This window comes from Protopterus annectens, chromosome 5.part1 (assembly GCF_019279795.1).
Source record: "Protopterus annectens isolate FY-2018-M chromosome 5.part1, PAN1.0, whole genome shotgun sequence".
Classification (NCBI taxonomy): domain Eukaryota; kingdom Metazoa; phylum Chordata; order Ceratodontiformes; family Protopteridae; genus Protopterus; species Protopterus annectens.
This window is the reverse complement of record NC_056736.1, coordinates 412,680,100-412,824,278: the sequence shown is the minus strand read 5'-3', so window position 1 is coordinate 412,824,278 and position 144,179 is coordinate 412,680,100.

Genomic DNA, 144,179 nt, shown 5'->3' with positions numbered 1-144,179 from the left:
GGCATACATGTATATATATTTAGCCTCACTCTCTCTCTCTGTCTCTCTGTCTCTGTCTCTCTCTCTCTCTCTCCAGTAAATGGATTGAGCTGCTTTGAATAGATTGCAGCATGGCTCTTGTAGGTGATAGATCAGGTCATGGCCTCTGCACCAATGAATGTCCTCCTCCACTTGCTACCTGCATGCTGTGTAGTACTTCCAATTACCACTGTCATGGCAACCCACTACTATAAATCCCTACATCATGTGGGTGTGGTCCCTTTACCTTTCCTGTATGGTGGACATCCTTCCTGTGTATGGACAGCAGTGTTACAGACAGCAGGTAGCAATACCTCTTACAAGAGAACTTGCACACTCAGGACAGCTACATAATTGTATGAGGTTCCAGAACTACAGAGTGTGAGTACTGTTGTTGTATGCATTCTATAGCATCAGTGTTACAAGGTTTGTGTGTACATAGTAGTCTAACATGGAATGCAGTCTGTCTGCATAGCTCTCAACTGTGAGCCTATCCACTTGATGGCCAGAGGTGTGCCTGTTGTTTTGTCTGTCCACTACACAGTTCTTGTGTCACATAGATCATTGGCAGTGTATGTGTTGAATGCTATCAGTACATGGCTGCATCCATTTGCGTTTCTAACTTCATTTTCCTGACTAAGGGTATATTGCAGACTATCCTGTAAAACCAGTGACTTGCTTAGTGTATGACAACACTATTTCACATATGGGCCTGTGTTCCAGCCTCTGTCCTCCACCTACATACCAGGCTTTGTCCATATGACATGCTGTCATGAGTTGTTATGTAGTGGCCTGTGAGTATGTCATGCTGCCATTTCTGCCATCATTCCACTACTGTTGTGGCCCCCACACATATTGTGAGGTTGGGTCCATATATATCTGGGCTTCAACTACACAATACATGTGTGCCCTTATGCAGTGCAGAGGCCAGTGTATGTAACAGTGGTATATGGCCCTGTATGCCAGTCTATGGGGGAATGCACCATAACTAACCTAGGCTGTTACAACATGTGGGGGTATCAGGGGAAAGCTGCCTTAAGGTATCTGGATGTACATTACCATATAATTCACCTTGGGTAAATGCAGGCCTACTGCTTCCTGCCATACAGACTGTTCTGTCAGTGTGATTGTGATGGTTTCAGTTATGCCTTGTTATGTAACAGATACATCCCATTGTGTCAACTGAGGTATTTACCCCCTAGGGATTGTGTACAGAGTGTAGATAGAGGCTGCTGGACTATACATCTGCATTACTTACTGTTGATTGATTGTTATCCTGTGGCCCAGTCTGTCTTTACTGTTGTACTACTTGAAGGCCTTGGCCTGGACAGCAACATGTGTAATCCTTTCCAGTATACTGTATTAATTTATCTGTTTGACAGTTGCATTAGTCTGTTTATATGTATCAGAGTCTAAACAATTATATGACATGGCATATACAACTGTAATAGTACACAAATAAAGCTTTCCCATGTATGCAAACCTGTGTGTGGTTTTATATCCTTTGACCTCTCTGTGGGTATATGTTGCAGGCAACAATTGTCATTTGTATGGATGGCTCATACAGTGTCCATTTGGTAAGGTGGCAACTGTAGGCATAGTGGCAGTTCCATATTGTGTGCACCCTCTACATATGTATCTTCCTATGCATATCTATGTGTGTGTATGTTTAGTTACATATCTATCTATCTATCTATCTATCTATCTATCTATCTATCTATCTATCTATCTATCTATCTATCTGTGTGTGTGTGCATATATGTGTCTGTGTATATGTATCTTAGGAATGCTGATTGCTTCCACATTGTACATTCCCTATGGAAGCCAGCCTGTACTGCATGATATGTTACTGATACCAGCCTGACATCATACAGGCGGGATGGAGTACTGTTAACATCTTGTGCCCATGTTGTGTCAGGTCCTGGGTATGGGATTTGCAACAGCTGGTATTGTATTGCAGGGCAGATGTGTTTGGCTGTGGGGAATATCTATATGTACAAGACATAAGTTGCTTGGGCCCCTCACCCCCATTGGTCATATATGTTTTTATGTTCTCTTTTATATCTATAGATATATGTCTGTATATACATATATATTTATCCTTACATATATATATAGATATTGCTGTAGATATATAGACATATATATGTAGACATATATATCTATAGATGTATGCATATGTGTGTATGTATATATATATATATATATATATATATATATATATATATATATATATATAGTTCCCCTTCACCAGCTCAAGTTACTGAAAGCTCGAAATTCATAAGCTCGAGCCCAGAATCTCAAGTTTCAGTAACTCAAAATTGTGAAGGAGAGGCAACCAAAAAAAAAAAAGAAGTTTACTTACATGTCTGCAGGGGGCCGAGTCCCCGTGCACTCTCCCTGCTTAAATATACCAGCTCTGTGACCGCACTATAGTGGAGGAATGGAATCTCTCCCATTGTGTGCTTCTGTATACAGCACAGAATGGGAGATTTCCCTCATCCCCATTGTAGTGCGATCTCGGAGTTGGTATATTTAAGTAGGGGGGTGCAGGGGGGCTTGCCCCCTGTAAAAACATTGTAAAGACATTTTTGAATGTCTTTTATGTCTACTTTGGAATTTCGAGTTGCTGAAAACTCGAGATTCTGGGCTAGAGCTTATAAATTTTGAGCTTTCAGCAATTCGAAATTCTAAAGGGGAACTATGTATGTATATATATATATATATATATATATATATATATATATATATATATATATATCTACATACAAAGATATGTATATATCTATTTAGATAAAATATATATACACACACACATACATCTACATGTTTAAATACATTTCCTGTACTGTTGAATGACTGTGCTGGATGATATGTTTGTAAAAACATCAGGGTTCTGTATATCTGACATGGCTTAGTGATAAATCACTTTGGCTATGGTGTGCAGGGTCCTGGGTTCGTGGCTTGCAGAGGCTGTTTATTTTGTTGCTAGGCAGAACAAGGGCCATTGGATACAGGGTGATTAAGGCACTTTTAAGTAGTTGTAAGTGGGTTTGCGCAGAGGTAAGCACTGCTAACTTCCGATTACAATTTCTTATACTGATTTAGCTTTTAGATTGCTTAACCTGTGTAGGCATTGCTTATCCCCATGCAAACAGGCTTAAACCCGCTTGCTACTGCTTAAATGTGCTTACTCCCACTTACCCTCATGCTAATTTCTTTAAAAGAAAAGAAAAAAGGGTTGATAGAAAAGTGGTGAAAAAGGAGCACAAAGAGGGAAAGACAGTAGGGAAAGTAGCTAGGGATGTGCAGAAAGGGTATAGGGAAGGTCCATAGCTACCTATTTCTTCTACAGCAACAGCTGTGCATATACACTGTATTTGGAGGTGGATTTGAACACTCATACCCCTGTGAGAAGGGTGAGGACAACAATAATATATTGTGAAGCCAATTAGACCAGATTACATGTGTCCAGTGGACACGTGTGCAAAATGGACAGCTATGTATGGGGCAAGATTTTTTTATGGGAACAGATTGCCCTTTTTTTTCAGGTGAGAATGGGATGTTGGGGAGGGATAGAAGGTATATTTGGCGAGGTAGGTTGGGTAGGTTAACAGGCAAGACATACAAGACACATACAGGGGCGATATATAACATATGTGGGGGGTAAACACCTTGATGGGGAGGGGTGTTGGGAAATCGGAAGCCCATGAGCCCCCTAGTGGAAACAGTGGGACTGAGGTCCCCACTCATGGGCAGTCACCACTGCACCATCACAGCCCCAAAGGTGGCTATGCTGGGGGCTGTCAGAGAGCCAGGCTGACCCTCTAGCCAAGACATGTGGCCCTTGAGCTGGCATAGCAAATCTCCAAACTGCTAGTTGAGCTCACTACACACCACGACCTGGACCTGGTGATATGTGACAGGTTCCTGTCCGCACCCACTTCCAGGGGGGGCAAACCCCATCCCCTGAGGCAGTTCCACCCAAAGGTGGTGCAGGACCAAGGGATGAAGAGGTCTCGGGTTGGGTCCCAGATGTGCTGCTGCTCGGTGCCACGGCCAGCTGAGGTGGGACAGGTGGGTCTGCTGGGACCCGCATTCCCTTACATGCTATGGTGTTTATGTTTTATCAACATATGTGGGTTAGTAATAGTCAACATATTTCAGGATTAGGTATAACAACATGCATAGATATTCCCATTAACCCAGACACCAGCTATGGAACAGTTGCATAGCAAACAGAACACATGCATATCTGGGACCACAGTGGTAATTACAACAGCATGCAGGTACATTGATGGCACCATGCCACCAATGTGGGAGTATTTCAACATAGCACATGCATAGAAACAGATTTAAATAATTATCAAACAATAGGACATATGTACCAATGGGTTCTGGACGTTTGCTCAAATGAGCAAACGACCGAAACCCAAACAGCTGGGCATACTTATACGAAAGTGGTTTTCACCGAAGATGCACTTTCGCAAGTATGCCTGTTGCTGAGGCTGTACTATGGTGCGGGTAAGGGAAATTTCCCTTTTCCCCACTGTAGTGCGGTCTCAGAGGGAGAATATTAAAGTAGGGGGTATGTGGGGGGCACAGGGGAGTGAAGCCCCCCTGCTAAAATGTTAATGTAGTTTTTTTTTTGTAACACCCTTTAACGAAAGCGCTTGTTCGATAAAAGTGCTTTCGTTAAAGTGTGTTCGATTATTATGGATTCGGACATTTGCTCATTCGAGCAAACGTCCTAGATCTGTCCCAACATTACAATTATGTCACACATACCAATTGCATTGGGTATTTAGTTTATTGTTGCAGATATGGTGGTGGTGGGGAAGATGTCAATTAACAACTAGTATATTCCTGTAGTTCGCATTACTTTCCTAGTCAGTGCTGTTATCTGTACCTTTTCCTTATCTTCCTTATCTAGATGATCTGCTTATTCATTTTCCTCCTCCCAACACTCTCCTTCAGGATCTCAGGTGTACTACTTCCCTGTTACATAGTCCGGGATTCACCATAATCTTCCAGAAATCAATTCTGATACCTTCCCAGGATTATATTTTCCTCGACTGCAGACACCAGACAGTTCCCATGCTGGCATCTCTGCCTGACCCCAAGGCTCTATCTCTTATTGTTTTTTTCCAATCTCTTCTTCCTCTGACATCTCTCATGACCAGGGAATTTGCCAGGGAACTCAATTTCATGGTTTCCACCATTCCCATGATCCCTCTCACCAGGCTACATATGAGAAAGCGTCATTGGTAGCTGAAGTCAGTATAGCTTGAATACTGCCACCCCTGGATGTTCCAGTACTTTTCCTTTCATGTCTCAAGTTCAAGCTTCAGTGATGGATTCATCAACTTTTACTCAACACATGGCTTCCTTTTCAAGCTCCATTTTCAACTCAGGAGCTTTTGACAGATGCCTCAGACAGGGGTTGGTTTGCCTCCTGTGGCCTCCTCATCAGAGGTCAGACCCCATCAGTATAAAGGAAGTGAGGGCTTTGCTTCTGGCTATTTAGGGTTTTCATTCCCTCTTTAATTCTGGGCCCTTCAAAGTTTTTACAGACAATACCACAGTGATGTAGTATGTTAGCAATCAAGGGCCATAAGGTCCTATCTTCTTTGCAGAGTAGCTCTTCAGGTCTGAGATCTGGCTATCCAGTATCAAGTGACTCCTCAGGCAGTTTACATTCCCTCAGAGCACAATGTAGTGGCAGACTCCTTGAGCAGGTCTAGTACACAAGCTGATGAATGCATGATTCACAGAGATGTGTTCCTGGACATTGTCCATCGGTGGGGTATTCCTCAGGTAGATTGTTTTGCCTCCACTCTGTGCAGACAGCTTTCTCTATTCTTTTCCAAAGTCCCAAGTCTTCTGGTTTGGAAAGTAGACACCCTGTCTTTTCTTTGGAAGGATATGTTTCTGTACACCTTCCCTTTCCTTCCTAGTCTTACACAAGATAAGGTGGGGTCTCCCAGAATCTTGCTAGCGACACCCTTTTGGCCCAGACAGCATCGTCTCCCCCTTCTTTCTCACTTGGCCAGGGGTAATCACTACAAGTTACCTCACTGGGTAGATCTTCTCACACAAGACAAAGGATCTCTTATCCATCCTCACTTGTCCACTCTTCAACTGATGCTGTGGATGATAGGGATTTGATCCCTTTCAGGCATCTCTTTTCTGAAGACATGCTTCAGGTTCTGCAGGAGGCCATGAAACCCACTATCAGGAAATCATATATGCCCAAATGGAAGTGATTTTCAGTCTGGTGCATCGTTCAACATCAGGATCCCCTATCTGTGGAGGTTCCTCTGATTCTGTTTTATTTGTGTGATCTGCTGCATGGCTGGTTGGTGTATTCTTCAGTTAGAGCTCACCTGTCAACAATTTCTGCTTGCCTTCCCTTGACTTCTCCACTGGCCTCTAGATTTGAAGTCAAGCAATTTCTTAAAGGCGCCATTCATATCAGGCCTCCCAGGAAGGCTATTCCAGCTTCCTGGGACCTCGAATTTTGTACATGAAAAATTGACTCAGACTCTTTTTGAGCCTGCTTCTTCAGCTTCTTTACAACATTGTTCTTGGAAGACTGTTCTTATTTTTACTCTCACTTCAGCCAAGAGAGTGTCTGAACTTAAGGTTGTTGTGGCTATTCCTCCTTTCTTAGTTTTCCACAGAGACAGGGTGTCTCTTCATACTAATCCTTCTTTCATGCCTAAGATGGTTAGTGAGTTGTCCCTTAATCTGTTTATTTGTCTTCCTTCCTTTTTCCTTCTCCACAGTCTGCCACTGAAAAGGTTCTTCACATCATGGATTTGCATAGTCAGCTCAGATATTATTTGGATAAAACTTAAGTTATCCGCACATTTGAGCAGCTTTTTGTTTCCTTTCATCCCAGAAATTTGGGTTTGGCTGTTTCTAAGCAAATCATCTCCTCCAGAATTTCTAAAGCCATTTCTTTTTGTTATTCCTTTCGTGGAAAATGCCTTTCAATTTTGGTAAAGGTGCAAGGCAGTTGCCTCCTCTGTTGCTGTCTTCAAGGGTTTAAATACCAGTTCCATCACTGAAGCTGCTTCTTGGTCCTCTGTTTATACTTTCACTAGGTATTACAAGTTGGATGTTATTTCCAGGCCCAGGGCAAGCTTTACCAGAGCTGTCCTGCATCAGTTTGTAGAGGGCTGTTCTGTGCCTTCCCCCAAACAGGCTTCCTCTTGAGCTGTTGTACTCTGTTTTAGATAAAGAATCCTGCATTGTGATATAGAAAGATATAGTAAGATTTTATGCAACAGTACTATAACAGTAGATGTTCTTCTCTTCATTATTTCAGTATTCACTCCCTCTCTCCTACCCCCTCAGTTCTAGCTCTTGCCCTGCTGGCCAAGGAGTCCTTCATCTTCATCTTCCTTTTTCCCCTTCTGGATGCACATGTTGCCCTTATCCCTAAAGGTATTCTGTTCCTCCTGGGGCTTTTTCAGTTCTGAATGTGTGCGTCCTTTGGTCACCTTTATACCCTATGCCTTGTGCAACAAGCATATGTGTGACGTATGACACCTCTAAGAACTAAAGACTTTGGTATACTACCCAGACATTGGGCTATCCTTGGCAGGAGATCCCTTAGGTAAATAATATTGCAATAGAGAAGAGAAGGACATCTACTGCTATGGTAAGATTTTACACAACTGTACTTTAACTCACAGGATGGATCTTCTCACACAGGACAAGGGCTGTCTTATTCACCCTCAACTTCTCACCCTACAGTTAACTCGTTGAGTGATAGGGTTTTGATTCCTTTTCACAACACTTTTCTGAGAATGTGCTTAGGGTTTTGCAGGAGGTTTCTGGAAAATTCCTCTGTTGCTGCTTCCTCCTCCCACTTTTCTAGCAACTATAGTACTCTGTCTGTTCTAAGGAATATTGCAACAGTGATTAAAGAAGGATATAGTGCAGTTGTGTAAGAACTTACCATATCAGTAGATGGTCTAATTTTCACTGTTGCAATATTCCATCCTTCCCTCCTTCCCTCCTTACCCCTGTGGGATTTTTTTCTTTCTTTCTGGCTGAGGAGTATATATATATATATATATATATATATATATATATATATATATATATATATATATATATTGTCCTCTATCTGGATGCACATATTCTTTTCTTTCTTCCTCTAAGGCTGCTCTTGTTGTGGGGTATTTCAGTTCTCAGGATTTGGAGCTTGTATGTCACCTATGTACCTTTCACATCAGATGTAGGGCATATGTCTGATGTATGGTGCTTGGAAGGGTCCAGAGCTTTGCTATGCTGGCTGGATGGTTGGCTATCCTCGACAGGATATCCCTTTTGCAAGGAATACTGCAACAGTGAAAAGGAGGGCATCTACTGTTATGCTAAATTCTTACACAACTGTACTTTTTTCTATCTCCCAAGCATTTTCCTTTGGAATATTGGAAAATGTTTCACAGACAAAGTCTGTCTATGAGCTTTGTTGTCAGAAGAATGAGAAGCAGAGTCTCCTTCTGCTTGCTGGCTCAGTTTTTTTCAATGGATTTTTTATTGCCTCATTATCCTCTTCTGCATCCAACAATGTCTTTGATCCTCTAGGAAAAGTGTTCTTAAGACAGCTGGACATTGCCAATTGAATCTCACACCTTCCTCTCAACATTCCTTGTTTGCTGAGCTAAATTTATTTCACTTCTGCCTGGTCTACAGTGAATAGTCATTTTCCACAAGCATTCTGCTGTCTCCAGTTTTAATACCTTTTTCCTGCCATGCTTTTTTTCTGGCTCAACTTGGTTTTGGTATTATTGCATCTTTAGTAATACAAGTTTGGCTGCTTTCTCATGGCCAGGTTTGGAGCATACACACCATGTGCCCTTTCAGTTAACAAATCTTGCTGTGGAACACTGGTCCAGTTGTGTATTTGTGCTTTTATAAAATGTATACAGTTTGTGCCTTCTAATTTCTCTGGTACATCAGAAAAGCTCAGATTTTCTCTATACACTCTGTCTACTAACTTTACTATTTTTTAAAACCGCTCTTCTTGAGAAATCTGATACTCAGCCAGCTTTTTAACATTTCAACTTCTGAATTTTGGGGTTTTATCAGCTCATTTATTTTTTCGGGCTTTTATTTGAGTTGATATAGTCCTTTGGTATTTCATTATTTTAAACACCTGTGAATGCATTTGACTTATTTTTTTTCTTCTAGATTAGTTGAAGCCATTTCTTGTAGCAAATCTGAAGCTTGAACTGCTCTTTGATGAGCAACTGCAGACTTCTTCCCAGCTGGTGTTTTCTCTTCACCTTTTCTGGTTGGTTTTCTTTTAAGGTTCTCGAAATGTCTTCGTTGCTAGCATCCAGGCAGTGTACTTACTAGCCAGTAAATGAATTTTACCCAAGCTGACAGTTTCGCTGGCTCTTATTTTTCAGTTTCTATTTCCACATTAGGAGAGCTGAAAGTAAGCTGTTAATTTATTGGAAATCCAGCATAGAACTGTCTTTTGGCCTTTTCAGCAAATAACTTTGATGTGTGTGAGAAAAAATGAAGTTATGATGTCAACTGTTTTTCATGTAATATAACTACACGGTAGGAAGGTTCCATTGCAGTAAGTTATCTTTGATGTTATGCAGTGACATTTATACATCAGTCCATTGCATTAAAGAGACCAGTATAAAACACTGGTGTGTCCATATAAAATTGTAAGTTACATAACATATTGACATTTGTAGGAGTTTTGTACCTTACCAAAGTATGATAAAATGCATAGATCAATTGTTTTGTCCTATCACTATTGAATTACTTAAATAAAGCATATTTTATTTATAGAAAGTGCATATTTAATCTGTTTATTTATTCTCACCATATTTAGGTGAAACAACACTGGAGTGAGTATAGAGTAAAAGAAAATTCCAGAATAGGTGCTTTAGTTGTTCAAAAGTATCAGGATTCTAAATTAAAAATATACTTTATGCATAAATGTATTTGTGTTTATATATATATATATATATATATATATATATATATATATATATATATATATATATATATATATATATCCTAATCACAACTCCAATTAAATATAGGAGATTACTAGGCTAACAGCTTAAGAGCCCTTACAAGCCTATCCAATATAACCCAATTTTACCCAATATATGGCCCATAGAGGCAAGAGGATGGCATGGACATGTGCCTATGCCTTCAGTATCTTACAGATTGCCCCTGCCAGTAAGAGACATAGGTAATACCCCAGGTGTGAATTCACAATTCCCATCCATTGCTCCAAATTGCATATGAAGAGGGCCAGGGAAGGGCTCTACTTAATGTGAATAAGAAGCCTGTTCAAAAGAAGGGGCAATCTCAGAGACACACATCTCTCTCTCCAGCATGTTTTGTTTGATACACATACATGCATATATAGAGAGAGAAGCATATGCATGTGTAAGTGGTCCCTTAACACATATGTTCATAGGTATATACTAGACTAATCATCACTATGGCCCTTATAAGCCTAGCCATGCAGCCCAAATGTGACCGACAAATTTGATTTTATATAGGTGGTGATTTACTGACTGCCTCTATCCACCAGAGACATAGGAGCCAGACCGGGGTGAATTTCCAATTACACATCCATTGGTCCAAGTTGCACTTAAGAACATGTCCTGTTTATGTCACAAGCAAAATTTAGGTCTTTTAATCTAGTAATTTTGATGATGATAGTTTTGCAGATCTGCAAAAGATTAATCAAAACAGGGTGCAAGCATGCCCTGTTTGCTAGGCAAAGATCACCTATGAGAAATCTGTATGATACCAAGTAAAGAGACAGGGCTTTCTGGTGACCAGCATAGGATATTGTGTTTACTCCTTGTATTCTTTTTGGAAGGAACCTTTTGTGGACATTCCAGTTGCTGCATGTGTCTGGTCAGGTACCAAAGGGGGCATTATACTCTATGATGGGTCAGATGAGGGCCGTATACAGTGGTACGATGACCATTCCGGACCTAAATGCCAGGCCTTTGATTATATAAGTTAAGCAACATAGAAGGCAAGGCTACTATCTACATAATTCCTGACTAGTGAATCAACTTTTAAGAGTGTTTTATTGATGACATAGATACTTGGGATGACAGACTTTCCAAAAGGCACTTTCTTGGCATTTTTGGTATTGAGTTTTAAGCCATGACTTTGGCACCAAAAGTTTGTATGTATTAGGCCTCCTGAAGAGTGTTCTCATCTTCAGGGGATTTAGTGACTGCTTCCAGTTTGTAATCATGTATGAACTTGGTCAGCCAAAGGCCTTTGACATTGGCTTTGACATCTGAGAAGTAGATGCCAAAAAGGAGTTGGTCCAGCACAGAGCCCTGGGGTATTCCACTGGTGATCACCCTCTTTGTGGAGGTGGCCTCACTGATTCTAACTTGTTGGATCCTATCATTGAGTGAGCTAGCTGCCCATCCTGTAATAAAGGGGTTTATATCTAGTTCCATAAGTTTGTTGACAATGTCTGAGTGTTAGCCAGATCTAGGTAGGCAGTATGCACCTTTTTCCTCTCATCATGCCTTAGTGACCTTTCAAAGAAGTCCACCAGATTCGGTAAGCATAACTGCTTTGGCAAAACCAAACTGAGAAGAATCCAGTGTCTGGAGGTCTACTATGTCCTTGTTAATAATTTCCTTGATAATTCTTTCCCTGGCTTTGCAAATATTACTAGTCAGACTAGTTTCCAGGATCTGTTGAAGATCTCCCCCTTATGAATGGGGATGAGTTTTTCAGTCCTCCATTCACGTGGCACAAAGCCTGTTTTAACACTATAGTTAAATAATGATTGCAGGGGTACTGATAAGTCATATTTTAGACTGTTCAGGAGACATACTGGGATGTTATTGGGGCCCACTGAGGCTGTGTTCTTGACTTTAGTGAGTGTAGCCAGAACATGATTGCTAGTTATAGTGGGAGGGGTTATGCTTGAGGGTATTTTTGATAAGATGGTTGGGGGTGATAGAAGTGTAAACTTGGAAATGAATTTGTCCACTTACAGGTTTGTTATATTGCCAGGTGCAGTGAATGTGGCACCTTTAACCACCAGATCTGATGTTGTCTTTTTTCATTCCTCATCACGTATAGGTTACGGATCCACCTTGGACACATTTCTTCAGACTAGGATCCAAGTCTCGAGCTCCTCCCACTTCCCACAATGCCCTGCACTCCAGCCAACCTTCTCAGATCTCATTTGCTGTCAACAGAGTCAGACATGGTCCCTTAGTCTCGAGCAATCTAGTGGATATTCTGGGGGGGGGTTTCCTTCAGATAAGTGCCTTTCTCTTTATTTTTATTGTTCTAGCTTTAATTTCCTCCCCTCACATTTTCTTGTGTGTGGCATTTAGCCTTTTCCCTTGCCTTAAAGACAGTTGGTTCTTGTCTTCTCGCACTTTTGGGTAACCGTTAGTTAGTTGGCTTTCCCTTTATTGCCCTGTATCAAAAAAAAAAAAAAAAAGTAGAGGCTAACAGTTTTGTTAGTTTAGGTAGTATAGTTGTGTGCTGTTATTTTTTTTACTCTGGTTGTTATCTTCCCGTGTTTTTTCCTTGTGTGTTCCATGGGGTTGTGTGTTTTCATGGCTGAGAAACCTTCCGTCTTCAAAAAGCGCACAGAATGTGGCTGTAAGTTCCCACATGCTGATGCACATTCTTTGTGTGTGTACCATCTGGGTCCAGAGTATCTGATGTTGGCCTGCTGTATTTGTGACAGTTTCAATCCCAAGAGCTATAGCCAACCACAGAAACAAGCTGATTCTAAAGGGCCATTTGCCCACTTCAGGTTCCTTTCCAGGGGCTCAAACCCCCTCCAAGAGCATTACTGGGTCCTCTGACTCCAAGAAGCATCCTCATAAATCATGAATGACATCTTTGGAGCCACCTGCCAAGGTTCCGATGCCCTTGGATCCAACCACTTTAGATCCTAGACCTATTTCAGCTCCAGCAGATCTGAAACAATCTTTGGATATGTCAGGTTCTTACTTGATTTTGAGTTCTCCCAAAGCTGCTCCCCCCACCTTGGATTCTAAGTCTATGGATCCTACAGTGAGGGGTCCCACACTGGTGCTGGGTATCAAGTCAGCCTCTTCCCTTGGGCTGCAGCAGACTCCCACTAGGCACTCCAGGCCCTCATCAGTAGCTTCATCCAGGTCTTCTAGACGTCATTCAGAAGCTGATGTGGACAGGATGATTAGGAAGATTCTCAAGACTCAGATCCAGCTGAGGGTCTTCTGCGCACTGTCACCTATGGATTCTGCAAATGTCTCTCTCCTAGTCCAGTTTCCTTCTCCAATCCATCCCTTGGCTTAGTAGTCTCAGGATCATAGCCAACCCAGAGATCTGGGTTTGAGTGTAAGAAGCTTGCCTTCCTTCACTCTGACTGTTGCCTTGACCTCCTCAGCTCCATTGTCTTTGGATCACAGTGGGTCACAGATCCGGGATGTCCCCATTGGCTTCAATTTTGTCAGAGCCGTCTATCCTTCTTTACACTTCAGCATTGGACAGTCCAGGTCCGATTCTACTAAGGACCCCAGGTTCAGGGATCCCAGTTCTCTCTTCTTCTACAGCCTTGGTGCCTGTGGAACTGGGGAGGGAGTCACTACATCCCTCAGCATTCCAAGTGGTAGAAAGGGTTTTCTCTAGGTATAGGGGTCTCTTTAAGCTACAACCCATCCCTTCAACTTCCCTTGGATCAGAGACTTGAGCCTGTCATTCTTATCCCGAGTCAACCCATCCAGACTGGCCTTCGAATACTTGCCTCAGAGGGATCCCCCCCTCTTCTTCTGAGACCTCCCCTGAACATCCCACAGAGGAGATTCCTCATAAGAGGAGATGCAAAAGGAGGCACACCGATTCCCCCTTGGAGTCCATCACTGAGGATATGGACTTCAATGAAGGGGAAGGATCGCCCAGATTACCACTGGAGGATGTCTACTTTGAAGACATTTTAGAGATCCTGCAGCAAAGAGGTGGTTGGTCAGCCCGATCTCCTTCCTCAGATGAGTCCATATTTTTGGAGGCTTTTGGGACGGGCCCATCTACATCCTGGGTGGTTCCCCCTGTAGATGAGCTTGTGGATTTGGTGTCCAGCTGGGCCTGGAACAAGCTGGACTCGATCGAACCGATCCCCAAACACCCAGACAAATTTTTGTCTCCTCCCAAGGACAGACCATATTGAACCAAGGGTATTTCAATGGATGCCATGGTTGTGGGGACAGCTACCAAAAAGGAGCTAGCCAAACAGAGCTCTATTGTCCATCTGCCGAACAGGGAGTCCAGAGCGATGGACAGGTTTGGTAATTGCATTTACACCTCAGCCATGTTTGTGCTGCTAGTGTTGAATTACCTGGCACACTTTACTCGTTTGCAGAAGGAACTGGTGAAAGAGCTATCAGACACTCTGGCAGAGACCATGTTAGTGGAGGACTTCAAGAAGGTCTCCCCCCGACTGGGCACTCCTTGTCTTTGTCCAGTTCTTCCATGCGGCTGATTTCCTATTCCACGGAAGGTGCCTCACGGGCAGCTCGCTCAGACATTGCTATTTGGAGACATGCCTGGATGAGGCTTTGTGATTTTGTGGAGCCTTTTAGTGTCCTTTGTTAATGCTTGCTTTGATGGATCCTTGCTTTTCAGTCCATTGGTCAAAGAGACCCTAAACTGCAGCAAGCAAAAAGGGAAGACTCCATAGTGCACCTTGTCTAGAAACCAGCACAGTGGAAAGAAAACCTGGTTCTGAAAATGCTAGGGGTCTTCCCAAGATCAACACAGGGATTCTTCCTCTAGGGCAGATGAAGAAGTTTCAATGGGAGAAGCCGGCCAAGGGGCAGAAGGGGTCCACAGAATCAGGGCTTCAGTGAACTCTTCTCTGATAGGCCCTACCAGCATTCCTAAAGTGCTGCCCAACTGCTTATATCTGGAGGCAGTCAGGGCTCATTTTTCTCTGCACCCTACCACCTGGGCAATATATGACAAACAAGATTATATCCAGTGGCTATGTAATTCCCTTTCTCCTTTCTCCTCTGGAGAGGCAAAAGAGACTCCCCAACTTTCCACCAAGTCAGAGGGAGTTTATAGTAGCAGACGTTCTATATCTCCTGCAAAAAGAATTGTCCAAGAGGTCCCAACCAGACAGAGAGGATTCTGAACATACTCTCACTTCTTTTTAGTGCCAAAGAAAACTGGTGACCTGCGATCCATTTTGGATCTAAGCACGTTAAATTTGCTTGTAAAGATGGCAAAGTTCTGAATGGTGAAGGTTCAGTCCATTCTACCACTGCTGCAGAAGGATGATTGCATGTGCTCAGTGGACTTTAAAGAATGCGTACTATCACATCAAAATAGACAGATGCTCCAGAAGTCATCGGCATTTCCAGCTAGGAGCCAGTCATTTTCATTTCAGGGCTCTGCCCTTTGGTCTCACTACAACCCCAAGGCTGTTTTCCAAATGCATGGCAGTAGTTGCAGCTCACCTGAGACTGCAAGGATTCTGGGAGTTTCCATATGTGGACAACAGGCTCTTTACTGCCCCAACCAAACCTCAGCTTTTACAGGCGAGGGATTATTTCTTCAAGATTACCAATCATCTGGAGATCACCATAAATCTGGCAAAGTCAAACCTATCTCCCATGCAGACTTTAGAATTCATCAGAGCTTTCTTGGATATAGTGAACTAGATTGCAGCTCTTCCCTCATCATGTTAAAAGCTTGAGAGATTATGTACAAACCATCTTGAATCAAGCTTCTCCCCTGACAAGGCTGATACTTCAGACTGTAGGATCTATGGCGGCAGCCATCCCTTTAGTCCCTCTTGCAAGATATTTTATGCAAGTTTTTCAATGGACCCTGGCTGTTCAATGGTTTATACTCTACCAGCCTCTATCTGTTCCTTTCAAGCTGACTTCAGTCTTCCAAAGGCATCTACAATGGTAGTTGCTGTGGGATGACCTGACATTAGACAGAGCTTTCCTTCTTCCAGCCCCCTCAGCCACGGTGACCACGGATGCTTCCCAGTTGGGGTGGGGGGGCATTTCAAGGGAAAGATGGTCCAAAGCATGTGGTCACACACAGAAACCAGATTGCATAACAGTGTTCTGGAGATGAGAGCACTCCTCCTCATGTTGCAAGCCATTCAGGATGTTCTTCTAGGAATGCTTGAAATTTAAACAGACAAAATGTTGGTGGTGTGGTACATCAACAAACAAGGAGGAAACTGCTCTTACCTGCTGTGCAGAGAGGCCACAGGGGGTTGGAAATGGGCCATGTCTTCGGACCATTTTCTGTTTGCAACTCACATTCCGGGGAAATCTAACGTCCTGGCAGACAAGCTCAGTAGGTTCATTCTGTCCCCTTACAAGTGGTCTCTTAAACAATCAGTAGTGAACATGATCTTCAGCCACTGGGGCCATCCTTGCTGTGACCTATTTGCATCCCCCCAGAACAATAAATGCAGCAACTATTTCACTCTGATCTCCCTCTGGGGGAGTCCCTGAGGGATGCTCTAGTTCATGATTGGCCCCTGTCAGTATCCTCTACACTTATCCTCCTCTGCCCTTGATCCCAAAGTTTCTTCAGAAAGTGAGGTATCTGAAGTCCTCGGTAATCCTGATTGCCCCTATTGGCTTCATCAGATTTGGTTCCCCTTCTTCTGGTCTCACCTGAAATATCCTCCATAGATTCTGGAACCCAAACAGGACCTCCTTTGTCACTCGATAGATGGTTTTTACCCCAATCTGATGTCTCTCAAATTGACCGCTTGGTTTCTCTACTTCCAGTGGTTGTTAGAAGGTCCAGGCTTGCTTCCGCTGTCCGAGATATTATTTTAGCCTCCCAAAAACCTGCTACCAAGAGAGTCTATGGAAGTAAATGGAAGAGATTTGTTTTCTGGGCTTCTAAAGAGAATATTGACCCTATCTCCGTGCCTATTTCAGCTATTCGTCTTGTTTGGCATCTCTTTTTAAAGAAGCAGACAGCTTTTCTACCATCAAATTTCAATTGGCAGCCATTTCTAATTTTCATTCCAGCAATGTTTTTAATTCCCCCTTAACTTCCAAACTGTGCAAGGCCTTCTTGAAAGAGATCTTCCTCCTCAGGCCTCTGGTAAAAGATCCTTCCCCACCATGGGATCTCACTGTGGTATTGCAAAGCTTAACTCAAAAAACATTTGAACCAGCGGGTGATTGTGACTTAAAGTTTCTTTCATGGAAGACAGTTATTCTCATTGCCATCACCTCCACAAAGAGAATCTCGGAGATTCAGGACTTGTCTTCTAAACTTCCTTACATTATTTTCCACAAGGATAAGGGGTCCCTTTGTACAAATCCTTCTTTCATGCCCAAGGTATCTGCAGAGTCCAATCTCAGCCAGACCATTCAACTACCAGTTTTCTTCCCAAATTTCTCTAATAAGGGAGAATGTTTGTTACATCTGCTTGATGTTCACAGGCAGTTACGCTTTTACCTGCACAGAAGAAACCATTTTGAAAATCAGAACAGTTATTTGTGTCCTTCTCTCCTAGCCATCTAGGTCAGGTGGTTTCAAAGATTACTCTCACTAAGTGGATTACAGATTTTATTACCTTGATTTATACCAAGAATGGATTACAGTTACCTCATCCTGCTAAGGTCCAGTCTACTGGATCTATGTCTATCTGCCTTTTCTTCCAGGGCCTCTTTAGATGATATCTGTGCTGCAGCCACTTGATCAAACTCTCACACATTTGACTTGCATTACAAATTAGACATTGTTTCCCAGAGCAGGGCTTCCTTCAGTTCAGCAGTGCTCTGGCATATCCTTCCGTGAGACCATCCAGGAGTTGTATAGCTGGGACTCTACCCATACGTGAGGAGGAATGAAAGAGACAACATCAGATTTATTAATTATGTACTTACCATAACTTGATATCTGTGTTGTCTTCTTTCATTCCTCCTCACCTTCCCTCCCAGCCATCCCCCTTTCTAGTGCTCTAGAAGACCTGGAGAGAACTTCTTAGGAGCTATTGTTCTTGGTTTTGAGCCTCTGGTTATGGATGCATACTCATTTCCTTCTTTCTTTCCCTGCTCTCTATTCTCTTATTGGCTGTAAACTCGATCTGAGGAGGTTGGTTGGAGTGCGGGGCACTGTGGGAAGTGGGAGGAGCTTGAGACTTGGATCCTAGTCTGAAGAAATGCGGCTGAGTCAGATCCGAGGGTTGGATCCGTAACCCATACATGACGAGGAAAAAAAGAAGACAACACAGATACCAAGTTATGGTAAATATATAACTAATAATTAACCATATTTCTGTGTGCTGCCGTTGAGGTTTCTGACATAGCTGTAGGAGGTCTTATGGTCATCTTTCACTTGAGATGCTATCTTCACTTCAAAGTTGGCTTTGCCTGACCTGATTCGCCCTCTTAGTTGCCTGTTTACTTTGATGAGAGAGTTTCTATCTTTTTGAGAATTACCCTTCCTCATTTTTGCCATAACATTTTTCCTTTTGTTATATATCCTGTTTAATTTGGGATGCCACCAGGGTGGTTTGTTTCTAGGGCTAGTCCTGGGCTTGCTTCTGGTAGGTACAGCAGCCTCTGTGTAGCCATTTACATGGCTATACAAAGTTTCTGAGAGCAATTCAGCATAGGCTGCTATGTTCTCTAAATTTGGAGGGGCATTGAATTTTGACAGTCCATCAAATAAGAAAAGATAATTTGCCTTGAAATAATTCCTGTTACTGATTTTAATGGGATTATGGAGCTGATTTTGTTTTCAAAGGAGACAGCTTTATGGTCTACCTTACCAGGGAGGATAAGACATTTGGGGAGGGGGTGTAGGGCTCTACCATATTTGTAAGCACAAGGCCCAGCATGTGTGAGCCTCTAGTGGGCGTATTCACTGTTTGGTCAAGTGTGTTTGTATTTATGAAGTTCAGCAATCTGCGTGCCTTTAGATTTGAGGCTGTGTATGATTCTAAGTCTGTAGAAGGGTAATTAAAGTCTCCTTTGAGTAGGGTGTTAGGTTAGATGGTTGTGTCTCCAGTAGGTCAACGTATACATTCTGAGCTTCCTGGAACATAAAGGTTGACCTATAGCTGTCTAAGATATGGTATGGGATTTTGTGTATGATGATCTGCACATGGAGGAACTCCAGCACGTCATCCTGTCTGATCACCCTAGGAGTACTCTTGTTATTGATGTTTATTGAGACACATCCTCCTTTAGCCTTTTTCTGTGCAGCTGCCGGTCTAAAACTGTGAAAGGCAGCAAAACCTTGCATGGCAGGGGCACTCTGTGCCACTTTAAACCATGTCTCAGTAACTGCGTGGATGTTTATATTCTCAAGTGTGAGGAAGGCTTGGACGATGTGTAGTTTTTTGTTCAGGCTGCTGGCATTGAGCAATAGCACCTTGAAGTTCACCTGAGTTGATTTTGTTATGTAGGTAGGTTTGCCAGTTTGGAATTGCCTAAAAAGGCACTATAGGTTGGATAAAGTTTTAGCCAGTATTCAATAGCCTAGAGGCAAGAGGTGCTAGCCATCCTTGGCAAAGCAACATGGACTGTTAACCATGTCCTCCCAAGCTGACAAATATTGGATCCCTTAGAATGACAGTAGAAAGACAGCCAGATGTTGAAATCAATCATGATTTGCTCATATTGTGTTTTCATCCTTGTTGATGGTAATATGCTGCTCAGTGCTAGGCTCATACCAGCCTGAGACACAGTCTGAAAGCTCCATAATGTCTCTCTTAGAATAGTCCAGGGAGGTACATCTCAGGTCATTTACACCTACATGGACTATGATGGAATAATACTGATATGTTTGGTGTAATGACTTGAGTGCTGCATGATTTGAGGGATTCTGGCTCCAGATAAGCAACTAACAGGTATCTTCTTGTTCAGCCTGGTTAGTGAGGCATCAGTATATCTTACAATGCAGTCCCCTATGATGGGAGTCCTGGGAAGTTTGCTTGTTTGCCTTAGGGGCTTAGTGTTTGGGGCTGTACTGAGAGTGACAGTATGTGTGGTGGTAGGTGTTTTTTTTCTGACTGCCTCTGGTCTTGGTATGGCATAGCTTTGACAATGGGTGATCTAGGCAACCTTTATTGTATAGGAAGATTGCTTTTAAGTCCCTCAACATAGATTAGTTTGTGTGTGTATGTGAGGTGGGTGTTGTATGTGTGATTTTGACAACCTGATGTGCACTTGTATGCAAGGGTTTAGCCTCTAGTGTCATTGCATAAGTACACCTCTCGCAAACTGTGTCTACTTCATTAAGGATTAACTGATTGTTAGTAAATATGAGAGAATTACTGCATGATCTCAAGATGCTGATATCCAGCAAGCTGGCTACAGAGAAGTTAGGCATATCCATACTGTCCAGTCCTTTGATTTGTAAGCTACAAGGGGTGGTGTATTGGGGTTAGAATGCTATTAATGGTACTTTATCATAGCAGATTATGCTAAAAAAAAAAAAAAAAAAAAAAAAAAAAAATCCCAATTAAAACCAAGACTCACTCCTCCAAAAAGAAGAAACCAAATCTGGTGGTCCTTGCCCATAAATAAGCTATACAACAGAAGGAGGAAACTAACACATGATAGAGCAAAATTCCAAAAAGGAAAGGCATCACTGATCACTATTAGCAAGAAACTACGATCACTCATAAAATATTCCAAGTCCAGTTTCTAAAGAAAAATTGGCAAGGAATTTAAAGATAACCACAAAGCCTTCTTTAGCTATATCAAACATTTAGGTGGCAACTCTCAGATATACTTTCAGCTACTGCAAAATGGCAAAAAATGCACTGAACCAACTGACATTGCCAACATCCTGGTGGACAAGTTCAGTGCAAACTTCACCCCCCCCCTCACCTCCAAAAGGGCCCGTGTCCATCCCAGAAGAATGCAGAGCCCCAGACTTCATGGACATGCAGGTAAAAACAGCCCTCTCCAAAGCTAAGAACACAGCATCAGTGGGACTGGATGGTGTCCCAGGCTGCGTCTTACATGAGCTCCAAAAGGAACTAAACCCTCACCTACATTCACTGTTCATACTCAACCTTACCACAGACTATGTACCCAAAGAATGGTGTACAGCAACAGTCATCCTGCTCCACAAAGGTGGTGCCACAACAGAACCTAGAAACTATCGCCCTATAAGCCTGACCAGCCTGGTTTGCAAAGCTATGAAGTGAATTATCATGGAACTCATAAACAGAGACATTTGGAACCTCCAGATACTGGACCCTACCCAATTTGTCTTTGTTAAAGGCAGATCCTGCCTCCTAAACCTAGTTGACTTCTTTGAAACAGTTACCAAGGCCATAGATGAAGGGAAGGTAGTCCACACAGCCTACCTGGACCTCACTAAGGCCTTTGACACCATTCCCCACTCTGGCATCATAGACAAGCTTACCAGTTTGAACATTAACCCCTATGTCACGAGATGGGTGGCCAACTGGCTCATGGATAGAACACACATGGTCAGAGTTGCAGGTGCCATGTCTGACTCTAAACCAGTCACAAGTGGCATCCCACAGGTCTCGGTCCTGGGACCCCTCCTGTTCAGGTTATATGTCTCTGAGGTACAGGCAAGCATGGGAGGACTATGGCTGACCAAGTTCCTAGATGACTGTAAACTGGGGGCCATAATCGACTCTCTGGCTGATACAGACATCCTCCATAAAGGTCTTACAGAGACAGATACCTGGTGTCAAAACTATGGCCTCAAGCTGAATGGCAAAAAATGCATAGTCATCCCCTTTGGAAAAAACAAAGTGCCCACAAATTACCACATAGGTGGTAATCCACTAGGTATGGAAAATGTAATTAGGGACCTGGGGACCCAGGTAGATAGTAACCTCTCCTTTGATAATCACATTGGCAAAGTGGTTAGTTATTCCTTCTATGTAGCCCACCTAATCATGAAAGGGTTCACCTCTAGATCAAGAGAGGTCATTGTGCCCCTCTACTCATCACTCATTAGGCCCATAATAGAGTACAATGCCCCATTTGGTATGTACCTTAATTGGCACATGCAACAGCTGGTAAGACCACAGAAGTACTACACCAAGTGGATCATGGGCCTCAAAGAGATGCCCTATGTAGCTTGACTAAAGAAACTCCAGCTCTACTCGGTTGCTTACTGCCTGCTCAGATGTGATCTATGCCTGACGTATAAGGCCATGTCCAACCCGTAATTAATGGACATGCTCTACCTCAAGAAAAACAAATCTCTTAGAGCCACATGCTCCAGTGAATAAAACCTCAGCAAAGCAATAAACAGGACATGCTGGAGGGATAGATTCCTGTCCCAGAGACTTCCCTCACTCTGGTATAGAATCCCAGTTGATGTTAGGCAGAGCCCCTTGCAGACTCTCTTCAAGAGGAATCTTGATGAGTGGATGGAAAATTGTAAATTTACCCCTGGGATCACTTCAGTCGCCCTGCTAGACAGAGGCCCAGGAAACTAATTTAAAAGGGAGGCGAAAGCCAACACTTGGGCAGATAGCCTACCTATGAACCTATGAACCTATAAACAGTACTAAATTCTACCATCTTTAATGTTTACACAATACTGAATTCAACTAAATTTGTAGGTATTCCCACTTGACTACCATGTAGCTGCTCTAAGCTTTCTGGCACACAAAGTATTTGTGCTGAATTGCTGCTTTACAGGGTACAGTTTTATGAACCTCTTTTTTCTAGGTTTTTGAAACTGTACAGGACACTGTTAACCCATGCAAACATGCAAAATTTATAGCAGCACAGAAAAAACCCCAGAAAACTAACTAATAAGCCCTTTGGCAAATAAAATGACTACACCGAGTCCTTTTGTGTATTTCCCAACTTAGATAGACCAGGCAAACACCTCCTGCCACAAGATGAATAAACTCAGTCTTTCTAATTTAAACAGTAAACGAGACCCACAAGTGTAATTCTACCACAACCCAATAAAGCAGCTAGCTGGATATCCCTTGCTGAAGGCAATGTCAAGACAGTCTTACAGCAGTAACAGTGTGTGAAAGAGCATTGTTTTATGAAAAAAATCCTTGAAATGCACACATAAAAGCAGGAAACAGTAGAGATCACTCAGAATAACTTAAAAGTGACTTAGCAATCAGAGGTTTGCATGGCACTGGATACAAGTAAAATATGTCTTAAGTGGCCTTAGGTCAACTGGCGCCCTAGGCAAAAGAGCTCCCTGGCACCCCCTCCACACTACCCAATGCCCCCATCCTGGTCTACCTACACCAAATAAATACTAGAAAAGTTCCCCTGGTAGACCAGTACCCTAGACGGCCGCCTAGTTGGCCTATGCCTAAGGCCGGCTATGCGTCTTGAATGCAGAATAGGACTAGCGTTGCCACCTTTCATAGGTTCATAGGAAGGTACGAGGCTATCTGCCCGAAGGCATTTATAAGCCTAGCCAGAATGTGTTGGCTTTCGCCGCCCCCTTAGATTAGTTCCCTGTGCCTCTGTCCAGCAGAGCCATTGAAGTGATCCCTGGGGTAAACCGTCTGTTTCCCATCCACTCGTCAAGGTTTCTTTTGAAGAGGGTTAGTGAGGAGCTCTGCCTAATGTAGATTGGAATCTTGTTCCAGAGCATGGGAAGTCTCTGGGATAGGAATCTATCCCTCCAGCACGTCCTATTTATTGTTGTGGTGAGGTTTAGATCCCTGGAGCATGTGGCTCAAGGGGATATGGTTTTCTTTAGGTGGAACATGTCCATCAATTCTGGGTTGGACATGGCCTTGTACGTCAGGCAGACCACACCTCTGAGTAGGCGGTATGCAACTGAATACAGCTGGAGTTTCTTCAGTCGAGCTGCATAGGGCATCTGCTTGAGGCCAGTGATCCTCTTGGTGAGGCACTTCTGTGGTCTTTCCAGTTGTTGCAGGTGTCTTGTAAGGTACAGCCCAAATGGGGCATTGTACTCTTTGATGGGTCTGATGAGTGATGTGTAGAGGGGCCCAATGACCTCTTTCGATCTGGATGCAAACCCTTTTGTGATTAGGTGGGCCACATAGAAGGATTTTCTAACCACTTGGCAATGTGATTATCAAAGGAGAGGTTACTATCTACTTGGGTCCCCAGATCCCTTATTACGTCTTCCGTACTTAGGGGGCTACTACCTATGTGGTAGTTTGTGGGTACTGTGTTATTTCCAAAGGGGATGACTATGCACTTTTTGGCATTTAGCTTGAGGCCATGGTTTTGACACCAGGTATCTGTCTCAGTGAAATCCTTCTGGAGGATGTTTGTGTCAGCCTGAGAGTCAGTTATAGCCCCTAGTTTGCAGTCGTCTGCGAACTTGGTCAGCCATAGTCCTCCTGTGCTTGCCTGTACCGCTGAGAAGTATATGCCGAACAGGAGGGGTTCTAGGACTAAGCCCTGGGGAACGCCACTTGTAACCGGTTTAGAGTCAGACCTAGCTCCCGCAACTCTTGCCATGTGGGTTCTGTCCGTGAGCCAGTTGGCAACCCATCTGTGACATAGAGGGTTTATGTTCAGGCTGGTGAGCTTGTCTATAATACCTGAATGGGGAATGGTGTTGAAGGCCTTTGCAAGGTCTTGGTAGGCTGTGTGGACTACCTTTCCCTCGTCTATAGTCTTGGTAACTGCCTCAAAGAAGTCCACCAGGTTTAGGAGGCATGATCTGCCCTTAACAAAGCTGAACTGGGTAGGGTCCAGTGTTTGGAGGTTTCCTATGTCTCTGTTAATGAGATCCATGATGATGCGCTCCATAGCTTTGCAGACCAAGTTAGTCAGGCTTATAGGGCGATAGTTCCTGGGGTCCGTTGTGGCTCCACCTTTGTGGAGCGGAATAACCATTGCTGTGTGCCACTCTGTGGGCATGTAGCCTGTGGAGAGGCTGAGTTTAAACAGTGTGTTTAGGTGAGGGGTTAGTTCATCTTTGAGCTCATGTAGGACACAGCCTGGGACACCGTCTGGTCCCATTGATGCTGTGTTTTTGGATTTGGAGAGGGCTGTTTTAACTTGTGTGTCTGTGATTTCAGGGGCACTACATTCTTCTGGTATAGTTATGGGCCCTTTTGGGGCCAAGAGGGAGGTGAAGTTTGCACTGAACCTGTCTGCCAGGATGTTGGCTATATTGGTCAGTTCAGTGTATTTTGTGCCATTCTGCACTAACTCTGAGCAGATCTGAGAATTGCCACTTGACATAGCTAAAGAATGCCTTGTGGTTATCTTTGGAGTCCATGGTAATTTTTCTTTCAAAGCTAGCCTTGGATGATTTTATGAGGGAATGTAGTTTCTTGCTGATACTGATCAGGGATGTTTTCCCTTCTTGGGATTTTACTCTTTTCTGTACTAGTTTCATCCTTCTATTGTATAGCTTGTTTATGGCAGGGGTCCACCAAACTGGTTTCCTTTCCTTGGAGGAGTGAGTCTTGGTTTTATTTGTAATTGCACAATCCATGCATTTTTGTAGGTGCACATAGTAAAGGATTTTGCAGCTTGGACAGCGTTATCCTTTAGCATGGGGGCTTTGAAACTTCCCACCTTGGTCTTAAGTAACGTGAAGTTTGCTTTTGAAAAGTTTTTCACGGTGGTTTCTTTGACCGGGGGTGGTGGCGGAATGTGGCTATCCAGAGTGAGTAGTTTATCGTCAGATCTAACCAGTGAGGGGTTGACCACTGGTGTGGAACACCAGTTGCCCATGTTGGTGATGACCAAGTCCAATATGTTGTCACCTCCGGTGGGGGTGTTGACCAGTTGATCTAGGGCATTTGAGTTTATAAATTCTAGGAAATGTTGGACAAGGGAGTTTGTACTTGAGTAGTTCTCCCAGTTAATGTTTGGGTAATTGAAATCACCCAATATCAGGGTGTTTGGTAGGACCTTTATGTTTCCTAGTGTTTCCAGGAATGCGGAGTGGGGGTCCTGGGACATGGTGGGTGATCTGTAGCAAGCTATAATTTGAATAGCAGTTTTGCCGGTTGTTAGTTGCATGTGGATGATTTCTGAAGCATCGTGCTGTGCCACTAACCTGGAGGTGTGGGTATCCTTGATGAATATGGATACTCCCCCACCTTTTGTATTTCGGTCCGGGTTTTGTGGCCGAAATGTATAGTATGAGTTGTAGCCTGGTAGTGCTGGGGTGCTCTCTGGAGCCTTAAACCAGGTTTCTGTTACTGCACATACATCAATTTTCTCCATACTGAGGAGTGCCTCAAGTGTGTGTATTTTGAGGTTTAGACTTCTGGCCTTGAATAGCATTACCCTGAGTTTTTTGTTACTTGTGCTATTTACGGTGGTGGATTTGTCTTTTGAGCCTTGCCTAAAAAAGGCACTATGGGGGTGGCAAGAGCCTTGGCCAGTATTCGAAAGCCTAAGGGTGACAGGTGCAAGCCATCTCTAGTGAAGCAGCGTGGCTTGTTGAGCATGTCATCCCAGGCTGACAGACACTGGATCCCTTTTGAATGACACCAGAAGCTTAGCCAATTGTTGAAATTGATAATTTTTTCTCTATACTGTGGCATTATTCTTGGTGAGGGCAGGATGCTACTCAGGTCAGGGTCATACCGGCCTGGGCTATGTGATCAGAGAGCTCCTCTTTTTGTGTAGTCCAGGGAGGTATAGCTCAGGTCATTCACACCAACATGGACAATGACAGAGTCATATTTGTACTTGTTCTGGAGTGACCTGAGTGCTTGTGTTATGTGGCAGATCCTGGCACCCGACAGGCAGCTAACAGTAACCTTCTCCTTGTTCAGCCTAGTGAGTGGGACGTCAGTGTGCCTGACTATAGAGTCACCTATTACTAGTGTGTTGGGTATGTTATTTTGCCTTAAGGGCTGTGATTGTGTGGCACACTGGTTTTGTGAAGTATGTGTTTCATGGTTTGTGTTGGGGGGGGTGGAGGTTGCTTGGATGTCTGCTTTTGAGGTGCCTGTTGCTTTTGCAGATTTTTATTTAGAGCCTCCAAGTATGTTTTTGTGTATTTATGTGTGTTTTTAGCTGTGCTGGTTTCGTAGGTCTATGTGAGACTGGTGGTGTCATGCAAGTAATTCCCTTCTCCTCTTCACTGCCTGGTCCAGTCTTGGGTTGAGAGAGCTTAGCCTTCAATTTGGCTGTAAAATTGCATCTCTCACATGCATTAGTGTTTGGTGAAAGGAGGAAAGGGTTGTCTGTGTACATGAAGCAGTTGAAACATTGCTTCAAAATGCCCAGATTCACCAGTTGGACTGGAGAGTACACCTGAAACTGCCCTTTGGACATGCCTGGATAGGTACAGTGAACTGTTTTACTGATTGGCTAGTAAGGTCGAATAGAGAGCCTTGTCCTTCTCTACAGTATAGGGGGGGTCTATTGCTAAGATCTATTAGTGCTTGCTATGAGTTTTGAGCAAGTGCCAGGATGAGAAGTGAATGGTTTGAATGCTTAAGTTGAAAGTTTGTCTAGTTCCAAGGGAAAAATTGAAGAGTAGACTTTGTGGTGCCGGGAATAGTTATATTCTATCTAACCGGCACTGCCTGGTGCTCAAAACCGCGCAAATGCAGGTTTTATAGCAGGGAAATGAAAGAGATAGAAATTAGCCCAAAATGACCAATAAACTACTAATTTCTGGGCTGAAACCACTCCTGCAGGGACAGATAGGCTGCTCAAAGCTCCCTCTCTCACAGTGAGCAGAGAAACTTCCTTCTATCCAAGTAAGGTCTGGGCAAACACAGAAATCTTTAACACAGCCCTCAATTCAGCACTAACCTGAAAACTGGTTAGAAAGGTGGGAAAACAAGTATTTTTTTGTTTTTTTTTAGAAAATAAAGCAGATACAATAAAAACACTTTAAATGCACAGAAATGGCTATCACACTTGAGTGTGTAGCCTACAACAGTTAAACAGGTAATTTAAGCACAAAAACGACTTTGTTAAAGTGCAGGCAGTAAAATAAGTACAATATGTAGCTGAAACAAACTTTTTAAAACTCAGAAACTCTAGAAAAATCAACATTTTAGGTGGAATTAGCTAAAGGCAGCAAGAAAATGCAGAGAAATGATACTTAATCACTCCAAAGTCTCTCTTTTGTCTCTCTGCTACTGTATAACTCTGCAGGGCACCAGGCAGGAGCTTGCTGAGCTGTATACTAGTACAAAAGCCTTGCAAATGTGGGTTTTATAGCAGGGAAATGAAAGAGATAGAAATTAGCCCAAAATGGCCAATAAACTACTAATTTCTGGGCTGAAACCACTCCTCCAGGGACAGATAGGCTGCTCAAAGCTCCCTCTCTTACAGTGAACAGAGAAACTTCCTTCTATCTAAGTAAAGTATGGGCAAACACAGAAACCTTTAACACAGCCATGAATTTAGCACTAACCTGAAAACTGGACTATACTAGCTTAGAAAGGCGGGAAAACAAGTATATATATATATATATATATATATATATATATATATATATATATATATTTTTTTTTTTGTTTTTTTTCAGAAAATAAAACAGATGCAATCAAAAAAACACTTTAAATGCACAGAAATAGCTATCAAACTTGAGTGTGTAGCCTACAACAGTTAAACGGGTAATTTAAACACAACAATGAATTTGTTAAAGTGCAGACACTAGAAAATTGGCGTTTTAGGCAGAATTAGCTAAAGGCAGCAAGAAAATGCAGAAAAATGATACTTAATCACTCCAAAGTCTCTCTTTTGTCTCTCTGCTGCTGTAGAACCCTGCAGGGCACCAGGCAGGAGCTTGCTGATCTGTATACTAGCGTTCGTTGTGGCTAAAACCGGAGTAAGACCAGACCCCTTGCATCACCCATAGCCCCTCCCATCCCACCCATATCCCACCCATTTATGACGTTATAACATCACCAGACAGAAATGCCCTGTTTCTGTTCCTGATGCCTGCTCTTAGCTGATTTACAATGCATTTCTGCAAAAAAAAAGCATAGTAAATCAGACGATTTAACAGACTCCGATAGTCTGTTTCCTTTTTGAAACAGAATGCCAGAGTTTGTACAGTGTTTTCCAGACTACCGGAGAATCAATCTGTTTTCTGAATAGTCCGGAAAAAAAACGGATAGGTGGCAACCCTAAATAGGACTGCAAGCTTTGCTGAGCTCCTTGAAAATGAGCAGGAGACAACATGTAGTAAAGGAGGTTTACTTGAAAAATACTGGTTTGCTGGGTGGGCACTCAGTATCATGGCTGTATGAAAAACAGAGGGTATGAAAAGGACATAAGCTGCTTATAGAACAGTTTGAAGCAATGAAAGGGGGGACTTCAGAAAACAGATTACCATAGGACATGGCATTATTATAAAACAATAGCAGCAATAAGGGTGGGAGCATGGGGTAAAACCAACCAGGCTGGCTAAAGAGGGATACAATCAAATAAAGGTAATATTGGAGCTCTTTCAGAAATGTTAGCTTATTGTGTTAGAGGGGGATGGGGCAGCCACACAATGCAACTTTAAGCAGGTAAATAATAAGCAGAATATAAAAGCAGTGAAGCTCAAACTGAAACAGAGACAATACTCTCATTTTTGATCTTCTACTATAGTTTAAGACAATGTACTATGCAGAAATTTACCAGTAACACTGTTTATGGAAAAAATGCATTAATAAATTATTAAGGCTCAAAATCTCAAAGGAGTACACAGCTCTGCCACAACTGGGAATTAAACTACCAGACTGTGGGCCAGCAGGGTTTAAAATAGAAACAAATAGCTTTTACAGGTAATTCTATCTGTGGAAATAGAAGTGCAGAATAATGCAGAAACACAATCTTCCCATAACTATTAAAAATAGAAGACTACAGTCTCAGAACAAACTTAAAAATGCAAACAGATGGAAAAGAGCAGAAAAGTACAAAGTATTATTACCATACAGGTCACTAAGTGCAACTCAAATATTTAATCAGAATTGAAATAATTAAATAATCTAATTCTCTCTTTTTCTTTTCTTTTTTTTTTTTTTTTTGAAAACTTAGATCTGATGTTGTCAATTTACATTCATTCCTCAACTAATGGGTTTGGATCTGATCCTCAGATCCGACTCGGCTGTTATACCAGCTTGTGGCCTCCAACAAACTCTCAAGCTGCTTCCCTACCCATAATGCACCACCCCTAACATCTCTCAGATCTCATTTGCCACTTTCGCATCTAGATGTGGTCACCTTCAGCTCTCGAGTTTTCAGTGGGAGAAGAGTCCTTTTTTGATATTTCCTATCTAAAAATAAGTTATATACTACTATTTATGTAATCTTTAACTTTATTTTTAAGTTGTTTCAACTGTCCCTTTTTTCATACACCTTTGAGTGTAAGTTTTCCTACCATCATTGGTAGGCCTAACTTTCCTTCCGTATTCCCTTTTTACACCTAGTGTATATTTCTTTCATTACCATAATTGGTACTTTTTCTCTATCTACAAGATTATTGTAGTTATTTAATACCATTGTTGGTATTTAACTTTTTCTTGTCTTTCTGTAAAAAAATAATTTAGTTTAGTTCTTCTCTTTTTACAATAATTCTTTCTTTAAAAATGTCTGAAAAAGGTCCTACAGGATTTAAAAAGTGTAGTAAGTGTGGGCATAAGTTGCCTTATTCTGATTCCCACAATCTTGGTGTATATTGCTTGGGCCCAGATAATCTACAACAGGATTGCAGTATCTGTCATGGGTTCAACCCTCAAGCATTAGCTGACAGGAATAATACATTGATTTTAAAAGGCTTACTTTCAACTTCCTTCTCCAAAGCCATTACTAGGGTTCAAGCCCCCAAACACACATTTATACACCATACTAAAAGGTCTAAGTCTTCTATGTCTCCAGCATCTTCTTCTTCAGAACCTAAAAAGAAGAAAAAGAAACTGGATCTGAAATTACTTATGGTCCAACCCTCATCTGATTTGATCAAGCCTATCCTGAATTCTACACCCTTGGATCCTAAACCTTTACCTAGGACAACGTATTCTCCTAGTCTGGATCCAGTCCCATCCAGAGTGCCCTCCCCTTTTTTTCTTCCTTTTTTTAGAGAGGCACTCCAAACTGCTATTCCTAGTATCTTCTCATTCCTCCAGGACTCTTATGGAAGCAGATATGGAGAGTATGATGAGGAAATTCTTCATGGAGCAAATTCAGATAGGAGTTCTCACAGTTCCTACCCCTTCAGGTCAGGAAGTCTGATTATCTATTACCCCACCCATTTCAGCTCCTTCTCTAGTCCAACCTGTTGTTTTAGAGTCTTCGGATCCGAGCGTTCTGGGTCCATCTAGTTCGGATCCAAAATGGCACCATTTTTAGATCTAAATACTGCTCTGAGTGCACCAGCTCTGACATCCTTGAAGCAGGATGACTCTTAGAGTTGAAGCATCCTTGTTGGATCTGGGAGACTGGAGTCAACTCTGAGGTTTTTGGAGCTGTCTTGGAGCCTTGGCACTGGACAGCATGGCTCTGACTTCCATGTCAGCTGAATTGCTGTTGGGGCAAAGAGAGGTGACGAGCCAGAAACTCAATTTCTCTGCTCTGTTATCTTCCTTCTCCCTGGAGAGATTTGCATTTGAGGTTGTGAAGAAAGTGTTCACTACTCCGGCAGGTCAGATGGGTCCTTCCCCCTAGGATCCTCCCTCTACTTCTCAGATGATTTTGCACTGTGATACTCAACATTCTACCCCACAAGTTCAGCCAGCTCAAAGCTTCCAGACTACCCAGCAGGGTATCCTAATCTCTTCTGATACTTAACTAGACCACCTCACCGGGAATGTCCCTAGGAAGTGAAAGTGCAAAAAGAGGCACTTGGACTCTCCTCAAGAGTCAAGTCACTGAGGATACTGATTTCAATAAAGGAGAGGGGTCTACAAAATCACCACCCGATGACATCTCATTTAGAGACATTCTTGAGACCCTTAAGCAGAAGGGTGGGAAGTATTCCCAAGACTCTTCTGTGGAGGGATCAGTATTTCTGGAAACCTTTTGGACTGGCCTCTCTACCTCCTGGGTGACTTTGCACGCTGATCAGCTCATTGATCTATAGGCAGGTGTGGGAGGAACCTGATATGATTGAGCCAATTTCCGAGAGACCAGACTGGATTCTGGCTACACCTGTAGGCAGGGAAATTTGGGGTAAAGTGGGTGCCAGGAGATGCCATGGTCATGGCGGCAGCTACAAAAAAGAAACTCACAGACCAGAGTTCCACTGTCCATCCTCCTAATACAGAGTCTAAGGTGACAGACAGATTTGGGAAGCATGTTTATGCTTCAGCGACTTGCACTGAGATTACTGAACTATCTGGCACATTTTATGAGGCTTCAAAGAGATTTGATTAAAGAACTGTTGTGAAATCTATTTCTGGAGCCGAAACTGCTGAAGCTCAATCTTTAGTAGTCTCTCATTTGGCTACCCTACAAGCTATATCTAATTTGTCCATGAGGCTTATCTCATACACTGCAGAAGGTACCTCAAGGGCTGCAGATTCAGGTATTTCCATCAGGAGACATGCCTGGATGTGCCTCATTCATCAATGCTCCCTTTGGCAGCACTTCTTTGTTTAGCACCACAGTGAAGGACACATTCTTCAGGTGTGAGAAAGACAGAAAGACCCTGTCTGCAGTGGGCGTGCATTTTTCAACCCCTCAAAGGGCCTGTTCCAGGAATCAATGTGGAGGTTGGAAAAATGTGGTTCAGAAAGTCTCAGGGTCCTTTCCAGGACATATATGTAGGTAGTTTGCCCAGAGGCAGAGGGGGGAGTGATAATGGAAGGCAGCACCTCAGTGGCAGGGGAGGCCTGCATAACCGGGGGTCTAGAGATTCCTTTTCCAATAGACCCTTTCAGCGCTCCTGAATGAAGGCCTGATTGCCTACCTCTGGAGGCAGTTGGGGGGGGGTGACATCTCTGCACCAGAGAGCCTGGCTACACATAATAAAAGACAGTTGGTTGCAGAGATTTACTACCAGAAGTTATATAATTTAATTTCCCCTACCTCTTTCATTGTGAAGAAAATTTCCCAATGTTCCACCCAGTCTGAGGAAAGCAGCAACACTAGAAATCCAAAAGCTGCTAGAAAAAAGAGTCATCTAAAAGGTCCCTGTAGGCCAAACAGAATCCAGAATGTATGGAAGAGTCTTTTTAGTATGAAAGAAAACGGGAGTAGAGACCAATTTTGGATCTCAGTGTATTGAACAAGTCATTTCAACACACAAAGTTCTAGATAGTCAAGGTTCAGTCCATTCTGCTCTTTGTGGGCAAGGATGACTGGATCTGCTCAATAGATTTTCAGGATGCATACTATCACATAAAGAAGAATAGATGATCCAGAAGGTACTCATGCTTCCGTTTGGGAGCCAGTCACTATCACTTCAGAGCACTGCTTTTTGGCCTCATCACAGCCCCTAGGGTGTTCACCAAGTGCATGGCAGTCGTAGCAGCTCACTTGAGACTGCAAGGATTCCGGACGTTTCCATATTTGGACGACTGGCTCATTACCTCCCTGACCAGACATCGACTGATAGAAGCATGAGATTAGGTGCTACAGACTTGTTCACATCTCAGAATAACCATAAATTACAAGTCTCGTTTACAACTAACCCATATCTTAGAATTCATAGGAGCAGTGTTCAACACAGTATCCATGGTAGCTTGTCTTCCACTGTCAGGAGTGCAGATGATAAGGATGCAGGTCAGGAAAATAAAGCCCTGGGATCAATGTCAGCAGCAATCATTTTAGTCCTTTTAGCAAGATTTCTCAACCCATGTCAGTGAAAATAAGAATAACTCAGGTATGCATATCATACATTTGCTGGTGGATGTAGTCATCCTTTCATCGTCCCTCAGCCCAAGGCCATAGTGACCATGGATGCTTCCCAGATTTGGTGTGGGGGTGGATTTCCTGGGGAAAACAATTCAAGGCACTTAGTCCCTTGAAGAAGTCAATTTGCATATCAGTGTTCTGGAGATGAGAGTGGTGCTTTTGGCATTGCAGGCATTCCAAGACACTCTCCCTCTTGGGACAATTGCAATCCAGAAAACATGTCAGTAGTTTGGTACATCAACAAACAAGGGGGGACCAGATCTTATGCCCTGTGTTGAGAAGCCCTCACAGGGTGGCAATGGGTGATATCTTCCAACCTCTTTCTCATACCAATGCACATTCTGGGGAAGTCCAACGTGATTGCAGAAAAACTGAGCAGGTCCATCTTACTACCTCACGAGTGGTCTCTCAACAACAAAGTGACAGAAATGATTTTCAGTCAGTGGGGCCAGCCTTGCTGCTATATTTTTGCATCTCGTTTAAACAAGTGCAGCAGCTTCTTTGCCCTGATCCCCCCAATGGGGGAATCAATGAGGGATGCTGTACTCGGGTTCCTATTACGTTGCCAAAATCTTGAAACTTTGAACCTGAGGACATCAAACTCAGATGTTCGAAGTTGCAAGAATTCGAATGTAAAAAAATAAAAAAAAAAAATACCTAAAACCTACCTAACTGTTGCAAGCAGGGGGGCAAGCCCCCCTGCACCCCCCACATGGGGGGCTGCACCCACCACACCCCCCACTCTTTAAATATACCAACTCCGAGATCACAATACAGTGCAGAAAGGGAATATTTCCCTTTACCACACTGTAGTGCGATCTCAGAGTTGGTAAATTTAAAGAGCAGGGGATATGGGGGGTGAAGCTCACGTGAGGGGTGCAGGGGGGCTTGCCGCCCTGCTTGCAATACTTTATTCTTTGCTTTTTGTTTTAATTTTTTTTAACGTTATCAAAGTTCTGATACTTTGAACATAAGGTTTCGACCTTATGGTGTTCGAAGTTTCAGAACATTGATAACGTAATAGGAACCCACTGTACTCCATGATTGGCCCCCTGGTCTTCTGTGTGCTTATCTTCTGACTCCCCTAATTCCCAAATTCCTTCAGAAAGCAGTCTGGTTGAAGAGCAAAGTCATCTTGATTGCACCTTATTGGCCTCAACAGATATGGTCTCCCTTCCTTTGGCCTCATCTACCATATCCACCTTGGAATTTGGATCCAATTCCAGACCTCCTGTCTCACCCAACAGGCGTGGTTCACCTGGATATCTCAAATCTCAAACTAACAGTGTGGTTTCTCTAATTCCTTTAATAGCCAGGCAACCAGTGCTCTCTTCCCCTGTCCCATACTTTTATCTTAAGATAAACCTTCTACTAGGAAACTCTACAGGAGTAAATGGAAAAAGTTCATTTATTGAGCAGATATTCTCAGCTCCAGTTTAATCTGTTCTAGGATTTTTAGCGAGTTTATTTAATGAGTGTGCTAGTTTGTCAACTATTAAAGTTTAACTTGCAGCAGTCTCTGACTTTCATGTGGGATTTCAAAATTCTTCACTGGCTTCCTCTAAACTGTGCAAGGCCATTTTGAGAAGTACTCTTCTACTATGACCCCCTTATAAAGACCCCATGATACCATGGATTCAAATTTGGTACTGCAAGCCTTAATTAATTCTCCCTTTGAACCTACAGCTAAATGTGATCTTAAATTTTTGACCTGGAAAACTATCTTTTTAGCTGCAATTACATCTGCTAGAAGAATTTCAGAAATTCAAGCATTATCTTCTAAGCTTCCATATTTAATTTTTCATAAGGGTAGGGTTAAGTTACATACCAGTGCTTCCTTCATTCCTAAGATGATCCAACATCAACCAACCCATTAATTTGCCAGTATTCTTTCCAAAATTTACAAATAAAGGTGAATATATGCTGCACCTACTGGATGCTCATAGACAATTATGTTTCTATATACACAGAACAAAACAGATTACAAAGACAGATCAACTATTTCTTTCTTTTGCACATAATAAATTGGGTGAATCAGTTACAGAGGTAACTCTGTTTAGATGGTTGACAGATTGCATTTCATTTGTCTATAATAAATTGAAACTTTCCTAACCAAAGCCCTTAAAGGCCCACTCAACCAGATCTATGGCATCTTCTGCTGTTTTCCAGTCTAGAGCTTCTGTGGATGATATATGTGCAGCTGCAACTTGGTCAAATCCTCATACTTTTATCACTCATTAGAAATTCTGGTCTTGAGGGGAAGAGCAGCCTTTGGCTCAACAGTCCTCAGGAATATCCTTCTTTAGAGTCCACCCAAGATTTTAGGTAGCTGGGGTCTCTGTCCCATTAGTTGAGGAATGTATGAAAATTGACATCATTAGGTAAAAAAAATGTGTCCTCATCATAACATTCCATCTGTGTTGTCCATTTTCATTCTTTCTCAACTCCCTACCCACTAACCCCCACCACTTTTCATGACTGACTTCTGGAGGAATGATACACTTCAAGGACACCTATGTCCTTTGTGTTGAACTCCACTTATGGCATAACATTAGTGTCTTCCTGTCAAGCTGCAAACAAGATCTGAGAGATGTTAGGGCTGGTGCATTATGGGTAGGGAAGGAGCTTGAGAGTTTGTTGGAGGCCACAAGCTAATATAACGTCCGAATCGGACCCGAACCCATTAGTTGAGGAAGAATGAAAATGAGCAACAGAGATGGAACATTATGGTGAGTACGTAACTTTTTTCCTCACAGTTCCATACCACTCTAAGTCTTGGATAAAAGACACTGGGTTGGGCTAGCTCTGTGCTGGAAGTAGGAGGTTAGCTAGAGAGCAATACAAACAAGTAAAGGCAATATTGGAGTGCTTTCATAAACTTTAGCTTAATGTATTAGTGGAGCATGGGGCAGATACAGAATGTAACTTTAAGAAGTTAAATGATAAGCAGAATATAAAGGCACTGAAGCACAAACTGCAGCAGGGACAGTTCTCTCACTGTTGACCTTCTACTACAGTTTAAGGCACCATACTATGCAGAAATCTACTAGAAGCACTGCTTACAGAAAAAATTGCAATAATAAATCACTAAGGCTCAAAATCTTGCAGGAGTACACAACTCTTCCACAACTGCAAATTAAACTGCAAGACTATGGGCCAGCAGGATTTAAAGTACAACACAGGATGCCATGGTGTCTGGCTAGGCATCCTCTTGTGTCAGTTTATTTCAATATGATTTCTCCTCATATGGCTAGACATCAGACTAACAAAATCATCGTTGTTTAGTCTTCATAGTATAATACATTTCTGTATCTGTTTATTTGAATAAGTCTATACTGGTGACCTCTTTGAAAAGCATATAAAAAACGTGTTCAACTAACAATGCAAACAGTGACTTGGAGGAAGCATACATACAGTTATTTCATTAAGTTGTAAGTGGCTTTTTCCTTATCAAGAACATCTTCAGAATGTTATAAAAGGAACTTACACTACATAGGTTATATATAACATTGGAAATGAACCTATAAAATATAAAATTGCAATATCAAGTTGAAAAGAAAAAACAGTGCTGTAAAAGTAGGGAGGGGTTTTAACTAAAACCACCACACCAGAAGTTAAGCTATGTATGTCTAACAAACCAATTCACTTAGGGCTAACACTAATTGATCTGAGCAGAGCCAGGCATCCCTTTAACCAGTGTAAAATAAGCCATTCAGTGATCAGAATGAAGAACAAAGGGATCATAGGGCTGCCACCTTTTTAGGTGCACAAATAGGGCATATTTTACATAAACAAGATACTTTGCAGGGCAAACTACACCTGCAATCCCCACAAAGTAAAGAGCTACACTTTATCGCCAAAATAAAGACTAGCTGTTGTCGGTAATATGCACATATGCTGAATAGAGCCTGTGGGGTGTGTCTGCAAATGCCTTTCTGGTGGGACTGTAGTAAAGTCACAGCAAGAGGTGAGTCAGTGAAGTATAAAATTAACCAATTAGAAGAACTTTGGGTGGACCTTTCAGCCTATCACAAAATAGCTGTTTAGATAATTAAACCAATGGGAGTTCACAATGTCTAATGTGGCAAGGAAGAGGAAGTACTGGGCAGTTAAGAATGTTTACTGCATACCTCTTTACTTGGAAATATCAAAAATCTGGAGAAAGGCCCATGAAAAGTTGGTACAACTGGCCGAAAATCTGGATGCTGATTAACATAAAATTTCCATGCATAATTACTGTATGTAACCCCATCCACTCCAATGGAATTCTGGGATATCAACATTCAAAAGCAAATTAAAGAACAAAATATTAAACAACACAAAATATAACTAAAACAATAGTGTTTTATTTATATTAACATTTGAACTTTTATCAGACTTTGAACTTGTATAAAACTAAAAGGCAATTTCCTTTTATACAAATAAAATGAACTACTATACTCAAATAAAATTAAAATAAATATAATGTGTATAAAAAAATCAAATGAATTCTAACAGCTACTAAACTGTGGTGAAATTTAAATAAATACAAATTAGATAAGTTCTGACTACTACATTGGTATAAAATAAAACTAACATAAATACAAATTAATTTTTATAAAAAGAATCATCAAATACGCTCTGCCCTGAGTAAATATTAAAGTGATATAAAGCTGAAATGCAGTTTCTTTTATAAAAATATCAAGTTAAGGTTTACCTAGTAATTAACTAACTACTAAACTAATATTAATATTAACACCACATGAGTTTTAACTAGTAAAGTAATTAACTAAGGACTAAACTAATATCAAAGTCGACTCAGTCACAGTTGACAGAAGAAGTACTTCCTCATCACCTTCTTCAGTCATGATAGCCTCTGGGTTTGGTAGCTCTGCCAGGTGGCACTTCTGTGTTGTAAGCTGCATTTGCTTTTTTTGCTGCCTGTAGAACAGGTGGTGGGGCTTCCACAGAAAAATGGTCACTGTCCTTATTCATTTTTATTGCTAGCAATGAAATAAATGTTTTCACATTTAATGATTGTCTCAGCTCTGTTTAACTTTTCTCACCATGCTGAATGCTTGCTCGGATTCAATATTTGAATGTGGAAAACAAAGCAGCATTAATATGAGCTGCTTAAAGAGCGACATTCCTTCCACTTCAGGGCTTTGTAGGACTGTTGACCACTACATGAGGAAACATGCATCTGTTTGAGTCCAGTGCTGTTGCTGTGGTCAATTGAAGTTAGTAAGCTGGTAGGTGGCCTTGTAATTTTGTTCAGCTACTACTGTGTAGTTCTGTATGACAATAAAGTTTTCTTTGACTTGACTTTGACTTTGAGGTGGCATATTCATCCTTAAGTTGGCTACATTCTTGCCATGATTTGCAAACTCCTAGATGAGTTGCAATGCTCATTACAAATACATTTTCTAGAATTAATTTCAAAGAAGGGTTCAATAAACTGCCAATATTTTGCAGTATGGCATCACCAACAGGCAAATGCTTTTTCATTTTCAGAAGGACTGCAACATTAAATGTTTTTACTTTGTAATAGAAATTATGCTCAGTTACAGTACCAACAATGTCATCACTGTTTTCATCCAGATATTTTCCAACATCAGATCCAACATGAATGTGCTGCAAAATGTTATTGTCTTCCTCAAGAAGCTAATTACTGGTGGTACTGATATTACCTAGAAATTCTATAGCAGCACATGGCTTCAGTAACCTGCTTGCATACACCTAGAGGAGTTTTGTGATATCACTGTAGAGACTTAAAAGTTTACTGCTTCTGGCCTGCAATTCCACATTGAGCTTGAGAGAATCCATTGCATGCTTCAGGAAAAGTAATACCAGTTTTACTTTATGACTATTCATCCTTTCTGTTATGAGGTCAGTTCTGTGTGACCAGGGATCATATGACTGGAAGTATGACAAAAGCACAGGTCACAGATCCATTATTCACTTTACAACTTTATAATGATTCAACCAACGAGTTGGGGGTATGTTGGATAACCACAAGTGGCTCAATATCAACAAATAATGCAAATTTGTTTAGCTTCTTTTGCCTCTGTGCACTATGTGAGAAGTGATTGTAAATGTCTGATACTAGATCTTCTAAAGGTGATTTCATTGCTTTCAAATCTGATTTGATGTAAAGGTCTAGTGTATGGCACAGGCAACCCATACTGAAGAGATCAGGACTGAGAGTCTTCAGTTGTAACAGTACAGAATTATATTTACCAACCATGACTGCAGCATTATCTGTTGAGGAAGCAGCCATATTACTTGGAATATTGAATCTGTGAAAACTTTCCATCAGGTAGTCACATATTGCTTCACCTGTACCTGTCACACAGATGGGCATGTCTACAAACTGAACGTTTCCACATTTTGCCTAGACAAAACCAGAATTGCAAGGAGTTTATTATCCCCCATATCAGTGCTCTGATCTAAATAAATACAATAAGGCTGCTTCTGACAAATTGCTGCTTCATCTTCCTGGTATTTTGAACTCATGACATCATGTGCAGTGCATGCAGACTTAGTTGCACCTCAACTTATCTTCTTCAACACTTCAAGATCACTTAACTGTTCTTCATATATTTCAGCAGATGATCAGCAGTACTAAAGGGTATGTTGTGCTCTGCAAGTAAGGCAAGAAATGTCACTTTGACTATTAGTACTTTCTGAGCTGTACTTGCTTGTTGGGCTTGGGTGGCAAACATGTATGTTAGTTTCCTTCCAGATGCAACCTAATTTGTATTTGTCTTGTGTTTTTCTGTATCTGTGTGTCTGTGCATATCATGGTGTCCTCCATGGCCAATGTTAATGTTACACTAGCAGACTTTACAAAAGGCATACCCTAGCCCAAGCTTGCTTTCATTTAGCCAATGAAATGACATATTCCAAGCTGCTTGTAATGAAGACAGTTTTCTATTTTGTTTTTCAACACGATCTGTTAAAAAAGAAAAAAAATTCCTTTAAGCATGAATGCATCAATTATCTTGCAAGTCATTTTACTACTACTAATAGAGATATACGACTGAGACAACACCTCATACCTTTTCCATGTTTAGGCATCTCTGTCTCCCATGATTGGGATCACCATCACAGTACTGTTCCATGGTACAGATCACCCCATACCTTCAAGGATAGAGACTGCTCATGCCAATACACTCCCATAATAAATCTCACTAACCTCCCATGTCGTTTCATGGTAAGGATCACCCCCACTGTACCATCTCATGGTAAGGATCACCCAGTACCATCCAGGATAGAGACTGCCCACATCCATACGTCCCATAATAAATCTCTCTGACCTTCCATATCCTTTGATTTGAGGTTTCCCGCCACTGTACCCTTCCATGTTACAGATCACCCAATACCATTCAGGATATAATCTGCCCACAAACATGCCCCCCCATAATAAATCTCAGTAACCTCCCATATCCATTCATGATAGGGATCATCCCCACCATACCTTTCCATGGTACAGATCACCCTGATATCATCCAGGGTAGAGACTGCCCATACCCATACCCCCATAAGATCTCCCACTAAACTCTCATATCCTTATCCTTTCATGGTAGGGATCACCCCATCATACCCTTCCATTGTACAGATCAGCCCCATACCATCCAGGATAGAAACTGGCCACAGCAACACCCCCATACTAAATCTCACTAACCTCCAATATCCTTTCATGGTAGGGTCACCCCCACCATACCCTTCCATGGTAGAGATCACCTCCACACCATACAGGATACAGACTGCCCACACCTATATCCCCCAAAATAAATCTCACTAACTTCCCATATCCTTTCATGGTAGGGATCATCCCCACCATACCCTTCCATTTTACAGATCACCTCCATACTGTCCAGGATAGAATCTGCCCACTCACTTACCATCCCATAATAAATCCAACTAACTTACCATATACCTTTATGAAAAGAATCACCCCACCATACCCTTCCATGGTACAGGTGACCCCCATACTGACCAGAATAGAGACTGACGATAACCATACCACCCATAATAAATCTCACTAACCCCCATATCTTTCCTGGTAAGGATGACTCCCACTGTAACTTTCCATGGTACAGATCACAACCATACCATCCATGATAGAGGTTGCCCACACTGATACACACATAAAAAAATCACTAACCTGCAATATCCTTTTCTAGGAGGGACCTAAACCTTGTCACCACAATAAACAGAACATGCTGGTGGGATAGATTCCTATCTCAGAGACTTCCCATACTCTGGAACAAACTACTTATCTATCTCAAACAAAGCTCCTCATTAGCACTCTTCCAGAAAAATCTTGATGATTGGATGGGAGATAGGAAATTCACCCTGAGGATCACTTCTGTGGCTCTGCTTGACAGGGGCACAGGAAAATACTTTTCTTGGGTGGCAAAAGCCAGGGTACCATTTGGCTAGGCTTGTATAGGCCCTAGGGCCAATAGCCTAGAACCTATGAACCTATGAACCCCCACTCTACCATTCTATGGTACAGATCACAACTATACCAACCAGGATAGAGACTGCCCACACTCTTACACTCCCATAATAAATCTCATAAACCTACCATATCCTTTCATGGCAGGAGTCACGCCCAACATGCCCTTCCATGGTACAGATCAGCATCACACTATCCAAGATGGAGACTGCTGACCCCCATACCCCCCAATAAATCTCACTAACCTCCTTTATCCTTTTGTGGTAGGGATAAATGCCACCATAACCATACCTCTCAACCTCTTAGCACAAGTAAACTGGACAAAGCTCGACAAAATGGGGGATAAAGGTCCAAAAATAGGGACAGATTTTAAATATTGCTCTTATAAATTTAAAAATTTGCTAGAGTAACAGGGTTAGTTTTGACATACATTTTCTGAAAGATTTGAAATCTGAAACTCAAATGTATATCATTATTTAGTGACTTCATTCCTCATATTATCCCAGAGATTTGCCAGAAAACCACAAATTTTATGAGGAACAGGCCAAAAATTGTAGTAAAAAATCTGGACATTCTGTGAAAATCTGTACAGTTGAGCGGTATGACCATAACCCTCCATGATACCTATCACCTCCATACTATCCAGAGTAGAAACTGCAAACAGCAATACCCCCCATAATAAATCTCACTAACCTCTGATATCCTTTCATGGTAGGCATCACCACCCATACCCTTCCATTGTAAAGATCACCCTATATGATCCAGGTCAGAGACTGCCCACACACATAATTCACCATAATGAATCTCACTAACCTCCCATATCCCTTCACAGTAGGGGTTCATCACCACCATACCTTTCCATGGTACAGATCACCATCAAAAATAGAGATTGCCCTTTCATTTTAGGGATCACCCCTACTGTACTCTTCCATGGCACAGATCAGCCCCATGCCATACAGAACAGTCTGCCCATACCTTTAACCTCCAATAATAAATCAAACTAAGCTTGCATATCCTTTAATGGTAGGGTCACCCCCAATGTACCCTTACATGGTACAGATCACCACCATGCTATGCAGGACAGAGACTGCATACACTCATACCCTCCCATCATAAGTCTCACTAACCTCCCATATCCTTTCATAATAGGGTCACCCCCACCATACACTTCCATGATATAGTTCACCCCCATAACATCCAGGATAGAGACTGCCCACACGCATACCACCCCCATAATAAATCTTGCTAACCTCCCATATAATTTCATGGTATGGATCACCCCCACTGTACACTTCTATGGTACAGATCACCCTCATATCTATGGTACATATCACCCTCATACCATTCAGGATAGAGACATCCCACACCCTTATCCCCCCTGAATAAACCTCACTAATCTCCCATAACCTTTCATGGGAGGGATAACCCCCATTGTAGTCTCCATGGAACAGATCACCCCCATACCATCCAAGATATAGACTGCCAACACCCATACCACAGCCACAATAAATCTCACTAACCTCCTATATCTTTTCATGGTAGGGATCACCACCACCATCCCCTTCCATGGTACAGCTCACCCCCATACTGTCTAGGATAGAGACAACCTGCATCCATACCCTCCCATAATAAATCTCACCAACCAAACAAATCCTTTCATGGCACAGATCATTCCCACCTTACCCTTTAAAAGTACCATCAAGGACTGAGACTCCCACACCCATACCCTCCCATAGTAAATCTCACTAATGTCCTATATCTTTTCATGGTAGGGATCACCACCAACATAATCTCCCATGCTACAGATCACCCTTATACCATCAAGGATAGAGTCTGTCCACACCCATCTTCTTCATCTTCTTTCGGATTTTCCCGGTTAGGGGTTGCCACAGCAGATCACCTGTCCGCTCATGATTGGTAGTGGAGTTTTACAGTGTCAAGTTGCCAGCCCGGCACCCAACCTATCGCAGAAGGCACACACAAATGCACGCATGCCTAGGGCCAATTTAGAGTGTCTAATCCACCTACAGCATGTGTTTGGGATGTGGGAGGAAACCGGAGCACCCGGAGGAAACCCACACAACCACAGGGAGGACATGTAGACTCCACACAGAAGGCACCCCAGCCAAGAATAAAACCGGAGAACCTCTTGCTGTGAGGTGGCAATGCTAACTGCTGTACCACCGTGGCTGCCCAGTCTGTCCATACCCATAACCCCCTATAATAAATCTCACTAACCTCACATTTCCTTTCATTATAAGGATCACCCACACAACATCCTTCCATGATAGAGATCACCCCCATACCATCCAGGATAGAGACTGCTCACACTTATACCCCCATAATAAATCTCACTAACCTCCCATATCCTTTTATGGTAGAGTTTAGCCCCCACTGTACCCTTCCATGGTACAGATCGCCAACATAGCATCCAGGATAGAGAGTGTCCACACCCATACCCCCATAATAAATCTCACTAGCCTGTCATATCCCTTCATGGTAGGGATCACCCCTACTGTGCCCTTCCATTGTACAGATAAGCCTCATACCTCCAAGATAGAGACTGCCTCCAGCCAAACTCACCCATAATAAATATCACTAACCTCTCATATCTTTTCAGGGTAGGTTCACCTCCACCGTAGCCTTCCATGGTACAAATCACCCCCATACCATCCAGAATAGAGACTGCCAGCATCCACTTGACCCATAATAAATCTCACTAGCTTCCCATATCCATTCATGATAGGGATCATCCCCACCATACCCTTCCATGGTACAGTTCACCCTTAAAACATCCAGGATAGAAACTGGCCACAGCAACACCCCAATAATACATTTCACTAACCTCCAATATCCTTTCATGTTAGGTCACCCCTCCACCCTCATAGCATCCAGGATAGAAACTGGCCACTGCAACACCCCAATAATACATTTCACTAACCTCCAATATCTTTTCATGTTAGGTCATCCCCCACTGTACCCTTCCATGGTAGAGATCATGACCATACCATCCAGGATACAGACTGCCCACACCCAACCTCCCATAATAAATCTCAATAACCTGCCATATCCTTTCACTGGTAGGCATCACAGCCATCGTACCCTTCCATGGTACAGATCACCCCCATACCATTAAGAATAGTGACAGCCTACAAACATACTCCCATAATAAATCTCACTAACCTCCCATATCCTTTCATGGTAGGTATAAGCCCAACCATACCTTTTCATTGCACAGATCACCACCTGTCATCCAGAATAGAGACTGGCCACACCCATAACCCCCGATAATAAATCTCACTAACCTCCCATATCCTTTAATGGTAGAGGTCACCCGCACTGCACCCTTTTATGGTGCAGATCACCCGAATACCATCCCGAACAGAGACTGTGTACGCACATACACCCCACCTTATAAATCTCACTAACCTCCCTTATCCGTTCCTGGTGGGAATCAACCCCACCATATCTTTACATGGTACAGATCACCCCATAATAAATCTCACTAACCTCCCATATCCTTTTCATGCTAAGGATCACCCCCTCTTCCATGGTACAGATTACCCTCTTACCATCCACGACACAGAATGCCGACACTCTTACTCTCCCTTAATAAATCACGCTAACCTGATGTTTCCTTTCATAGTAGGGATCACCACCACCCTACATTTCCATGGTGCAAATCACCCCCATGCCATACAGGATAGAGACTGCTCCCATATCATTTCATGGTAGGGATAACCCCCACTCTACCCCTCCATGATACAGATCACCCCCATACCATCCAGGATAGAGACTGCCCACACCCATACCCACCATAATAAATCTCACTAACCTCCCATATCCTTTCATGGTAGGGATCACCCCACCATATCTTTCCATGGTACAGATCACCCCTTACATCCAGGATAGACACTGACCACACCCATACCCTCCGATAATAAATCTCATCCTTTAATGGCAGAGGTCACCCCCACCACACTTTTCCATGGTGCAGATCACTGCCATACCACCCAGGACAGAGACTGCCCACACACATACACCCCACATTATAAATCTCACTAACCTTCCATATCCTTTCATGCTGAGAATAAACCCCAGCATACATTTCCATGGTATGCATCACCCCCATACCATCAAGAATGGAGACTGCTCACACCCATACCTTCCCACAGTAAATCTCACTAACCTCCCATATCCTTTTCATATTAGGGATCGCCACCTCCTTCCATGGTACAAATCACCCCCATATCATCCAGGACAGAGACTGCTGACACTCTTACCCTCCCTTAATAAATCCCACTAACCTTTTGCTTCCTGTTTTGGTAGGGATCATCCCCACTGTACCCTTCCATGGTACACATCACCCCCATACCCTCCAAGATAGAGGTTGCCCACACTCAAACCCCCCATAATAGTTCTCACTAACCTCCCATATCATTTCAAGGTAGGTTTCACCACCACAGTACCCCTCCATGGTACAGATCACCCCTATAATGTCCAGGAACGAGACAGCCTACATCAATACCACCATAATAAATCTTACTAACCACCCATATCCTTTCATGGTAGGGATCACCCCCACTGTACACTTCCATGGTACAGAAGACCCCATACCATCCAGCACAGAACTGCCCACATCCATACCCCTCCATAACATATCTGACTAACCTCCAATATCCCTTTACAGTACAGATCCCTCCTTCCAAGGTAGAGATCACCTCCTTACCATCCTGGATAGAGGCTGCACACATTCATACCCTCCCATAATAAATATCACTAATGTCCCAAATGTTTTCATGGTGGGTATCATCCTCCTGTGTACCTTTCCATGTAGAGATCACCCCCGTGCCATCCAGAATGCAGACTACCCACATACATGCCCTCCATAATAAATCTCACTTACCTCCCATATCCTTTCATGGTAGGGATCACCCCCCCAAAGCACCCTTCCATGATACAGATCACCACCATACCACCCATGATAGAGACTGCCCACACCCATCCCATCCCATAATAAATCTCACTAACCTCCCATATCCTTTCATGGTAGGGTCTCCCCACCATTCCCCTCCATGGTACAGATCACCCTCATACCATCCAGGATAGAGACTGCCCACACCTATACCCTCCCTTAATAAATCTCACTAACAACTCATATCCTTTCATGATGGGGTCATCCCAACCATACCCTTTCATGGTACAGATCAGCTTCATACTGTCAAGGATAGAGACTGCCGACACCCACATCCCCCAATAATAAATCTCACTAACCTCCCATATCCTTTCATGTTTGGTATAACCACCACCATACCCCTCAGTGGTACCTATCACCTCCATACCATTCAGGATAGAGACTGCCTACAACAGTACCCCCATAATAAATCTCACTAACCTCACATTTCCATTCATGATAGGCATCACCTCCACTGCACCCTTCCATGGTAAAAATCACCCGAAACCATCCAAGATTGAGACTGCCCATAAAATACCCACTATAATAAATCTCACTAACCTCCCATATCCTTCACAGTAGGGGTCACCACCACAGTGCCTTTCCATGGTAAAGATCAAACCCATACCATCCAGGATAGAGACTGCCTACACCCATACGCTCCACAATAAATCTCACTAACCTGCTATATCCTATCATTGTAGGGATCACCCCCACCATACCCTTCCATGGTACAATTCACCCCCATACCATTCAGGATAGAGACTGCCTACACCCATACCCCACCATAAAAGATCTCACTAACCTCCCTTATCCTTTCATGGTAGGGATCACCCCCACCATACACTTTCATGGTACTGATCACCCCCATACTGTCCAGGATAGAGACTGCCCACAACCATACTGTCTCATAATAAATCTCACTAACCCCCCCATTTCCTTTTATGGTAGGCATCACCCCCACCATACCCTTCCATGGTACAGATTGCCACCATACCATCCAGGATAGAGACTGCCCATACCCATACTCCTGGCTTAATAAATCTCACTAACCTATCATATATTTTCAAGGTAATGATCACCCCCATAGTACTTTTCCATTGAATATCTTACCCCCATAACTTCCAGAATAAAGACTGCCCACAACTATAATATATCTCACTAATGTCCCATATCCTTTCATGGTAGAGATCACCCACACCGTACCCTTCCATAGTATAGATCCCCTCCATACCATCACAGAAGAGAGACTGCCCACACCATACCCCCCATAATAAATCTCACTAACCTCCCATATTTTTTTATGGCAGGGATCACCCCCACCATTTCCTTCCATGGTACAGATCAACCTCGTACCAGCCAGGATACAGACTGCCCACACACATACACATCCCATAATAAATCTCACTAACGTCCCATACCCGTTCATGGTAGAGATCACCCACACCATACCCTTCCATCGTACAGATCATGCCTATACTATCTTTATTATACTTAATCTGAGATATGGGAACTACAGAAGACCTTTGGGGTATGGGGCAGTAGCATATATACATTTTAATCTTTTCTGTGCTATTGTATGGGCAGAAACATGTATGCATTTTAATAATTTCAGATCTATTGTTCTTACCTGCAAAACAGGGAATAACATCCTTCTAAAGGTTCCAAGTCAGGGTAAGGTATTCACTGGTATACATTTATTTATTTGAAAGGAGGTTGTACGATTCACCAAAGTGCGAAAGTACAACCTCCAGATGTCTGGAATGCCGAGTGACAATGGTTCGACTTTCAGTGGCATTCATTCATTGGAAGTTGGCATTTCAGGTGCAGATCGCACTATAGCGGAGATTGGGAAATGAACCCTTTCCCTCACTGTAGTGCGATCTCAGAGTTTGTTTATTAAAGTAGGGGGTGTGGGGGGCTCAGCCCCCCACATGGGGGTGGGTGCAGGGTGGCTTGCCTCCCTACATAATGATGTTTAGAGATGTTTTGATTTTGTAAATGGTTGAATCTGGTTTTCCAGATTACCATTTTCGAAATCTTGTTCTGTTCGACATATCATCATTTGGCATTTAAAGTCGCAAAATAGTGCTAATGCACAAATGCCTTTCAAACAAATGAATATATACCTATTCACTAGAGAGAAGGGTGCATAGACCAAGTGTAAGGTCTTCAGTAATGAGAATGATACTTATATCAGGAGTAAATAGTTTATTTTACCTCTTTGTTGACTGCATGAGCCCACTGGACACAAATGTCTCTTTTTCATGGTCACCTAGGAGCATTGTATGGTAAATGACTGGCTTAGAATCACACAGAAAGGCAAGGAGGCATGAGGGCAAAAGGAATCAAACCCTGTACCTTGAGCATGGGAAGCAGCTTATGAACAGGTCATAGCTTTAATCCTCTGCTCTAACTTCTGGACAGTAATTCATAGGCTGAAACAGTATGTAAAACTGATGTATTCTACTTTTTCATTTCTTCATTCTTATGATAACATCATAAATGAAGTTATCCATGTAAATTATGGACCACTTTTGATTATTATTTGAATAATAGACACAAACAACAAGGTAGTTATAGTAATATAAACAACAGCAAAAGTAATTAGGGAGTGTAAAAGATTTTGGGAGAAATAATCAGGTTTCAGCAGGGAAGTAAAAATGAGACATTGGCACTTTCCTACCTACCTGTTAGAAATAAATTGTTAGTGGAAATTATTCAAGAGTTATTATATTATATCACCCCATACCATCCAGGACAAAGACTGCCCACACTCAACACCAACATCTTGGAAGAAGCTATTGTGGCTGCATTATCTAAAGATGGTGTAGAGCTATCAAATCCTGCTTCATATAGATCCATTTCACTTTTAAACCATGATTTTAAAGTGTTCATGAATATATTAGCTAAAAGAATGAACATTGTGTTGCTAAAATTGATAGAAATTAATCAATGTGGTTTATGGAGGGGAGGCAAACATTTGACAGCATTAATAGAGCAATGATGATCCAGAGGGAAGCAGAATATAAGAATAAACTGCTGTTGTTCATAGGTTCATAGGTAGATACTAAGCTATTGACCCTAGGGCCTATATAAGCCTAGCCAAACAGTACCCTGCCTTTTGCCACCCAAGAAAATTATTTTCTTGTGCCCCTGTCAAGCAGAGCCACAGAAGTGATCCCCGGGGTGAATTTTCTATCTCCCACCCAATCATCAAGATTTTTCTTGAAGAGTGCTAATGAGGATCTTTGTTTGATATAGATAGGTAGTTTGTTCCAGAGTATGGGAAGTCTCTGGGCAGGAATCTATCCCTCCACTATGTTCTGTTTATTGTGGTGACAAGGTTTAGGTCCCTAGAGCATGTAGTTCTGAGGGAATGTGATTTCTTTAAGTGGAGCATGCCCAACAGCTCTGGGTTTGACATAGCTTTGTATGTTAGGCAGAGATCGCCTCTGACCAGGTGATATGCGACAGAGTAAAGCTGGAGTTCTTTGAGACGGTCTGCGTAGGGCATCTGTTTGAGGCTGGTGATCCTCTTTGTTAGGTATTTCTGCGGCCTTTCCAGTTGTTGTAGATGTCTTGTGAGGTACATACCAAAAGGGGCTTTGTACTCTATAATGGGTCTAATGAGTGATGAGTAGAGGGGAACAATGACCTCTTTTTTCTTGGATGAGAAACCTTTTGTGATGAGGTGTGCCACATAGAAGAATTTCCTGACTACTGTGGCAATGTGATTATCAAAGGAGAGACTACTGTCCACCTGTGTCCCAAGGTCTCTTATCAAACTTTCGGTGTTAAGTAGACTACTGCCTATGTGGTAATTCATGGGTACAGAGTTTTTACCAAAAGGGATGACAATGCACTTTTTGGCATTGAGCTTGAGGCCATGGCTTTGACACCAGGCATCTGTCTCAGTGAGGCCCTTTTGTAGGATGTCCACATCATTAGGAGTTTTGATTATGGCTCCCAGTTTGCAGTCATCTGCAAACTTTGTTAGCCAAAGAACTTCTGTGTTACCCTGCACTTCAGAGAAGTATATACCAAACAGGAGGGGACCCAGGACTGAACCCTGTGGTACTCCACTTGTCACTGGTCTGAAGTTGGATTTAGAGTCTGCTACTTTCACAGTGTAGGTTCTGTCAGTGAGACAGTTGGCAACCCATCTTGTGACATAGGGATTTATACCTAGTTTAGTGAGTTTATCTATAATTCCAGAGTGGGGGATCATGTCGAAAGCCTTGGCAAGATCCAGATAAGCTGTGTGAACCACCTTACCCTCATCTACGGCTTTGGTGACCACTTCAAAGAAATCTATCAGGTTTAGGAGACATGTTGTTGGTGGGTCTTGATTCAGACAAAACATTTGACAGAGTAAGCCTGGATTTTATAAGTAGGGCAATGGAAGCATTTGCTTTCCCTAATACAATAATAAGGTTAATTAAGAGAATATATCAAGGATTGAAGGCAAGAATTAAAGTGGGAGGGTTCCTCTCTGATAAGTTGTATTTGAACAGAGGACCCAGGCAGGGATGTCATACTTCCCCTTTGCTATTTGTTTTACATTTACAGCCATTGGCAAAGAAAATAAGGGATGAAAAATTCAAGGATCTCATTGGTATGGTAAGCAAGAAAATGTGGTTTTATTTGCAGATAATACTATTTTGTAGCCAGTAAAACCAGAAAAGGACATTTCAGTGTTGTGGAACATTCTGAGACAGATTCAAGTTTTGTTTCTGGATATAGAATTAATGAAGATAAAACAAAGGCTATAGCTGTAAACTATGTACCCATACATTAATTGTTTCAGAAATACCCAAAATTATGAGGACATGATAAAATTAAGTATTTAAGAATATGGGTTAAAAGTATTCTGTTGTGGCAGCAGCTAAGGTTATGTGGGAAAAGACTAAATAAAATATAATACAAAAACCGAGAAACTGGAAGCTCTTGTCTATGAATATGGATAGTAAAATAAAAGCAGTAAAACATTTTAGTTCCTTTTGTTTTATACACAAGTCAGACAGTTTTTTATCAAGCAGTGGAGAAGGTGTGGATACTAATTAATAAACAGTTGAAGGATTTTATCTGGGAGGGGAGGAGGGCAAGAGTCAAGTAGGAAAAGTTGATCCTTCCAATAGAAGGTGGTTTAGGAGTACCTGATTGAAAGGTATATTTTAGAGTTACACAGTTAAGGATCTTATACATAACATAAGCAGAAAGCTTCAACTCAAAGTGGAAAGGGATGATGAAGTAATGGGACACTCAAGGAATGATGAGAGGGTGGGATTTTAGATGCAGATCACTACTAAGAATAACAACAGTCATAGTGAATATAGTTTCATAGTCAAGCTTAGGATAGTTGCTTTTTGGGCCATTTTAAGCCTATCTAATATCCTTTCCAAAGGCAAGACTCAGACTCTGTACTTTGTGTTTTAGAGGCAAACTCCTTAACAATTACATCAACCCCTGACTCATACATTATACTCAAAAAGTAGCAGAAAGTATTCTAAGAACTAAGCCAACAGAGAAATGGAGAAAGGAGATTCTGCCGATAGGGATAACTGCAAGTAGGGGTATAGAATATAGGCAAAAGGGAATTTACTGGAGAAAGCTGGCAAAGGAACCAAAGTACTGGGAGCAAATAACTACAGAGGGAAAGGTAATATAGTAGGATGAGGCCAAGAAGACATTTGGACTACAGGTTAGAGAATGCCTTCCTTACCAGGAGTTGATACCAGAGTATAGGAAAAGTGAAAGGAATAGGGGAACCTGAAGTGAAACACCTGCTCTGGTGGAGTTTTTAATTGAATCTAGAACAGAAGATGTTAAAAAAGGGATAATTAGAGGGGGTATATAAAATATTGCATTATAACTATAAGCATAAATCAGAAAAGATTAGGAAAAGAGACTGGAAAAGCAATTTACAAGAGAACAATGGGAGGACATATGCATGGCTTCCAAATATGCAACAAAGGCCAGAAGGTTTAGGACCTTTGTTTGGAAATGTTTGCATAGGTATTTTTATATCCCCAAACAGACTTTATAGAATTTTTTTTCTCAGGTAGATAGCAAATGTATGAAGTGTGAAGGGGAAGCAAGAGGGAATTGGGAACATACATTTTGGGAATTTAATGATTTGGCAGAGTTTAAAAATTCCCTGCAAAGTAATCTGTCACTGTATTATATTATTGTATATATTATATATATATATTGGATGAACAAGTGGCTATAACTAAGAATTTTTTTTTTCATCTGGGACACTGGAGCTCAATTGCTTAGACATAGTAAGGCCATATTAAATTCAATTCTGTTGGCAGCCAAAAAACAATTACTAGAAAATGAAAATTTACTTCTAAATCCACTGTACTTAAAGTGCTGAATATTATAAAAGAGATAAAAGAACTGGAAGAGGAGTCTTTAGAAAAGAGAAGGAACAAAGTACTTAGAAATAAATTGATAGTGTTAGAACAGTGAAGGCAAGAATTCAGCAATTCATGTACTGCTGGACTGATGATAGTTACAAAGAAGGAAAGAAAGAAAAATATGTGTTATATAATGTATGTAAATGGAAAACATGTTAATATGATTTGTTTTCTTTTTTGTTAATGTATGTTTTCCTATGTCTTAAGTGATTATTTATTAAAGGTGTTAAAAAGGTGTTTAAGAGAAAAAAACAGTAAAAGAGAAGGGTAGCCAACAAATTCTCCCTAACATAATCCTGTGATCTTGTCTCAGAATCAAGACAATAAGCCTGCAGACGTGGAAAGTAACATCTGCACACAGGTGTCGTGGCTTCTCTGGCTGCTAGACATGAGATGTGCAATCAGAAAAAACAACCTAGTGGCACATGCATTACATGTGACATCTGGGTATTGGGTGGGTTAATAGGTAGGGCATGACAAAAAGCCCTATCCAGCTGCCAAAATGATGCCATACAGGAATGCTCTTATCTCCTCTACACACACTCTCTGACCACTTACATTAAGGATTTCCCACTTGTAGAGCCTTGGTTCATGTAAGTTAAGCCATATAGTTGCTGGAAATGTCAGAATAGAAGATCATGAAGGGTCAAAACTGACAGCAGGCAGTAATAAGGGGAAACAAAAAAAAAAAAGAAAAAAAGATACACATCCATTTCAGAGTACATGGATAGTTTTCCCAGCATTTCTTGTAAACTATTTTTATTCAGTGCACTTCAGATAAGTTTCAGTTGAGGTTAATTATTTTATTTTATTTATTTATTTATTTATTTATTTATATTTGTTTACTGGGGTAGTGCACTGATCAATACTGACTAATTTCAGGTTCAACCTGGATAACATGTTTATTGATTTATTTAACATTTGTTGACTGGGAAAGTCCGACTAGGGCAGAGCCTATTTTCAGCAGAGACCTGGGAAGAAATGCTCCAGATGCATGTCTTTGGAATGTGGGAGGAAACTGGAGTACCCGGAGAAAACCCATGCAAATGCAGGGGAGGACATGCAGACTCCGCACAGAAGGCTCCCTAGCTGAGAATTGAACCTGAGGACCTCTTGTTGTGAGGCGATCACATTAACCACTACACCACTGCACCATACAAAACATTTCACAAACAAAATATGCAGCAATGTAAGCAATAACAGAATAGCTATGCCACATCTGCCCATGCTAAAAGGTAGTTATCACTGCCACTAACCTGCTCTTTATCAGCTATAAGGCCCTTACAAATGGTGACCAATTCTACTGTGTAATGTTACTATTATCCAAATGGTAAGTGTGACCAAGGCCAAAGCTATTTAGGGGTGGCCTATACAGTGTCACCAGATACATATGCAAGTACTCTAAGAGTTTAAATATCTATAAGCAAACCAGCAACAATTAAAAGGTTTAAATATATTTAATAATAAATAATAAAAGAACAAGACAATACTCCAAAACACAGTAACTACTAACTACAGAGTTCAGAATCACAGGAAATATTTTAAAACAGCATTGCAGGACAGTTTCACATAAATACAGAAAATATCTAAACTAATCTTTACTATATTCCTATCTATATCTAAGGGAGATTACTGTACCCTAGACTTACTTACAGAGCAAGGCAAGTGCTGATGAGAGGATGTTTCCAGTCCAAAGACAAACACAAAATGCACAGACTCACTCTCTGACATAGTTCTTAAATTAATAATACACATTACTGCTGGGTTAGCTAGGATGACATCACTCTTTGTCACCTGCCTTCAGTTCCCAGGCTAACATAGACTACACATTTTTAGCATCTCTATGTGAGAAGTACATTTCTCTCAGAAGTTTGCCTAGAACTGGAAGTCATAAAACAGTTAAACACTTTTACATTTGAAAGCTAGTAATTATTTCTGTTTCAAGACAATAGGAAAACCCCTAGCTCTAGACATTGTGTCTGCTTACTGCACTGAAACTAACTTTTTATAGCACATCATAAAGCACTTAGCTTCAACTTATTTTATTAAAGTTTTGTAAGTTAACTCTGTATGTTTCAGCTTCTACCATTAAAACATAGATTTGCATATAGCTTACATCAATTTCTGTTCTTTCCTAGTAGGGTACACTGTGGTTGCATTCTTGAAGCTCAGTACATAACATACAGTTCTCCTACATTTGTAAGACAAGCATATGAATCATATCACTATTCACAAATGATATATGATTATTTACAAAATTCCAGACAGCTGGGCTAGCAGTGTCACATCTCTATACAAATCATATTTGTAAAATTTATTGATGTTGATTTACACCTTTGTAAAGTGTAATGAAGCTAGATATGTACTTTTATGGGAGACAGTATTTTTAGTACCTCTATGTGCTCTTGAAGCTGTTTACCTAGCCATTGTATTAGTGTGGCCCAGATATTGTACTTACTAGAGTATAGATGTGGTAGAGCTTTGTTACTGGTGTAGAGCATTTATTGTTGGAATATTATTTCTTTGCTGCTCACTTTATTATTGCATTTTTAAAAATTGCCTAGTTATTAGTGTGTACTTTTCCTCACCTATTGATTTAGAATGTGTTATACCACGTAAATGTGTGTCAGTATTCCTACATCTTTTCTTAAAGTATTAGCAGTTCATGTTGCACTTCTCTGCTTACATGTGCAGTATTGTACTGACTAATATGTGCTTAGTTCTGTAAATGTTATCTTCTATTTTCACCCTCTGATCTATTTGCAATTGCATTATTCTGTTGAATGTGATAACTGACAAAAATTGTCTTAATGTTCACATCATCACAAACTGAGGCATTTATCTGTGTATGGATTGCCTATTTTTTTTTCTTTTTTCTCTCCACTTCTCTATTAGCACCTTTGTACCTTTTGCAATTTTTCTTATTAACAATTGCAGTATTTTGTGTTAATTCTGCTTATTTTTCTTTATAGCTTCTCCTTTTAATCTACTTTTCTCTGCCCTTTAACAGAACTGATCAATCTCGGGATCAGTGTTATTTTCAAAATATACCGAAAGTACGTTTTATCCTCTGGACAAAATTAATTGCTAGCCCTTGTTTAAGTTATATTTTTAATTAAAGCACTCCATCACAGATGTTAGGTCCCCCCTAATCCTGTACATCCTAACAGCAGTCTCACTTTGCATGTTGTTTTAACTATTTGAAAGCCCTGCTGTTTTTCTAGTATTACTAAACTTTTTCCTATAAATTGGGGTCTTTCTAAATCCCGCATACTCCTGGTACAAGTGTTTTTTTAATTTTATTTCACAAGAAAGGTATGCAAAACAAGTAAGTCCAAAGTACCTACTGTTTTTCCTGATTGTTTCAGGACATTAGCTGCCCCCCCTCCATTCTGTACCTGCAATCTTTATATGCTGTTTGAACTATTTGTATGCCCTGCTGTTTTTCTACTTCTACTAAACCTTTTCTCTTATAAATTCCTCTCTTCCTAATTTCCACATAACTCCTTGGTAAAACTGGTTTATTTTACTTCAGTAAGAAAGGTATGCAAAACAAGCAAGTAAGAGTACATATTGCCTTTTCTTATTGTTTCTGCAGACTTGCATATCTGTGAAATCAGGGCCAGCCCTTTTCATCATACTATTAGTTATCCACCACTTTTTCTGGTCTATTCTGTCCTCCCTCTCACCCACAAGACCTATTACAGCCTAACCTAGCTTTCTTAAGCTACAGGAGCCAGTGTCCTGGTACTGCTGTAACATTAAGTTTAGTACCCAACCATGTCCTAGTCCATCCCTTATTTGAAAGCTTACCTCTGCTCCTTGCTGGACCCACATTTAACTAACTTTATATCTTGCAATTGGCTTCTCAGTAGTCAGATTTCAATAAATCAAGATTGTATTGGTGTACCATACCTTTGTTAAGCTTGCTGATAGTTTTATTTGAGGATCTTATCTGTAGACCTCAGTGCTGCCCCGCTCCATTTGCCCTCGCTAATGCTCGGGCTCACTCTGCTCTTCTAGCTGCCCCCATTTCTCACCAGCCCCCACTACCCATAGTCTTACATTTAGTCATCTCCACCCATCAAAACTCCAACCAACCACAGATTAGACATGCCCTCTCACTACCCTCCATTAACCTATACCAAATTACATCCCCCTCCATATCCTCACCTACAACAATGAAACCATCACATAATCATAGAATAGCCACTATCCTTTCATGCAGTCTCACTATCCTATTTATCCTAACACTAAACCTCTACCTCACCTCCTACCAAACCACACTAAATGCTACCTATGCTACCAAAAAACATACCACCACTTATATTCCTCACACTCCTCACTACAGCCAACACATATCCCCAAGCCTACACCATCACACTACAATAGCACCTAACTCACTCATTTTACTCCCATTCACTCCTAGCTCACCAACAAACAAGTATATAGCCATCCTAACTAAACTTTCCAAACTCTTACACCATATAAACTACCAACTGATCCTAACAAGAGACATACACCCACATCCAGGGCCTTACCCTATGCTTTCTACCATAGCTAAGTCAACCTTTTCCTCTAGCCATCTACTCACTACTAGACCCAAAACCAGTCTACTAATTCTGAACTTAAATATTCAAAGTATTAACAATAAGGTACACTCATTGCATGCACTACTATCCACCTACTCCCCTGATATATTATGTCTGACTGAAACCTGGCTAAAGGCCCCTACAGCAGACAATGAGTTCCTTCCTACCAGATACAATGTACTACACCACGATAGACTGTCTAAAAAGGGGGGAGTGCTAACATTACTCTATAAGAACACCCTAAATATCACCACTATTAATCCACAAATCCATTCCTTCAATAACTCTGAACTCCTCCTAGCTAAACTCAAACTTAGCGGCAAAAAGTCAGTCAATATTATCACATGCTATATACCACCAGGTAACAACATCCCTACCCCAGAATCCTTCCTACAATGGACAAGTCAAAACCTGCACCAGGAAACTATTGTCTTCGGTGACTTTAATATAGATTGGAACACATGTTCAGCTATTAACCCCACAAACCATATCCACCTCTACAGTTTTTCACAAGTCATCCAATCAAGCACTAGACTAGGAAATGCAAAAATCAAAGAGAGCCTCCTAGACTGGATCTTAATAAATAAGGCCAACACATCCTCCCAGACTCCCTTAGCAGCCATCAACCCACCTTCATACTAAAATTCAAAACCCAGGCTGACCCCACCCCCATATTACAAACAACCCATAACACAAAAAACTTTGACCCCAACAAATTCAAACTCGAGCTAAAACACCATAACTGGAACATACTAAACATGCTACCTCTAGAAGAAACCATAATCCATTTCAATAACACCTTCCTAGAAATCCTAAATGCCCACACTCCAGCCCGGACCACTAAACTCAAAATGAAAACAGCCTCCTGGCTTACCAGAGAGACTAAAAATAGAATATCAGAAAGGAACAAAGCCTGGTATCACTGCAGAACCACAAAAACTCCAGTAGCTAAGGATCAATTCCAAAAACTTAGGAATGAGCTACAAAACAAGCATCACAACAACCCCAGGAAATTCTGGGCAGGAATAAATAAGCTTCTTCACCCTGGCAGACCCTCCACCCCACCTCCAACCTCCACTAGTGAAATCACAAATATACCAGACACATTTAACAAATACTTTATAGAAACTATTTCTAATCTTGTTCAAAAACAGCCCACATCCACTACCACTAATTACCCAGAACCTGTAGATAGACCCAAAACAGCCTTTCAGTTTCAACCCATCCCTACCAACTATGTCAAAAGATTGCTATGCAAACTTAAACCTACTACACTAGCAGCTGATGGGATACCTGCTAAATACCTTCAGTTGGCTGCCAATAAACTTCCCTTCCCTATATTCATCCTTCTAAACAAATTTATCTCAGAAACCTCAATACCACCCATCTGGAAGACCTCCTATATTATCCCCCTCCATAAAGATGGTACCTCCACCAATCTCACCAACTTTTGGCCCATAGCCATCCTGCCTCCACTAGCTAAAATACTTGAGAAATGTATACACCACCAACTTATGCCATACCTGCTTAACAACCAACTTCTCTCTCCTACCGAACATGGATTTCAGCCTTCTCATAGCACAACCACTGCCCTACTCTCTTTTACAAACCTCATCAACCAAAACAAATGCACAGGCAATCTGACTTCTGCCATATTATTGGACCTATCAAAGGCCTTTGATATGGTCAGCCATTTTAAACTAGTACAAGCCCTTACTGACCTTAGCATTAGACAACAAGTAGTTCAGTGGGACAACAACCTATCCACACTGCTACCCATCACCACAGGAGTCCCACAAGGTTCCATTTTAGGTTCCCTCCTATTCTCCATTTTCACCAATAACCTCCACAGCATCTGTCAAGATGCAACAGTTATACAATTAGCTGATGACTCAGTGCTTGTCTATTCAGCCAATGAGCCTCAGAAACTCCTCTCTGTAACCCCAAAAGCCTTTCATACCACTGAAAACTGGTTTCTTAACAAAAACCCATTACTAAATCCCCCCAAAAAACAAAACAAACAGTTGCTATTTACACCTACCAAATCTACCACAATACCCAGCTCATTTAGTATTGTGTCCTGGGATGGGACTGTCATCTCCCCTGACACTCACACTAAATTCCCAGAAGTGACCATTGATAATAACCTCAAATTTGATCAGCATATAAATCAAACCATTACAAATAGTCACAAAAAACTGGGCAGTCTATATAAAAATAAACCATTTCTAACACAACCCACTAGGATAACAATTGCTCAAACTTACCTCCTTTCTACACTATTTTATGTCTCACCCATTCTTACCAACTTACCCAAAACTGAAATTGTCAAGCTCAACACCTGTTACAATCAAATTGCAAAATTTTCTATCGGTGCCCCCTACTGAGCCCACCACTGCCATTCCCTAAAACAACTTGGTTGGCTTGAATTCCCTAATCTCCTAAACTATCATTAACTTTCCTCTGCCCATAATCTCCTACTACTCCCAGAGAAAACTCCAGCTCTGGCCAATCTACAAGAACTAAAAGCTCGAACTAGACAACTTCGCTCTAGTGACAAAACAATTAATCAAGGTCACCAAGACCAACAACACAGCAGGGGACTCCCTCTTCCCTATCTTCTTCTTCTTCTTTTGGCTTTTTCCCAGTTAGGGGTCGCCACAGTGGATCACCGTCCGCTCATGACTGGCAGTGGTGTTTTATGGTGTCGATTTACCAGCCCGGTGCCCAACCTTCCGCAGAAGGCACATACATGCACGCACTCATGCCTAGGGCCAATTTAGTGTGTCCAATCCACCTACAGCATGTCTTTGGGATGTGGGAGGAAACCGGAGCACCCGGAGGAAACCCATGCGACCACAGGGAGGACATGCAGACTCTGCACAGAAGGCACCCCAGCTGAGGATTGAACCGGAGAACCTCTTGCTGTGAAATGGCAATGCTAACCACTGCACCATCGTGGCTGCCTCTTCCCTAACTCCATAGGCAAAATTTGGGACAACCTACCTACTGCTATTACCTCAGCAAGCTCAAATATTACATTTAAAAGACTCTTGAAAGAACACATAAAGCACACATGAATATGCACATATTCTCCCACCTGGCTGACCCCCCCACCCTCTCCCCTTACTCTTGCCTTCTGACTTCAGCTTCATCACCAAAAGAATGCAACTTCTCTAGCTTTCTTCCAGTTCCACCTCTAATTCTAACCCCTTAGTCAATATCCATATGTCACTGCTAGGACATTCTCTTATCTATCCACTACTCTTTTCTCTTTACACATCTACTCTTACTCTATATTCATAGGTTAGTACTAGGCTAACTGCCCTTGCAGGCCATTTTAAGCCTAGCCAATTATCCCTTGTGAGACTCAAACCCTGCACCTCGTGTTTGTAAGGCAAACACCTTAACCATTAGACCACCATCCCACCCTTATACTTAAGCTACTTACTCCTCCTGCTTTTCTTACTTAACCTGTTATCCAGTTTCCCATCTCTGTCTCTTCTCCTGCTACTATACTCCCTACTATGTCTAATCTTTGCTGTCTTTGTTGCTATACTCCCTACTGTGTCTAACTTGCTCACAAATCAACTGTATAAAGCAAAAAATGCAACCCCCTACTAACAATGTTCATTATGTAATGCCTCAACCTAAAACTGTAAAAGATGTGCTCAGTCTATGTAAATATGTTAAATCTTAAGCTTCAATGCTATGTTACTAGTCAGTGTTAAGCTTGGTACTATCTATGTAAATTTGAATGCTTCTGTATGCACCTTATATTTTGCTTAACATTTAACTGTGGCCTCTGCTGTAAATGGGCATGCATCCAGTCAGACTTTCCCGGTCAACAAATGTAAAATAAATAAATCAAATAAAATATTAATATTTTCAAGTGACATGCAATTATTTACAAAATTCCAGCTAGCTGGATTGGGGGTATTCCCCTGGTGTCACATTCCTTCCTTCCCTGAAAACTCAAGCTAGTTTTTCAAGTGACCCTTGAGAAATGTTGCTTGATAGGGTTGAGCCTATCTGGTAATACCTTACCCCATTCCCTATCTTGAGATGTCAGCTGTCTTGGCATTGCTGACCCCAGTACAGTGCTCCACTCTCCCATCATATGCCTGCAGCTCTAGGCACCACCATAGTAATTTGGGATTTTCCTGGCTGGCTCCCTGTAGCTATAGATCTCCCTCAGACCCCTTCTGCCTTGTGCTGCAAATACTTAGCACAACGGCCTTCCTGTCATGGTAAGGTTTCATCATGTTAACATGGTACAATTTCTTCCCCTGCCTCCTGCCTCCTGCCTAGCAGTTCTACCATGTAGTTAATATCACTGACCTTCCTTACCACCTTGTAAGGTCCCTCCCAAGCTGCCTGCAGCTTGTAGTGTCTATCAGGAATGCGAACCATTACCTGCTGCCCTACAGCATACTCTCTTTCTGGAGCATTCCTGTCATACCAGACCTTTTCCTGCTGTTGGACTTCTGCCAGGTTCTTCTGGGCCACGCCCATGAGTTCCCTGATCCTTTTCCTGAGGTTTACGACATATGTCCCAAGAGACTCCTTGTGGGATTCACACTCACCCTTTCACTCATTTTGAATCAAATCTAGAGGTCCCCTCACCCTATGCCCATACAGCAAGTCAAAGGGTGAAAAACCTGTCGATTCCTGGGGCACCTCTCTGTAAGGAAACAACAGATGGAGCAGATATTCGTCCCAGTCCCTCTTAAACTAGTCTGCAAATGCCCATAGCATTGTCTTGAGTGTAGAGTTTAACCTCCCAACAAGACCATTAGTCTGGGGATGGTAGGTGGTGGATTGTAGGTGCTTCAACCCACAATGCTTCCACAGACAAGCCAGCAGGTCTGACATGAAATTGCCACCTCTGTCAGTCAGCATTTCTTTTGGGAAGCCTACCCTGCTGAAAATCTCTAACAAATCATTTGGCACCTTTTCTGCCTCAATGGAGGACAGATCCACTGCTTCCGGGTATTTGGCAGCATAATCTACTACCACTAGGATATACTTTTTCCCCTGTGGAACTTGGGGTACTCAGAGGCCCCACCATATCCATAGCTACCCTCTGAAATGGTTTCTCAATCACATGCAAAGGCATCAAATGAGCTTTCACTTTGTCTCCTGCCTTGCCTACCTTTTGGCACTGCTCACAGGTCCTGCAGTAGCCTGTTATATCTCTGGAAATCCCAGGCCAATAGAAGTTCAGCATAATATGTCTCTTTGTATGTTTTATGCCCATATGACCTGCAAAGGGAATATCATGGGCTATGGCTAGAAGTGCCAGATGGTAGGCTCTGGGCACTACCAACTGCTGTATTCTCTCACCCTCTAGCCCTCCCTCAGGGGTCCACTCTCTATACAGTAACACTTTGTCCCAGTATACAGATTCCCCTTTCCCTTGAGAATCAGGTGCCTCACTAGTTGCCTCTCTCAGACCTTGTAATGTAGGGTCTGAGAGGTGAGCCTGTCTCAACTCTCTCTTTGTAACCCTTCCCAGCTTCCCTTCCACAGGAAGTCTGGCATTCTCTGACAGCAGTGCTTTACTGTCAGCCTTGGTACTATTACTCACCTCTGCCATTCCAGTCACTCTGTCCAAGGGAACGTTAATACCCACAAGCAGCTGTGGCTCAACTTCAGTCTCACTGCTACAGGGTAGCTCCCTCCCCGAAGTAACCACCTCACCAGTCCTGGCTGCAAGTGTGTGGTCTGTCTGGGTCTCCCCCAGGCTACCAGACCCCCATGCTTGTCTTTAGGCCTGACTTTAACCATTGCAGGCTTCACAATGGTTAGGTCAGAGGGTGTGTCTCTCTTAGCAGTGGCCTGTTTCCCATTCACTAAGATAGGATATTACCTCTTGTGGTAGCTTGGTACCCTTATTGTCTCAAGACAACTTACTGCTAGCATTTTGCCATTCCCACTTACTGGCTCACCCTCCTTTTTTTCCCCACCTTGCCTCCATGGACATTTATATGCTACATGCCCCCACTAGTTGCATTTAAAACATTTAACCTTTGGTCCTGGACGTGTACCTGGATAAATGGTTTCCCCTGCCACTGGTGAACTCTGTTGGGGCAGTCTGGCCTGCCCACCATGGGTTCCCTTAGACCCATGAGCAGCACTGGGTGTCCCTTTCCTGTGCAGTGATGCCCTGCTTGCTAGGTATAGATCTCACTTCTTCCCAAATTCATCTGCAGTAGTGCATTGTCTATCAGCTAACTAGAATCTCATGTCCTCAGCCAAAGTACTAAGTGCTTGTTCCCTCACCACAAGGTCTGGCAGCCCTTCAAAAGTGGTGACCTGACATCTACTCACCCACCTATGAAAATAAATGGTTAGTTCAGCAGCATATTCACATACACTTTCATCTACCTTGCATCTATGCTCATGAAACTTTTTTCTATAAGCTTCAGGTGTTAACTTAAAACATTCTAACAAACATTTCTTTACAACATTAAAATTTAAACAATCAGTATCAGACAGTTTGGAAAGAACAGTTACAGCTTTACCATGGAGTAAGGGGGTTAGGAACCATACCCAGAGCCCTTGGTCAACATTATACTGTTTACATACCCTTTCAAACATATGAATGAAACTATCAAAATTATTCCCCTCTGTAAATTGTGGAAGACATTTACTGACCTTTGTTGCTTCTGGGGTTTGGTTACTCCCTTCCCCATTATCTCTATGACTCTGGTGAAGAGTCATCATCTCCTTTTCTTGTTACCTCTGCCTCGTCTTCTCCTTAGCTTCCAGGCATCACAGTTTCTCATTTTCCTCAGCCTTTAGACATTGCAGTTCATAATAAATAGGTTCATAGGTTAGTACTAGGCTAACTGCCCTTGCGAACCATTGTAAGCCTAGCCAATTATCCCTTGTGAGACTCAAACCCTGAACCTTGTGTTTGTAAGGCAAACACCTTAACCATTAGGCCACCCTCCCAACCCAATGAGTTTCTCATTTTCCTCAGTCTCTAGACGTCTCAGTCTCTCTGCTGCTTCTATTTCCAAATGCTTGGCCTCCAGCTCAATACTCTTTAACTCTAGATGGATTTGTATGTCCTCTGTGGAAAGGTTGAGCTGTCCATTTCTGGAGAGTTATACATCTCCAAGGCCAGTCTGATTGTCCTCCTGGTTGCTCTTCTGTGATGCAGCTGTGACTAAAGCTGCAATCATGTCTGCTTTAAGACAGAACAAGGTGATTGCTGTAAAGCTGGAATAAAACTTCAAAATGCTGAAGAAGAAAGCCCAGCGTCAAGAAACTTCTTTATTAAAACAACAAAGTTTTCGGGTCTACACCCTTTCTCAATGTGAATCACATTGAGAAAGGGTGTAGACCGAAAACTTTGTTGTTTTAATAAAGAAGTTTCTTGATGTTGGGCTTTTTTCTTCATTATGTCTGCTTTAGTCAGGTTGGCATGCACCAGTCCTTTAGCCTGGCATATTTCAGCCAACTGGCTCCTTGTCAGCTTGCCATACCCCCCTGCTGTCATGCTTGCCTGCTCTCCCTGACTAACTAAGCTAACAAAAAAAATAAAATAATAGTGACATGAACTCTGAATGTTCACTGCGCGGCTGACTTGAGAGTACAAACACCTTCAGTGACCACTGTATACAGGCTACAGGAATTCAATATCCACACCACTAAAAGCCAATTAATATGTGATGTGGCTATCTCACCACTGTCAACCATTTAATATGTGATATGGCTATCCCACCACTGCCAAACAATTATGTGATGCCCCTGCACTGGCCCACTAATCAAGGAGCCTCAATCCTCATCATTAGCACCAGTGAGGGATGTACACATTGGGAGGATGACGAGTACACACACAGTAAAGTACAATTTCCCTTAAGAGCACACAGAGATCACAGTCAGTCTGGGGCTGTTTTCTCTCTCTCTCTCTCTCTCTCTCTCTCTCTCTCCAGATCTCGAGTAAGACTCCTCACTGGCACAGCTATAGGGTTAAGATCTCAGCTGAGCGGTCAAACCAAAACCTCCAGCACCCTCTCTGTCCAACCAGTGCTTTGTGTCCCTGCTCAAGTAGCTGACACGCACACTTGATATTTGATTTATATACAAACACACATGCACTCCTGGAAAATGCTGGCACAGTTTTACGAGTTATCACTGCCACCAACCAGCTCTTTATCAGCTATAAGGCCCTTACAAAGGGTGACCAATTCTACTGTGTAATGTTACTATTATCCAAATGGTAAGTGTGACCAAGGTCCAGGCTATTTAGGAGTGGCCTATACAGTGTCACCAGATACATATGCAAGTAAGCTAAGAGCTTAAATATCTCTAAACAAACCAGCCACTATTAAATGTTTAAATATATTTAATAATAAATAATAAAAGAATAAGACAATACACCAACAACACAGTAGCTGCAGAGCTCAGAATCACAGGAAATATTTTAAAACAACATTGCAGGACAGTCTCACATACAGTAAATACAGAAAACATCTAAATTAATCATTACTATATTCCTGTCTATATCTAACAGAGATTACTGTATCCTGGACTTACTTACAAATCAAGGCAAGTGCTGATGAGAGGATGGTTCCAGGTCCAAAGACAAATACAGAATGCACAGACTCACTCTCTGACATAGTTCTTAAATTAATAATAAACATTACTGCTGGGTTAGCTGGGATGGCATCACACTCTTTGCCACCTGCCTTCAGTTCCCAGGCTAACAGAAACTAAGAATTTTTAGTGTCTCTGTGTGAGAAGTACATATCTCTCAGAAGTTTGCCTAGAACTGAAAGTCGTAAAACAGTTAAACACTTTTACATTTGAAACCTCGTAATTATTTCTGTTTCAAGACAATAGGAAAACCCCTTGCTCTAGGCATTGTATCTGCTTGCTGCATTGAAACTAACTTTTTATAGCACGTCGTAAAGCACTTAATTTCAACTTATTTTCTTAATGTTTTGTAAATTAACTCTATATGTTCCAGCTTCTACCATTAAAACATGCATTTGCACAGGCATATAGCGTACACCCATTTCTGTTCTTTCTAGGGTACACTGTGGTTACATTCTTGAAGCTCAGTACATAACATACAGTTTTCTTACATTTGTAAGACAAGCATAGGAATCATATCACTATTCACAAATGACATATGTTTATTTACAACATTCCAGACAGCTGGGCTGGCAGTGTCACATCTCTATACAAATCATATTAATATTTTCAAGTGACATACAATTTTTTTATAAAATTCCAAATATCTGGACTGGCAGTATTTCCTTGGTGTCACATAGTCAATCTTCAGTGAATCTTGAAAGAGGAGAAGGCACTCAGAAAGGAAATAGTTTAGGTGATATGTCGCAGGAGTATTTGGCTTGGATGAAGAAGTGCTTTTTGAGTTGTATTCTGAATCTGGAATAATTGTTGATTTCCTTAATGTTGATGGGGAGAGTTTGTCAAAGAGTAATTGCCTGAGAGAAGAAAGCATGTGCAGTGCTGTGGAGTTTGGTTTGTAAATGAGCATGTGCCGTGCTGTGTGGTTTGGTTCTACGAGTAGTGAGAGTTGGCGTGACAGAGCATGTGCAGTGCTGTGGGGTTTGGTTCTAGGTGTAATGAACATTGGTGTGACAGAGCATGTGCAGTGCTGTGGGGTTTGGTTCGAAGGGTAATGAGAGTTGGTGTGACAGAGCATGTGCAGTGGTGTGGGGTTTGGTTCTAGGGGTGATGAGAGTTGTGTGACAGAGCATGTGTAGTGCTGTGGGGGTTGTTTGTAGGGGTAATGAGAGGTGGTGTGGCTTATGAGTAGTGTCTCTGATGATTAGGTGATTATTATGATTTATTACAGCAAGAAACAATGAACTGTGTGATACCAGACTATCTGTAAGACAGAATTCAGATATCTTACATATCCAAGGTCATCTAAGTGAAAATCAGGAGGGGGAGGGATAAGTAATGAGCTGTCTACTCCAGCAGAGAAGGAGAAGGAGAAAAGAACATGGTCAAGACTGAACTTCAAAGAACCCCATGCAACCTTTCTTCTAAGACAAGTTTAAGACTTAGCAGGCACAGCAAGGCTATTTAATCATTGCATGAAAAAGTCATGAGTGACTCAGAAAAACATCATAGGTCAACAACATCTAGCAGGCATATCAAGGTTATCTAATCATTGCTTGAAAAAAATCATAAGCAACTCACAAAAACACCAGAGGACCCTAACTAAAATTATTTCAGGATACCGCCTCAGTGAAGTTTATCAGTAGTATAAGATAGCTAATTAGGTGCAGTAATTGAGTAATTAGTGGAAAGAGGCACATCAAGATAATTTGAAAGAATTTAGATTATGTGTGTACAGTACAAAACTAATCTCTTATTTATTAATTTATTTTGGTAGACAGTTAATCTAGCTTCTGTTTCCTGTGTTTTGCTTTATACTGTTGATTAAATAAACACTGTCATGTTGTTAAAAGCCTGCTATATTATATGAAACTGAAACCTCCATTTCTCATTGTTGCAACCTATGGTCATTGAACTCCAAACTGTAGATATTTATCTGCTTTTGTAGCTGTCTGTTTGTCTGACTATCTCTTATCTCCCTGTTTATGTATGTACATCTCTATGTATCACATACTAAGTCCACAACAGGTAACTCCTGTCATTTTAATGGTGATGTTAAGCAGAAGAGACCATAAAACATCAACAAAAAATGTGTATCCGTAAGTTGGTGACACCTAATTCTCAATGTTAGGAAATAATACCCCAATTCCATATTGAGGTGCACTGCCTGTTAATACAGATCTCAGTACACCAACATCAAGGAAATGCAGAAGAGCTAAGCAAATAATCTGCCATTACATAGTGCTATGCAAAAACAACAAAACAAAATAAGTACAAGGCTTCCCGTTCTTTTCAAATAATCTGGCCTTATTTATTTATGATGAGTGGTTTTGCCTGAAGATTTCATCAGATCTAACAGTGGCTTGGATGCATTTTCATGATTTTGGTGTACTGATAACTGTGTAACAGGCAGTGCACCTAAGTATGGAAAAGGGGGATTATTTTCTGACATTGAGATTACTGTGATCTTTTTTCTGTCTGTCTAGGTATCTGAGTAGTCTATGTAGAGAAGAGTATATGTGTTTCTGGCTCTTACCTGCCTATCTATCTATCTATCTATCTATCTATCTATCTATCTATCTATCTATCTATCTATCTATCTATCTAATCTATCTCAGTATTCATGCAAATAATTAAGGCTATGAACTGTTAACGAGCTGCTACTTGCATCTTGGTGTTTGATTCCCGCAGCCTCTGTTTGCCTAGTGAGTGACTCTGACCAAGTCACTTAACCAGACAGTGATCTGGGACAACTGGGATTTCAGACTGGTCTCCTCAGTGATCTCCTGGATCACATGGCTAGTGGCTACCTATTAACTTGTACTAAGTGCCTTGTATTTTCCCCAAGACCTGGGTAATGACAACAGATAAAGTGGTGAGATCTGTGACTCACAGTTCCAGAATCTGGGGTACAGACCTGACCTCTGACCAGTGCTTGGGTGGACCCTGCTTGTTTTCTCCATGCCCCAGTGGAAGTTCTCTTCAATCTCTTAGCACTTCACACCATGCAAAAACAAAGTTAGATTTGTGTTTAGCCTTGCTGTTCTGGTCCAAGTAATGCCTGAAAACAGTTCATGGACCAGCCTACATGGCCAGTTAACAAATAGTAAATAAATAAATGGTTGAAATAAGTCACCTGACTGACCCACCCTTTTCGTCAACAAAGACATTTAAGGAGAGTAAATGATCTTTTTTTTTTTTTTTTGTGCACATCCACTGTTAGTAACTATTAAAGCGAGCAGTACAGTACAAACAGTGACCACCAATTGCTCTGGTAGTTTAGAAGTGGCTGTCATCAATATCAGCCATCACCCCCCCCCCCCAAATCTTACCCATTACTGCCAAAACATAAATATTGCTGCTAAAAAAGTTTCCCATTTGTTTAACCATGTTGCCCTCCTCCCTGCACCTATGACTTATTGCCACCCTGTCCAACTCAGTGCATCTCCCCACATCACTCTCTGGGGACTACCTAATCAATGGTTATATTGGGTTTCCTCTGACTGACCCGATCAGATCAACACAGGATAAATAAAATAAATATATAACAATTATAAATTACTTTCCACACAACAGGAGGCGAGAGTCCAGTTGTGTGCTGGCCATGATATATCACTTGAGAGTTACTAAGGATTTGTGAATGGAGCACATGTTGGGGACTGGGTGAGAGTTTAGGAGTGGAGCAAAACATGAAAATGGCTTTGGGGTGCCTTCTACATTTTTTGTGGGACAGTGTAAATTCTGGTTATGCACCTGGGAATGGATAACTCTATAAGAAAGATGCTAAGCAGGACCAGTATAGTAATAACAGGTAAGATAGTTTTTATCAATAAGTGAGAAAAGCATTTAGGTAGCAGGGTGTCTTTTCTCAGCATTCATTTAGATATTTTAATATGTTTAAATACATGCTTAAATTATGACAGCCAACAACATTAATCGGGAGAAAACTACTTAACCAAGAAGGTAAGGTGGAAATATTTTATGTTAGGAAACAGTAATTTTGTGCTGATCAAATGTTAGCCCATTCTAAAATAAACTGCAGACTAGTGTGTGTATGTATATGGGGGAGGGAGAGCAAGAAACTGAAAGATAATGTTGTACCATTATTTTTTGGGGAAAACAAAGTGAGGGAGCTAAGGTAAAAAAGTAGTCATACAGCAGGTTAAGTATACACCTGAATAGCCCAATGCACACACGTGCTGTGTGCATCCAGGTCGGATCTTGGTAGATGAATTTGCCTTTACATGGTTAAATGTTACCTCAACAGGTGTAGCTATGCTTTTATTTTATAACAACCATATATTACTGTACACAGCTGCAGGTAACTAAATGATACTTTTAGCCAGAAGAACAGGACATTTCAAATGCATCTTTTTGCTAATTTAACAGGTGCATAGGTCCCAAGGCCATGCAAACTGTGTGCATATTTAACCCTGCACGCCTCACTACTTAAACTTCAAGTTGAATGCTGCCTCCTGTGAGGTAGGTCTTGGACCAGCATTTCCTGTATCTTCAGCGTTAGTGGAAAGCATTAATTAATATGCAGCATTAATGAATATAGCAGAGTGTATTTCCTAATATGCAATATTTATGATGTCATTGAAGATAAAGGGAATGTCTGGTCCTAAACCTCACAGAATGATGCATAACACATGAAATTTTACTGGAATTTGAAGGATTAAAGTTTGCACAAACATTTTACATTGTCTTAGGCCCCAGGCACCTGTGAAATTAGCAAAGAAAAAGATACAATTGAGACATCCTGTTCTTATATACTAAAGATTCACATCTTAGAGATCTACAATCATCTCTCAAAACAAAACTTTCAACCTGTTATAATAAAATAGCCAAATTTGCCACTAGCAATAAATCTTCAACCCATCACTGTGTACCACTCCACAAACTAAATTGGCTTGAACTTCCCAACTTCCTCTCCTACACTCAAGTAACATATGCACACAAACTCATTTTTCAACCATCCCTCTGTCCCTCCCTGTCCACTACCTTTAAAATTCACCATACTCAAAGACTTTTTAGATCTAGTAATCAAAACCTAATAGAAGTCTATAGACCCCATCGCCCCCCAGGACAAAACCTCCTCTCCTTTTCACTAGCATGCCTATGGAACTCCCTCCCACCCTCCATTCGTACCATCTCTAGCCTTCCTACCTTTAAAAAATCACTCCACTCCTACCTATCATCCACATGGGAATGCTCCTGCTCCTACCCCACATAATCTTTCTATACTTTCTACTGTATTCCACCTTTTACTCTCTCTACCTCAGACAGTAATTATCCTTGTGCCCATGATATAATTTGATTTCAACTTTAATATGTTTTATTATTTGATTGTATTAATGCTTAACTTTACTCATTGTAATCACTGTTCCTCGTGATGTCATGTACAATAATTTGGATATAAATCTCTATAATATGCATATAGCTCTCTATAATATGTAATCTGTAATGGAGCTTTTCTCCCCAGGACTCCATTGAAAATGGGTTCTCTTGGCCCAATGGACTATCCTGGTTAACCAACAGCAAATAAAATAAATAATAAATAAAATAGAGGAATGCTATTAGATTTTTTTTCTTACACAGAAAAACAAATAGTAAAAAAAATAAGTATGAAGGTTCCAGATTTAACTGTTTTTTTACACCCGAGTGACTTATATGAATGCCTTTTCAACCCCCCTATTTAGCCATCTCATACTGGACAAGGGGATAGCAGTATATGGTTATAAAAAAACAGCTACATCACAACTAAGTTAGGAAATTTCGTTCTCAAAGTGAATGAAAAATGCATGGTATGTAAATATTAGGATACAGATATGAGGTACATTTTCTTTAAGTGAAAAGTATTTTCTTGCTTATTCCTAAGACAAGTGGTCTCTAGCTCCCTGAGTTATATACTCTATTATGGCAGTTTAGAGCAAAGCCTGCTAATGAGGTTCAGTGTTTGATTCCCTTCACCTTCTTTTGTCTATTCCGTGACAGTGAGCAAATCACTTAACCAGGCAATGCTGCCAGGTCAGTCTTGAAAAAAGGCTTTTGCAAAATGGATTTACCTGGTTAGCACACAAATAAAAAATGTGTTAATACTCCTACAAGGATTTATAAGTAAAAATATTGGTAAAACAATTCTGAACTCCGACTATGAAAAGCTGGCAATAAACCGTCTTGGGCCTTTTTGATGGGGTGTTTTTTTTTTGGCCTACCCTGCAAAAATATTACCTAATGATTGGAAAATTGTAGCAAGCAAATGCTGTAAATGCTTTCAAGCTAAGGGGTAATTGTTGTCAAAACAGTTATGGTTTTAATTAATTTTAATTGTTTTTTCATTGTTAGGCATTATGCATTTATTGGGTTCATTGTTATCATGGTTTATCATTTTTGCTGCAGTTAGTCAGAAGATATTTAAAATAAAAATAGTAAACCATTGGTATAGGAGATTGCAGAGCAAATACACAACCTGACAGCTCACATTATTCATTACTATGTCAGCATGTTGTTTTGTGTGACATGGCTAAATAATTCACAACTACTTCTAAAACCTAACAAAAAAAAAAACAAAAAAACTTACCACTCTTTATCCAAAAAAAACACAATTAAGCTGGTTAGAACTACCATATCACCTGGCTCTCTCTGCTAAGTACAATACAGATATATCTATAAGCCATAAAATTGCCCAGCCCTTATGAACTTAATACAACATGACTTCCCAACAGAACCTTATTCTCTGTAATAAAATCACTATAACAAAATATTCTAATACTGCAAGTGACTCTGTAATCAAGAAGTACAGCTAAGCAATTGAATCACATCTAGGGTTGCCACCTTTTCAAATGGCCTAAGTGGGACATTTTCGGGACACACATCAGATTTTACAGGCCGACACATACCCACGGTCAGTACAAAGGATAAAACTTTACTTTTTTTGCCTAAATAAAAGCTTATTCTTGTAGCAGTTTATTTGCTTATTCTGTTTCTTATAACATTTAGGTATTTTAGATACAGAAAGAACTATTTTATGCAACTATTACATAAAATATGGGACATAATTATGTCCTACAATCTCAGGACATTTGCCATTTTTAATATTTTTTGTCAGGACACAACTGCCCAAAGACGGACTGTCCCTCGCAAAGTGGGACAGGTGGTAACCCTAATCACATTCCACTACCACTGAAATCAATTACAAATGCAAACTGTTAAAGAAAGACAAAGATCAATGCACGTAAGGTTCAAGTAAGGCACCCTTTATTACTTGCAGCAAGGAGACAAAGCATGTAGGTACAAGGTTTGCCTGATTTTCCATGGTTCAGCATGCTATTCTTATACAGTTCTCTGCATGTACACAAGAAAATATTGTTCGTTTAACTGCTGACATGGTCAGGAAAGAAGACATTGTTAGATTTATTGCTGACATGGTCAGGTGTCAAAGGAAAAAACTTCAAAGACCAATTCACGTTAGGTTCAAGCAAGGCACCCTTTATTACTTGCAGCAAGGAGACAAAGCATGTAGTAACAAGGTTTGTCTGAATTACTGGTGATTAGTATGTTATTCTTATACAGTTCTCTTCCTGTCACACAGAAAATGTTACTATTCTATTGCTGACGTAGTTAGACACAGCTTTCTGTATGTTCTACAGAAAATGTTACTAGCCTTATTGCTATGTTAGATTATCTGCTGTTTTGCAAAACATTTTGAGAAAAACAACCTGGCCTTGGGCTTATTTTAGCCCATTTTAACTTTTTAATTCTTCAGCTGTACTGTTCTAATACATGTGTTACATTTTGTCTAGATTCAAGGTACATTTCTAGCTTTGGTACAAGTAATGCTGACTATGGTTTAAACTTTCAAGCATCTATTGCTTTCTTTATCAATGCTTCTAGCAGCTGTATACTTCCTCATAGCATAAGGAGAAATGAATATATCTTTGTTAAGTTTCATGACATTAGCAGAAATGAAATGTCTCTTGTTATTTTCATGACATTAGCAGAAATGAAATGCTTCTTATTAAGTTTCTAATAGCTGTGCAGATTCATGCAGTGTGAACAGAAAAAATGTATTAACCCAAATGCACTAAGCATGCATAATACTTTTATTCTAACTTTCAAGATAAGCATAAACATTTTTTTCTTCCCCTAACCTCTTCCTACTCAGGATTTGCAGTTAAGAGAGTCATTCAGTTTAAACTTTTTTAAGCATTTTCAGTTTTTTAGCAATTCTTCAACTTCAGCACCATGGTATAAGTTTGAAACTGAAAGTGTCTGTCTAGTCTCTTTTTCATCTTTTATGCACCACCAGTAGGATTATTCTACACAGAGATGGCATCAGAATGTATCAGGATACTGCCCCCCCCCCAAAACAATTTGGAAAAAAAAAGGTCAATGGATTTGGTCCTGGTTTGTTCATCACACCTGCTGCTGAATTACCTCAAGATGGTTTGTCTATCTCTTGTGGACAGGACAGGAATATATGAACAGCACCTGGATTAATTAAAAGTACCTCGCCTCCTCTCCTCAGGGTGAAGTGAAGTCAAGAGAGCCATGATTTTGAAGCACCACTGTTCTCATGAGTTTCATCATCAGTCACCATAGGGCAGGGCAGAAAGCTTGCTCATTATTTTATTTTGAGAAGACTATTTTCTCAGTTCCCAGATTGATTTTTTTTTTGCTCCATATGCTGGTACACTTGCCCACAACATGCCCACAATATCACAGTCCATATCTGCCACCATCCATGCCCCCAGCATGATGGTTTTCCAGCCAGCGCCAGCATTGATTTGCCCCACTGATTTGATTGGTTTTTTTTTTTTTCTTCGATTCATTCCTGCTGTTTGACTGCTGTGTGTCAGTGTCGTAACCAGGTACCACCAACAAAACAAAAAACATTCAATTCTCAGGTTTATATGCTTTTCTTATTTTTTTCTAGCACATACAACAATGGTAGTAACTTTACTATAACCTGGCAATGCATGAAACATTTTTGCATGAATTTGTTTTGTATATTAGAGATCAGCATTAGATCAGCATTCATCAATTTTCCTCATCAATTGTCCTATAAATCATCACAACAAATGTGTCATCATAGCTTGTGTTGCAATAGGTTTAGTTTAGTGCTTAGTAGCTATCAGGTAGGGAGATTGCATTGCAATTGCTCCAACCAACCCTGAACTGTAAACTCATTCTTGTAAAGTCACACTTCACCGAACAGACACAGACAAGCACACTTTGCTGCTTTGATGTGTGATAATGATCTAATGTATGGTGGTTTAATTAGGTTTTGAAAGTGTCTTGGTAACACCTGGAAACTGAACAGTAACACAACACTGTGCTGCTGTTGGTACAAAATCAGCAATTCGAAACACTGAAAGTTTCAGCATTCACATTTGATTGCCTGGTAAGTGTTAAAGTTCACGCTACTTCAATGCCACTTTGTCACTTTCAATTTCTGTGGCTGAGAAAAGGAATGATACAACAAAGAAAGATGTCATAGATACAGTCATCAGGATGATTTGATTTTTGTGTTGCTCTGCATGTCTTTTTTCTCTGCATCTTCTTCTTCTCCAACTCTTCCAAGTAGGTGTATTTCTCTTGGACATATGTTCCACTATCTTGCCTCTCTCCTTCCTCCCTAATATCACCTTTATCAGCACAGTGGTTTATGATTGTTGTGAGACCAGACAATCCCTACTGATCTGAACCCCTTGTAAGACTTTGTTGTGAGGAGGGGGTAAGCGGAGAGGTAAGATTTTTTTGTCCTTCTCAAAATGTGCTTGCAGTGTGTCAGTGTGTCAGGTGTATCCTTCTGGTGTGTGTATCATTTCTTGCACCTGGTGTTGACCCCGAAGCACCTGGGACCTTCCCATCCCATTTTGGTGATTTGATCCTCTTTTCTTGATGTTTTTGATCCACATCAAATCTCCGCGCCACTGCTTCCAACTTCTGGTTTCTTTTCTATCTGAAACAGAATTTGACTGCAACAACTGCAACAGACTTTTTAGAACTCAACAGCTTTTCATTATGTCAACAAGAGTAGTTTTGACATGGGGGTGGGGGAAAACAGTATTTTTTCTGTCTCAGCTATTAATTTTTTTTTCTTTTTTTTTTTTATTATACCGGTATGCCTTTCAGCCCTAGCCCTGCAGATTGTGGATGGTATGACATTTATTTTTTTACCAAAAACCAAATAATGCCTGCACTTATGTTTTGATTTGATTTACAAAGTGTGTGTCATTGTCACTGTAGATGTTTCTCCTGGGAATAATACCCTAATGAGGAAACAGACAAAGACGTACCTTGTCGTAGCTGCATCCTGCATTTGGTTGGAAAGGCTTCATCCATCTGGAAAAACATATCTACATATAAAACAAATGACTTTATTTTTCACATTTATTTCACATTGATGTATGATACAGATAGTGTGAATGGATATGTGGAAATGTGTAAACTCTTCCCCTTGCTTCTTTATTTTGTGCATGTGTGTTCCATCCCCCTCTGTTTTATCCATCATTGTTTTTCAGCTTGTGTGTGAGTGTCTGCATTGTTTTTTTATACCCTAAATCTAAATCTCGAGGGGTTGTAATTCTTCATTTTAAAAAGAAATACTTCTGTGGCTGCTTGTTTTGCAGCAGTATCAGCTCTCGCATTACCTTTTGAAATCCTGTCTGTTGGTGTGTGTGTGCTGTTGCATTTACAAATGGCTAGGTCTGATGATAGATTCTGAAAAAGAAAAAAAATAAATAAATAAACTGTGCATGATTTATAGGTTTGCCATTAGATTTTTTTTTTTTTTTTTTTTCTGTTAAAAACTTGTATCAATTCTGCTGCCTGTGCAGATAAGTTGTGTGGTAAAGGTTTTGCTTCTATAATCCCAGTATCAATTACCTGCAGGCATCGGTGTGTGTGCCCATCTGCAGGGTCAGTGTGCAGAGTAGAAGGGTTTAAAGTTGTGCAGCGTTCATTGTCATATGAGGTTGTTGGCTCAAATAGTCATAATACAGGAGATGCATAGTAGGGAAGATAGCCACCTTTTCTTTTTCTTGTAGAATCGCGATGCACATGAGGTACTCTCAGGTGAGGTGGAGGAAAACTACTGAGGAGGCTGAAGCCTGTACCTGCATTGCAGCTGCAACTGCAGGGCAGCAGGCACAGTGTGGGGATCATGCGCTGGGTCTGGTTGTGATGAATAGTAAGAATAGGGGCATTGCTTATCCCATGCTGTTGTGTTAATACTGATGTCATGTAACCTGCTAACCCTGTGCAAAATCTGCAGTTTTTAAAATAGTTTATTTATGTTGGCAATCCCAGAACTAATGAGGACGCTATTAACTTAGTTTGTTTGCAGAAGATTCTGCCTCTGGTGTCCATTATTGTATCTCAAATCCATAGGGCTCATTATATATTTATATATAAAGAGGTGTCAGAGGTGAAGATTCCAGGGCATAGTTGGAAATCAGCTCAAAGCAAAAATAGTTGTACCCAGGAAGGACATCTTTTCCTTCTTGGTAGTTGGTTTGGTGCTTGCAAAAATCCTCATCTAATGTTCTACCTTCCTTGGATATTACATATCCCAGGTATTTGACTTTTTTCCAAAGCTGCAGTTTACTTTTATTTACCTTATGTCCTTCAGCGGCTAAAAATCGTAGAAGTGCTATGGTATCTTCTCTACATTCCTGCTGGGTGGGGGCTGCCAGTAAGATGTCATCAACATAAAGTAAAATCTGACTGTCTCTTGGTGGGGTGAATCCCGCCAAGTTGCTTGCCTTTTCTTGTGAAAATATTGTTGGACTTTCACAATATCCCTGTGGTAGTCGCATATATGTGTACCTTTTCCCCTGAAATGTGAATGCAAACCAATACTAGCTATCAGGGTGTATCGGTATCGAAAAGAATGCATTGCTGATGTCTACCACAGAAAAATACTTCTGTTGAGATTTCAAATCATTCAACAGGGTGTGTGGGTCTGGCACCGTAGGTGCTCTTGGTATTACTGCATCATTTACAGCTTGTAAATCTTGGACCATACGCCATTCTCCATTGGCCTTTTTAACTGGAAATAAGGGTGTGTTACATGGTGAATTGGGAGATTCTACTAGTATCCCTCCTTTAAGTAAGGCTGCTATAATAGGCTTTATCCCTGCCTCTGCATCTTTTCTTAAGGGAGACTGTCTTTTTTGTGGTCTGAATGCTGACTTTGGCGTGATAGTAACTGGTCCCGCTGTACGAATGAGTCCTACAACTGATTTTCCTGTTGACCAGAAGGTCTCTGGTATATTTCGTAAGGCATTTTCTTCCTCCTTTAACAGAAGCGTCAATCAGCTGTCCTCGCCAGACTGCAAGTGCACAGCTGGGTTGGTCTGAGTTATCCAATTCAACTTCTGTATTTGTATTCCTTGTTCTGACAGCTCTAGTTCTGTCTGTTTCTCCCATCTCGTGACTTTTTCTCCTAGGTCTGCCCATTCTATATTTCTGTTTTTGGTTAAGCTAACATGTGGTAATCTATTAGATTTATAAAGTGCAATGAACTCCTGGGGCAATGAACAGCTGGCTACACTGTTCCCTTCTGTGTCCCAGTACAGGTTACATAATACCAATCTGTTCGCATGATTCTTAAATAATTCTTGCTCATACTCCTTATCAGGTCCTGGTATGTTGCAATAATACAGGGTACAGTGCAACAGGTGTTGCTTATCAATGTCAAGGGAGGGGAACTTGCTGATGGCTACATTCATTAACTCTTTGGTCACAGTCCCTGGACCAGTCATAACTAAGTCCTGGCTGTACCAATAAAACATTTCACCCTCCGATTACACTGCAAAGGTATCAATTTGTCACTGTGCTTCCATACCCTGCATGGTTGGGACTATTGCTATACCAAATAGCTGCATGAGGTCTCTGCCAAAGAGGTTTACTGGGCATTTTGCAGAAACAACAATTTTGCTTTTTTGTGTCAATCCTGAAACTGGATCAGTTATTGCAATGTTATGGGAGAGAGGCTCCCGATACAGCTGTCCATTTGTTGCTTTGACCAGTATGTAATCAGGTGACTCTGTGTTTTCTGGCAGTTTGGAGGGATATATCAGGGTTCGTGATGCCCCTGAGTCACACAAGAATTTGACTTCCCTCCCTTCTACCAAGAGTGTAACTTCTGGTTTTGTGTCTGCTAAATAAAGCTCCAAGCTCAATAGAGCCAGGTCTAATATTTCATTTTCTTCATTGTCACTAACTTCCTGCACTTCCTCTACTCCCTCTATCACATTCTCATTTGTCCTTTCTTCGCTAGCCCCTTCTAGTGATTCCTGACTACCATATAGTCAGTCCTCACCCTCCTTGTCTTCCGTTGTTGCCTTCTTGTTTTTCTTGCAATCCCTTGCCAAATGTCCCTTTTTACCACATTTAAAACACTCTCTCCTTTTCTTTTGCCCTTCAAAGTCCTCTGATCGTTGATCAGATTGTTTCTTTCCCTGTGCGTTTTTCTTGCCCTTTTCCCCAAACTGTACTACATAAACTTCTACTCCACCTTCTACAGAAAATACTTGAGCTTTCTTTTTCTTTTTGCTATTAAAATGCCTTTCGGCATGCCTAGCATATTCAAGTAATGATTGTAACCTGCTTGTACGATGGTCTACCATATGCTTTGTAATAAAACTGCTTATAGGTGCAATACTGCCCTTTAAAAATGCATTCTTTAACTGCTGTTCATATGGGGAATCTTGTATTTGATCTTCAGGAACCTGCATTCCACAGTGGTTATTAAAACACTCTAACAATCTGGCATAGTACCGGTCAATTGTTTCATCTTCTTGTTGGATGCATTGATTAATGCAAGTCCAGTCTGCCCTAGGTTTCCATTTTTCAGAGATGCGGTCTGTAAGACCTTTTACTCTGGTGTCTAATTCTGCGCTGCTATGTGGGAGAGGTCTTTGTGCAGCATCACAGGGATTCCAGTTCCCAGTAATCATGTATCAATCTGGCCCTACAATTTGTCTAACTACTTTTTCTATCTCTTCTCCATTTAAGTTATAACTCAACCTCATTCCTTGTAAATCTTCTGAGAATTTTCTAAAATTAACCTTTGGATGGGGAATTCCCTCAGTGGCTTTCCGGATATCTTCTGGAGTCCAAAGTCTATACAATAAGTTAGTTGGGTCCTGATTGTCTTGACCTGCCTGAGGATTGGGTACTTCTATAAGTGGGCATATTTCTTCTTCTTCACTTATAGATCGTGAAATCTTAACCATTTGCTATAACTCGATACCTTCTTCTGAATTACCTGCCTTTGTTTGGGACCTGGTCCCGATGGGATCTCTAATTTTAGTCAATTTTAGTTTCATAATATCTCTATCTTCAGTGACTACAGGATATCGTGGGGGTGGACTAACCTGTTCATTTGCTTCATATTGTGGTAAGGGAGGCGGAGGTGCTGATGATATTATTAAGTTATTGTCCTCCTTATCTAAAAACATTGCTTTTGAATTTTTGTTCTTTTGTTCCCTACGTTTTACTTCCTCAAGCCACCTGTGTGCCTGAGAAATTTCTAATCGATGTTGCTTTTTTACCTGACCTTTGGAATCAGTTTTGAGCTGTTTGATAAGTTTGATAAGTGAGGCTTTTTCTAATTTTCCGTCAAATTCATATTTATTAACCCATTTTGAATAATATCTACTATTGTCGGCACGCTGCGACTGCATATATTTTGCGTCTTCTGTTAAAGGCGGATTTTGGGGTCTTTTTGTGCAATTATTACCCATTTTGTTCTACCCTTTGATAGTTACGTAACTTCTCTTAATTTTTAACGTGGTACCACGGATTTTGTTATAGTCTCTTCAGAATGACTGCCTACTTATTCTGTTTCTCCTGATCTATGACAAGAAAGTACTCTTTTTTGTCCCTGACTTGTAAGAAAAATACAGTCTGACAAAAACAATACACATCTAGTCCCTGATCTAAAACAGAAAACAGAAAAAAGTAGATTCACCTTACCTGAGCCCACATAATTGATCACCAATTCGCGGAGACCCGTCCTTCAGTCACAGATCAGAAAGTGGCTGGCCTCTTTTGAATGACAATTCAGTCGGAGGACTTTCCATATAAGAAGAACCGATTTGGTTTCTTCCCCATATGGTTTCAACCACCTGGCCGTCTGATCTGAGGTGAAGAGAGGGTCCAATCTGTCAAAGGAAAAAACTTCAAAGACCAATTCACGTTAGGTTTAAGCAAGGCGCCCTTTATTACTTGCAGCAAGAGACAAAGCATGTAGGCACAAGGTTTGTCTGAATTGCTGGTGATTAGTATGTTATTCTTATACAGTTCTCTTCCTGTCACACAGAAAATGTTACTATTCTATTGCTGACGTAGTTAGACACAGCTTTCTGTATGTTCTACAGAAAATGTTACTAGACTTATTGCTGACTAAGTTAGATTATCTGCTGTTTTGCAAAACATTTTGAGAAAAACAACCTGGCCTTGGGCTTATTTTAGCCCATTTTAACTTTTCAATTCTTCAATTGTACTGTTCTAATACATGTGTTACGTTTTGTCTAGATTCAAGGTGCATTTCTAGCTTTGGTACAAGTAATGCTGACTATGGTTTAAACTTTCAAGCATCTATTGTTTTCTTTATCAATGCTTCTAGCAGCTGCATACTTTCTCAAAGCATAAGCAGAAATGAATATCTCTTTGTTAAGTTTCATGACATTAGCAGAAATTAAATGTCTCTTGTTATTTTCATGACATTAGCAGAAATGAAATGCTTCTTGTTAAGTTTCTAATAGCTGTGCAGATTCATGCAGTGTGAACAGAATAAATGTATTAATAATACATATAGATTGTTATCCATATGGCAAATGCCTTATTGCATAACCTTTATGTACTAGGTAAAATGCTTTGAAACTGACCAAACATTATGTATGATATTAAACTGTTTGAGTTCCTTAATGTATGTTGATTTTATTAACAAAATTGATTTATATTTCTATTTTTATTGTATGTCTTTATTAACAATATGTCTGTCTGTCATTATTATGTTATGTGTGGAGCTTTTCTCCCCGGGCCTCTACTGAAAATGGACATATATCCAGCTAGATTAGCCCAGTCAACAAATGTAAAATAAAAATAAATAAATAAAATAAATAAAATAAATTAACCCTTTTAAACCTCAAATGCACTAAGCATGCATATTACTATTATATATTTTTCTAACATCAGGAAAGAAGACATTGTTAGATTTATTGCTGACATGGTCAGAAAATTGCTGTCTTGCAAAACATGTTTGAGAAAAACAACCTGGCCTTGGGCTAATTTCAGCCCTCCTTTGTTTCTTACATTATTTCAGCTGTTCAGTTCTTGATATGATACATTTGCCCAGAGTCAAGATGCAACCCTGGCCTCAATACGCATTCTGCTGACCATGGTAAACTTTCAAGCGTCAATTGTTCTCTTATCTAGGTTTCCTGCAGCTGCACATATTTCACACAGAACAAGCAGAATAAACGTATTCATTTCTTTTTTAACCCTAAATGCATCTAAGCTTGCACATTGCAGTTATACATTTTCTTAACACAAGCTCATTCAAAACACAAGTAAAACTTCACCCATCAAATCAATGGATCTGCTCCTGTATATCTCCAGCATAAATGCAACTATCTCCAGCTTGTCATATCGTCAAACCATTTCTCTTCTTTCAGAATCATACACCCCACAACCAGCCTTCAATAACACCTGAATAGTTTTACTAGAATCATCCAGCCATATACATAGTTTTGTGACACTGCTCACTCCCACCTTTGTACTTCAAATATAAACTTTATGCTAGCTATATATAATTATCTCTGAACCTGCTTAGTATCCCACCTGTTAACTTAAATATTTACTCTTATTTTATTTATTTAACATTTGTTTCCCGGGAAAGTCCGACTGGGTTAATGCCCATTTTCAGAAGGCTCAGGGAGAAAAGCTCCATTAACATTCAGCATTAATTACATTGATTACAAAAGTATAAACATTTGTGTAGAACATTTGACAGAGAACATAAAATGCTTTGATGGACAGTACTGTCATAATTACATACGTTAGTTCAAAGATACAGTTGTGTAACACATTAGCTTAATAACATTATGAAGAGATAATAATAGCATAGTGATGGACAGTACTTTCTAATTACATACACTAGTTAGAAAAAAAAACATATTGGTCAGTAGGTACAGACTTAAGATTCATATTTGGAAATATATTCTGTAGTTAACATGAGTCAAAGTCAAAGAAATCTTTATTGTAATTCAGAACTACACAGCAGTGTAGCTGAACGAAATTGCAATGCTTCGTTCTCAATGCAGGAAACAGTTCCACATATAGACAGAGAAAAATTAATAAAATATCACAGTAAAAATGTAATAGGTAGCAATTAGTAAAGTAGGACAGCAGTGACCCACACCCATCCCAGAACAAGAGACAAGGAAAACAAGGAGCAATATGAAGGTAATACTGTCAAAGTAAAATTGAAACAATAGCAGGATATCTATGATTAGACTGAATTATTACAGTTTGTATATTGCACTTTACAGTCTTTCAGTGTGGTAGGTGAGCTACCTTAGTACTGCACTTAGTTATTGCACATCCATAAAATAAGCCACTTGATAGACTAGTTATGTAAAAGAAATGGTTGAGTGTTTCGACAGACTCATGGTTAATGTTTTCCAAGAGTTCAACAGTCTAATGGAGAGCAGAAAGAAACTGTTATTTAGTCTGGAGGTCTTACAATGCAGGCTTCTGTATCTCCTGCCTGAGGAGAGGCGAGTGTACAGACCATTGGCAGGATGTGTTGGATCACTGGAAATCTTTTTGGCCCTGTCGATGCACCGGCATTTGTATAGATCTTCCAGAGGTGCAAGGCAGGTGCCAATGATTCTTTCTGCCACCCTTACAACTCTCTTGAGAGCCTTCCGATCCTGATTTTTAGAACTCCCATACCAGACTGTAATGCTGTTGGTCAAGACACTTTCAATGGTAACCCTATAAAAGGTCTAATGTATGGAGCTTGGTAATTTTGCCTTCCTAAGTTTCCTTAGAAAGTGTAAGCATTGCTGAGCTTTATTGACAGTGCTGGATACATGGACTGACCAGGATAAGTTCTTTGTGATATGAACACCTAAGAACTTTGTACTCTTGACCCTTTCCACTGTCATCCCTTTCATCACTAGAGGTTTGTGTGGTACTTGAGATCTTCTGAAATCAACAAACAACTTTGTCTTGCTGACATTCAGTGCTAGATTGTTGTTGTCATAAACAGACCAGTAGTTGATCAATCTCATTCCTATAGGCCTCTTCCTCTCCGTCTTTGACCAGGCCTATAACAGTGGTGTTGTCTGTGAATTTGATGATCCTATTCTTCTCATGTCTGGCCATGCAGTCATGTGTCAGCAGAGTGAAAAGGAGAGGGCTTAAGACACATCCCTGCGGTACTCCTGCGTTCAAGATGATACTTCTGGAGCTGTTGTCTCCCACACGAACCTTTTGAGGCCTTTCAGTAAGAAGGCTCAGAATCCAATTGCATAAATGAGAGTCTATGCCCAGTTGAAGTAGCTTCGAAATTAGATTCTGAGGGATGATAGTTTTGAAGGGAGAACTTAAATTGATGAATAGTAGTCTTGCATAGCAGTTTTTGCCTTCTAAGTGGGTCAGTGTTTCATGGAGAGCTAGTGAGATGGCATCCCCTGTACTGCGGCTTGTCCTGTATACGAACTGCAGTGTGTCCAGCATCACAGGTAAGATTGAGGCTTTATGATCTTTGACCAGCCTCTCCAGGCACTTCATTACCATCGAGATTTAAGCAACTGGTCAGTAGTCATTCAGAGTTGTTGGCTGTGGTTTCTTGGGTAGAGGAATGATAGTCATCTCCTTGAAGCATTTCAGAAAACTGGCAAGATGGAGTGAGGTGTTGAAGATGTCAGTGAGTACTGGAGCCAGTTCGGTCGCACATTCCCTGAGTACCCTGCCCATGATGTTGTCGGGGCCAGCTGCTTTCCTCAGGTTGACACATTTTAGGGTTTTGGTCACATCGATTGTATTGAAGCTCAGCACCACTGCATCCATGTCTTCAGGGATTCTGCATGCTGTTGTTTTGTTGTCGGCATCAAACCTACTGAAGAATTTATTCAGTTGGTTCAGAAACTCGATACTACCACCACATGAAGCTGATGTAGGCTTGTCATCGGTGATGGTTTGAATTCCTTTCCATAGTTGCCTGGTATTCTTCTGGTCCCTGAAGTGACTTTGGATTTTTCAGCAATAGGAACTTTTCACCTCTTTGATACCTTTGTTCAGTTTGGCTCTGGCCACAATTAAAGCTTCCATATCTTGGGATTTGAAAGCTGCATTTCTTACTTTCAAGAGCTCGTACACCTCACTAGTTAACCATGGTTTTTGATTTGCCCATATGGTGATGAATTTGGTGTTTGTTACATCCTCCATACACTTAGGAATGTAAGCTGTGACCAACTCAGTGTATGTGTCCAAGTCAATATGGTTGTTTGCCACAGCAGCCTCTGTAAACACTGACCAGTCTGTACAGTCAAAGCAGTCTTGTAGAGCTGAGATTCCTCCCTTAGGCCAGATCCTTATTTGTTTTCTAGCTGGTGTACTGGTTTTCAGTATGGATTTATAAGCTGGAACCAGCATGCTGGCTAGGTGGTCAGAGCTCCCTAGATGTGGATAAGGTTTTGCTTTATATGCACCTTTGATGTTAGTGTAGACTTTATACAGTATATTTACCCCCTTGTGGCAAAGTTTGCATGTTGGGGTAATACAGTCTTTAGGTTACACTGATTGAAGTCTCCTGCAATTACTATTGCATGCTCTGGATTTCTGTTCTGCAGGTCACTTACAGACTGATATAAGGTGGACAGAGCATCACTGATATTTGCAACAGGTGGGATGTAGACTGCTGTGATGCATGTTCTATTGAACTCTCGTGGCAGGTAGAAGGGCAAACCATACAAGTTGAGAGATTTAGAAAAGCGGTTTGTAAAGGTTGTAAAAAGGTGGGAGGTATATTACAGAAAAGGTAAGTAGAGAGAAAGATGTGAAGGTGTGAGGAAAGAGACAGCAGGAAGATCCATAAGCTGGAGAATATTGAGAAAATGGAGGGAAGGAGATTTGATTAGTTGAGTACTGAATATAGAACAAAGATGTCTGTGTGGAGAAGAGTGCAATGTAACAATGAAGGGTAGGCTAAGTAGGGTGAGGGGAAGGGAAAGAAATTACTGTTTTTTCAGTAGGAGGAAATGAGGACAGTATATGTATAATGATACTTAAAGAGGGGAGAATGTAATAGTAGTAGAAAATGTAAATTACATATGATGGGAAATAAGGTATAGGAAGTAGGATTGGGAAACTAATGGATAAGAGTAAAGAGGTTGAGCTAGAGCATGGACATAGCCAGCTGTTATTCAGATGAGCCTTAATTAGTTTTTTGAAATTGCTCAGGTTAGTTGTAGTTATGATATGTTGAGGGATACCATCTCTGGAGCAATTACTGGATTTAGAGATTTCTAGTAGCAATTTGTTTGAGAACAGGAGAACACAAGTGCTGGTAAGGGGAAGGTACAGATTTTGGACAACAGGTGCATTATCGGGTTGCTATATCAGTCTGAGCTGTGTGTAGGTTAGATAGTGAGGTAGTTCTAACCAGATGAGTTGTTGTAGGGCAGAGAAGTGATGGGATCTGTGTGGAGAGTTTATAGCAAATGTAGCTATTTTGTTATAGCAAACATCAAGTTTTATTAAATCAGATTTTTTTAGGTTAGTAAGGATAGGGGAGGCATATAGCAAAGTAGGGAGCAGGTGGGTTCTGGTTTAATTCTGCAGAGTGAACCTAGTTTGATATGAAACTTTTTGATAGTGTGAGATAAGTGTTTGTCAGACTTTAAGTTATTATCAATTAGAACTCCTAGCAGTTTTGTTTGGGAAACTATACCAATTATGGAATTATTGGAGGAGTATATGTTTAGTGAAGATGGAGAGCCTATGGATTTACTGGGGCCAAAGAGCATGAGTTTGGTTTTATTTAGATTAAAAAACAGATTTGAGTTAGAAAGCCAGGATTCCATAGCAGAGATGGACCATTGTGTCATTGCTTCAAGTTGTTGTAGGGTGGGTGCAGTGCAGATGAGAGTAGAGTCATCTAACTACTGAACAATCGAGGCGAGGTGGGTAGCAGTATGAGGTTTGTTGGTGAAACTACTAAAAACAAGAGGACCAAGGGTTGATCCCTGGGGCCCCTGTGGTGACTGGCAGAAGGGAAGAGAGACCTTGTTGCCAATTAACAACTTGTTGACATTCAGTTAGATGCCTATGGAACCATGCAAGAGTTGAGTGACTGAGTTTTAGGGTAGAGAGTTCAGTGAGTAGTTTCTGGTGGGAGACGGTATTGAAGGCTTTGGATAGGTCCAAGAGGATGGAAGATACAAATTTACCCTCATTTCTATGCTGGTTGATGATATTAGTAAAACGTATGAGGGCTGTTGTGGTACTATGATGGGGCGGAAACCATGCTGTGTATTAGCTAGGAGATTATTAGATAAGAGGCAGTTCATACGTTGGGTGTGAGGTTATTAGATAAAAGGCAGTTTATGAGTTGGGTGTGACGTTATTAGATAAGAGGTAGTTCATGAGTTGGGTGTGAGGTTATTAGATAAAAGGCAGTTCATGAGTTGGGTGTGAGGTTATTAGATAAAAGGCAGTTCATGAGTTGGGTGTGATGTTATTAGATAAGAGGTAGTTCATGAGTTGGGTGTGAGGTTATTAGATAAAAGGCAGTTCATGAGTTGGGTGTGAGGTTATTAGATAAAAGGCAGTTCATGAGTTGGGTGTGACGTTATTAGATAAGAGGTAGTTCATGAGCTGAACTTCACAAAAACTATAAACCAACACAGGAATAATGGAAAACTAGTGCCACAATGTGCTCAGATTTATTTAAAGCATTTGGTACTGGATCACATCGACAGCTACTCTCTGAATTGTCATTTGTCAAGCTCTCCCAGTTCTCACTCACATTGTTCCTTAGTTACTTATCTGAAAGTCTGCAAGCAGTTAAAATGCAACAGGATTATTCACCATTTCTACCAATTACCATAGGAGTCATGCAAGGTTCGATACTAGGACTCTTCTTCAACATCTTTATAAATAAGCTCTGTACTGCCATACATCAAACTGGTATAATCCAATACACAGACGCATCAACTTTCATTTGTGTAGCCCCACCAAATTCCAAAATCACCCAAACCTCTTTTTTCTCTCCAAAACAAGTAGCATCAGAACTACACTATCCAGAAACTTAAAACTTGCCTGCGGCATAAATAGGATGTGTTGGAGGGGCAGGCACAAGGAGACCATTTTGTTACAGGACCTTAACCAGGAGACTTAAGGGCCACCCTTGGAAGCCAGGTCTGTGATCCCATTGTCCTGGCCCCCAGGGAGCAGAGATAGAACCACTGCCACTTCTTGCACATGGGGCCAGCTGGGGCATTGGGTCAGCCTCTCATCTTTCACCCAGCACCTCTGGCATGCCCCTCTGTGAATGGCACCACCTAGGAGGCAAGAGGCCACATGCCAGGAGGCCCGAAGCAATGTGCATTCTTCAGCACCTTGCACCATGGAGGAGAGAGACACAGGTGCATTGCAAAATGTGTGGAGATGCGAGAACCCTGGGCCATCTCTCCTGTGAGATTGAAAGCCCTAGGTGCAGGGCAAAGGGGAGAAACAGCATCATGGAAGTTTGAATGAGAGACTATTTGAGGCCTCTTAGCCCAGCAGAGTACCATGAAGCTGGGAAGAATTGGAGGGAAGTTCTCCCTGAGAGGCTCTGAGAGCACGAGTGATCCAACACCATTTGGCAGCCTTCAGGAGATATGTAATGCAGGAAAAGAGCTCTCTCTTGTGGGTAGATGTGGAAGCCTGGAGGAGGTTCATTGTGATGGAAGTATGGAAGGAAGAGAGAGGTGGAAGCTGGCCAGGCTGGGAGAGCTCCCATCTAGGTGAGGGGGGTCAAGACCAAGGGGGAGAGAGGCAGAAAGTGGCTGGGCCAGTTCAGCTCCCGCCTGTGTGAGAGAGTCTGGATCATGCCTCCCCTCCAGGATGAAAGTCCTTAAGGGAATGACTGGCAAATGGCTGCAGGACCTGGATAGCTCCTGCCTGTGTGGGTGGTGTCAGGCAGAGCCCTCCATGATGGAAGTCCTTAAAGGAGCTCTGGGCAGACAGCGGTGGGGCCTGGAAGACTTCTGTAAGGGTGAAGGCATTCTACCTTGCCCTGTACGCAACAGTGTCCCCAAAAAATTGCAAAGTCCCCAGAACTGCTCTGGGTAGGAGAGCAGGGGGACTCAGAAGCCCTCATGAGAGCAGATCTGCCACTCAATGACTGAGGGGAGTTCTGCCTCAGTCACCAGGATTGGAAGGAAGCTTCCCTGAGAGGCTCCAAGGGCAAGTGTAGTCCAGCACGATTTGGCATTCTGCAAGAGATATGCGGGATATGGGAACTATGATGCTCTGGATTGGAAAGGAAGGGACTCAGAAGTCCTTATGAGAGCAGATCTGCCCCTTGGTGGCTGAGGTGAGTTCCATGAGACTGGCCGGGATTGAAGGGAAGTTCCCCTGAGGGGATCCAAGGCCACATATAATTTGGCAGTCTACAGGAGGCATGGAGGCGGTGGAGTCCCCCGAGGCAAGGCAGGGGCCATGGCTGGGGAAGGAGGTCTCTCAGCCGGGTCGAAGGGGATGCCCGGAGGGGTCTGCCCTGACAGAAGTCTGTAAGGGAGAGCCGGGTGTATGGTGGCAGGGTCTGGAAAGCCCCTACCTGGGTGAGTGGGGTCAGGTAGAGCATCCCACAAAGAAAGTCCATAAGAGAGTGGCAGGTGGATGGCTGCGGGGCCTGGAGAGCTCCTGCCTGTGTGAGTGGGGTCAGGCAGAGCCCCCCATGACACATGTCCTTAAGGGAGTGCCAGGCAGATGGCCGCAGGGCCCGGAGGGCTCCTGCTTGGGTGATCAGGGTTATCAGAGCTGCAATGATGGAAGTCCTTAAGGAAGCACCAGGCAGAAAGTGGTGGGGCCTGGAAGACACCTGCCAGGGCAAAGGCATTCGATTTCACCCTGTGCCTGATGGCGTCCTCGAAAAATCACCAAGTCCCCAGAGCTGCACTGGATGGGAAATCAGGGCAGCTCAAAAACCCTCATGAAAGTGGATCTGCCCCTTGGCGGCCGAGGGGATTCCACAGGGCTGGCTGAGATCAGAGAGAAGCTCCCCTGAGAGGCTGCTAGGTCACGTGCAATCCGACCTGATTTGGCAGCTTGCATGTCCTTAAAAACAAAAACAGTAGATATATATATATATATATATATATATATATATATACATATATACACACACACACACACACACACATATATATATATATATATATATATATATATATATATATTTTTTTTTTTGCAGTACATCTGGGCCATTCAGACTAAACGATCTAAACTGGGACGTTTCCACATCCCAAAGACAATGTTTGGGATTCCATGACAGAGCCTTCCAAACTGGGGCTGTCTTGGACAGGTATGTGTTTGAGGGAGCACCCCTTGTGGTCATCCACATGCCTTTTTTTGCACACACTTAAGTAATACCCTAAAATAGATTCCTAATCAGTCCTAGTAATTAGTCTGTTATACAACTACTTCTAAAATCATATCAGTCTGTGACTAATCCCACATCTTGCTTTTCCTCCAACATGTTGGTACCTTGATATTGTCAGCTAAACCTATATCTCCCTACTATTTTAGTGACAACTTAACTACTTCTGCCCCCCTTCAGAATACCTCTGCACTTCATATTAGCCTTCCTTATGTACAATTCTGAGTTCAATATAAATCCTATACACTAATTTTTTGAAACGCTACCTGAAAGTAGTGTTAAAATAAAAAAAAATACATCTATACTTCTTAACACATGTAAAAAAACACCCCTTATCAATATGTAATGTATATTTTATAATTCTGCAAAGGGACACTTATGAGACTTTCTCTCCCTTAAGTGAAAGGAATAAAGGAGCCAACTGTGGTTTTCCTGAGAGGAGTAATGTTAGAATAAGCAGCATTATTTACTGAGCATGTCGACTCATCGGTATGATCTGTACTTCACAGATCCATGGTCTGGGATTCAATCCTGACTTTCGGTCACTGTGTGAAGGTTGTATGTTCTCCCATGGGTCATAGAGACAATATAGAATACAGCTGATGCATGTAATACTATACCCAGGCATAATTGTAGAGTACAGTGCATTGTCAGGCCATGCTGTGCAACAGACATTACCTAATGCATCCAGCTCTAAGGGGTGGACAGGGCACAGTCATCACCATTTCTGTAGGTGGGGAACAGTGACAGGAAATACTGTACAGAACCGGCAAATGAGCAAGCATCTGATACACAACTATGGGTCATACAGACAATATAGAATACAACTGATATATCTAGGCTTAACTGTACAGTACAGGGCATTGCCAGGCCATGCTGTGTGTGACGTCCCCACTCTGGGCCAGAAATCAAACAGCCTGATTCCTCACCACTGACACTGGAGAGACACGTTCACTTGGAATACAAATGGATACACTCAGTATTTCCACATGCAGACCTCTCTGCATCAAGCACAATTTCCATTAAGAGCACACAGGGAACACAGTCAGCCCTGGGTCTGGATTTCTCTGTCTCCCTCCAGGTCCCCAGTAAAACTCCCCACTGGCACAGCTTCAGAGTTAAGTCCTCAGCCGGGTGCCCAAGCCAATTCCTCCAGGTGCTCCAAGTAGCTGACACACATGCACACTTTCAGATTTGATTTGCATACACACACACACACACACACACACACACACACACACACACACACACACACACACACACATACACACACCTAAGAAAGGCTTTAACAGGTTTACTAGATGTGCCCCCTTCTGCCCAGACTATAAGTTAGATTCACTGCTACCAGTCAGTTACTATAAGGCTCTTACAAGGGTACCCAATTATACTGAGTGAAATTAATATTAATACAAATGGTAATGTTGACTAAACTGCAAGGCTTTCGGGAGTGACCAGAGTTATCATCAAATAAATATATGCAAATACTCTCAAAACTTAAATACTTTTCTAAAAGGACCACCACAATGAGAAGTTTAAATATATTTAATAATAAATAATGAAAGAACATGAAAATACTAAATATCTATTACAGAAAACACCAGAGTTTTAGCCACATGAGATATTAAAAATAACACAGATGGAAAGTTTCACACAATTATAGAAAAACAGTATTTCTAATCTTGCTATAGTTTCCTGACTAATCTAAAAAAATTACTGTTCCCTAGCTAAGCTACTACCACAAAGCAAGATAATGTGGGTGAGTGGTCCTTGTTGTCAGATCCAAGACAGAATGCAGAATGCTCCTGAGACTTCACTCTCCTCTAATATTAAAAACATTATTTCTGTACAGAATGACATCACATACATCTGGTCATCTGACTCTGTTTCCCATGATATCACCAACACTAGAAGTTGACAGGATTTTAGCATCTACATATTACCATGCACACAGATAGAGCTTTGCTCAGATCTTCTTATGCTCCTGGAAGTCATAAAACTATTTTAACACTTCTACTCCTCCTACAGAGCTATTAACTATTCTCTATCACAGACATTGTGCCTCTGGCTTCATTCAAACTGTTAGATAACATCCTTATGGTTTAACCCATAAAGTAATTTGATTTCAGGAATATTTTACAAAGTCGTGTGGATTAAGATTACCCTCTTCACTTCCAGTATATGCTGTTACAATGTATTCATTTAAACAGTTACAATAATGCATGTACATCTCTTTTCCTTCCAGCAGGACACACTATTGATGCATTTTAATACAAGCAAACCTCACAAATACATTTTCAGCATAAGCATCTGTTCAGATCAGTTTGATATAGAAATGACAGTTTACTTTCATAGTGTCAAGCACACATTGCTCGACACTGCATATGAGCGACACCTTTCAGCGAATCCCATAATGCCGAGCAGTCAAATTGTCGCAAAAACACAGAAATCGACATTTCCGACTGCTCTACACTCAAAATAAGTGTTAACATGGGTCAAAAAGGGGGCAGGATTTTGTGATTCATAATATCTGCATTCAGCATTTTCAGCAGTTGCAGGTCGGTGTTCGCATTTGCAGTGTCAAGCAATGTGCACTCGACATTTTGATGGTAAACCAAAATGACATATAATTATTTACAAAATTCCAGCTAGCTGTGCTGGCACATCATACATCCACTACCCTACTTTTCCTGGTCATGGCTGGAAGTACCTCCTATTGTCACATCTCTCTCCCCTTTGAAGACTCAAGCTAGTTTTCCAAGTGTCACATGAGAAACATTGCTTGAGAGGAATGAGCCTGTCTGGGAATACATTGCTCCATAACCTGTCTTGAGATTCCATCTACTTTGGCATTGCTTGCCCTACTGCAGTGCTGCACTGTCATATCATAGGCCTGCTACCCTGGGCTCCCCATAGTAACATGGGATTTTTCTGGCTGGCTCACTGTAGCCATAGAGCCCCCTCAGACTCCTCCTGCTTCCTACTGCAAATACTCAGCACCAGAGCCTGCCTATCATGGTAAGGTTTCATCATGTTAACATGGTACAGTTTGGGCCCCTGCCTCCTGTCCAGCAGTTTTACCATGTAATTAACATCACTGACCTTCCTCACCACTTTGAAAGGTCCCTCCCAAGCTGACTGCAGCTTATTGTGTCTGACAGTAATGAGAGCTATCAGCTGCTACCCCACAGCATACTTGCTGACTTGAGCATTCCTGTCATACAAGACCTTTTTCTGCTGCTGAGCTCCGTCAGCCTTGTCTTGAGGTTTAGGACATATGCCACAACAGACTCCTTGTGTGATTCACACTCACCTCCCACTTATCATGAAACAAATCTAAAGGTCCCCTCACCCTATGCACATACAACAACTCAAAGGGTGAAAAACCTATGGATTCCTAGAGTACCTCTCCGTAAGCAAACAGCAGATGGGGCAAATATTTGTCCCACTCTCTCTTAAACTGGTTTGCAAATGCCTGTAGCATAGTCTTTAGTGGAGAGTTTAACCTCTCCATAAGATTAGGGATGGTAGGGGGTGTTTTTTAAGTGCTTCACCCCACAGTGCTTTCACAGACAAGCCAGCAAGTCTGACATGAAATTATCACCTCTCTCAGTCAGTACTTCTCTCTGGAAACCTACCCTGCTGAAAATTTCTAACAAAGCATTTGACACCTTCTCTGCCTCAATGTAGGATTGGGCCACTGCCTCAGGTTATCTAGTAGCATAATCTATTACCACCAGGATATACTTCTTCCTTGTGAAGCTTGGGGTACTCAGAGGCCCCACAATATCCAACTACCCCCTGAAATGGCTTCTCAATCACAGTCAAAGGCATCAAAGGAGCTTTGACCTTGTCTCCTGCATTGCCTACATTTGACAGGTCCTGCAGTATCCTGTTACACCCCTTGCAATCTCAAGCCTGTAAAAGTTCTGCATAATATGCCTCTTGGTACACTTTGTGTCCATATGACCTGCAAAAGGAATGTAATGGGCTATGGCTAGAAGTGACAGACTGTAGGCTTTAGGCACTACCAGCTGCTGAACTACCTCACTCTCTAGCCCTCCCTCGGGGGGTCCACTCTCTATACAGTAACCCTTTGTTCCGGTATACAGACTCCTCTTTTCTATAAGAACCAGGTGCCTAACTAGCTACCTCCCTCAAGCCTCTTAGTGTAGATTCTGAGCCTGTCTCAGCTCTACTTTTGTGTCTCTTCCCAGCTCTCCTTCCATGGGAGGTCTGGTATCCTCTGACAGCAGTGCATCACTGTCAGCCTGGGTGGTACCACTCACCTCTGCCCTTATAGTCACTTGGACCAAGGGAACATCAGTACATACCAGCAGCTGTGACTCACCTTCAGGCTCACTGCTACATGGTAGCTTTCTCCCTGAAATAGCCACCTCACCAGTCCTAGCTTCAGGTGTGGGGTCTCTCTGGGCCTCCCCCAGGCTACCAGACCACATGCCTGTCTCCAGACTTGACTGCGTGGACACAAGGTACTGCATTATCAAAATCATTCCCTATCAGGACATCTGCAGGGATATCCTCAAATACATCTGCTTGCTTCCTTCCTTTTCCACCCTCTCAGTCAAGATGAACCCTGGCCAAAGGCATTTGTAATGGGGTCCCTCCTAAAGCTTTGACTGGAGTGGACTGCCCAAGCAAGTAGTGTTCCTCTTTAACCACTGCAGGGTTCACAATGATTATGTCAGAGGCTATGCCTCTCTTAGCAGTGGCCTGTTTTCCATCCACTAAAATAGGATATAACCTCTTGTGATAGTTTGGTACCCCTGTTGTCTCCAGACAACTTACCACTGGCACACTGTTATTCCCACTTGCTGGCTCCCCCATCTTTTGTTCCCCACCTTGCCTCAGTGGACATCTATATGCAACATGGCTCCACTGGTTACATTTAAAACATTTAACCCTTGATCCTGGCCATGCACCTAAAATAGTGGTTTCCCGTGTTACTCGCAGACTCTGTTGGGGTGGTTTAGGCTGCCCACCATGGATTCCCTTATGTCCACATGCAGCACTGGGCATCCCTTTCCTGTGCCTTGTTGCCCAGCTTGATAAATAGAGATCCACTTTCTTACAGGTTCATAGTTTTATAGATCTTTATAGGCTAATGACCACAAGGGCCTTATTAAGCCTAGCTATGCATTCCAAATCTCTGACAAGTTTTGATATTCTTGATAAGTCTAAGCAGGGGTTTTGGAAATGAAACCTTTACAAGCAGGGGCCTGGGAGATGAAACATTTACAGATTGCCTGTGTCTATTAGAGACATAGGTGACCAACCCGGGATGAATTTCCTGTTCCCCCATCCAATTGTCCAAGTTGCCATGGATGGGTAATCTCTGGAATACATACCTGTCTCTCCAGCAGGTCCTATTTATATCATAGGCAAGGTTTAAGTCTTTAGAACAGATAATTGTGGTGCTGTTTGTTTTGTGGATATGTAGGAAGTCCATCAGATTGGGGTCTGACAATGCTCTGTATGTCAGGCATAGATCTCTCCTGAAAAGCCTGTAGGAGACAGAATACAGGGATAGGGCCTTGAGGCCATCTGCATAGGTCATTTTACTTTTACCCTGTATTCTTTTAGTGAGGAACCTCTGTGAATGCTCCAATTGTTGTATATGCCTGGTTAGGTATATACCAAAGGGGGCATTGTACTCAATGATAAATCTGATGAATGCCAAATACAGCGGAACATGACTTCCTTGGAATTAGATGCCATACCTTTGTTTATAAGTTGTGCAACATAGAATGATTTCCTCACTACTGTAGACATGTGCTGGTTAAAGGCTAGATTACTTTCTATGTGTGTCCCTAAGTTCCTGACTACTGGGTCAACTCTAAGGGGTGTGTTGTCAATATGATAGTTACCAGGGGTGGTTGACTTCCCAAATTATACTGTTATGTATTTCTTGGTATTTAGTTTTATTCCATGGCTCTGACACCACCAGTTGTTTGTCTGTGTCACCCCTCCTAGAGAACATTTGTGTCAGTGTGAGACTTAATGACAGCTCCTAATTTGCAATAATCTGCAACTTTAGTCAGGCAGAGACCACTGACATTGGTCTTGACTTTAGAGAATAAATGCCAAAAAGGAACGTTCCAAGGACTGATCACTGAGGGACTCCACTTGTGACTAGCCTCCTTGTAGAGGTGGACTCCCCAATTCTAACTTCCTGGGAACTGTCTATGAGCCAGATGACTATCCACCAGGTGACATACGAGTTTGTACCTAACCTTTTGCGTTTGTCAACAATTCCCAAGTGGGGTATTGTGTCAAATGCCTTGGTCAGGCCAAGGAAGGCAGTGTGAAACATTTTTCCCTCATCCATTGCTTTGGCTACCTTCTTAAAGAAGTCCACTAAGTTGATGAGCTGTCGTTGATGAAAACAAACTGGGTTGGGTCCAGTGTCTGGAGGTTTACTATATCTCTATTGATCATCTCCATGATAATTCCTTCCATGGCTTTACATATAAAACTAGTGAGACTTATGGGTCTGTAGTTTCCAGGGTTTGAAGATGGCCCACCTTTGTGCAGAAGGATCACTGCTGCTGTTCTCCATTCATGAGGCATGAAGCCTGTTTGGAGGCTACGGTTAAATAGTAATTCCAGAGGCCCTGTTAGGTCATGTTTCGTGCTCTTTAGAAGGCATCCTGAGATATTGTCTGGGCCCATTGATGCAGTGTTCTTGGTCTTAGTGAGATCATTAAGGACCTGTTCCCTAGTGACAGTAGGGGAGTTATATTTGATGGTATTTCCTGAGGGAAGGTTGATGGGGAGAGAGGGATAAAGTTGGAGCTGAATTTATCAGCTAGGAGGTTTGCTATATCTTCTGGCTCATTATAGGTGGCTCCATTTATAATGAGCTCAGTACACAATTGTGTATTGTCTTGGAGATTGTGGGCATAGCTAAAGAATGCTTTGTGGTTGTCCTTGGCCTGGGAGGCCAAACTTACCTCAAAATTGGCTTTGATAGACTTTGTCCTCTGAGTTGTTTGCTTGGTTTGATAAGAGTGCTTTTATCATGCTGGGTGCTGCACCTCCAAATTTTTGCCATGATTTTCTTCCTTCTGTTATACAGCTGATTGATTTTGTGATTCCACCAGGGTGGCTTGTTTTTTAAGTTAGTTCTGTACTTCTTCATGTTGGGTACAGCTGCCTCTATGCAGCTACTAACATCCTTGTACAGGATTTCTGCATAGGCAGCAGTGTTCTCAGGGTTTATGGGAGCTTGAAATTTTGCCAAGTTTTCACGTAGCCTTACAGAAGTTGCTGAATATTCCAGGTTAAGCTGGGGGTGCAGGTTTTATTTTTACTTCAAAAGAGACCATTTTGTGGTCTGACCTTAGCAAGGAAGACATTACACTAGGGCATGTGCAGCACTCTCCCATATTAGTGAGGACCAGATCCAGTATGGTTGTGCCCCTGGTTGGTGTATTGAATATCTGGTCCAGGGAGTTTGTGTTTACAAAATCCAAGAATCTCTGTGCCGGTAAGTTTAGTGTCATATAGGATTCCCAGTTAATAGTGGGGTAATTAAAGTCACCCATGAATATGGAATTGGGTTGGATGCTGGGGGTGCAGGTTTTATTTTTACTTCAAAAGAGACCATTTTGTGGTCTGACCTTAGCAAGGAATACACTACACTAGGGCATGTGTGGCACTTTCCCATATTATTGAGGACCAGATCCAGTATGGTTGCACCCCTGGTTGGTGTACTGAATATCTGGTCCAGGGAGTCTGTGTTTACAAAATCCAGGAATCTCTGTGCCTGTAAGTTTGTTGTCATATAGGATTCCCTGTTAATAGTGGGGTAATTAAAGTCACCCATGAATATGGTATTGGGTTAGATGGTTAGTGTTTCTAATATGTTTAAATACACGGTATGGTTTCTTCCCCAGCTCATCTGCAGAGATGCATTCTCGGTATGCCAACCAGATTCTCATGCCCTCAGGCAAAGTGTTAAGGGCTTGCTCCCTCACCAAAACGTCTGGCAGCCCTTCAAAAGTGGTGACCTGACACCCACTCACCCACCTATGAAAATAAGTGCTTAACTCAGCAATATAATCACACACACTTTCATCTGCCTTGCTTCTATGCTCACCAGACTTTTTTCTGTAAGCTTCACGTCTTAACTTAAAACATTCCAATAAACATTTTAACTGTATCATAGTTTAAACACTCAGTAACAGACAATTTAGAAAGAGCAGTTGCAGCTTTACCATGGAGTAAGGGGGTCAGGAACCATACCTGAGCCCTTGGGCGACACTATAATGTTTATATACTTTTTCAAATATATGAATAAAACTATCAACATTATCACCCTCTGTAAAACGTGGAAGAAATGTACTGACCTTTATTGCTTCTGGGGTTCAGTTATTCCCTTCCCCATTACCTCCATGACCCTGGCGAAGAGTCAGCATCTCCCTCTCATGTTGACGCTGCTTCTCATTTTCTTCAGCCTCCAAATACCACAGTCTCTCTCTCCTGATTCTAATTCCATCTGTTTGGTCTCCAGTTCAAGTCTCTTTAACTCCAGACAGATTTTTAAGTCCTCTGAGGAAAAAGTGAACTGTCCTGTTTCTGAGGGCTGCAAATCCCCATTACCAGACTGGTTATCCTCCTGGTTGCTGGACTGAGCTGCATCTAATGATAAAATCATTTTCTCTTTAGTCAGGTTGGCATACAATAGTCCTTTGGTTTTGCACACCTTGGCCAACTGGTTGTTTGTCTGCTTGCCATAATCCTCTGCTGTCATTTTTACCTGCTCTCCCTAACTAAACTAAACTAAACTAACAAAAAATAAATAAAAACTGTTGTGACATGAAACTCTGAATGTTTACTATGTGACTGCTGGCAGAATGCACACATTTAGTGACAACTGCTTACAGGCTACAGAAGTTCAGTGTCCACATCACTGCTCACCAATATGTGATGTCCCCACTCTGGGTCAATAATCAAGGAGCTGAATCATCACCACTCACACTGGAGAGGGATGTTCACTTGGAATACAAATGGACACACTCAGTATTTCCAGATGCAGACCTCTCTACACCAAGCACAATTTCCTCTAAGAGCACACAGGGAACACTCTCAGCCCGGGGTTTGGGTTTCTCTATCTGTCTTCCTCTATGTCCCCAGTAAGACTACCCATTGACAGATTCAGAGTTAAGTCCTCAGCTGAGTGCCCAAGCCAAGTCCTCCACCACTCTCTCTGTGAAACCAGTGCTTTGTGTCCCTGCTCCAAGTAGCTGACACACACACACTTTGAGATTTGATTTGCACACACACACACACACACACACACACACACACACACACACACACACACACACACACACACACACACACACCTGGGAAAGGCTGGCACAGGTTTTCTAGCTATGCCCCCATCTGCCTAGACTATAAGGTAGATTCACTGCTACTAGTCAGTTGCTATAAGGCTCTTACAAGGGAACCCAATTATACTGAGTAAAATTAATATTAATACAAATGGTAATGTTGACCAAACTGCAAGGCTTTCAGGAGTTTCCAGAGTTATACTATGCAAGTACTCTCAAAACTTAAATACTTTTCTTAAAGGACCAGCCACAATGAGAAGTTTAAATATATTTAATAATAAATAAGGAAAGAACATGAGAATACTAAATATCTATTTACAGTAAACACCAGATTTTCAGCCACATGAGATATTTAAAATAATACAAATGGAAAGTTTCACACAGTTATAGAAAAACAGTATTTTTAATCTCACTTTATTTTCCTGACTAATCTAAAAGAATTACTGTTCCCTAGTTGATTTACTTACTACCGCAAGACAAGATAATGTGGGCAAGTGGCCCTTGTTGCCAGATCCAAGACAGAATGCAGAATGCTCCTGAGACTTCAGTCTCCTCTAATCTTAAAAATATTATTTCTGTACAGAATGACATCACAAACACCTGGTCATATGACTCTGTTTCCTATGCTATCACCAACACTAGAAGCTGACAGGATTTTAGCACCTACATGTTACCATACACACAGATAGAGTTTTGCTCAGATCTGCTGCTGCTCCTGGAACTCATAAAACCATTATAACACTTCTACTCATCCTACAGAGCTACTAACTATTCTCTAGCACAGACATTACATCTCTGGCTCCATTACAACTGTTGGATAATGTATTTATGGTTTAACCCATAAAGTAATTTAATTTCAAGAATATTTTGCAAAGTCATGTGGATTAAGATTAGCCTCTTCACTTCCAGTATATGCTGCTACAATGTATACATTTAAACAGTTACAATGGTTCATGTACATCTCTTTTCCTTCCAGCAGGGCACACTGTTGATGCATTTTAATGCAAGCAAACCTCACAAATACATTTTCAGCACAAGCATCTGTACAAATCAGTTTGCTATACAAATGACATATAATTATTTACAAAATTCCAGCTAGCTGTGCTGGCATATGTCACACATCCACTGTCCTACTTCTCTTGGTCATGGCAGGCAGTCCCTCTTATCATCACACTGTGCAACTGGCATTACTTAACACGTGTAGCTCTAAGGGGTGAACAGGGCACAGTCATCACCATTTGGGCAGATGGGGAACAGTGACAGGAAACAGTAAACTCAATACAGATAGATGGAAAAGAATAATTATTAGAGAATAAAGCAAAAGCTGGGAAGATGGATATGCAGTTGGGGAAATTAAGTATGCTGTCCAGGGACTGGATGGAGATTTTTGCTGAGGAGCTGGATGGCCCACAGTACTAGGAAGGGAGACCACATATGCAGCAGATGATGGAGCATTTTGAGACTGTGGATGCCACAGATTTTTTGAGCCACAGGTGGTAGGAAATAGAATATGGATGGCCAGCTATACTAGGGTTACCCCATTGTGGCACCCCATGTTCAACACCACCAGATGTCAGGGGTAGTGTAGAACTCTGCCAATGTTTAGTACCACCAGATTTCAGGGGTAGTGTAGAACTCTGTTATCTTTACTGCCTTGGCCTGTGGGAGTTTTCACCAGTGACCCAGAAAGAAGGTGGCCACCACTATGCCTATGGCCACAATTGGATATGGTGATAGTCACAGAAAGAGTGATGGAAAATACAGGCCCTGGAAGGGTATGGGACTGCACTGGAGTCATGTCCTGTGAGCGTCACTCTCACTGGTGACCTCTGGCAAAACCGTAGTGAGCAGTGGCTCCATACTCCATGTAGCTGCAACAGATGCAAAGTGACCCTTCACTGTCTCCAGCAAGTTTGTGATTTCCCCACCAAATATGCCATTTTATTATGCAGGTGGTGCAGGACCTCATGCATGTCATGCATACCAGTAATCATGTCTGCCATGTCATGAGTGGTATTTGTCCATGCCTGGTTCACAAATCTGCAAATCTGCTAACCAATATCCAAGGTAATACCAGTGCCTGGGAATGTGGGGTTTTGTGTCAGTAATGCCTGTTGACACTACTCTCCTGTGTGTTGTGCTCACATTCATGTACAAAGGTTAGGAACACAGAAATTCTTTGGAACACAGGTCATAGCACTTGCATTCATGAGGTACCAAAGAAGAGATATGTTAATGTTTATTATGGACAATGCTTTTACAGTGGTGCACCAATGTACTTTGGTAGTGGGCGATGGGCATACCAAGTTGGTGTTTTCCCTCATAGACATACTTGCTGTCACCACCGGTACAGCTACAACAGCCAGGCCTCCTTTGGGAATGAGTGTCCAGGCACTGTCCCCTGATCTGTGATTGTGCATTGTGATGCTGGTCCTCCTCCTGTGCCATTTTTGCCTTACAGTGGTCTGTGCTTGTGTATATGCACCATGGATCATGTCAGTGACCCTGTGACAGACCTGTGTTCCCATTCTATTATGTCTACCCATGGCACTGAAATCATGCACAGGGCCTTCCACTCTTGTTCCATGAAGGACCTGTCACCCTTGGACATTTCCATCATCCATCTGCCATAGCAGCACAAGACCTGTAGGAGTATCTCTGTGACGGCTGGGATGAACTTCTCCAGCCTCTGTCTGTCTCTCCTTAGATACAACACAGTACCTGTACACATGAATGATTAGCTATGATCACTGCCTGGGCACAAACACAGCTGTGTGTGTGTGTCATGTGCTGTGGCCACTGTGCAGTGGTGGCTTAGGCCACATGCTAACTGTGTGGCATGTTTTGGCATCATTGATACATCTCAGAAAATAGCATGCATTCTGTAGGCTACAATAACTGTAATACTTACATAGTGGCTTGTGGCCCCAGACAGTGCTGCATTTAGTCATCACCTGCAGACCTCTACCACCTGCTCCATGTACTTGGCCTAAATCTCCTCTTCCATACTGCTGCCAGTCTGATCCCTGCAGGATATTGTGTTCTGTGCCCCCATCTGTGTTACTATCCAATATGGCCAGTATAGAAGTCCCTGAGATTGTTAATTTCTAAAGCTGGGCTGGGAACTTCCATGACCTGCACACTGTAGCCCATTTGCAGCCCCCCATATGTCACTTCTTCACATCTTCACACTACAGTTTCAAAGCTCTCCAAGCAGCACAGCTAATCATTCTGTGTGAGCTGTGTCCATGCCTTGTGATTGTCTGTGCTCTCTTACCACATTCCTTGATTGCACTTAGGTTTCCTATTATACTGAATAATGTCTCTGTAATCTCCTGCTATGTAGCATTTCTTAGGTTACTTAGGGTGCCTATTATACTCAGTAATGTCTCTGTAATCCCCTGCTACTTAGCATTTCCTAGGTTACTTAGGGTGCCTATTATACTCTGTAATGTCTCTGTAATCCTCTGCTATGTAACATTTCCTAGGTTACTTAGGGTGCCTATTATACTCAGTAATGTCTCTGTAATCCCCTGCTACTTAGCATTTCCTAGGTTACTTAGGGTGCCTATTATACTCTGTAATATCTCTGTAATCCCCTGCTATGTAGCATTTCCTAGGTTACTTAGGGTGCCTACTATACTCAGTAACGTCTCTGTAATCCCCTATGTAGCATTTCTTAGGTTACTTAGGGTGCCTATTATACTCAGTAATGTCTCTGAAATCCCCTGCTGTGTAGCGTTTCCTAGGTTGCTGTAACTTGGTTGGGATGACAATGGCAACTACCGCTTTTATCATACTGACATGGGCCCATAGTGCCAGTGTTATACAAATGAGGAAATTATCATAACTGTGTTTAAATGATGTTGATAACACAATATGGTGTCAGTTTCACATAGTGCCACAGGGTCTTGTCTGCCCATGCATATGCCACAAGGTCCATCCTACTAAGTGCATATACATGGTCATGTACATGGCCTGATCCACCACAGCTAATGATGAACCCATGCTACCTGATCACTTTGGCATGGTGCTAACTAGGGCAATCAGGTAACAGTGCACTGATATGGAGGTGGTCACTCTGTTGGTACTCCAGCCCTGCTATCCTGTCTGATGGCTATGAAAGTGCTCACAGTCAGTTCATGCCAGCAGTGGCTGTGCTACTAATGTGCTCGTATGTCCATGCTGCCTATTGATGCATGACACTCTAGTGAGCAAACATGTACCACAATCATTCATTTTTTTCGTGAATCAAATCTAGGGAGTGGCCATAGCTTCATCAGGCAGTGGCTTTGGGAAAACACCAACCAGATGCAAGAAATAAACCAGGATTTTCCTGCACCTTTTGTACAGAGACCATAGTGAGTACCTTCTGGGCTGTTATGAGAGCCCACTGTACAAGGTGAATGCATGACAAGTAACTTGCTAAGGACCTAAAGGGTGGCACTGGCATCACTTGTACTTGAGAACAGTGCCCTGTGAATGGGGACACTTATACCTTCTGTACAGAGACCACAGTGAGTACCTACTGGGCAGTTATGGTGACCCACTGTATAAGGTGGACGCATGGTAGTAACTTGTAAAGGACCTGAAGGATGCCTCTGGCATCTCATGTACTTGGGAGCAGTGACCTGTGAAGAAGGCACTTAGACCTTCTGTAGAAAGACCACAGTGAGTACCTACTGGGCAGATATGATGGCCCGCTGGATAAGGTGGACGCATGGTAGTAACTTGTAAAGGACATGAAGTGTGCCTCTGGCATCAGCTGTACTTGGAAGCAGTGATCTGTGAAGGTGGCACTTAGACATTCTGTACAGAGACCACAGTGAGTACCTACTGGGCAGTTATGATGGCCCACTGTACCAGGTGGATGCATGGTAGTAACTTGCAAAGGATCTGAAGGGTGTCTCTGGCATCTGATGTACTTGGGAGCAGTGATTTGTGAAGGTGACACTTAGACCTTCTGTACAGAGACCATAGTGAGTACCTACTGGGCAGTTATGATGGCCCACTGTATAAGGTGGATGCATGGTAGCAACTTGTAAAGGACATGAAGGGTGCCTCTGGCATCTGATGTACTTGGGAGCAGTGATCTGTGAAGGTGACAGACAGTGAGTACCTACTGGACAGTTATGATGGCCCACTGTACCAGGTGGATGCATGGTAGTAACTTGTAAAGAACCTGAAGGGTGCCTCTGGCATCTGATGTACTTGGGAGCAGTGACCTGTGAAGGTGGCATTTAGATCTTCTGTACAGAGAACACAGTGAGTATTTACTGGGCAGTTATGATGGCCCACTGTATAAGGCAGACGCATGGTAGTAACTTGTAAAAGACATGAAGGGTGCCTCTGGCATCTGATGTGCTTGGGAGCAGTGACCTGTGAAGAAGGCACTTAGACCCTCTGTACAGATACCACAGTGAGTACCTACTGGGAAGTTATGATGGCCCACTGTATAAGGCAGATGCATGGTAGTAACTTGTAAAGGACATGAAGGGTTCCTCTGGCATCAGCTGTACTTGGGAGCAGTGATCTGTGAAGGTGGCACTTAGACCTTCTGTACAGAGACCACAGTGAGTACCTACTGGGCAGTTATGATGGCCCACTGTACCAGTTGGATGCATGGTAGTAACTTGTAAAGGATCTGAAGGGTGCCTCTGGTATCTGATGTACATGGGAGCAGTGATCTGTGAAGGTGACACTTAGACCTTCTGTACAGAGACCACAGTGAGTACCTACTGGGCAGTTATGATGGCCCACCGTATAAGGTGGATGCATGGTAGTAACTTGTAAAGGACATGAAGGGTGCCTCTGGCATCTGATGTACTTGGGGGCAGTGATCTGTGAAGGTGACAGACCTTCTGTACAGAGACCACAGTGAGTATCTACTGGGCAGTTATGATGGCCCACTGTACCAGGTGGATGCATGGTAGTAACTTGTAAAGAACCTGAAGGGTGCCTCTGGCATCTGATGTACTTGGGAGCAGTGACCTGTGAAGGTGGTATTTAGACCTTCTGTACAGAGACCACAGTGATTACCTACTGGGCAGTTATGATGTCTCACTGTACCAGGTGGATGCATGGTAGTAACTTGTAAAGGACATGAAGGGTGCCTCTGGCATCTGATGTACTTGGGAGCAGTGACCTGCAAAAGTGACACTTAGACCTTCTGTGCCAATGGGAAGAAGAGTTTAGAGAAGGGAGAGCTGCCACCTGGGTCACTCAGTGGGAGGTGCAAACTGAAGAGGACTGGAAGCTGGATATCTAGATTGGCACCCAGGAGCATCTCCTTGCACAGTTTGTTGTGTTGCACTTCTGGCCAGTCCTCATCAGTGGGCACCTGAATGCAGAACTTCACCTGTTGTCAGCCACAGAGGTGACTGATTTGAGGGCAGGTTTGTCTCTGGGCCACACTGACAGGCCTACCATTTCACTCCCTTTCCCCCATCATTGTGTTCCCCTTCCATGTAATTCTATTCTTTTCTCCTGTTTGTTTTCCATTCCTCCCCACAGCCAGATGTCCACCCTTTGCCTGTCTTTGTCACTCACTTGTTGCTCCATCCTTACATGTCACTGCCTCTCTTGTTGGTCTCTGTCTGTGTATATGTTTCTTCATGCACCCCTGCAACCTTCCCTGTACTCTCCTTCCACCATGCAATTTCAGCTTGGTACCCTCCCCTCTTCATTTCTTCAGAAGAAAAATACAGATGGGTTCTTGTACCCCAAAAAAGAACCTCCTCTACTCCTTTCCCATTTCCTCTTCATATTTATCCTAGAATGCATGTTCCTCTACTTGCTGTTTCCCATTTCTTATCTTTAACAAAAGGAACTTCTTAACCTCTGTGCTATAGTGGCCTTGTGTGGGTTGTAGACTGTATGCATGTAGTATCACTGCGACACATCTGTGCATGTGTGCACAAGCATAACATTGTGCATGCAGCTGTCATGTCAACTGTGCATCAGGTCATGTGGCCACATTATTACAATCTGTGCTGTAGCGCCCTTTTATGGTCTGCAGACATTGCACATGTAACATCACTGAGACACATCTCTGCACATGTGAACAAGCATAACACTGGATATGCAACTGCCATGTTAGCTGTGCGTCAGGTCATGTGACTGCATTACTGCAGTCTGTGCTATAGTGCCCTTGTATGGGCTGCAGATATTGCACATGTAACATCACTGAGACACATCTATGTGCATCTAAACAAGTACAGTATCAAGCACATGACCTCCATGCCAACTGTGCATCAGGTAATGTATACATTATTTCAGACTCTGGTGTAGTGTGTTGCTGTATGTAGCACGGCTGTGGTTCATTCACTGTCTTGCCCAGCCTCCTATATGACTGTGCTGCATATGCAGTCATGCACTTCTAATATGCTCCAGGCTTCACTGAGCTGTCATCATTGAGCTATTTTTTTTTTTTTTTGGCTGAGGGACAATGTTATCAATCTTTCTGAGTAGTCCCCTACACTATATTTACTTTCTCCTTGTGGATAAAATGGTCTGAGGACCCATTGACTTACAAAGGTAACAAATAAATAAATAAATAAATAAAATGAACTGCAGTTTATGTAAATTTATTACATCTTTCTTTTAAAGTTAGAAGAACATAGCATATGTGAAGCTGTCTTCACTCTGCTTTTAAGGGGATTTATAAATAAATGAGTCTGTGTGCCCTGTAGCAGTCTCACTGTTATCCTACTGGCGGACAAAGATTGAATGCTCAACCTTCAGCTGCCCGCAGTTGAACTCACTGACGAGTGGAGTTGCTCCACAGGAAAAGACTGTCACTGAGTTGTGATAGAAGTGATGCCCTTTTGGGGGGAATTTCCACCTACTTTGAGTTGGTGAGACCATAAGGTTTGAGGATTATGGGGGCTTGCAAGTGTTTTTTCTGCTGTTTTTCAGAGAATACAGTTCAGGGATTTTGATCCTCAGTGCATTTTCTTTCATCCATCGATAGTGAAAGCCATTTTGTTCAGACACTTTCAATAAGTTTCTTTGTGAATATAAATCATCATAATAAAGTATACATCTCAGCTATCCCTGCACTTAAGGAATGCTTCTGATGTAGACTCAGAATGTTGTACCACCTCGTCTAAAACTGGTGTCCTGTTAAGAAAAGACAGAGAATTCCAGTTAACAAATAATGACATTGAATATATTTACAGACTTTTTTTACATTACACAATGCATGTTAATTCAATTTCTTTTCATGTGTCATCTTTCTGAGTCAGTAGTACTAATATATTACAAATGTCCTTGATCTGGCTCTTTTTGTATTGGATTATTTTGGCTCTGACTCTGAAGACATTGAAAGGCTGTGTGTCTGTAATGTATTAATGCGATCATCTTGACTGTAATATTTAAATGTGTATGTATACTATACCACTGGTATTTTATTTATTCGTTCACTTCAGGTCCATTTTTTTTCTTTTCATCTGTCTATTGTTTTTATTTACTAGGTGGGTGGACTGATCTTAGGTTCGTAGGTTCATAGAAGATTACTAGGCTAATGCCTCAAAAGCCCTTACAAAGTTAGCCAATATTACCTGATTTTACCCTAAATAGGTCCCCAGGAGTTAGAGAATGGTTTAGGTTTGTGAATATGCCTTGAGAATTTTACAGATTGCCCCTGTCCATAAGTCCCATTAGGAAATTTGCGAGTACCTATCCACTGATCTAAACAGAGTTTGAAGAGGACCAGGGAAGGGCTCTGCTTAACGAGAATAGGAAGCCTGTTCCACAGAAGGGGTAATCTCTGAGAAGCATAGCTGTCTCTCCAGCATGTTTTCTAGTTGCAGACCAGGTTTAGATTCCTAGATCAAGTTACCCTTGTGCTGTTTGTCTTATGGATGTGCAACAGCTGCATCAGGGATGGATTCATGAGTGCCTTGTTGGTTAGGCATTGGTCACCCCTTAATACTCAATAGGAAACAGAGTAAAGAAATTGGGCTTTTAGTCTATCCACATAGGTTATGTTGTTTCCATCCTGTATTTTCTTTGTGAGGAACCTCTGAGGGCGCTCCAGCTGTGCCAAGTCAAGTACATGCCAAATGGTGCATTGTACTCTATTAATCTAGTACAGTGAGACTATAACTTCCTTGGCTCTGGATTTCATACCTATACTTATAAGCTGCACCACATAGAAGGACTTCTTTACCATTATGGATACATGGCAGTCAAAGTTCAGGCTACCATCTATCTGTGTACCTTCATCTGTCACATCTGAGTCTGCTCTTAGGGGTGTGCTATTAATGTTGTAATGTAAATGAATATTTGCTTTCCCAAATGGTATGATTATGCATTTTTTCTCATTTAGTTTTAGGCCATGGCTCTGGCACAAATCATTTGTCTAATTTAGAACCTCCTGAAGGATATCTACATTGTTGGGAGATTCAGTTACTGCTCCCAGCTTGCAGTCCTAAGCAAACTTTGTTATCCAGACACCTTCCGCATTAGCCTTGACTTCAGAGGATTATATTCTGAACAGGATTGGTCCCAGCACTGAGCCATGTGGCACACCACTAGTAACTGGTCTTATGCTAGATCTGGATTCACCCATTTTAAAAACATGTGTCATGTTCATGAAGTAATTGGCTATCCATCTGGTGATGTGGGGATTTATACCCAGTTTTGTGAGTTTATTTATAATACCTGAGTGTGGAATTGTGTCAGATGCCTTGGCCTGGTCAAAGTAGGCAGTACGTACTGTTTTACCCTCATCCATGGCCCAAATCCACCAGATTTAATTAGCATGAGCTGCCCTTGACAAGCTGAACTGGCTTGTGTCTAGTGTTTGGAGGTTTTCTATGTCATTATTTATCAGGTCCATGATTATTCTTTCCACGGCCTTGTGTATAAGACTGGTCAGCCTTATGGGTCTGTAATTTGCCGGGTCAGTAGATAGTCTCCCTTTATGCAGAGGGATGACTGTTGCATCCTTCATTCTACCATGACAAAGCTGGTCCAGAGGCTGTGGTTAAATAAAGATCCTAGTGAGTCTGATAGGGCCTCAAGATGTTTAAGGGGCATCTTGATATATCTTTGAGACCCATCAAAGCTGTGTTTTTAGCTTTGGAGTGTGCAGTGGCGACTTGTTCTTTGTGATAACTGGTGGAGAAATGGTGCAGGGTATTTCTTAGAGGGTAACTGGGCATGATGGGAAGGTGAAATTTGAACTGAATTTATCAGCCAGCAGATTTTCTGGCTGAGTATAGCCGATGCTGTCTAGAAGTAATTCTGCACATTGTTGAGTGTTGCGCTTAAGATTGCGAATGTAAATGAAAAATGCTTCATGGTTATCTTTAGCTTGGAAGGCTATTTTTGTATCAAAATCTGCTTTTGAGGACTTGACTAGTTCCCTGATTTGCTTGTTTAGACTAATGAGGGAATTCTTTGCTCTGTCGTACACATTCTCTCTTACTTCTTGACAGGATTTTCTTTCTTTTATGTACAACCCATTACTACCAGCGAACCACCAGTGTGGCTTGTTTTTTTTTTTCATTTGACATAAGCTTATTTTATTCTGGTGCTACCATTTCTATGCAGTTTTCTTATATGGTCGTATACAGTATGTACACCAATGCATAGGCTTCTGTGTTTTCTGGGTTTGGGGGAACTTGGAAACAGGTCATACCATCACCTAATTGGTGGTAGTTTGCCTTAGAAAAGTTCTTAAAGTTTCTGGGATTAGGTGGGAGATCTAGTTTTATCTTTATTTCAAGGGAGACCACTTTGTGGTCTGATCAAACCAGTTAGGACATCACACTTGGGGAGGGTGCAGCACTCTCCCATATTTAGGAGTACCAGGTCTAGGATGTTTTGTACCCTTAATAGGAGTGCAGACTAACTGCTTCAGGACATTTGAATTTACAAAGTCAAGAAATGTTTGGGCCTGCAGTTAGTGGTTGTATATGTTTCCCAGTTAATGGAGGGGTAGTTAAAATTACCCATGAATATGGTATTGGGCTGGATGTTGAGTGAGTCTAGTAACTTCAGTATGATGTACAGGTATCCTGGTTCATGGTGGGAGACTTGTAGCTAGCAAGAATATGGTAATGGATTTTCCCATGGTTAGTTGGACGTGGAGTAGCTCAAGCATGTCATATTGTCTGACCAGCCTTGTGGTGAACTTATCCTTTGTGTAGATAGCTTCATCTCCGCCTTTTGCTGTTTCATATCCAGTTAGTGATCGGAACGTACAGAAAGCATTATAGCTGTGCACTGCCAGAGTGCTTTCTGTAGCTTTGAGCCATGTTTCACTAACTGCACAGACATCAGCATTCTCCAGGATGAGAAGAGCTTCCAGGGATTATAGTTTCTTGTTGAGACTCCTAACATTGAGCAGTAACACCTTTAGCTTAGTCTGAGTAGATTTTGCTATGATGGAAGGTTTGTCTGTTTGGCAATGCATAAAAAAGGCACTAGAGGGGTGGATAATGTTTTGACTAATATCTGAAAGCCTAGTGTTGACAGGTGAAGACCATTCCTGACAGAGCAGCATGGCCTGTCAACCATGTTCTTCCAGGCTGACAAATATTGAACCCCTTTGGAATGACACCAGTAGCTAAACCAATTATTAAAGTCAATCATTTTCTGCTGGTATTGTGGCATCATCCTTACAGACGGTAGAATGCTGCTCAATGCTAGGCTCATACCTCCCTGTGACACATATTCTGAGAGCTCAATCATGTCTTCCTTCATATAGTCCAGGGAGGTATGTCTCAGGCAATTTACACCCACAAGGACTATGAGTCATACAGGTACTGAGGGTTTAGAGACCTGAGTGCTTGTGTGATCTGTCGAATCCTGACCCCTAACAGGCAACTAACTAAAACATGCTACTTATCCAGCATGGTGAGAGGGACATCAGTGTGTCTCACAAATGGAGTTACCTATGAAGAAAACATTGGGTTTTGGGATGTAACACCTTATGGGCTTTGTAAATTAAATACAATGAAATGTGGTTTTATGTGCTGTTATGGGAATTATCTTGTTTGTTTACATGCAGGGTTTCTGAGGACTGCTCTGGAGATGCCCTTGAAGTTTGGCTAATTTACAAGTGAGCACCTCCATATATGTGGGTCTATGTGTCTGGTCCTATGTGGGTGCAGTGTCTGGGGTGCGTGTGTGTGTGTGTGTGTGTGTGTGTGTGTGTGTGTGTGTGTGTGTGTGTGTGTGTGTGTGTGTGTGTGCCACAGACAACCTGTTTCCTGTGAATATATGTGAGATTTTGACCTCCAGTGTCATTGTATTGCTACATCTCTCACATACTGTATTTGTCTGTTCCAGAATTAAGAGATTGCCAGTGTACATAAGGCAATTGCTACACTGCCTCAGTATGCCCCTGTCCACCAAGCTGGATGCAGAGATACTAGTAAAGTGTCTCTCTTCAGCTACATCCTGTAGCATATTCAAGTAGTAACAGTGGAAATATAATTCCAGTGCAGTGGAACACAAAGATGAGGCATGCACAGGACAGAATATCAATCAGAAAGCATATAAACGGGGACGTGGCCAAGGATGAACACAGGATAGCAGCAGATTTCTTCAGCTCCACCAACTTAACTGCACTGACAGGAAATAATTACTTTAAAAATCAACTAATGAAATAATTTTCTTTCTAAATACGTTTGGAATATCAGTTTCTTGAATAATATCTAAAAAAGAAAGAAAATTTCAATAATTTTCCTGTCAGAAATCATCTTGGAAATTTCTCTCTCATCACCTCTGTTCAAAATGAGTTCCAGTAAGGCAAACAGTCAGGATTCCAGCATCAAGAAAGAGCTTCAGTCTTTGATATCTACTATTCAGCAACTAACAACCAAAATGGACAAACTGGATACTAAAATTGATAACTTCATAGAAAAAACTACAAAACAAATGGATTTGTTACATCAAGACTTGCAACAACAGAAGGCTCAGATTACAGGCATAGAAGAGACTGTTAATGATATGGAGAACAGAATCCAGGAAGAAGAAATTAACATTGAGTTTTTGCTGAAGCAGAACACACACCTACAATCCAAACTTGATGACCTGGAAAACAGATCTAGACGCAATAATATTAGGATTTTGGACTGCCAGAAAATATAGAAGGTAACAACATTACTTCCTTTTAAATACTTGGCTTCCCAAAACTTTAGACTTGTCAGAAGCATTTTCTTTTGGTATTGAAAGAGCCCATAGGTCCTTATCTAATTTTAACTCTAACAAAAGTATCCTAGATCAGTTATAGTAAGATTTTTATCATCTTATGACAAGGAGATGGTATTAAAATCTGCATGGGCTAAAGCACCTATTAAAATTAATGAGGCAACTGTGCGTTTTGACAATGACTATTCTTCCTTGGTAATAACTAAAAGAAAAGTTTTTTTGCCATTAATAAGAGAGCTTAAGAAAGCACAGTTCAAAACTTACCTTTTATTTCCTGCCAAACTAAAAATCTTTTTACCTGATGGCCCTAGAATTTTTGAAGACTTGGACTCTGCTTTGCTGTATATTAAAAAAAAATAAGATATTAGATAAAATAGAAGATATGGAATGGGCAAGTCCTTCGTTAAAGAGGATGGCAACAGGAACTTCTTGAAGACTTCAGAGAAGCAAAAAAGACTAAAAAACAAATGACATGTTCTATATTTTTTTTCTTTCTTTCCTTCTCTCTTAATCTCTTCAAATACAGTTACTGCATCTCCAGAAAGCCACAAATATTTTAAAGATTTATTCAAAGTTATTTTTCTGTGTGCAAAGAACTGTTTTTGTTTCATAAATAGTCAAACTCTCTGAGGAACAAATAACATGCTATCAATCAACTTGTTTCTCTTTGTGATAAAGAGACCTAAGGTTAGTAATTTGATACAGATGGCTTTCATCACAATGATTTATATATAACTAGGAATTATCATTGCTGTGCAGTATGACTTGTAAACATATGTATGAGTATAAATATTTTATTTACTGGCAATAATAAGTATGAGAAGAAAGCTTTGGTGCAAGTAATTTAAAGTTTTTAAAACTGTTAACTGCATTTCTATGGCAGAAAGTAGGAATACCCTGATATATATAATGTCTGAACCATTATAGCCTAAGTTATTGAATCCAAATGAACATAAGAACTTATTTTTACAAACTTTTAATAAACTAATATATAGATATGCTCCTTTTTTTTTCTCTCCCTCTCTCTCTCTTCCTTTCTCTCTCTCTCTCTCTTCTCAGTTCCCATTATCAAGTTTATTAGAATGCTATTTTGATTATGAGTGTATTTTACAAAATAGATGTACATAGTAATATGAGCTGTTTCTAAATGTTCTTATTTGTTTATATGAAGCTGATTTATAAATTGTTTAGCTTTGTCTTACTAGATAATCTAAGTAAATGATGTTAACTTTAGTTAATAATAGTATTGAATTGATATGGTGGCAGCTGAGGTACTGCTGCTTAGGATAGGGGGATAACTTGAGTGGTATGTGCTACTCAAAGTTGGAGTTCTTAACTCCAGGCTGGGTGCAATGTTTAATCCTAATATTATTTTCACCTGTTTATTGTTGTTTGTATATAGTTCTGACATCCACAACACATTTTATAAACTTATTGTCACTACAAATAAAAGTGAAGCTTATACAAAATCCCATAAGATTTTCAATAAATACAGCTATAATTAATGGTACACCTAAAGGAGGAGGTATAATATCATTTATTTTGTTAATTGTTATTCTGATTATATGTTTTATATGTTTATAAAAGCTAAATGATTTCTCTAAAAGGAATTTCTTTAAACATTAATGGACTGAATAACCCATGTAAAAGGGCAAGTTTAATGAGATACATTAACAGATATAAAACTTATTCAAAAATAGATAGAGTCTTTATTTCTAACCAGATGGTTACAGACTTAATTAATTCTAAAATCATTTTGTGTCCTATATCAGATCATAATTCAATTGCCTTTGAGTTTATGATAAAAAGTACTTACAATGTTCAGATCAAAAGGATACCAGCATACTTAACTCAACTAAAAGACTATAAAGATTAAATACTTTCAGAAGTGCAACATTTTTTAGACTTAAACAATACACCTGAAGTCTCCATTGTTTATGTTTGGGATGCTTTAAAATCATATTTATATGGACAAAGTATCAGATGGTATAATAATAAAAGGAAATCTTGGGACAAGGAATTACTAGATATTCAAAGCAAATTAGACTCATACAAACATAATAATAAAGAAAATATTATGGACAAAAAAGTAATTGAAGAAATAAACAAATTAAATGAGAAATACAAAGAAATTTTAACTCATAAAGTTAAAATAACATTAGAGAAATATAAGTTTTTGTCTAACTCAATAAGTCCCAAATACTTACATAGACTTAAAAATAAAACAAAAAGATTGAATAAACAAAATCATATCAAAGAAATTTTCTCTCCAAGGAAAAAGAAGAATATTTCTAGTTTACCAGAAATATTAGATGGATTTAGAAATCACTTTCACAAAATTAATCATAATAACATTAACATGGAGCCTAAAGATAAAATAAAGAAATTTATAACTACAAACATGAACATAAAATTTAATAAACAACAGACTAAACTAATGGATAAAAATATTTCATATACAGAGGTTATTACACAAATAAACAAGCTTAAATCAAACAAAGCACCAGGTAATGATGGTATTATACCAGAGATCTATAAAATTCTTCCCAAAAGTACTTACTCATTAATACATAAGGTTTTTATTTTGGCCCAAAATGAGTTAACAACTCCCCCATCTTGGCAATACACATTTATTTCACCAATTTTAAAACCCAATAAAGACCCAACCAGATGCACTTCATATAGACCTATTTCATTACTTAATGTTGACTATAAAATGTTTATGAGTATTTTTGCTGATAGATTAAAGACAATCATCCCAGGCATTATAGATATAGACCAGACAGGCTTTATTGTAAATAGAAATACTTTTGATAATATAAGGAAAACTTTAACGTTAATTGATTTTGCAAATAGGAAAAAGAAAGATTTAACACTTATTAGTCTCGATATAAGTTCAGCATTTGATTCAGTAAGTTGGGACTACTTGTTTATCTTACTGAAGTGCACAAACTTCTCAGATGCATTTGTAAATCTAATTGAACATCTATATAAAGGAGCATTGGCTTACATTAAGATAGGAACATATGTCTCACAAAAAATACCCATTTTAAAAGTTGCAAAACAAGGGTATCCACTCTCTCCACTATTATTTACTTTAATAATGGAGCCTTGGGCTAATTTGATCAGAAACAGTACTGATATAGAAGGATTTGATATAGATAAAAATACAATATCTAAAATTCAACTTTTTGCAGATGATGTTCTAATTACATCAGTGGGATCTAACTCTTCTATGCAGTCCTTATTTGATAAAATGATGGATTTAAAAAATATCTCTGGTTTAATATTCAATGAAGAAAAAACTAAAATATTACCAATATACACATGAAAAAATGTCCTCATTAATGATTTTAACAAATATATACCCAACTCAGGTCAGATAACTTACTTAGGTATAATATTAACTAAAGATATCAAATCTATTATACATAATAATTATAGTACCTGTCTTCTTAATATACAAAATCTTTTCAATAGCTGGAACAATATGTTTTTACCATGGAAGAGAGACTCACAATTATTAAAATGATAGTATTCCCTAAGATATTATACTTAATACAATCAATAATACTCCCACCTACAAAAATAATTATTAAGAAATTGAATTCACTAATGTTAAATTTCTTATGGGCACCTAATAGACCTAGGATTGCATTAAAGAAACATACTAATAGCTGGTCTCAAGGGGCATTTCATTTCCAGACTTTAATTTATATACTATCTCTTCTATTATAAAAGTTATTACTTTGTTAATAGATCAGTCATATGTTGCAAGATGGAAAGATTACTGGGAACTAATTAGCATTCACTTCATGAAAATCTCTTTAATACATAAAAATATTATTGTAAATAACCCCATGTTATGGTTACTAAAAGAATTTTGTACTTCATCCATTACACCAAAATATGTAGTTAGTTACCCATTAAACATTATTATCAGTTATCGTAATTTTATATTCATGCATCCTAAGTATAAGGAATGGAATTTTATTATATTCCCTATAATGTATACACAAGGTATGCTTTTGTCAACCACCTCTGAAAGAACTCTTTTAGTCACAGAGAATGATCTAAAGTATTGGTATCAGTTGCTGTCTGATAATAAAGTAAAAAATTTAGACTTCTTAAAGCAAGAATTTGATTTGAGAGAAACATGTTGGTTAGAAGTTCAGACTTTTAGACAACATCTTATTAATAACATTGATTTAATGTCTTTAACAGTTAAAGAATCTGTTCCAATACTGATTGATTACTTGATATTAAATTTACAACATAGATTTTCTGATAAAGGTAAGCTCTCATACATACATAAAATTATCAGAGAAGAAACTCATTACAGTTCAGATACCTATTGGAATTATTTCATTTCCATTAATGGTGAATCACCAAAACAACAAGATAAACAATATATATTGGAATCTGCTTATAAAACTACTTCTTCCATTAATTGGAGACTTTTTACTTGGAAATTTTTACATAGATCCTTCTATACACCTTTAATGATGAATAAAATAAATAATAAAGACAACTTATGTAAAAGAGGTAATGTAGAAATAAATGCTGATTGGGCACATGTTTTATGACTGTATAAAATTGAAGGAATATTGGAAGTTAATCAATGATTTTTTGCAGGCCCTTTTCACAGATAACTTCACTGCTTCTAAATCACTTATATTATTTAACACACCTGTTCCTAAAAGTGTTAAAAAAGTTAAACTTCCCTTATTATGGTCTATTCTAGCAGTGGCTAGAAAAATAATAACCAGAAATTGGATTTCAGATACCCCTCCTTCATTTAATGAATTTAAAAATGTTATGACTGAAGTGTGTCATATGGAATTGATGACAATAAAATCAAGAACTACTAGAAAAACATCTTATTATATTATATGGGATACTTTACAAAACCTGTTAAAAAAATCTTAGTCTCAATAGCATGACATTATAGTTTAATCAATTGATTTGATTTGTAGTGGATGTCTTTGTAAATACTTTGGTTATTTTATTGAATGTTATAACTATTTCTATTTTAATTGCTTGTATAAAATTGTTATGATATTTATTTTGTATGTTAAAAACAATAAACTTGTTTAAAAAAAAAAAGAAAGCATATAAACTACAGTACACTTCATGAATAGGCTTCAGTAGGCACCTCCAACACACACACACGCGCGCACACACACGCACACACGCACACACACACACACACACACACACACACACACACACACACACACACACACACACACACACACACGCACACACACACATGCACACACTCTGCAGTGGAAAACAAAGATGAGGGATGCACTGCACAGAGTATCATATAGAAAGCATACAAACCACAGCACACATATTGTATAAGCTTGACTAGGCACCCCAAATGCACTTGCGCGCGCACACACACACACACACACACACACACACACACACACACACACACACACACACACACACACACACACACACTCTGCAGTGGAACACAATGATGAGGGATGCACTGCACAGAGTATCATATAGAAAGGAAACAATCCCCAGCACACTTGTATAAGCTTGGCTAGGCACCCCCAATGCACACGTGCGTGCGCACATACACACACACACACACACACACACACACACACACACACACACACACACACACACGCACACATACACACACACACACACACACACACACTGCAGTGGAAAACAAAGATGAGGCATGTACTGCACAAATTATCATACAGAAAAGCATGAAAACTACAGCATACTTCATGTATAAGCTTGATGAGGCACCCGAGATACACACGCATGCACATAGGTGCACACATGCACACACACAGTGTAGGGGAACAGAAAGATGAGCCATTTACAGCACAGAGTATCAGACAGAAAAACATAACAAACCACAGCACACCTTGTGTATAAGCTTGGCTAGGCACCACTCCAGCACACATGCACACACACAGACACAAATACACACACCCAGATTGTAGTGGAACACAAAGATGAGACAAGTACTGCACAGAGTATCATACAGAAAAGCTTGATAACCACAGCATACTTCTTTATTAAGCTTGGTGAGACACTCGCGATACACACACACACACACACACACACACACACACACACACACACACACACACACACACACACACACACTTTGCCACACTGACATACCTATACAATGGCTAGAAAAATTCCGGCATTAGCCTGGCCATATAGACCTCCTCCTATCTGATATGCCACCTCACTGAGGAGATACTTTATCTATGATTACTTCTGTTTTACAGGCAGTGGAAAAGTGCAGGTCATGTACCAGACTGCTCCCATGTATGGCTTTTGATAGTTTAGGCATCTGAGAATAGCACAGAACTTGGTTTCAGAATGTGAATTTAGGAGTAAGGAAGGGGCTTGGGAGTGTCTTACCCATTCTGCTATCAGTCTCCATTAAGATTCAATTACACCTCTGGGTGCAGAAAGCAGAAAGAGGAAGAGTTTGTCTGTATATCTTCCTTCTAAGGATTTGGACCAAAGTATTACAGAAATATTGTACTATGGGCAAACCTGCTGTAAATAACCAGTGAGAAGTCATGGGGTTCATACCTCTCAACCTCTTAGTGCAAGAAATATGGACAAAGCCTGATATAATAGGGGGACAAAAGCCCAAAAATAGGTACAGATTTTAAATATTTCTCTTACTTACTTAAAAAGTTGATAGAGTAATAGGATTTGCCTTAGCATGCATTTTTCTGAAGGACATGAAGTCTGAAATTCAAATATATGTCATTACTAAGTGACTTTGATTCTCTGATCATCTCAGTGATTTGCCTGAAAACCATAGATTTTATGAGAAAAAGGCCAAAAATATGAGGCAAAAATCTGGACAGTTGAGAGGCATGGTGGGGTTCTTTTCTTGCTTTAGGGCAGATACAGAAGGAATCATTTGTGTGTAAAAATATAGATTATGCTAATGAGGGACAAGAAAACTGTGTTAGAGATGATTACATTTTATACCGAATGTATATAACCAGTGTTTTCAACAAGAGCTGAGAAACTGTGTTGTTACGGACTGTCTACCCTGCTTAGATTACTTTCAAATACTTAGTAATTCTGTATAATATTTCAAATTATATATTCTTTATTATTGTTTGACAGGATGAGTTTAAGTTTGCTACTTCTACTACCGTTATCTGATCTGATTAATATACAGTGATTATCTAGATATTTATGGATTGAAAATCTTCTACACAAGAGAAGTTTCTTACACTGTTTTGAACTGTGTTGTTATGATATCTTAATATGTTTAAAATGTGAAAGTCAGCATACTTTACAAGGAGAAAAGTGCTCAGAAGCTACAATGCAACAGTTTTAGCTCAGGAATGACACACTGAGAATAAAACTCGAATGATACATTCTAAAAACTTAAAAATGTCACTCCCCTAGCCAGCTGATTTCCACTAAATTATAACTGGAGCATTATATCCTTATAAATTATTTATTTATTTAGCATTTGTTTACCGGGAAAGTCCGACTTGGAACGAGACAATTTTCAGGAGGCCCAGGGAGAAACTCTCTAGATGCAGGTCTTTGTAATATGGGGGGAAACAGGAGCACCTGGAGGAAACCCACATGAACACAAGGAGGACATGCAGACTCTACACAGAAGGCACCCCAGCTGAGAATTGAACCGGAGGACCTCTTGTTGTGAGGCGACAATGCAAACTGCTGCACCACTGCACTGTCCAATCCCCTATTAAAATGTGATACCAAACCAAAGATCTTTCTTTCCTCAAACTTCATCTTCTCTCCCCTTTCTTTTGTATCACCACCTCAAGCTTACACCTCACACTACTTATGCAAAGGAGAAAGCCAAATGAATCAGTATAAAGAAGGCAGCCCCAAAGATATTGGAAGAGAAATACAGGCAAAGACATCAGGATATGGAAAATTTTACAATAAAAAAAAATAACATCACAAAGATGGACTGTAGAAAAGAAGATTAATAAAGTAGAAGTTAAAAAAAATAGAAGTTGAAGTTATGGAGTGCCTGCATAGTGAAAGATTTGGTGTAGAAGGTCTAATACAGGTTACATCACAGCATGAAGAAGTGAGTCCCCACAGTAAGGAGAAACAGAGAGATCAGGAAACATCTGAAGAGGAAATATGGACATGGAAAAGAAAAAGAGATTTAATATGGTGTAATATGTATGGAAAGGAGAAAGCAAAACTAACCAATACAAAAAGAGCAGCGCCAAAGATATCTGAACAGAAATACAGGCAAAGGCATCCAGACATGGAAAACTTTACAATACAAAAATAAGAAGACAAAGAGGAAAAATAGAAAAGGAGATTAGTAATGGAGAAGTTAAAGAAATAGAAACTGAGGTTATGGAGTACCTACAAAATGAAAGATTCAGTGTAGAAATCTGAATGCAGAAAGCACCACAACAGAAGTTCTATAGCATCTTCCTGTGGTACCTTCTCTTCAGTTTCATCCTGTGTCATCTATTGCTCTGTCATATGGGAACTCACTGGCTTATCACTCCTCAACATTGACTGCATCAGAGTTTCCACAGCTTCCTTTTCCTTTCCTTGCTGCTTAGCTTCAAGTGAATGTTTATACTGATTTCCTGTGGAAGCCTGGATATCCAAATTAAGGGGAAACCAGTGGAACAGGAAGCAATTGGTCAGGTGCCATATCAAGATATTTTGGAGCCTTCCACAGGAAATGAGTACAAACATTCACTTGAAGCTAGACTGCAAATAAAGGAATGGGAAACTGTGAAAACTCTGATGCAGTCAATGTTGAGGCGTGATAGGCCAGTGAGTTCCCATGTGACAGAGCAACAGATGACACAGCATGAAATTGAAGAGACTGTGCCACAGGAAGATGCTATAGAACCTTGTATAGAATGCCCGCAGGAGATGGAAAACAAGAGATGTGCCCTCAGTTTGGAAGAAAATAAGCTAATAGAAGAGTTACTTGATTTAATAGACATGGATAGATATATTAAGATCAATGACAGAAAAAGACAGCAGAAGGTCAATAAAACCTCAAAAGTCAGAAGTCTGATAAAACAAATGAACACAATAATTAGGATTATTTATAGAGATCCATGCGATAGAACTAAACAGGATATATTACTGTGTAGCTAAATTAATAACTGACAACTTTCTACCACACGAACACAGGGTAGTGAGGGAAAGGAAGGGGGAGAAATCAAATACCATCATGGAAGTATTGAATAGAGAAAATTATAAGGCAATTAAGACAAGAAGTGTCACTGTTAGAAAACTATAGAAGAGGGAATAGATCAACAAAAATACTAAGAAAGATAGATGTGATTAAAGCAATGCACAGTATTAGAACAGACTAGGATCTATCATGCAGTATCGCAAATAACCTAAAAATTTCATCACAAGTGGAAAAACTTGGAAGATACACAGATATATATAAAGAAAAAGTATGAAATAAGCAATTTATTGGTGAGCCAAAAAAGATTTATAGAGAATTGGGAAATAATGTAAAAGGAATTGAAGGACCACCAAAAAAGAGAGGAAGTAGATGCATTTTGGAGACGTATCTATGAAGATCCTGTGGAGCATAACAAATATTTTAAATGGATAGAAGAAGTAAAAGAAAGAATAAGACGTTTAAAGTTGCAGGATTAGAAATGGGATAAAGTAACAGCCAAAGTTAAGAAAAGCGTCTAATTGGAAAACCCCTGGCACAGATGCAGTACCTAACTTCCAGCTAAACTTAGTAACATCTTTAACATCTTTGCATGAGGATTTAGCTATGAGTAAGAACTATTTATATGCGCACCCTGAACAGACACCAACCTGGCTAACAACAGGCAAAACAATGCTCCTTCTTAAGAGTTGATCTGCAAGCTACCTTAAAAATTATACACCAATAACTTGCCTTCCGAATGACATATAAACTATACATGGAAATTGACGCCGACAGAGTTTATAGTCATTTAGAAGAAAACTCAATTATGGAAGTAGAACAAAAGGGCAACGTCATATGTAACAAAGGATAATTTGTTGTTACATAAAGTCATATTGGAGAACTGTAAAAAGGGGAAGAATTTAAGTATGGAATGGATTGACTATAAAAATACATTTGATAGTATCCCACATTCGTGGATAAAAGAGTGCTTAAAAATGTATAAGATACACCCTACACTGAACGACTACATTACAGTGGCCATGAAACAGTGGCAGATCACTTTGCAATTAAGCCATGATAAAGGACAGATTGTTAGCCCAGGGATAAAAATTCAAAGGGGGGATATTCCAGGGTGAGTCTATGTCACCATTGCTATTCTGCCTTGCCATTAACCCATTAAGCTGTTTACTTAACAACTTAGGCCATGGCTACAGTTTGGCTCCTAAAAAATAACAAAGTGTAAAGACTTTTCATCTTCTCTTTGTTGATGATTTAAAACTGTATAGCTCATCAGATGATGAGCTGAAAGCACAGCTGCAGGTTGTCAAAACTTTTTCAGATGATATAAGAATGACATTTGGTCTTGATAAGTGTGCAAAATTAACCTTTAATGCAGGAAAACTGCATCACCAGAAAACCATCAGTTTGGGACAGAATGTGATATAAAAGAACTTGAGCAAGAGGGAGTGTATAAATATTTGGGAATTGATGAAGGCTCAACAATAAAACATGAACAAATGCAAATAAAACTCAGTAAGGAATACTTTAGAAGACTTAAATTATTTCTGAAAACAGCATTGGCATCTAGGAACAAAACCCAAGCTATAAAGCAATTTGCTTTTCCTGTCCTAACTTACAGTTTTGGAGTGATTGACTGGCCCCAAAATGTATTGGATAAATTAGATAGGAAAACAAGAAGAATGCTTCATGCTCACCAAATGATTTATAAAAATCAGTGTATACCTAGATTATATATTCCCTGTTCCGAAGGAGGGATGGGCCTCCTTGATTGATTACATGTATAGATTTCCAATAATGGGACTCAACACATATCTGCTGACCTCACAAGACCCAAATGTAGTGAAAATTTTGAAACATGAAGCAAATAAATCTAAGATGACTTCTCTGCTTAATTTAGCAGAAGCATATTGGTGTCAAGCAGGAATGGAAATCAAACCAGAAGTAGATAAAAATCAGGCAGCAACTGAATGTGCCAAAAAACAAAAGAAAGAATATAAGGTGAAGGACCAGATGAGAAGGCAAGAAATGTGGAAAAAGCATAAATATAGTTGGAAGTATAGAAAACTTCTGGAAGAACCTCATGTTGATCAGGAACGAACACAGGAATGGTAAGGAGTGTCTATATTAGAACACCGAAGACACTAAATATTGAACGGCCTAAAGGCCGAAAATGCCAGACCTCAAACTCGCTACTGTGGGGGGCTACCCCCCGCAAATTATATATACCAACTCCGAGATCACACTACAGTGAGGAAAGGGCAAATATTCCTATCTTCACTGTACTGTGATCTCACAAAAAGTCCATCGATGGCTGGTATTTTTGGCCTTTAGGCCATTCAATATTTAGTGTCTTTGATTTCATAATAGGAACCCGTTAAGTAGAGGCAAATTCAAACCAAGAGATGAAAGTTTAATATTGGCAGTCCAAGACAGTGGGCTACGTACACACTGATTTACAAAGTCCATTGAACATGTGGGAGAAACAGACAAATACAGGTTTTGTAAAACTGAAATGGAAACAGTCGCACACCTCGTTGCTCGTTGTGACATATTAATGGCAGAAGGACTATATACTGAAAGACATAATAATGTGGCAAGACTGTTGCATTGGGGATTGTGCAAACATAGTATTGAAGTGGCTGAAAAATTCTGGAAACGTGAGCCACAAAGCATCATAGAAAATGATGAAGTCTACATCACATGGGATCACCCATTATCGACAGTTCAAAAGATAGATGCTAGAAAACCGGATATAATGGTCGAAGAAATGAAGACAAAAGTAGCAGTGATCATTAAAATTGCTACACCCAGTGACTACAGTGTCTTGCATACAGAGCGGCACAAAGTCATAAAATATCAGGCTCTGCAGGCAGAAATGAGAGCTATGTGGAAGAAAGATACCCAGACAGTTCCAATAGTAGTTGGAGCAATGGGGCAAAAAGATTCTACAATCGTATTCAGATATGTTACCAATCCATGTAACCCAGTATGAATTGCAGAAGGAGTCACTACTGGGCACATCATGAGTGCTGCAAAAAGCACTTTTGGCTGACATCAAAGATTGAAACAATACTAATTTCATGAACTTTAATCTTACTTGGACTTAGGAATGGGGTCCATTCCCATCATAGTATTAGAAACCCAAAAGATTTGGAGAAATAAAATAAAAATAGCAGTGTAACTGTCAAAAGAACCATGATTCATGTTTAGTTTAAATATGTGGTGTAAATATTTTTTACTTAATTTAAGCATCATTTATTCACAAAATACATGTACCACTTACTAACTCATTCCATTTGTATTCTTGGTATGTTAACTGCATGCTTATCGAAACTGCTGGCCCTATTTCTTATAGTGTGAATTTCATCTTTGTATTTCTTTCGGTATTTTACATTTTAAATTGTATGTCATTACTGCCTTGCATTTGAACACCCTGGCAGATCCTGAACTAAGTCTATTTGGATGAGTGTATTACCCTAGTCAACAAATCTAAATTAAGTACATAAATTAACTTTGTGCTGTTCCAACTACTGGGCTGCCTTCCATGTGTGTCAGTCTGTCTCTTTCTCTCTATATATAGATAGATATGTGTGTGTTTTTCTGTATGTTAATAGCTGCACAGAGGCAGCTGTGCCCAAAAGGAAGAAGTACAGAATGAACTCAAAAAACAAGCTACCTGTTGGAATCACAATTTCAATAGGCTGTTTAGGGAGAAGGAAGAAAATCATTACAAAAATTAAAAAAAGTGTAGCAACCATCAGGATAAAAGCACTCTCAACAAATTGTTTAAACAAATAACTCACAGGACAAATAAAGTCGACCAAAGCCAAATTTGGGGTACATTTGGCCTCCCAGGCAAGTGACAACCACAAACCATTCATTACCCATGTCCACAACCTCAAAGGCAACACACAGTTGTGTGCAGAGCTCATTGTTAATGGATCCATGTATACTGAGCCAGGCTATTCCTCCAAGCATGCACAGAAGTGTGTTAACATTTTTTGTTGACTTTTATGTGTTGACATTATTGATGCACACGTTTTGCGGATTTATTTATTTTATGTAATTTCATACATATGTGTGTATGTGTGTATATGTGGGAGGTGGGGAAGACTCATCATTAACGGAAGGAGGTGTCAGGATGAGCTTCACAAAATTATTGAACACCCTTCTCCACCACATTGCAGTACTGTAATGCAGCAAGGCATACTGTAGAAAGGATCAGAAAACCCTTAAATCATAGCAACAGCACAAAAGAAATGTTCACCTGAATTTGGTTTTTGTACTGTTAGATAAAATAACCTTCAATACGTTTTTTATTTCAAAACAGTATTCACTTTTTTGCACTGTGCAGCTTTACCTTATAATGAGGCATATATTTAAAACAAAATCAGATTATATGCTATCTTCATGTCAATAAAGTATTAAATAAATGAATAAATGAATTCATTATCCAAACTCACAAAGCCACTTTAAGTATTAAAACTTGCAGGGTTAAAATATGCCCTCATATTTTACATGGGCTAGGTCTCTGTGCACCTGTGAAATTAGCAAAAAGAGAAAGATACATTTGTGACATTCTGTTCCTCTAACTTAAGCAAGTTTACCAGATAGACATTTTGTAGTAAATCAGGTCAGCTGTAGATTTACTTCTGTTAAACCTGGGGGTGGTATCAGTAAAGAGTGAGGCTGTGTAATTGCATATTCCATATGTAACTGCTAGCATTACCTGTGTAAAAGGAAAAACTTCAAAGATCAATACACGTTAGGTTCAAGCAAGGCACCATTTATTACTTGCAGCAAGGAGACAAAGCATGTAGGTACAAGGTTTGTCTAACTTTCTGGTGGTCAGTATATTATTCTTATACAGTTCTCTTTATGTCACATAGAAAATGTTACTAATCTACTGCTGACGTAGTTGGACACAGCTTTCTGTATGTTACACAGAATATGTTAACCAGGCTTATTGCTGACATGGTCAGATTATTGCTGTCTTTGCAAAAACATTTGAGAAAAACAACCTGGCCTTGGGCTTATTTTAGCCCACCTTGTCTCTTCAATTCTTCCATTGTACAATTCTAATACATGCGATACATTTTTGTCTAGATTCAAGGTACATTTCTAGCCTTGGTACAAGTAGTGCTGACTATAGTTTAAGCTTTCAAACATCTATTGTTTTCTTTATCAAGACTTCTAGCAGCTGCACATTTTCTCATGGCATAAGCAAAAATAGAATGTCTCTTATTAAGTTTCCGGTAGCTGCACATATTTTCATTGCATAAGCAGAATAAAGTATCTTTTATTAAGTTTCTAATGGCTGTGCAAATTCATGCAGTATGAACAGAATAAATGTATTAACCCTTTTAAGCCTTTAATGTACTAAGCATGCACATTGCTATTATGCATTTTCCTAACAACCTGCATTCTTTTCTACTACTTATTGCATTTATTTTATTATTTACTTACTCATATTATGTATTTATGTGTTTTACCTGAGTGTGTTTGTGAGAAGCCGCAGTGGTACAGTGGTAGCGTTGTTGCCTCACAGCAAGAGGTTCTCCTGTTTGATTTTCGGCTGGAGTGCCTTCTGTGTGGATTCTGCATGTCATCCCTGCTGTCGAGTGGCCTCCGAAAGACATGTGTGAATGGGCATGCCTTTGCTGAAGGTTGGGCATCGGGCTGGCAACTCGGCACCATAAATATCTACTGCCAATCATTAGCGGACCGGAGTTCCGCTGTGGTGACCCCTAACTGGGAAAAGCCAAAAAGACGAACAAACCTGAGTGTGTTTGTAACTGCTGTTAACATGGCCGGCCTTACATACAGGTGAAATAGGTGTCTGCTGAGGTCGTAGTTCGGCTAGGGGTTACCCTTCTGACCTTTATTTATTTATTTAGTTTGCTTTCTTTGCTTAAAAAAAAATAGTAAGTAAGTAAATAAATTAATGAATGGCATCCTATGAGGGAGGTTCTCCTCATTACTGCGTGACAAGGAGAAAAAAAAAAAAAAACATTGCAAATTGATGGGCCTGCTGCAGTGCACATGGGCAGTCAATTTGTGAAGCTTGTTACTGTTTGCTATAACACAGCAATGAAAATAAATTCTGTGTATTTTTTATACAGTGAAAAAAGGGGCAGTAGTTTTCAGTGAGAGCAATAGCAGTAGCCAGTGAGAGCTTGATTTTTTTTTTAAATAAGTCCCGACAGACAACCAGATACAAATATTGAACACTTGCAGGGCGAATTAGCAGGTACTCCATTCACCTTGTAAATGGGTTCATTGCCAGCAGTACCTGATTTTAAAATGTCCCTGTTCCTCTCAGTTGTCTTTGATTTTGTAGTATTTTCTAGGTATTGCTTCATATTTTTATCCGGTTCCCTGCAAAAGCATTGATTTTTCTACGGAATTGCTGAGGATTACAGTAAGTCAATAATGCCAGGCATTAACAGTTTCATGCTGCTTATTTTTCAGAAAATGCGTGCTGATGAAAAGCCTGCTGTTGTCTTAATTCTGACTTCCACTCACTCCCAGACTTCAGAGTTTCATGCTGCTTATTCAGAAAATGTGTGTTGATGCAAAACCTATGGCTCTATTAACTTTTTCCTGAATTAAAATAATTAAAATGTTTGTGATTTTAGGCCTCCACCCAATTATTTTCTGCTTTTGTCTTTGATTCTTAAGCAGGTAAATTGAGAGCTATGAGTGCCTCTGAGATTGTCTTGATGTGCGTTTTGTCCATCATAAAATTTGTGGTTTTCCGGTAAGTTGTACAGTCACTCATCAACTTCCAAGAATAGTATACATATGTATGAATTAAGGTCAGCTGCTTTACCATTGTAACTGTATCGATTTATCTGATATGTACACAGTTTAGCTATAACTGATGCCTATGGAGGCTGTCTGTGGATACAATCTAATTGCCCCTGATGTTGTTTAATAACTGTTAAACATTAGCCACTGATCTGGAGTGGCAGGAGTCGTACCAAACAATATATTGGCTAACATTAGTATAAAAATAATATTGTTATGGCTTGTGTGTGGGACTAGGGGGAGTTGTAGTACATTTAAGCGTAACAAGTTGACCATAATTTCAGGGGGTGTGCCGTACACATATCGTTTTATATATATATATATATATATATATATATATATATATATATATATATATATATATATATATATATATATATATATATATATATATATGTTCTCTTTATAATCCAGAAATCCTGAAATATTGAATTTCAGAATCTTGAGATTATAAAGCCGAAACCTTAAAATCCTGAAACCCCAGAAGCACTAATTTCAAAATCGCAACTCCTACACTAACCATACACCACGCACATACACATACACCCACTGTCCCCCAACACACAAACAAAACCTACACTACATACAAGCAGGGGGGGCAATTCCCCTGCACACCCATGTGAGGGACTGCCTCCCCCACCCCCCACTTAACTAGACTAACTCCAAGGTTGCACTACAAGGACAAACACACGAAAACACCACCATACAAGCTACATTTCCCTTGCACACACACATCACAGTAACAAAACACACTGACACACACTAAAGATCCTAACCAAAACCCTTAAACATAAATACTTACCTGAATCTCCAGCTATCCATTTACACACCGCAACACCAGAAGTGCTAATTCAACATCTTTGAACTTCGGGATTTTGAAATTTGCACTTCTGGGGTTTCGGAGTTTTGAGCTTTCAGCTTTATAATCTTGGGATTCCAAAATTTGATATTTCAGAATTTCGGGATTATAAAGTGTTAATATATATTTATATATATATATATATATATATATATATATATATATATATATATATATATATATTTGTGTGTGTGTGTTTGACAGGAACTACTTGAAATATATGACTGTGGCCATTTCTGAATTCAACCTAGTCCAATACCAGAAGGATACACAGAAGGTGACTATTATTTTTTTTTTTTTGAGAGAATATGGAGACAGGCACCATTCCCAGATGCAGTTTATGTATCTTTCCAAGAATTTGTTGTCTTTTCAGTTTATTGTGAACTGATAATTTGTCAGGCACAAGTTAAAAAATAAAGCTGAATTTCTTTCCTTGCTCATGTATTTAGTTCCGACCATCACTGGATTAAAACATTGGAAAACAGATATAAAACGCGCCTTAGCACATCTGTAAACCCATGGGTTCTGTTGACCTACTGGACCTCAGAACACTGACTTCATTTGGTTAGGGTGTGTGGAAATATGTAGATAAAAGCAAACATTGAAGAGTAAGGCTGAATTTCTCTCCTTAGTCATGATTTTTATTTGGGGGATTATTTATTCAATAGGGTGAGAAAAGACTGGACTACAGTTTAGAATATCTTTAAAGCCTATGGCTTCTGGGAGCCTATCACCTCAAAGATACGTGAATTAATTCAATCTGCCCAGTTAGTATGTTAAAAACATACAAGAAACAGCAAAGTTGAAAAGTAAAACTGAATTTTTTCCCGTAGTCATGATTTTCTTCAGACCACCGTTGAATTAAAAAGGTGAAAAATGTCATAAATTGTATTCTAGAACTTTTGCTTAATTTAGTTATTTCCTCCACAGTTATTACAATGCAGTCTCACCCAGTTAGCTTTTTGAAAGGATGAAAGAATTAGTTGAAAAGCAGAATAAAATATGTGAAAACGTAGGAAAAAAGTAAACCTGGTGATATGGGAAGGCTTTTACCAAAAAGGCTTCATTCATACCTAGTGATGGGGGAACATGAGGGGCACTTAGGTGATGCATGTTTGGGGGGGAGCAGGCAGCGGGGGGGGGGCATAGAGCCCTTCGCCTAGGGTGTCATTTCACTTAAGGCCACCCCTGACTATGAGGGCTGAGTCTTGACTGGAAATGGCTCCTTGGGCCAGTTCATCTACCCATTCAACAAATTTAATTAAACAAACATGCACACCGTATATCCCAGAATGGATGGAATATATGCCATGGAAATGTCAAGAGATGGATAATGAGCAGATCTTCTGGAAGTACAGATGTTTAACAACCTCATAGTATTTCAGAAGTTAACATCTTGTAAAACTAAATCAGATCCAGTCTGATTAAATTGACAGCAGCTTATCTTGGTACTTTTTAAAGGTCTGTTCTCTTTGGAACACAGGTCACTAATTCTAAAATTTTCTGCTTTGATCAAGTAAATATTAATGACATGCTGGCTTCTGGTAGAGGAAGTAGCAGTTAAGCAGTATGTCATAAGAATGGATTTAAACTCAAGTTAAAAAGTATATTAATTGATGGCAAGAATGTGTGGATGCAAATACTATATTCTTAGGGCACAATATAAACTTTTGAATTCTCGCTGTTGAAACAAGCATTGTTGTACCTTATTATTTAAAAAATATATCTTACATGCCCCTCTAAATAAATTTTTTTGAGCTCTTTATTCAATCATTCATTCATTACCTGATTAGTGACATAATCCATTTCAGGGCTGCAGGGGAGGTGGAGTGTATTCATGTTACTGAAACTGGAACATCCACAGAGACACCTTACTAAAAGGATACAAGGCCTAAACAACACATCCTGCATGGACGGACTCAATGCCCTGTCGCTATACTTGGGATCCTAGAGACAGCTAAGAAGAGACATGTCTGTCATACAAAGCATCCTCTGGCCCATTACTGATGGATTTATTGCACATCAGCAAGTCAAATGGCATCAGAAATACTCAGAGATCTAAACCTCTACTTCAACATCAACAGAATGGTTTGGAAGGACAGGTGTATCGTGCAGAGGATACAGTTGCTCTGACACAGACTCCCCATCCATATAAAACAAAGTTCATCCCTGTCCATATTCAAGGCCGACATGGATCTATGGATGGGAAACAGGAAACGTACCCCAGGACTGCCCCTTGAACTACTAATGGACAGAGATAGCTACTAAATGGGGCAGCCACCCCAGGTGCAAAGTGCTAGAGGAGTGAATGACACTACAGACATTAATGTTGATACTGTTTTTGTTAATAGTAAGAAGAAATGTTTTTTTTCACCAGTTCTGAAATCACGGGAAACTGAATAGACAGCTACAAATCTACACACACACATACACACACACACACACACACACACACACACACACACACACACACACACACACACACACACACACACACACACACACACATGCACACACACACAGGCACACACACAGGCACACACACACACACACACACACACACACACACACACACACACACACACACACACACACACACACACACACACACACACACACACACACACACACACACCTACCTGCTTATAGCCAATACAGGATCATTGAATCACCTGCACCATGTGTTTTGGTGCCAGTATGGCACTTTGTGCATTAATCATTGGTCTCTTGTGGCCTCCCCATTCGCAGTAGTAACACTGCTGCCAATATAGCCCTTTACTGATGGAACCTTGGTGGTCTAGTGTATCCCCCACCCCAATTCCTGTTGTAATGTTGGTGCCAATATGGCACTTTGTGCATTAATCACAGGTGTCTGGTGGTCCTCTCCATTCCCAGTAGTAACACTGGTTCCCAGAACAGCACACTACTGATGTATCCCTGGTGGTCTAATGTATCCCCCTCCCCAATCCCTGTTGGAATGTTGATGCCAGTATGGCACTTTGTGCATTAAAAAATGGTGTCTGGTGGTCCTCCACGTTCCCAATAGTAACATTGGTGCCAATATGGCACTTTACTGATGTACCTCTGGTGGTCTAGGGTATCCTCCACCCCAATTCCTGTTGTAATGTTGGGGCTAGTGTGACAATTTTTGCTTTAATCACTGGTGTCTTGTGGTTCTCACCATTCCCAGTAGTAAAATTGGTGCCAATACGGCACTTTACTGATGTATCCCTGGTAGACTAATATATCCCCCCACCCCAATTCCTGCCATAATGTTGGTGCCAGTATGGCACTTTGTGCATTAATCACTGGTGTCTGGTGGTCCTCCCTATTGTCAGTAGTAATACTGGTTACCAATACAGCATTTTACTGATGTATCCCTGGTGGTCTAGTGTATCCCCCATCCCAATACCTGTTGCACCATTGGTGCCAGCATGGCACTTTGTGCATTAATCACAGGTGTCTGGTGGTCCTCCCTGTTCCCAGTGGTAACATTGGTGCCAATACAGCACTTTACTGATGTATCTCTAGTGGTCTAGTGTTATCCCCACCCCAATTCCTTTGGTAACATTGGTGCCAGTATGGTATTTTGTGCATTAATCACTGGTGACTGGTGGTCCTCCCATTCCCAGTAGTAACATTGGTGCCATTATGACACTTTAAAGATGTATCCCTAGTGGTTTAGTGTATCCCCCACCCCAGATCTTGTTGTAATGTTGTTGCCAGTGTGGCACTTTGTCGGTTAATCACTGGTGTCTGGTGGTCCTCCCTGTTCCCAGTAGTAACATTTGTGCCAATACAGCACTTTACTGATGTATCTCTGGTGGTACAGTGTAATCCCCACCCCAATTCCTATTGTAACTTTGGTGCCAGTATAGTATTTTGTGCATTAATCACTAGTGTTTGGTGGTCCTCCCTTTCCCAGTAGTAAGATTGGTGCCAAAATGGCAGTTTACTGATTTATCTCTGGTGGGCTAGTGAATCCCCCATACTCAATTCTGGTTGTAATGTTGATGCCAGGATGGCACTTTGTGTATTAATCACTGGTTTCTGGTGGTTCTTCCCATTCTCAGTAAAAACCTTGCTGCCAATACAGCACTTTACTGAAGCATCCCTGCCCTGTTGATGTAGTATATTCCCCCACCCCAATCCAGTTTAACATTGTTGGCAGGATGGCACTTTGTGCAATAATCACTGGTGTCTGGTGGTTTTCCCCATTCCCAGTAGTAACATTGCTGCCATTATGACACTTTACTGATGTACCCCTGGTGGTCTAGTATATCCAGTCACCCAATCCCTGTTGAAACGTTGGTGCCAGTATGGCAGTTTGTGCATTAAACACTGATGTCTGGTGGACCTCCCAGTTTCCAGTAGTAACAATGGTGCCAATAAAGCACTTTACTGATATATTCCTGGTGGTCTAATGTATTCCCTACCCCAATTCCTGTTGCCATGTTGGTGTCAGTATGGCATTTTGTGCATTAATCACTGCTCTCTGGTGGTCCTCCCCATTCCCAGTAGTAACATTGGTGCCAATGCGGCACTTTACTGATGTACCTCTGGTGGTGTAGAGTATCCCCCACCCCAATTCCTGTTGTAATGTTGGTGCCAGAGTAGCAATTTTTGCATTACTCACTGGTGTCTTGTGGTCCTCCACATTCCCAGTAGTAAAATGTGTGCCACTATGGCACTTTAATGATGTATCCCTGGTAGTCTAGTATATTCCCCACCCCAATTCCTGCTGTAAAGTTGGTGCCAGTATGGCACTTTGTGTATTAATCACTGGTGTCTGGTGGTCCTCCCCATTCATAGTAGTAACACTGGTTACTAATACAGCATTTTACTGATGTATCTCTGGTAGTCTAGTATATCTCCCCACCCCAATTCCTGCTGTAACATTGGTACCAGTATGGCACTTTGTGCATTATTCAATGGTGTCTGGTGGTCCTTCCCATCCCCAGTAGTAACATTGGTGCCAAAATGGAACTTTACTGACTTATCCCTGGTGCTCTATTGTACCCCCTACCACAATTCCTGCTTGAATGCTTGTGCCAGTGTGGCACATGTGGTATTCCCATTCCCAATAGTAACAATATTGCCAATACAGCCCTTTACTGGTGTATCCCTGGTGGTCTACTGTACCCCCATCTCAATGCATGTTGTAAAATTCATGGCAGTATGGCACTTTGTGCATTAATCAATGGTGTCTGTTGGTCCTCCCCATTCCAAATATTAATGTTGGTGAAAATGCACTTTGCAGATGTATCTCTGGTGGTCTATTCTACCCCACCACCCCAATTCCATTTGTAATGTTGTTGCCAGTATGGCACTTTGTGCATTAATCATTGGTGTCTGGTGGTCCTTCCCATTCCTAGTAGTAACATTGGTGCCAGTGCAGCACTTTACTGATGTATCCCTGGTGCTCTATGTATCCCCACCACAATTCCTGCTTGAATACTGGTGCCAGTGTGGCACTTTGTGCATTAATCACTGGTGTCTGGTGATCCTCCCCATTCCCAGCAGTAACACTAATGCAAACACAGCACTTTACTGATGTATCCCTAGTGCTCTATGTATCCCCCATCCAAATTCCTGTGTAACATTGGTGCCAGTATAGCATTATGCGCATTAATCAGTGGTGTCTGGTGGTCCTCCTCATTCCCAGTAGTAAGACTGGTTACCAATACAATATTTCACTGATCTATCCCCAGTAGTCTAGTGTATTCCCCACCCCAATTCCTGTTGCAAGGTTTGTGCCAGTATAGCCCTTTGTGCATTAATCACTGCTCTCTTGTGCTCCTCCCTGTTTCCAGTAGTAACACTGGTGCCAATACAGCATTTTAGTAATGTAGCACTGGTGCTCCAGTGTATACCCCCACCCCAACTCCTATTGTAATATTGGTACCAGTATGGCACTTTGTACATTAATCACTGGTGTCTGCTTCTCCTTCCAGTTCTCAGAAGTAACATAGGTGTCAATACAGCACTTTACTGATGTATCCCTGGTAGTCTAGTGTATCCCCCACACCAATTCTTGTTATAATGTTGGTGACTGTGTAGCACTTTGTGCATTAATCACTGGTGTCTGGTGGTCCTCTTCATTCCCAGTAGTAAGACTGGTGTCAATACAGCACTTTACTGATGTATTCCTGCTAGTCTGGCGTATCCCTCACCCCAATTCCTGTTGTAATGTTGGTGCCAGGATGGCAGTTTGTGCATTATTCACTGGTGTCTAGTGATTTCCTCATTCCATTAGTGACATTAGTGCCAATACGGCATTTTACTAATGTATCCCTGGTGGTCGTATGTGTCTCCCCATCCCAATTCCAGTTCTGACATTGGTGCCAGTGTGGCACTTTGTGGATTAATCACTGGTGTCTGGCAGTCCTCGCTGTTCCCAGTAGTAATATTGGTGCCGATACAGCACTTTACGTATGTATCCCTGGTGCTCCAGTGTATCCCCCCACCCCAATTCCTGTTGTAATGTTGGTGCCAGGATGGCAGTTTGTGCATTATTCACTGGTGTCTGGTGGATGCCCCATTTCATTAGTGACATTGGTGCCAATATGGCATTTTACTGATGTATCCCTGGTGGTCACGTGTATCCCCCCATCACAATTCCAGTTGTAACATTGGTGCCAGTATGGCACTTTGTGGAGTAATCACTGGTGTCTGGCAGTCCTCCCTGTTCCCAGTAGTAACACTGGTGCCAATACAGCACTTTACTTATGTATCCCTGCTGCTCCAGTGTATCCTCCCACTCCAATTCCTGTTGTAACTCTGGTGCCAGTATGGCAATTTGCACATTAATAACTTGTGTCTCTTTTCCTCACAGTTCTGTGAAGTAACATTGGTGCCAATATAGCACTTTAGGTTCATACTAGGCTATCTGCCCTAGGGCATGTATAAGCCTAGCCAGAGTGTGTTTGGCTTTCACCACCCATTTTAAATTAATTTTGCTATGCCATTTTTCGAGGTTAGTATACTGTGCCTCTGTCTAACAGTGACACAGAAGTGATACTCGGGGTAAACCTGCGATCTCCCATCCACTCATCAAGATTCCTCTTGAAGAGAGTCAATGAGGGACTTTGCCTAACCTGGACTGGGATTTTATTCCAGAGTGAAGGGAGCCTCTGGGTTATGAATCTGTCCCTCCAGCATGTCCTATTTATTTCAGTGCTGAGGTTCAAATCTCTCGAGCGCGTAGCTCGATGGGATTTGGATTTTCTGAGGTGCAGCATGTCCATTAATTCCGGGTTGGACATGGCTTTATACGTCAGGCACAGATCACCTCTGAGCAGGCAGTATGCCACTGAGTAGAGATGGAGTTTCTTTAACTGGGCAGCATATGGCATCTGTTTGAGCCCTTTGATCCTCTTGGTGAGGTACTTTTGGGGTCTTTCCAGTTGCTGCAGGTGTCTGGTAAGGTACATCCCAACAGGGGCATTGTACTCAATTATGGGCCTGATGAGGGATGAGTAAAGAGGCATGATGACCTCCCCTGATCTAGATGTGAATCCCTTTATGATTAGGTGGGCTATATAAAATGTTTTTCTAACCACTTTGGCCACGTGGTTGTCAAATGAGAGATTGCTATCAACTTGGGTCCCCAGGTCTTTAATTACTTCTTCTGTACTTAATGGATTACCACCTATGTGGTAATTTGTGGGCACTTTGTTTTTGCCAAAGGGGATGACTGTACACTTTTTGGCATTTAGCTTGAGGCCATGGCTCTGGCACCAGTTGTCTGTTTCTATGAGGCCCTTTTGTAGGATGCTTGTGTCGGCTGGAGAGTCGATTATGGTGCCCAGTTTGCAGTCATCTGCAAACTTGGTCAGCCACAGTCCTTCCGTGTTGGCCTGTACCTCCGAGAAATATATACCGAACAAGAGAGGTCCCAGGACTGAGCCTTGTGGGACGCCACTTGTAACTGGTTTGGAGTCTGACATGGTTCCAGCAATTCTAACCATGTGGGTTCTGTCCTTGAGCCAGTTTGCAACCCATCTAGTGACATATGGGTTTATATTTAAGCTGGTGAGCTTATCTATAATGCCTGAGTGGAGTATTGTATCGAAGGCTTTTGCGAGGTCCAGGTAGGCTGTGTGGACCACCTTCCCCTCATCAATGGCCTTGGTGACTGTTTCAAAGAAATCAACCAGGTTTAAAAGGCAGGATCTGCCCTTAACAAAGCCAAACTGGGTAGGATCCAGTGTCTGTAGGTCCCAAATATCTTTATTTATGAGGTCCATGATGATCCTTTCCATAGCTTTGCAGACCAAGCTAGTCAGGCTTATGGGGCGATAGTTTCCAGGATCTGTTGAGGCACCACCTTTGTGGAGAGGGACCACTGTTGCGGTACGCCACTCTTTGGGTACATATCCTGTAGTAAGGCTGAGATTGAACAGTAGTTTTATGTTTGGGTTTAGCTCTTCTTGGAGTTCATGTAGGACGCAGCCCGGGACGCCGTCTGGTCCCATTGATGCTGTGTTTTTTGCTTTGGAGAGGGTAGCTCTTACCTGAGCATCTGAGATGTCAGGGGGGCAACACTCTGCTGGGATAGATATTTGCCCTTTTGGTGGGGAGGGGGGGGTTGCGCTGAACCTGTCAGCTAGGATGTTGGCAATGTCTGTGGGTTCGATGTATTTTTTGTCATTTTGGACTAATTCTGAGCATATCTGGGAATTCCCACCCAGGTTCTAACATAACTAAAGAAAGCCTTGTGATTATCCTTAGTGTCCTGTGCAATTTTTCTCTCGAAGCTGGCCTTAGACGATTTTATGAGTGCCCATAGTTTTTTGCTAATGCTGATGAGAGATGCATTCCCTTTTTGGGATTTTGCTCTATCATGTAGTAGTTTCCTCCTTTTATTGTATAGTTTGTTTATGGCTGGGGTCCACCAGACAGGACGTCTGCCTTTGGAGGATTGGGTCTTGGTTTTATTTGGGATTGCATGATCCATGCATTCCTGAAGGTGTTCATAGAATGCGTTTATAAAGGATTCTGCGGTCTGGGCTGTATTTTCCACAGGCTCGGGGGCTTTGAAGGATTCTACCTCGGTTTTGAGGAGTGTGAAATTTGCTTTAGAGAAGTTTTTCACTGTGGTTTTCTGGGCAGGGGGTGGGGTTAGGATGTGAATATCCAGTGAGATTAGTTTATGGTCTGATCTTACCAGTGAGGGATACACTTCTGGTCTGGAGCATAGAGTCCCCATGTTGGTGATAATCAGGTCCAGTATGTTATCCCCTCTTGTGGGAGTGGTAACAAGTTGTTCCATAGCATTTGAGTTTATAAATTCTAGGAACCTTTGGGCTAGGGTGTTGGAGCTAGAGTAATGCTCACAGTCTATGTTTGGGTAGTTGAAGTCGCCCAATATAATGGTGTCTGGAGAGACCTTCATATTTTCCAGTGTTCTCAGGAAGGCTGAGTGGGGTTCCTGGGTTTGGGAGGGTGGTCTGTAGCAGGCTATAAACTGGAAGGCAGTTTTACCCACTGTTAGTTGCACATGGATAGTCTCTGATGCTTCGTGCTCTGCCACCAACCTGGAGGTGTGGGTATCTTTGACGAATATTGATACTCCCCCTCCTTTTGTGGTTCGGTCCAAGTTTTGGGGCTGAAAAGCATGGTATGAGGTATAACCTGGTAGTGCTGGGGTGCTCTCGTGAGCCTTGAACCAGGTTTCTGTTACTGCACAGATATCGATGTTCTCCATGCTAAGGAGAGTTTTGAGTGCGTGCATCTTGAGGTTTAGACTTCTGGCATTGAGTAGCATTACTCTTAGTTTCTTATCCCTTGTGATACCTATGGAGGTAGGTTTGTCTTTTGAGCCTTGACTAAAAAAGGCACTATGGGGGAAGCAAGAGCCTTTGCCAATATCCGAAAGCCCAGGGGTGACAGGTGCAAGCCATCCCTAGCGAAGCATCGTGGCTTGTCGAGCATGTCATCCCAGGTTGACAGGCATTGGATCCCCTTTGAATGACACCAATACTTAAGCCAATTGTTGAAATTGATCATCTTGTCTTCATATTGTGGCATAATTCTTGGTGAGGGTAAGATGCTACTCAAGGTCAGGGTCATACCGGCTTGGGCTGCATGCTTAGAGAGCTCCTCTATGTCTCTTTTCATGTAGTCCAGGGAGGTACATCTCAGGTCATTCACACCAGCATGGACAATAGTGATGTAAACCTGGTGGTCTAGTGTATTCCCCACCCCAATTCCTGTTGTAATGTGATGCCAGTATGGCACTTTGTACATTAATTGCAGGTGTCTAGTTGCCATCCCAAGTCCCTGTAGTAACAATGGTACCACTATGGCATTTTAATGATCTATCCCTGGTGGTCTAGTGTATCCCCAACCCCAATTATTGTTGCAGTGTTGGCGCCAGCATGGCACGTTGTGCATTTATCACATGTGTCTTGTATTACTACTGGTAAGGGGGAAGACCACCAGATACCAGTGATTAATGCACAAAGTGCCATACTGGCACCAATGTGGCAACAGGATTAGGGGTGGTGGGATACACTAGACCACCAGGGATACATCAGTAAAGTGTAGTATTGGTACCAGTGTTACTACTAGGAATGGTGAAGACCACCAGACCCCAGTGATTAATGTTCAAAGTGTTATTCTGGCACCAATTCCCAGTAGTAACATTGTTGCCAACACAACAGTGTACTGATGTATCCCTAGTGGTCTAGTGTATTCCCCACCCCAATTCCTGTTGTAACATTGGTGCAAATATGGCATTTTGTGCATTAATAATGGTGGCTGGTGGTCCTCCCCATTTCCAGTAGTATCACTGGTGCCAATACGGTACTTTACTAATGTATCCATGGTTTTGCGGAGTATTCCCCCACCTCAATTCCTGTTCTAACATTGGTGACAGTTTGAAACTTTGTGCTTTAATCACATGTGTCTGGTGGTCCTCCCTGTTCCCAGAAGTAACACTGATGCCAAATCTGCACTCTTCTAAAGTATCCCTGGCCTGGTGGTCTAGTGGACCCCCCCCACCCCAATTACAGTTGTAACATTGGTGCCAGAATAACACTTTTCACATTAATCACTGGGGTGTGGTGGTCTTCCCCTTTCCTAGTAGTAACACTGGTGCCAATACTACACTTTACTGATGTATCCATGGTGGTCTAGTGTATTCCACCACCCCTAATCCTGTTGCAACATTGATGCCAGTATGGCACTTTGTGCATTAATCACTGGTATCTGGTGGTCCTCCCCCTTACCAATAGTAACACTAAAGCCAATACAACACTTTACTGATGTATCTCTGGTGGACTAGTGTATCCCCAACCCTAATTCCTCTTGTAATTTTGGTGCCAGGATGGCACTGTGGGCAGTAATCACTGGTGTCTGGTAGTCATGTCTGTGCCTAGTAGTAACATTGCTGTCCATGTGGCACTTTACTGCTGTATCCCTGGTGGTCTAGTGTATCCCCTATGCCAATTCCTGTTGTAATGTTGGTGCCAGTATGGCACTTTGTGCATTAATCACAGCTGTCAGTTGGTTCTCCGCATTCATTAGTAGCATTGGTTACCAGTACAGCAGTTTACTGTTGTATCCGTGGTGGTCTAGTGTATTCCCCATCCCAATTCCTGTTGTAACTTTGGTCTCAGTATGCCACTTTGTGCATCACTGCTGTCTGGTGGTCCTCCTGTTCCCAGTAGTAACATTGGTGCCAATAAGGCACTTTACTCATGTATCTCTGGTGGTCTAGTGTAACACCCACCCCAATTCCTGTTGTAACATTGGTGACAATATGGCATTTTGTGGATTAATCACTGGTGTCTGGTGATCATCCCTATAGCCAGTTGTAACATTATTGCCAATATGGCACTTTACTGATGTATCCCTCGTGGACTAGTGTATCCCTCAACCACAGTTCCGGTTGTAAGGTTGGTGTAAGTATGGCACTTTGTGCATTAATCACTGGTGTCTGGTGGCTTTTCCCATTCCCAGTAATAACATTGGTGCAAATGCAACACTTTACTGATGTATCGCTGGTCTAGGGATCTAGTATATCCTCCCACCCCAATTCATTTGTAACATTGGTGTCAGTGTGGCACTTTGTGCATTAAGCACTGGTGTCTGGTAGTCTTCCACATTCTCAGTAGTAATGCTGTTGCCAATGCAACACTTTACGGATGCATTCTTGGTGGTCTAGTGTATTCTGCCACCCCAATCTATGTTGAAATGTTGGTGCCAGTATGCCACTGTTGTGCATTAAACACTGGTGTCTTGTGGTCCTCCCCATTCCCAATAGTAACACTAGTGCCAAAACAGCACTTTACTGATGTATTTCTGGTGGTCTAGTGTCTTGTCCAAAATAATTCCTGTTGTAATGTAAGTGCCAGTGTGGCACTTTGTGCATTAATCACTGGTGTCTGGTGGACCACCCCATTCCCAGTAGTAACATTGGTGCTAGTATGGTACTTTACTGACTTATCCCTGGTGCTCTAGTCTATCCCCACCACAATTCCTGCTTGAATGCTGGTGCCAGTATGGCACTTTGTGTATTATTCATTGGTGTCTGGTGGTCCTCCCCATTCCCAGTAGTAAGACTGGTGTCAACACACCACTTTCCCGATGTATTGCTGGTGGTCTAGTGTATCCCCCACACTAATACCTGTGGTAATGTTGGTGCCCATATGGTACTTTATTATTCAGTGGTGTCTGGTGGTGCTCCCCATTCCCAGTAGTAACAGTAGTGCCAAAATGGGACTTTACTGACTTATCTCTGGTGCTCTAGTGTATCCCCCACCACAATTCCTGCTTGAATGCTGGTGCCAGTGTATGTGTATTAATCACCGGTGTCTGTTGGCATCCTCATTCCCAGTAGTAACTCTGCTGCCAATACAGCCCTTTACTGATGTATCCCTGGTGGTCTACTGTACCCCCATCCCAATGTATGTTGTAACATTCATGGCAGTATGGCACGTTGTGCATTAATCTATGATGTCTGTTGATCCTCCCCATTCCAAATATTAATCTTGCTGAAAATACAATGGTGGTGGTGTATCCCTGATGGTCTATTGTACCCCACCACTCCAATTCCATATGTAATGCTGTTGCCAGTATGGCACTTTGTGCATTAATCATTGGTGTCTGGTGGTCCTCCCCATTCCCAGTAGTAACACTGGTCCAATACGGCACTTTACGGATGTATCCCTGAGGGTGTACTGTATCGCCCCACCCCACTTCCTGTTGTACTTTTGGTGGCAGTATGACACTTTATGGATTAATTGCTGTTGCCATGTGGTCCTCCCCATTCCCAATAGTAACATTTCTGCCAATATGGCAT